The sequence below is a fragment of the Diospyros lotus genome, chromosome 11, assembly GCF_014633365.1.
Source record: "Diospyros lotus cultivar Yz01 chromosome 11, ASM1463336v1, whole genome shotgun sequence".
Classification (NCBI taxonomy): Eukaryota; Viridiplantae; Streptophyta; class Magnoliopsida; order Ericales; family Ebenaceae; genus Diospyros; species Diospyros lotus.
Genome location: NC_068348.1, coordinates 29,729,409 through 29,854,713, shown reverse-complemented (window position 1 = coordinate 29,854,713; position 125,305 = coordinate 29,729,409). Strand labels below are relative to the sequence as shown.

Below are 125,305 nucleotides of genomic sequence, written 5' to 3'. Positions count from 1 at the left end.
CTGAGTAACATTGTTTTATAGAAGTATGATAGGGGATCAATTTCTTTCAATTTGGGCCTATTAACCTTTTTCTTTCTTCACATTAACCCCTTTGTTAGCCCATTTGAGCTGTTCTTAGCATAATTCCTTTCATTACCCTCATCTAAACCGTAACCACTTGAAGTTTGTCCAACCTGGTGTGTTTCTAGGAATCAGTCTATCTCGGTATTTTCATATAAAAAAAAAAGAGAAAAAAAAAAAGAAAAAAAAAAAAGGAAGTTCTCTTAGCTTTTCAGCATGAGTATTTCAAAATAAATGCTGAAGAAAAAAAAATATGTCTAATTTGAGATTAGTGCCAAAAAAAAAAAAAAATCCTGACACACCATTTGCACACTTTACCCTTTTCTTTGACAACCCGTATTAACCTCATAGCCCCATTACAACCTAGTTTGGTCCCTCTTGATGCTATAAATCATGTGATCTCAAGATTCGAGTTCGGAGTAGGGAATTCTGTTTAAATTCAGAAGTTATTTATCTATGGCATTATTCCAGTCATGAAGCTATGTTAATTTCCCTGTTCTTTCATGAAAATACATTCTTTGTATTTGGGATGACACCGAGTTTGAACTTGTTATACATTTACTCTTATAACGGTGCACCCCCTTATGTGTACACCTGAGGAATCGTTTTATTAGAGGGAAAATCCACAGTAAGGTTTAAAGTCAAAACTTCGAGGGAGTAAATCTGTGTATTGATCATTCTGATTGCCATTCCTAAGATTGTATGACCTTTAACCATAAATCTAATTTTGAATGTTCGACTTATTTTGAATGTTCTACTCTACGCATTTTGGTTTCGAATTTGAAATTTTTATATTCATGCAAGTATTGCGATTAGATCATGGCTGGTGTATAATCTAATTGCTAAGGGACTAGCAATATTCAAGTTGGGGGGTGTGATAAGGGTCAATATTTCCTATATCCTAATGAATTATATCCCTATTTTGGTTTTATAATTATGCTTAAAATAAATAATTATTTACATTATATATTATTACAGGATGAAGCAAGAAAGCTGTCTTCTACAATTAATTAGGGGCATAAATCGAAGACGTTGGATTACCCATTATTGTTGCTCAAAATCATGGGCCAACTATGGAGTCTAGAGGATGTTTCATGTGCACTTGGTCCAACAATCAAATAGAATCCAACATAAGACAAGCCCAAGCCCAAGCTCAAGCCCAACACAAAGAAGGCCCAAAGCCCAAAAACATGAAAAGCCCAAGTCCCACAAATATGATGACATCATCGCTTACATCATGGGATATGATGACATCATCGCTTACATCATGGGATAGGATGACATCATCGCTTACATCATGGGATAGGATGACATCATCGCTTACATCATGGGATAAGATGACATCATTGCTTACATCATGGTTAAAATGACATCATTGCTTACATCATCAATTAGATATTTTGTATTATTAAATTATATAATTAAGTGGTTTCCATTATATCTTTTAGCCTATAAATAGAGCACTTAGGTGCACTTGTAAGAGAGGATTATTCTTGAATGAAATTTTAGTTGTTTTAATTGCTCTTGTTCTTTTTTTATTTTCTCTTGCAAATCTTACTTCTTCTTTTTCTTATTTAAATTCTTATGTCATTTATTGTTACTTTATTATCCACCGCCTAAATGGTCGGTTAATTTCTGCCTTTAAATTCTTATGTCATTTATTGTTACTTTATTATCCACCGCCTAAATGGTCGGTTAATTTCTGCCTTTAAATTCTTGCAATTTCAATTATTATCTTTCAATTATATACCGCCTATATGGTCGGTCAAAATAGTCTTTCAATTATTGTCTTTAAATTATATACCGCCTATATGGTCGGTTAAAAAATAGTCTTTTAAATACTGTCTTTTAATTCCCTTCATTTAAATTCCTGCCAATTTATTTTAAAAATAGAAATGAGTAGCTAAATCTAATCTTGGGTTAAGGCGAGGACAGTGTCCAATGTTCTTGAATCTCAAGATAAGCCAAACCTCGATGAATGCAAGATTTATCTGAGTTAAACTCGAGTTGAGTGTATAAATGATTTTGTGAGTTTGGATTGGGTCATCATCCTAACTTAGAACTCTCATGCCATGTATGAAAGTTGCTAGAATTGGAGATGAGATATACCCAAGCTCAGACGATCAAATCATAGTCTCTAGTATAATAAAATTTACAGTGATATCTTAACCCAGAACCATCATATCATGTATGAGGGTTGCTTAGCTAAGAATCATTCGTATCTTGAATTATAACTACGAAACGATCCTCTGTTTATTTCAGATTAATATTGCTGTTTAAATTACTATAAGAGATTTATAAGGCATTGGTTCTGAACTCGCCTCAACCCAAGACCTTTTTAATATTCAAAAAAAAAAAAAACTTTTCACAATCAGGAAAACTTAGCTCTCTTTGGATAAATCAACCCGAATGAACCATTCTTTTGTTAAATAAACCTCCCAGTGAATCGACCCGGACTTGTCCGGAATTTATATTTGTGCTACAACTACACTCACACACTAGTGAGTTTAAACCTCCTCACCATTTCAACACTGAACATCCAAAACTGATTAACGCTATTTAAATTGTAGGGTGAGGAGTGCAGCCACCTATCGGACCCGGCTCGCTAGGCCCTATGGGCTAGGCCCGGCCCTTTTAGTAAAAGGGCTGGTCCGGCCCGTTTAAAAGCCCGTGGGCCGACTCAGGCCAGACCGGGCCGGCCCTTTTGACATCTCTAGATAGGGGTGGAAAATAATTGTAGAATTCGAATTCCATCTAAATTTTAAGAAATTCTATCAAACAACTTTTCAATTCTATGGAATTCAAATTCCATCTTAGTTCAAAAAATGAAGATTTTCCTTGAAATTAAGGAATTGGAATTCCTAGGGGTTGGGTGAGAATTGGAATTCCACTCTCATTTTACACCTCTATCAAACGTACCCTGAGATGGAATTCTAATTTCATAGAATTTAAAAGCTATTTGATAAAATTTCTTAAAATTTAGATAAAATTTAAATTTTATCTTATTTTTTATCCCTATCAAACACACCCCGGGTGAAACCAAGAAAGATAAATCAAGGAGATGTGGAAGCGAATAAGGAGGAAATGCTAACCCTTCGTTCACCCTGGCAAAGAAATTGTCAAATCAGGCAAATGGAGGAGAGATGTGGGACAGAGAGAATGTGCGAGGGCATTTGGGGTATTTTTCCAAAATATGATGGTGATCTAATATTGGCAACAAGCTGTTTTAACCTCTTGAACTCCGGATACAGTAAATGTAATTTTTGAAAATTGGGTGCCTGTTTATTAATTAGGCCTTTATTGTTTGTGGTTGGTGTATTTTACTTCTATTTTATTTTATTTAGATATATTTATTTGTTATTAATAAATAAGATATATATTTTATATAATTATGCAAAAAAATACTCATTCCTTAAATTTTATATATTAATATTTATAATAAAAAATATTGTTATCATCTTATTTTGTTTTATTTAGGGGTAATCATTCAATTTACTGAATCGTTCAAATTGAATAAATCGAACTTGTGTCACAAATCAAATTAACAAAATAGATTCTCAAATCAAACAAACAGAAAAATTCAAAAAATTGAAAAGATTGAAAAATAAAAATAAAAATCAACAAAATTGAAAAAATCAAAATAACAAAATGTAAAAACGATTTTGTTTTTTACATTTCAAACGGTTTAGTTATTTTGATTTTTTTTTTAATTCTGAGACCAAATTGAATCAAAATAATTTAAATTGTCAAATTTAAAAATTAAATCGAATAAACTTATACATTGAACATAATTGCACTGATAATTTTGACTGATTCAATTTAATTATTTTAATTTAATTAAAATTTTACTCGTCCCAACGTATTTAACTTAAACTTTTAGAAATAAAAGGAAATATGTTCTCGAACTTATTAATTATCTCATAAAAAACTTATTTCTTTGTATTTAAAAATCTTTCTATGTTCAAGTACTTAAAAGTAAATGAAAAATAAATTACTAAAAATTGTTACACTTTGAGTTTAATTTTAATTTTAAAATAAAAAAATATTTTTTCTTAATTCTTACACCACATTGGTCTAAGATGCGTACCAAATTAAATCATTATCGTTAATTTCCACTATTATTACAATGTTGTGTTATGCCACGCTAATTGAGCAATGATGTGACAACTACTGGCCACGTCATCATTGTCGTCTATTCTTGTCTCTTTTTCATTCCTAAATCATTACTTATTTATTTCCCTGAGTGAATGAAATTTATTTTTTATTTTTTTGTAGATTTTAATTTTTAACTTTAATTTGTTATGTTTAGAATACAAAAAATTAGTTAAATTCAATTTTAAAAATCCATATATATGTGTTTTTTTCTATTTTTTATAATAATATTTTAATAAAATTATTATATTTGAGCTACTATTTTTAAAATTAATAGTATTTAATTATTAAAAATTTTGAAATCTTTTTTTTTGGTATGTTTCTTAATTTATAATGTTGTGTTAAAAAAGTGAATATAATAAAAAAGCCCAAAAATCTTTTGGAATAAGAGATTTACATAAACAAGTTAATGGTGCATAAAGTCATCGGATGACTAAGAAACTCCAGAAATATCAAATAAGTAACGAAAATCGAATGACGAAGACCAAGAGACATTCGAGTAACCTCACTCGAGAGTTTATCTTAAGGCTTTCGGGCGTCAAGAGACCCTATAGAAATTCATGTGTCACTCGCACTGTTATTTATGAGACTTTCGTCTGTTTCTAATGTCTTACGCTGTAAATCTTAAAGAGAGATTTCATTTATCAATCTCATTTGCCTTATAAATGAGAGACTCCTTGTAACACCCATGATTTTTATAGAAGTGGTTATTTTTGAACAAGATAAGATGAATTAAAGATTTAATAAGGAATAGATAGATCTCGGGCAAAATATAATATGTTTTATGAGGTTTTAGGCAAAAGCGTATTTTCTTAAAAATAATTGAAGGTCATTTTGGAGTTAAGAATGGTGCCCAAAAGTGCAAGGAGCATTATAAGAATCATTGGAAATGGAGGAATGCCTTTTTGAGGGTAAAAAATAGGATTCTCAAAGTTACGAGGGGTAAAGTGTAATTTATGAAAATTATGGGCTGAAACCATAAAAGCCAAAAACTTAGCCATTATGAAGCTAACAAAAAATCAGCAATTGGTCAATCCTAAATGGCCAAGTGTCCCTGGCACAACCTAATTGGCCAAAAATCCCTATAAATAGGCCTAAACCCAACCAAAGCAATTCATAAGGATTTGAGGCAAATTTGGGGTTGTATGAGAGAATTGAGATAGGGGAATGTGTTCTTGAGAAAGAATGGGAGATTCTGCAAGAAAAACGAGGGAAATTGGTGAAGGAACGAAGGAGATACGAACATTGCCGAGAAAACTTCGCATTGCCAGAATCTGGGCCCGAATCATGGTAAAACAGCGAGGTAAGTTCTGTTTAATTTTATAATCCTATAAAGGGAAGAAAGTGGGAGGTGTATGAACAAATAAGGGTCAAATCGAAATTAAAATGAATGAGAAAAACCCAAAAAAACTAAGCTACAGCGTCATCGTCGTCAGAGAATATCCGATGCATGTAATACACACGCCGCATGCTGGCCACGAGTGGGGGCACGTGGGGCCCTTTATGGAGGCGCATGGGGACCTCTTTTAACCTTAAAATTTGCAGAATTACTTCTTAAATTATTCCCTACAGGTTTATATAAAAATATTTAACATTTGGCTCACGAAAATCTGCATTTTATGCATAAAATCTCAACAAACCATCGTGAACAATACTGGATCGGGTAACTGATGTGGGTGACTCTTACTCTTCTGAACTTTTGCATGTTGTACTTTCATTTATTACCATTTGTTCATATATTTTACATACTTGGACGTGCATCACTACATTCATAGTTAGTGACATGAAATATGCTGCATCATATACGTGGTATTGGACCACACCATTCCAAATCAGGAATGGCTATGACTTTATGATAACATGATGGGTAGCATGGGTGATTGCAACACCTTAGAGTTACGACCATTGAGTTAGTTCATGACATATTGCATAGTGCATTTGCACGAACCATAATATTGGATCATTCACTTAAATATTAATATCTAACTTAAGGGTTTTATACCCCTAAAACATTCCATATTTCAGGTACATCAAGTGTATCAGGTACCTCAGACTCAAGCAAAGGCAAAAAAGGAAGTGGCTATTTAATATTACCCTTATTTTATTCTCTTCCCAATAAATCAAGTTATTGTAATTATACCACCTAAGACAGTTTTAATTTATTACAAATTTCTAGTTGGGATGTCTTGAGGCCTTCATTTCTACAATAAAATAATAAAGGTTGAAGTGTGATAATGTTGAGGTTATATCATGTGGCCTGCTCATACTTTTATTCACATCTCCAAAGGGCATTATTGAAAATACAAGTCATTGAAGATTGTTGGTTCATGCTATAACACGATTAATAGTCATATGATTACCCATCTTAAGATGATTTCATTTTGAATAATTAAAGTAAATAATTGAAACCCCAAAAGTAAGGAAAATGACTAAGGTTCTGTGGTATAATAATTTATTGAAGCTTCCAAACATTTTAAATTATTCAATGAGAATGGGACAAAAATCACTAACGAGTTTAATTAACGCCTTTTATATTTAAACTTTGAAATTAATGCGGTAGCATCTATTATGAAATTTACGAGAGGTTACATGTGGTATCATTTACAGGGCGTTACACTCCTCATTTAACAGATGTATGAAGGGTCATTGCGGAAGACTCATTGACGTCCCTAACTAGTTTATTTGTCCACAAGTCTTTCAAAAAGTATACCCGAGACACTATTTTGTTGTAAACAAATTTGTTATTGTATCTTTATAACAATACATAATATATGAGTTAAAAAATACCAAAAAAATTAAAAATTTGTTAAGAACAAAATTTATATTTTGTAACTCTAAATTTTTATTAGATAATAAAACCTTTAATCAAAAACTCGAGCCTTATTCAGTTTTAAACATTTTTTTTTTAATTTTCAACTATAAGTTTATAAATAGAAATGTTATAACATTTTATGTTTCAAAATAACATATCATCTATTTAAAAAAGAATGCTTCGTAATTCATAATATAAAGTTAAAAAATTTAGGTTTTATATGTTTATAAAAAATTAGAGTAAAAAAACAATAATTATTTTCAACAATAGAACATGTTACTCTTTTGGTCTTTCCTAATTAGAGATTGGACCATTTAATAGAGAATTAAAATTTTTGTTTGTAATTAAAGGGCTATGATTTTCAATTTCCTTATAAAAATGGAAAATGTGTTCAAATGTAGAGTAGAAAAACTAGTTTATAATATCAAAAGTTGAAATAAAAGTTTGAAAAGAGAAATATGGATATTTGTCTTAGGATTTTATCAATCCAAAAATATTGCTCGTATTTGTTGTATTTTAACGATTGTATGTACTCGAATTATGTTGAAAAATATGATCGAATCATACGCAGTAGAAACAAAAATTAAAATTTTGAGGTATTATGTTTTTTAAATCTTCTGATTTAAATCGAAGACACAAAAAAAAAAAAAATTACCTCGAAACGAAATTCGATTTCGTAGCTGATAACCCGTCTAATATCTCCCACGCGTGAGATGCCAAGTCGGTCCACCTGAAACCGTCAAGACTCTAAGAGACTTTAGAGAAAAATGGACATGAAAGTTTTCTCTAAAATTTTCGTTTTGATTCAACTAATTGATCTAACTGGATTATAGGTTTAATGGCCTATTTATAGGCATAAACTTTAAAACCCTAAGTACTGTTGGACCGGGTTTTTGGTGCTAGCAAAAAACCTAATCCTATTTGATAATTAAATAAATAATCATATTAATTATTTAATTATCTTTATTTATTTGATAAATAATTACACTTATAATTTAGTAATTCCATAATTACTAAATTTGCCCATTTTTCTTTTAAAACGATTTATATTAGATGAGATTTTCTGGGTTCACAATTAAATTAGTAATGAGGATTAATTAATTATTAATTCTCATAAATCATGAGTGACATCTAACAATATGTCATGATTACCTAATTTAATGTAAAGTGAAAATGTGAACCTTACACTACGGTGCCATGCAATACGGTCATTGATTAATGGTTAATTTTGTAAAAAATTTGTTATAATTATACCCTTCTTTCGATCTTAAATATGGTTTAAATTAGATATTAATATATATTTTATGGTTATATGTAAATTTAAATTGAAAGATGAATGAAATGAAGTTCTAAAGTAAATAATAATAATATATAAAATTATATATAATACATATATATCATTATATGCATGCATGTAATATATATATAATATAATCTAATATATATATGTGCCATGTGTAATACATATATATAATATATAATTTATTAATAACATTAAATTATTTTTATCTTTTTTAGGTATGAAGAATTCAAGCCCATGAAGACTTAAAGTCCATGAAGAATTCAAGTCCATGAAGAAATCAAAGCCATGGAGAAATCAAGTCCATGAAGAAATCAAACCCATGAAAAATTAAAGTCCATGAAGAATTCAAGCCCATGAAGAATTAAGGCCCAATTTGAGCAACCCATGGAAAATATTATTTGGAGAAGGCCCAAGGATTATTTTTAATCCTAATGAAGATTAAAAACCAATTTATAGAAATCTATTTTTATTTTTTATGTGAGAGCTTTATTAGGTGTGTTTTTTAGCTAAAATCCATTTAACTATTAGGTGGATATTATAGCTAAAATCCATTTAACTTTATGAGTGCTTTATTAGGTATGTATTTTAGCTAAAATCTATTTAATATTAGGTGTGTATTATAGCTAAAATCCATTTAACTTTAAGTGTGTGAGTACCCATTAGATATAATTATGTCTAATTGAATAATTGAAATTGTGTGGTTTGTATTGCATCTTGTGGCCTATAAATAGCTCACTTGATTGCATTTGTAAGTGTGATTATTATTCTTGAATAAAAGTTTAGTTGTTTCCTTATAATTCTCTCTTTGAGAATTGTTCTTGTTCTTTCTCATTTTCTTTAGTACTTTCTCTTATAATCTTACTTTTTTTTCTTTCTTCTTTTAAATTCTTATGTCATTTATTATTACTTTATTATTCACCGCCTAAATGGCCGGTTAATTTGTGCCTTTAAATTTCTGTAATTTTAATTCTTGTCATTTAATTATTCACCGCCTAAATGGCCGGTTAGTTTATGCCTTTAAATTTCTGCAATTTTAATTCTTGTCATTTAATTATCCACCGCCTAAATGGCCGATTAGTTTATGCTTTTAAATTTCTTGTCATTTAAATTCTGTTATTTAAATTACGTCATTTAAATTTCTGTCAATTAACTTTCAAATAAAAATGAGTAGTTAAATCTAATCTTGGGTTAAGGCAAGGACAGTGTCCAATGCCAATGATTCCCAAAGAAAGCTGCGCTTTAAATAAGTAACATTAATTTAAATTTCAGTATGAGTGTGTATTAATTATTAAAAAATCACTGGGTTTTGATTGGAGCGTAAGCCTAACTTAGAGCTTTCATGCCATGTATGAGAGTTACTAGAACTGGAAACGCTATCATACCCAAACCCGGATGATTAATTTAGTTGTTTTGTATATTAATTGTAACTGGATTTATGGTAGTTGCTTAAATTAGAATCTCGCATATCATGTATGGGGATTGCTTAACCTAGAACTATCATCATCTCTAATTGCATTTAATAACAAACCCTCATATCTGAAATTAAATTAATGTTGCTAATCTTATATGCTAAAATTTGGGAATCAACGGGTTGGTACTGAAATTGTCTTAACTCAAGCACTATCCAAATTCATATTTTTACGTTTAATGTTTATTTCAATTTTTGCCTTACTTTATTTTCTAGTATCTGTTGTCTAAAAATAAAACCATAAAAAATCTTGTTGTCAATTTGTCCAAATGCGTGTGCGTGTGTGTGACATTCTTTTTCTTTTGCCATAAATAAATCTCTCAGTGGACGACCTGGATTCATCCAGAAAATATAAATTTAAATTTGGACTACAACTGCACTCGTACACTGGCGAGTATAAACCTCTCACTAAAATAAAAAAAATATAAAAGTTTTATTATGATTTATTTTTATTGTGTTTTAATTGCAGGGTGAGAGTGCAGCCAGTCATTTATCATTATATATCCTGACGAGATATAAGATCACGGACAACAGGTCAAATCTTTAGATCTCGTTATATGACCAAATCCAATAATCACACTTGACTAATATGACACAACCTCTACGGAATCCAAATTCCGTCGTCATATTACCTTGACAAATGATTTATCGTCAAGTGACCATTGGATTCATAGGATATCCTTCTCGTATATCTCGAGGAGATAGATTACATGTCTGATGCGCACATACTTTGTGTGTCACTGAACTAGACACATAGATACATACGATTATCCCTGGTTATGACAACCATATAATATCTGTAACGCCCCGTAAATTGTAATTTAATTTAATTATTCATTATCGGGGTAATTTAATTTAAAAGAAATATTAAAATAACTTGTTGTTATTAAATAAAAATAAATTATGTGGTTTTAAGGAAATAAGAAATTATGGTAATTAATTAATTATGTTATAATATTTATGGAATAAGAAAAAAATTTAAATAAATTGAATTGTGAGATTTTTAGAAGTTTCGGGTGTTAGTGTAATTAATTAAGGATGTATGTGTGTAAATAAGGGAAGTTGGAAGGGGTGGCGTGATTTCATAAAATGGACCAAAGGTCCATTTAAATTTAATGCGGTGCGTTATATGTTTGAAGGCAGTGGCTAGAGTGGGCCTGCGGGCGAGGTCGTAGGTTCGATTCACGGCAGGTGAACGCGCGAGGGCCGTATTTTTGGGCAGATTTTTAATCAGCCAAACATCCGAAACGACGTCGTTTCGGTTAAAGGCGGTGGCCTCCAGCGCTGGCCCGCGCGCTACCACGTGGCTGCGCCTTCTCCACCAATTTTACCCCTATTTAAAGCCCAATTCGGGCATTCCTTTTTTGCAATTGATCAGCAAATAAATTACAGAAAAGGGAACAGTGCGCGTGACGTGAATTTGAGAGATCTTGGGGCTTCAATTCAGATTAAATCAAGTTTAATCAAGGATTTAATTTTCTGTAAAGAAGTTAGTAATTAATATTTTGTACGGTCAGAATTTCTTGTAGAGCCCAATTTTATTAATTTTGGCAAATAATTGGGATATTGTAGTTTGTATAATTTTTACTGCGTTGGGTTAAATCAAGCCTAAGGATATATTCGTAAAGGCAAGTTCTTTATACTCTCCTCGTCGATTCTTTCGTTGTCAATTTATTTGACCTCCCTTCGTTTGTTTCGGCTGTTAGTAAATTATGAAATTTTAAACGGTTTGTTTTAAAATTTAATTTATTAAACTGGTCTCGATGATTTATTCGTTGGTTGCCTACGGGGGTTTGTGCCACCCCCAAACCCATGAGAATGATGCTGTACTCACTCAGGGCTAGGTTCTTAGCTGTTCAGGTATTATTATTTGATTTTTGGTTGTTTATAGGCTAGAGCGGTTGTGCAGTGGGGGCAATGATCGGTTGTTCAGTGACGGTGTGACTGTCGTATGGTCTATCTTAGGTTGTCGGATGGTCTCTCCTAGTCACTGACCATTGACTGGTGCCAGACACTGCTGACTAGCTCTGCCGTTATGTGATTATAGCATGCTTGGTTACATTTTATTCTTGTTATATGGTTTGGTGTGCATATGGGTACGGGCTGTATGTTGGGATTATCATGACTTGGTTATGCTTGGTCACGGACATTCTAACTTGGTTATGCTGCATCCAGCACGGGCATATGCATCGCGTGTGATTTACTATATGGGCGGAGCATGGCCTGATGCCTGGATGTATGGGCGCCATGTATCACGTTGATGCTCATTACACCATTGCATTTTATGTGCATTGCATGGTTACTGGTAGTATTTAGTTCTCGGACGGGAGTACCGTTCTGATGGAGCCTATGGCTCGGGTGTCGGGAGTACCGACATGGATACGGGTGACGGGAGTACTGACCCGGGACAGTGCGCACAGGTTTGTGGAGATTTATGTTGCCTTTCAGGGCAGCGACATGTTGGTATGCGACTTGGGTGCCAGGTGTCTTATGTGGGCCCCAATGATCGGTATATGCTTTTATTACACGACACTATTGTATTGTTGAGTCACATGACTTGTGTGTACATATGAGTCTATATTTGGGGTGATTTCCTATTTTATTCATGTTATAGCCTTCCTTTTCATATAAACTTACTGAGTCTTACGACTCACCTTACTTTCTATCATTCCAAGTAAGGGTAAAGCGAAAGCCGAGGGCGATGACCGCGCCACCTAGCAGTCATCTGTGTCGGTAGGGTGTACAGTTAGCTGCCCTCGTCATCTCTGATATTTTGTTAGAACTTCTGTCTTTTATTTTTAACTGTGCCGGGTTGTTCTTTGCATTTCCTATTTATTGGCACAGGGTTTGTATATATCTATATACTCCGTGATCGCTGTTCCAGCGGGGTACTTGTGGGCGTGCATGTTTACTGTTTTTGCTTCCGCTATTGTATTTCTTATGTATGCATGCCAGGGTATTTTTGTTTTATGTCTATTTCTCTTTCCTTATGTAAGCGCTTTCGTTTGCATAAACCGGGTGGTTGGGATATCCAGGCGGGGGTGCTTACAATATTGCTGATATCCTAATCCACCAATACACAAATATCCACATCATCTTGATTTAAGAACTAATGCAAATCCGTAATTAATATTTAATCATTGATCCGTGAGATAAAACCCATATGATTCAATATTAATAGTTCAATTCAGTGAACTCGTTCCTATAACGAGCATCAACTCGTCTTCTTTCTGTATCTCATACAAAGTGGTACGAGATTCACCAATCTTATCTTTCGGTATCTTATACTGAACAAGGAGAAATGCGATGTGTCAGCCTTTGCGAATTACTAATTATCCGAGTTATCACCTCTATGGCCAATAATATATTTATAGTATAACGTATTGTGGATTATCCGTCTCGATTATTCTTAACAATTAAAAATTATATCCACTCCTTATTATATTAAAAGATATTTGTATGTTCAATTCAAACCATATTGCAATTTAAATTAAACATAAAATTTACCATTAAATAAAGTTTAAAGAATTATAAGATCAAACCTTATTGTGTCACTATAACTGATTTTAAGGACTTATATCTAACAAATTAGTCATCAATAGTGTCGACCTACCTCTTATGATATGTGTTTTAAAAATTTTCAGGACAAATACAACACAATTTTTGAAAAAGTTAATGTTTAGGAGTAAGGTGAGACGAGATTTGGATTATTCTAGTTTTTTGTCCAATTCCAATTCAGATTGAAAATTGGTATATAGTAGAATATTGTATAATTGTACAACATTGTATTGTATTGTATTATTATATAATATATGTTATTATATGTATATAACTGATTGGCTTACCTTTTTTTTCATAATTTTTAAGTTATTTAGTTTTTAAATTAAAAGTTGGATAGTGTTTAAATTAATAATGTGTTTGAATGAATGTGCTTTTAACTTATTAATTAATAATTATATGTTTGGTTTGAAATAGTTGATAAATTATCAAAATTTGACAAAAAAATAAAATAGACATAGTGTTAAATGATGTAAAATTTTACCATTAAATATTGATAATTATACATAATTATTAAAAATATATTAATACAATATTATTATTATGCATTATATACATACATATAATATATTGTTACTTTGTTTTATATATATATACATATGCGTAGTAAATATGGGTGATTGGGGTATGGATGGCTAGCGATGAGGGTGAGGACGGCGATGGACAGCTACTAATAGGGCAACAGACGACCGGCAATTGGTGACGGAAAAAGATTTGAAACAGATGGGGACGATGGGGCTAGCGGCCGATGGAGGTAGTGATTGTTGGGGGCGATGCTCGACGAAAAACGGTCAATAGAGGCGACAACAATGGCTGACGATGGTAGCCGAAATAACTAGAAAAACAAAGCAACGGGAGGCAAAAGTTGAAGAAGAAGGGCATGGCTAGAACCTAACAAAAATGACGATGATAAAATGATAATTTAATCAATTAACGCAACTTCTATGTAAGCATCGTATTGCAAAAGCTCATCCTATCAACTTTTTCAAAACAATATGTAATAATGTTTAAGTTATCTAACTTAAACATTGGTGAGGTGCACCCAAACACCTCCATAATTTTTTTTTAATTACTTATAAGTTGTATCCACAACATACACAGCTTATAAACGGTTAAACCGGTAAACGAGTCACCTTCATAAGATTTGATAAAATATGACCAGATGGAACCGATCAGCCTCACCATTCTTAGGTTTGAATATTTTGCTATTTCAATGTTGGTCTAATCTGATTTAGTTGCTGTCCGAACGGATCAAAACATCCATGCCAAATGGACGAGGAAAGATTTACAAGGGGATCTAACTGTAGTTAACCCCAAAACCAAGGACCAAACTGCAAAGCGCCGTAACTCGGCCGCCAAAATACGTGAAAGATCATGGGCTCGGCGACCGGACCGGACCGGTCCAGATTACAGGCTGCACACTTTGGGCATTTTGGCGGTCCTTCTCAGCGATTTGAATGAAACTCACTAGGGTTCCAGGCTCCGAGAACCCAAAAGCTTTTCCATGGCGTCTGGTTCGCCACGCTCGCGAATCGATCAGGTCTTTCTTCAAAGCTCGAACTATTCTCCGCTCTTGAAAGTTTAAACTGTCTTGTTTCATTCTCAATTTTCGAGGACTCTAGTTCGCTGTTTTCTTCTGATTTGTAGTACCGGATGCGAATCCTGTTACATTCTTCACGGTGTTTCTGTTTTTAGCCTGAGAGTTTATCGATTTGTGTTCCGTTTGCAGATTTGTATTAAGAATGATAATAACTTCGTAAGAGAACGGGTTGATCCGTTGGTTGAAATAAGTAGGTGGATCGAGATAATGTTAGCAATTACGTGCTATCTCAATCTAACTTACTATCTGTTTGTTACATACGCAGTTTCTTGCTTGATGGACAGCAATGTGAAAATTACTCCATTGTTCCCTAAACGGAGCGTTGCTCAATTTGTAATTTTTAGTTGACGGTGGTATTTTTTCCTCTGTGCAGTTTTTTGCTTCAAAGAAGAAGAAGAAATCTCTATCACCACGTTTGAAGTTTGCTAGAGCCGAGAAGGATCCAAAAATTGCACTTGATGGGTCTCCTAGCAACAAAGGTTCTCTAGAAAGCTATTTAGTGGCTTCACAAAATGATATTGCTACTGATAAAGATTTGCAAGCAGCTTCTGTTCCTTCAGCTAGGCAAGATCTTGTCAAGAGAAACTTGACATTGGAGATAAATTCATTATTAAAAGATGAGCACCAAAGTTACGCTGGGCACCCTCAAACCTCTGAAGCCTGCGAAGAAGCTCAAAAGCAGCAAACTCTGGTCCTGCCCTATGAGGGTGATGTTTCATTCAGGGGTCAAGCAGACTCTGATTCTGCAAATAATGCTGGAAATTCTGAACTTAAGCAGTTTGCAACTGACTTTTTGTCACTGTACTGTAGGTACTGCATTATTTTCCCATGCATTATGTGATTTTTCAGAACATCTTTATTATTTGGTTACTATGCTAGTTGATACTGAATTTTGTCGTTCCCTACTTTTTTATATATGTAGAATTATTTGTATGTTGCCATTTTCATACTTTTTTCTGCCCACATAACTATGCTATCATTTTTATGCTTGTTTACTAAACTTTTTGTCCACTATAATTTGTAGTGAACTTCCACCGCGTGAAAGTGCGCCGTTGGAGCCAAAGGCATCTGCTCATAAGAGACAAGGGAGCCCATCTGTGGTAACGGTGGAGAATAAATTATCCAAGAAAAGGCATTGCATTACTGATAAGGATTGCTACCATAATGAGAGTGAAACCACTTGCACTGGTGAGAAGCATTTAGAACATGGAGAGTCCAGATATGATTCTGTAGAAGCAGTTATCAACTATTCCAGAGGGGTAACTGTCTGTTTATCTAACCACAATTCCAATTACCAACTCGGGTTTCATCAAACACTGATATCTATTTCTGTCAGATGAATGCAGGTGTGCATCCAATAGAAGTTCAAGCGAGCTTGAGAAAATGCAAAAGAACATCCACAACATCTTTATGCATCTCCGGACATGATACTCCTGCTATGATTGCCAGAGCCCGCGAAACTCCAAAGTCAACTCGTGGAAGCTCTATATTTTCTCCTGGAGATGCATTTTGGAATGAGGCTATTCAGGTTGCAGATGGTTTGTTTGTGACAAATGATGAACTTTTTGTTCAGGTTGCTAGAGAAATTGATGCTAAGGCAAACTGTGCAAGAAATAATTCAAACGATTTGAGAAATGTAGGGCTTGGTCACATGTCAAAGAAAGCCCTGAATGAAGGTGGAAATAGAGTCAGTGGCTTGGAAATGAACACTTCTATTGGGTCATCTCTGAAGAGTGGAAAAGATTTGGACAAAGAAACATCACCATTGCCTGTAAAGCATTTTGACTTTTCCTGCGAGGACAAAAATCTGGATGATGCAACTAGTTATGTAGATACTATGGCAATTCTTATGCATAGAAAAGGTGAACAAACTGGAAGTGCTTCTGTAATTAACAGAAGTGTTCAGCCTGCAAATCAAGCAAACAATTCTCATTTGAACGGGGCAGTGCCCCAGGTACAGGAGGTGACTGGTTGTGATGTGGCCAAAGGGGAAGAGGGTTGTATTCAAGATAATGATTTCACCGGATCTATTACTCCAGATAAGGAAAAAGGAAATTTTGCAGCTAACAGTGAATATGATACTCCGTCAAGTTTTGTACCTTCCAACAATCGTTTAGATCTTAGCCATTGGCTTCCTTTTGAATTATGCAGCATGTACAATAAGAAGGGAATCTCAAAATTGTATCCATGGCAGGTATTATTTCTTGCTCCTAAAATAATTTTCTTTTGTTTTTCTTGGTGAAATTAATGTCTTGAGCTTGACCTCACAATCACATAAGGTTTGATATTAGTTGAACTTCAAAAATTAGTGTCCTAAAATAATCTTTGATCTAATTGTTGGTGTGCTCCTTAATGTCTCAGTGAAAGTCCTTTTACAATTTTTTCCAGGTTGACTGCCTTCAGGTGGATGGTGTGTTACAGAAAAGGAATCTTGTATATTGTGCATCGACTAGGTATTCTTATGCATGGAATTGAAGTTCATATTTTCGTTAGATAGGCCTTTACCATATTGCAGTGGTTCTAAATGTTTGCTATATTTTTTTAAATATGTAATGGCCAACATGTATTTTATAAAAAGGACAACTTATAAAGCTGATATATAAGAATTTACATATGCAAGTGAATATATAAGAAAATTTCTCTCACATTTCAAATTCATTTTTGAGGTTGTACCTTAGTATTTCTTGATGAATTTATGGTGTGAAAAATATGAATTTAGTTTCTTTTTGTAGTTCTTAGTCAATGTTAATAACAAATCAAAACTTCAGGGATATAGCTCAGGGTGCTGAAATTATTAAGGATACTAAACTTGTGTCTGGATCTTGTTCAGTTGTTCTTCACTACCGGATGCAACATGAAGATAGTATATTCTAGATTCCTGATTTCCCAGGCCATTAATTAAAAATGAAATGACTTTAGACATGGTTGTGAAGATCAGTACACCTATATAATGTCTATTGGTTTAAGTCTTGCATCAGAACTTTGCTACATGCTTTGCATCACAAGTTGCTCTTTCAGGTTGTTGCTATCTTGTATCTTGATGTTAATTTCTGCAGAATGATTTTATCCTATTTTGACAAAAACTCAATGTAATGCTGTTGTTCCTCTGAGTTCACGAACAATTTTGGACATTTTAGAAGTAGACGAATCAAGCTTCTAGCCATAGTGATCCAACATAAACCCACTCCAAGTATGGTTCACCACGAGGAATCATGTGAAGAAGTTATCCAATATTCTCTGTCTTCTTCTTGATATTGTTCCTTTTTTTATCCAATATTATCTTGTTCCCCTTTCTGCAATTAGAAAGTAGGACTAGGAGTAGGAGAGATCTATACAGCAGCACAGGCAAAGAGAGTTAAAGGCTTAACACTGAAAATCGATTTGTTTGGACAGATGAGTGCTATACTCCCCCCTGATAGCAGTTTATATTGACTATTTATGCTTATTTTAGCTTTGTGATTTATGTAATTTTACAGATTGCCATTTCTTTCACTGTTCAGTCTTTAAGCAGTTCCAATCTAGACTTAATAGCATATACTCATTCGTATATTTGAAAATTCCACTGGATGTTTGTCCAAGGTTTACTTTTCTTTGGTAATAAGTTAATGTTTGGAGGAGATAAAGGTGTCTACCATCTTTAGAGATTAGCTTGTAGCCTGTGGCTTTTGAAGTTTTTCTAAAGCTTCCTTTCTTTCTCACAGTGCTGGGAAAAGTTTTGTAGCTGAAATATTAATGTTGCGGCGAGTATTAACCGGTGGAAAGATGGCACTTCTTGTACTTCCATATGTATCAATTTGTGCAGAAAAGGTTTGTTCTTTCCTCTGAATTATTTTTTAAATGTATCATTCTTGAATTTCTGTTGGGCTTGGTGCAGGCAGAACATCTGGAGGCACTTTTAGAGCCACTTGGCAAACATGTACGTAGTTATTATGGAACCCAAGGTGGTGGAACTCTTCCAAAAGATACATCTGTTGCAGTCTGCACAATTGAGAAGGCAAACTCTTTAATTAACAGATTGCTAGAAGAAGGTCGTCTCTCAGAAATTGGGATTATTGTGATAGATGAATTGCACATGGTATTTGCCTTTGGTGTGTTGTCTTTTATTTTTTTGGGACCAACTTGCTCCTTTGTAGAAATATTTTAAATGCTTGTACTCTTGGAATAAGATCGGTGGCTCATCATTGGGATTTATTGATAGGTTGGTGATCAGAGTAGGGGTTACCTGTTGGAGCTTCTGTTGACAAAGCTTCGTTATGCAGCTGGCGAAGGCAATGTAGAATCATCTAATGGAGAAAGTTCAGGTACAAGCAGTGGGAAGACTGATCCCACTAATGGCCTTCAAATTGTTGGTATGAGTGCAACCTTGCCAAATGTGGCTTCTGTTGCTGATTGGCTTCAAGTAAGTGTATAGCATCACTTGTCCAAAATAATACACTAAGATGGCTGTTAATTGACTTGCCATAGGATAAGAGTGGCAAACAGTTTTGACTTCTATGTAAAAGGAAGGCCATGTATGTGCTTGCCGGTTTTAAGTGCTGAAATAGCCACCCATTGCTACTAAATGAACCTTGATTCCATGAATTTCTTATTTGTTCAATGATGATTCATGCGAAAGGCTTATCTCCTTCTTATTTGTAATTTATTGCAAATTACATATTAGAATATTTTTGTACCAAGATTATGTACTCAGATACATCAGCATTACAAATATGATTTAGATTTTGTATCCTAGGTTGTGTTTTTGTTTGTTTATTTATTTTTTTGGGGTGGGTTAGCATTGTAAAATGGCATGGTAATACAAGAAAAAAAATTATAGAATGGTGAAACATCAATGCATCTAGAAGAGTTTGGATGTTAAAATTTTAATTCACAACTATAAATTCTTCTACATTTATGGTATTCCTTTTTGTGAGCTGGTTGAATGGTGCAAGTTCAGTTGTTGAATGTGCTGGATCAATTTGGATTGCTGTGAAATAGTTTTCTTTTACTAGTAAGTTGGTATTTATAATTGAGGTTTTCTTCAAGACAATTGCTGAAGGATCTCGTCCTTGTGAACAAAGTGGGGTTTGTTATATAATCAAGAAGTTGATTTTTCTCTTTATCAATCTTAATTTTCTTTCTTCATATAAACTCAAGTTCCACCTTCTGGTAGATAATATGCTGAAGCCTGCATCTGACTCCTTAAAATTAGTGACAAATTTCTAGAGATAGCTTGTTTAACTAATATTAACTTGGGCCTAGTGAATGTGGAAGTCATCAGATGCAACATGAGGTGTTTCCAAATGTATTTTTTTTTCCTTTTTTTGTGTGTGTGGTTTATGCTACACGTTTAATGGCCTTTATTACTCTAATGACTTGATTTATTGCCCTAGAATGAACTAACAGCTAGCTGGGATTTGTTGGGTCATTGTTGATTCATTTTATTGAAATGGTTCATTGTAATTTGTGAACGATGCACACACACCTATCCGTACATTTGGTTTTCTCATTCTCTTTCACTCATTCTTGTGCTAACTGTGATTCTTTGGGTTACAAACATGTTTAGCCATAGAACTCCAAGTTTTTACCAAAACTTTAAGTAGATTAAGGGGGGTATTAAAGTTACTATTTCTTACTGCCTTTCCCTTAACAAAGAAAAATTATGGGGCCTTTTGAAATTAACTCCATGTTTGTCACATATTATTTCAATAAAGTTGATTTACTATACCTTGATTTAACTATGGAAAGCCTATACTTCCAAGTATTTGGTGCTTGAACTTTATGACAATGAAGTCACTGGAGGAGGATTCATTTCAGGTACATAGTCGTAGGATATGACAGATTTGTGCTTGTATATGTGATAAGAAAATATTGTTACATTTCATATTATGAGAATTTTAGCTGCAGTTTGGTCATAATTCGGGGTTTTGATTTCAATGGAATTAAAACTATTTTGTAGTTTCAAGTCCATAGTCGAACATACAAGTCAAAATTCATTGACATTTGGCAAAACCATTAGTATGTCAAAAGATGGAGCTAAAAATATATTTTCTAATGCTTATTAGCTAGCGGAAATGATTTGTGGTTTCCACTCCCTTTTCCTCTTATGTGTCATTGTATCATACTTGCAGTCATTTAGAAACTAATTTGTATAATGCCTAAAACCAAGTTTTATGGTTATTGTGTATATATGCTATGCAACTATAAAACCTGTAACTAGTTAAATGCATCTTTCTGTGTAGGTGTTTGATAGTTTTCTTCATTGATGCTTGCAGGCAGCTTTATACCAGACTGATTTCCGCCCAGTTCCACTAGAGGAATACGTCAAAGTTGGAAACACCATTTATAATAAAACAATGGATATTGTTAGGACCATCTCAAAAACAGCTGATCTTGGTGGTAAAGATCCAGACCATATTGTTGAATTGTGTGATGAGGTTTGTTCTCTCTTTTTTGACTGAATGAAGCTTAGGATAGCACAGAGATTGAAAGTTAAGCAATTATCATGGCTTGAACAATATCAGGTTGTCCAAGAGGGTAATTCGGTGCTGCTGTTTTGCTCAAGTCGAAAAGGATGTGAAACAACTGCTAGGCATGTTGCTAAATTCCTCAGGAACTTTCCTGTCAGTGCCCATAATGATAAAAGTGATTTGATGGATGTCACTTCAGCTATTGATGCTTTGCGAAGATGTCCTGCAGGATTGGATCCCATATTAGAAGAAACTCTTCCTTCTGGAGTTGCCTATCATCATGCTGGTCTGACTGTATGTTTACTTTACCAGCTGTCTTATAATAATGTGATCTCTTTCTGAAATACCATTCAAAATCTCTTGCTTATTTATGTACATAAATATACTCTTGTATTTATCATTTGAGTGCAATTGGATTTTGGTCATGTGATTATGATCTTATTCTGTAGTGACCATTAACTGAATGCCTGGCTGTTTTCTCAATTTATTGTATTATTTTTAATTTAAATTCTATTGTAGGTTGAAGAAAGAGAGATTGTTGAAACCTGCTATCGTAAAGGACTTGTACGTGTGTTAACTGCTACCTCGACCTTGGCTGCTGGGGTTAATCTACCTGCCAGGAGGGTCATTTTTCGACAACCCCGAATTGGTCGTGATTTTATAGATGGGACAAGGTACAGACAGATGGCTGGTCGGGCTGGTCGTACTGGGATAGACACAAAAGGGGAGAGTGTATGTTCAATTATATCCTGTGTGACTGTTACTTTTTTGTGGTTTCATTTTGGTTTTTCTGGTGGATATGTTGATGTGTCTCCTTTCAGTTGGAATGCTGTTAGGTGCTCATATAAGTTGTAATATGGTTGTTATTTAGTAAATCATTGTTATGGCTTTAATTCTAATTACTATAGTTCTTATGATTTGATCTAACCAGGTTCTAATTTGCAAACCAGATGAAGTTAAAAGAATTATGGGCATTCTTAATGACAGCTGTCCACCGTTGTGTTCTTGTCTGTCTGAAGATAAAAATGGGATGACCCATGCGATATTAGAAGTTGTTGCTGGTGGGATTGTTCAAACTGCTAATGACATTCATCGATATGTTAGGTGTACTCTTCTTAATTCTACGAAGCCATTTGAAGATGTAGTGAGATCAGCACAGGATTCTCTGAGGTGGTTATGCCACAGAAAATTTCTTGAATGGAATGAAGACACCAAGTTATATAGCACCACACCTCTTGGGCGGGCATCTTTTGGCAGTTCTCTGAGCCCTGACGAATCACTTGTATATTTTTTTACCTCTATTTTTTTTTGCTTTTTCTCTATAATGTTATGCATTTATTTTTGGGTAAAATATACTAAACACCCCTGAGGTAAGGCCTAATTCAAGGGAGTAGCAAGTACCGATGAATTTTCAGAAATTACAGCTAGTAGCCCTGAGGTTAAGAACTTGGACCAATTTAGCCCCTGCTTTTAATGAACCTCCGTTAAATTTTTAAAAATGCCCAAAATCCCCCCTTTTCTCTCTCTCTCACTCTTTCCCCCTTCTCTCCTTCTCCTGCAAGGGCAGCGGCTCCCCCCCCCCCCCCCCCCCCCCTTCTCCCCTCTTTTCAGTGATGGTTGGGTGGGTTCCAATTACTGGCCACTAGTGTTGGCCAACCATCATCTGCCACTGACAATGTTTTTATTTTTTCTTTTTACTTTTATGTAACGAGAGAGAGAGAGAGAGAGAGGCTAAATTCACGGGACCATCCCTCCATTATTTCAAGAAATTACAATGACCTCCCTTTTTAAAAAAGTTTGATAGGCGGACTAAAGAATGGTTCAGGTTTATTCTCCATTTAATTATATGTATATACTTTTTTGTAGATTGTGCTGGATGATCTTTCAAGAGCTAGAGAAGGATTTGTTCTTGCATCTGATTTGCATTTAGTATACTTAGTAACACCCACCAATGTTGAAGTTGAGCCAGATTGGGAATTATATTATGAAAGATTCATGCAATTGTCTGCTCTTGAGCAGGTAAATTTGCTTCTCCACCATGTCTTATAGTTTACTTAGTTGAGTGGTAGTTCTTGAGTGCTAAATGCTGTGTTTCAGAACAAGTAGGCTTAACCTTAACCTGACCTAGCGGGATTAAGGCTTGTGATTATTGTTGTCACTAAACCCAATTCTGACATTGGAGTGTGTCATATGGTTGAATATGTTGAAAAATGTTAAAGATATGTTTATCCTTGCATAAATATATGTATGTCTGTTTTTCAGTATTGACAGCTGGTTTTTATTTTTGAAGATCATAGGAAGTTGTTTTCTTGTAGTTTACCTTTATCTTTTATTTCCCATTATTCAAATTTTTAGGGTAGTAAACTTTATTAGTGTAATTTTGAGGGGCCCATCTTATTGTGAGGCAAGCCTCCTATTCTAGCTTATTGTTATTCTTTCTCTTTTATCTAATTACTAGCATGCTTATGTAAAATGTTTTATCTTTTTTTAACGTAATGCAGTCAGTTGGCAATCGAGTTGGAGTAGTGGAACCCTTTTTAATGCGTATGGCCCATGCTCCAATGGCCTCTTCAAAAAGATCAAAGAGTAACACGAATGGATGTCAGGGAAGATTTGACTGCAGAGCTGGGATGGTAAAATGTAGTGTGCTTTCAGATGAGCAGATACTTCGTGTGTGTAAGCGATTTTATGTTGCCCTCATCTTGTCAAGACTTGTTCAGGTGAATGTCTTATTCTTTATGCAATGAGTACTGGTCTATGCCTCTCTCTCACTGCACACTCACATATCAAAAGTTCAAAACCCACCCACATCACAAATATAGAGAAAAAAGAGATAATAGTAGAGTTTTGTGATCCAAACATGTGTTATTGAGCGCCTTAACTCTGTAAACACAATTTCTTTTCAAGTACTCATGTTTTCATTTAGTAAGGGACAGTTCCTTTTCATTTTGTCTATCTACCTTCAACCCATCTTTTCACGGAAGGACATACTGCCACCATCTCTTCTGGTCTTCAATTGTTTCTAATGAAGTGACATTCGTTTTATGGGTTTGTTCTTGTCTGTTAAATTGCAATTTGCAACATGGTTCATAGTAGTTTTAACTGCATAGTTCTCATCTTTTTTGCTTTTCATGATATAGTCTTATCATACTTGTATGAAGGAAATACCAGTGGGGGAGGTTTGTGGAGCCTTCAAAGTAGCTCGAGGCATGGTTCAAGCCCTACAAGAAAATGCTGGAAGGTTTGCATCTATGGTCTCTGTGTTCTGTGAGAGGCTTGGTTGGCATGATCTGGAAGGCTTGGTTTCCAAGTTCCAGAATCGTGTGTCATTTGGAGTCCGAGCAGAGATTGTGGAGCTTACCACCATTCCATATGTCAAGGTTGTTGACTCTTAACATCTAGTATTTTCAATCATTTTAAAGTTTCTTATGAGTTAATAGAACAAATGACCTTTATGGCCAAATGGACCTCAATGGATGTTAACAGAAAACTTCATCTGCCAGTCAGTTCAAGTTCAGCAGTTTTCATATTTTAATTAATAGTTTTACTTATAATCTTTATTAGTGTTAACATTATCGTTATTACCATTGCTTTAACTGTTCAGGGTTCCCGAGCTAGAGCATTATATAAGGCTGGCATGCGCACTCCGCAAGCAATTGCTGAAGCCTCGATATCTGAAATTGTGAAGGCTCTTTTTGAATCTTCATCTTGGGTTGCACAAGGTGAAATATTTTCGGTGGTTTTTTATTATTAGTTTTAGCTTTATGAAAATGCAGTAGCGATATGTGTTACCTTCATTCAGGTATGGAACTCTGTTTTGAAACCCCAGAATGTTTCATTACGTCATGCTTCCATTGCATGCTTCTGGGTTTAGTGTCTTCTTATTCTTTTAGTTATTTCCGACTGTTTTTTCCCCCTTATTTCTTCCCCTTTTCTGCATATCATTATATTTTCTTTTGCCACCAAAGCTTTAACAATTTGCCAATTTCATCACTATAGAAAATGCAGCACAACGACGGATACAATTGGGGGTAGCCAAGAAGATAAAAAACGGTGCACGCAAAGTTGTTCTTGATAAAGCTGAAGAGGCAAGGGTTGCTGCAATCTCTGCTTTTAAATCTCTTGGATTTGATGTTCCCCAGTTTTCTCAACCTCTTCTATTAAGGACCACTGGTGATGCCACTCAGAAACAAACATCTACCTCTTCTGGGGAAGAGACCATCAGTAGCTTTATTGGTGGACAACATGCAAAGCGTTTTTCAACTGAGTCAACCAATGAAGAAGGGGAGAATCTTGATAAACTAATATTAGACAATGGGGAAGAGAAGTTAATGAAAAATGCAGATGTTGGCTTAGGGACTTCAGATGATGCTAAAACAACTAAAACCATGTGGACTAACTTTGATGCTGAAGATCCTGCAGGGATGGTTGAAGGCTCTGGTACTCTTACTGATGTCAATGTGGCTATTAAAGATATTGAAAATGGAACAACCTTCTCTGGTGTTCTAAGAATTACTGATAACATTGATAACAAGAACAGAGAAAGTAAATGTCTTAGAAATAAGGAAAATGCTCCTGAGAGAGGTCCTGTAAATGCTGTTAATACTCCTGGAGGATTTGATCATTTCTTGGATCTTTGGGACTCAACTCAAGAGTTCTATTTTGATATCCACTTTAACAAACGATCTGAGGTGAACTCATCTGTCCCTTTTGAAATACATGGCATAGCAATTTGTTGGGGAAGTTCTTCTGTGTACTATGTCAATCTTCCCAAGGATCTGTTTTGGTTTAAAAATGGAAGTAGTAGTCCTCTGTCCATGAGCATTGCTGGTGAGGAGAGTGCTATCTCAGCATCAAAGCATCGGTTTGAATTGGCAAAGCAAAGATGGAGTAGGATTGGTATGATCATGAGGAAAAAAGATGTCAAAAAGTTTACTTGGAACTTAAAAGTTCAGATTCAGGTGTTAAAAGTTCCTGCTGTTTCCATTCAAAGATTGGCTAGTCTAAATCTTGCAGTGAAAAATATGGGTCTTGAACTCTTTGATAGCTCGTACTATGTGTTGTCTCCAGTTTTCGTACAAGATGTAATTGACATGTGTATAGTAGCATGGATTCTTTGGCCTGACGAGGAGAGAAGCTCCAATCCAAATTTGGACAAGGTAAGTTTGAGTGTTGTATTAATTACAAAATGGAACATCTAAATTTTCCTAGCTAGAAATTAGAGAAACAAATTTTCCAAAGCAACACTATCCATTACTGATGTATTATCAAAATATAAAATTGCTTTTAGGTAGGAATTACTTTCACATTTGATTTTAGGTATTTATGTTGTTGTAATATCAACACAGGAAGTTAAGAAAAGATTGCCCAGTGAGGCTGCAGCAGCTGCTAGTCGGAGTGGTCAGTGGAAAAATCAGATTCGAAGAGCTGCACATAATGGTTGCTGCCGTCGAGTTGCACAAACCCGAGCCATATGTTCTGTTCTCTGGAAGTTGCTTATTTCTGAAGATCTAGTTGAAGCACTTACTAACATTGAGATCCCGTTGGTGAGAATCTTGCTACTTCAATGGGTATTTTCTTTACTGTGTACAACTTTGTGTGAGGCTTGCATGTGAAAATTAAGTGAAGAATTGATTGTCAAATTATTATGTGGGTAAAACATAAGATTATGAAGATCTAGTATCGGCATATATCTCAAAGATTAATAATTTTCAGTCAATAATGTAAAACAACTAATATGCAACAAATGCTTCTCTCTCTCTCTCTATATATATATATATATCACTGTTATACTCTTGGTCACTAACTTTTTTATTCAAGAAACCATACCTCTCTTTGTGGCTGCATTTTACATTATTCAGGTCCTGAATTTTAGTGGAATTCAAGATACCTGCCATTAAGTCCTGAGTGTTCCATTCAAACTGTCTTCTTTTCAGCATCTAAATTTTCACTTATGTTGTTCCTTCGAGTGGAGAAGCATGGAGGGGTTTTTGGAGTGGTGGTTTTCTTATTATTATACTTTGTGTTCTTAAATTAGTTTTCTATGATTTTAAGGCTTGGGTTTGTGTTTAAGGTTAATGTCCTAGCAGACATGGAGCTTTGGGGAATAGGTGTCGACATGGAGGGATGCCTTCGGGCACGGCATGTGTTGGGAATAAAACTAAGGTATCTTGAGAAGGAAGCTTACAAATTGGCTGGTACAACTTTTTCATTGTATACAGCAGCAGATATTGCAAATGTGCTTTATGGGCGCTTGAATCTGCCCATACCTGAAGGGTGTAATAAAGCAAAGCAACACCCAAGCACTGACAAGCACTGTTTGGAGTTGTTGAGGTAGTCAAATTGCCAATTGCTTTGTTCTATTATATGTTTCAATGGCTAAATCCTGTTGGTCTTATTTGCTAAGGGGCCTGCCATGTTCAATGAGAAGTTATCACACAAAGTTTGCTGCAAGTTCATGTAAACATGCTCAGAATAAACAATGCAAAATGTGCTTCATGCAAGACTTTCTTCTTTAATGGTCCAATTCTGGTTGAGATCTCAAAAGGATTGTTATACAGGTTATACTATGCCAACAGAGAGTTGGTGGAGACATCTGTTTGCAAGAAATATGTAAACTTCATTATTAGCATCACAGTCATGCCATGTTTGTTAGTCCATTTAGAAACTTGGGTGATAATGAAATCAAACCAAGTGCAGTCGGTAGATAACAGGAAGAAGATCGAAGTGTGTAGGACCCTGTTTTTTGTTAACCTCACTGACGAAGAAAGGAAAATTTTTGTATGCCCTACATGTAATGTCCATGGATGTTGTTAATGGTAGGAGTCTTAAGAATTTATACTTGTGGATACATTATAAAGTGCGACTTATTTTTAGAGTAATCTTTGGTTCAATTATTCAAATAAAACATGGAGTGATTCAAATAAAGTCTGAAGTTATTTTCTTTAAACTTGTAGATCTGTCCTGTCCATACAGGTTTTTGATATGTGCATGATGTGGACAGGGCAACCTTTTGAAGTATCTGTGCTTCTTAGCCTACTTTGAGCATCATGACTAAGACTTGCTTACTTTGCTTGGCGTCAGGCACAGCTAACTTGAGACTGCACTAGTTTTGAATTTTTTTAAAAAACCATAGAGCAATTGATCTAGTGATCTTACTATGATCCTTTTGTTCTGGGGAACTCCCTCCGTACATTTTTATTTATTTGGTCTATTAACTCCAAGGCTCTACCTGCCAAAAGAAAAGTGTCTATTTATTTTTAGGCTTTTGATATGTCAGTTTGCAGTGTAAGCAAATATATACAGGTGCATCTTGATGTGCTAGTGGATTAAGTGCTTATTTTTCCCTTTATATGTGTTCTCATACTGTTTCCTCCTGAGTACATCCACATAGTTGCTGAGCCATGTAACTTGAAATGATTTGGGTTGACTTCAGGCATGAACATCCTATAATTCCCATCATTAAAGAACACCGGACCTTGGCTAAGCTCCTAAACTGTACAATTGGATCAATTTGTTCACTTGCTAGACTTTCAATGGGGGTGAAGTATACTCTGCATGGGCGTTGGCTCCAAACATCCACTGCAACTGGGAGACTTTCAATGGAGGAACCTAATCTTCAGGTTTTCTTTTTTCCATCCATTTTTTTTCCCTTTCCAACATCTTTTTTCTCATCTGCACAAGTTTTTCTTCTCCACAAGTTAAATCTGTATTTGGTGTTATGACTCATTTGCATGCAGTGTGTTGAGCACATGGTTGAGTTCAGAATGTCTAAGGATGGCAAAGATGGAAATGATTCAGATGTTGATCATTACAGAATAAATCCCCGTGAATTTTTTCTCCCTACTCAGGTACTGCTTTTTGGTGAATTTTCCATTCCTTCTCAGTTGTTTTTTCTTGTGACACTTGAAGGTACTCTATATACAAAAAAATAGATATTTCTGCGTCAGGTTAGTTGCCTTATGTTCCTGAAATCTTTTTGCAGGAAAATTGGTTACTATTAGCTGCTGATTATTCTCAGATAGAACTGCGCCTAATGGCTCACTTTTCTCAAGACAATTCATTAATTGAACTCCTACGTGAGCCTCATGGTGATGTCTTTATCATGATAGCTGCAAAATGGACTGGGAAAGAGGAATCTGCCATTACTCCTGAAGAGCGAGATCAAACCAAAAGATTGGTCTATGGCATTCTGTATGGAATGGGTCCTAATACCCTTGCCGAACAACTGAACTGCAGTCTGGATGATGCTGTTGAGAAAATTCAAAGTTTTAAAAGGTCTTTTCCTGGTGTTGCTTCCTGGCTTCAAGAAGTGGTTACATCTTGTCGTCAGAAAGGGTGAGACAACTTGGTTTTCATTTGTTTTTCCTAATTCTTTTGTGTAAATATAACGTTAAAGTGTAACAATATCCTAGTTTAAGCTTACAGAAGCTTGAAAATTATTCTCACAAATATACTGCAAAACTTTACTTTTCAGATGATTTAGCACATGCTTTCATTTTCAATTTGAACATTGAATTTATCAAGCTAAAGGATCCAAAAGCTCTTTTGGTATTGTTTGCTTAATATTATATTTTTTATCTTGAATTTGTTGAGAGGAATGAAAAGGAAAATTAAAAAATGAAAACAAAAATGAAGGATTGAAGCTACATTTATTTGTTTTTTTTTTGGGTCAAATTTGAGAAAGAAAAGATAAATATTTGTTCATAGAAGTTTCATTTGATTTTCTTACAAAAATTAATGCAAATGTCGTTTTCTTTGTCATTTTTGTTTACTTTTATTGGATGTCCTATTTTTTTTGAAGAAAGGTTCTTTGAAAGTACCTTAGATTTTATTAATAATGTGTACAAATTTATGTAAATCCTACTACAATCTAGAAGCGGCACACCATACCCATTCCTGTTCCATCTAGATGATATGACTCCAGTTACACTTTTCTTTCTATTATTTTCTGCCTTATCTGTAAATATTTTGCAAAGGGCTTTCTGGTTTATCTCTTTGTATTTCTCTTATGTTTCATTTAGTTTTATTCTCTTATGGCTTGTCAATAGCATCAATTTCCTCATGATGTTTATCGAAATATATTATATATTTTTATTGTGTTACTGCAGATATGTGGAGACCCTTAAGGGAAGAAAGCGTTTCCTAGCAAAAATAAAATTTGGGAACAGTAAAGAAAAATCTAAAGCTCAGAGACAAGCTGTCAATTCTATTTGTCAGGTAGTGGTTTTCTTAGATTTTGTTTCTCTTTTTTATTTGTTTTTATTAGGGTATGGGCCTGAGTGGTGGCATTGTGTTGTTAAAAGGAAACTGGGAGAAAGTTAAATTATTCTTCTTTGCTTCTTTATAGGGGTCTGCTGCTGACATAATCAAAATTGCGATGATCAACGTACACTCTCTGATTACTGAAAAAGTCGAGAAGTCTCTTCCAAGCACTGAATTTTCAGCTCAATTTCACATGCTTAGAGGTCGCTGCAGAATCCTTTTGCAGGTTATATTGAAGGGCTTTATATTGTTTTTGATTTATTTGTTTTTTGTGAAAGTAGTCTTAAATCTGATCTTTTCCCATTTGCTTGAATTGTATGACAAGTGTAAGACTTTTAGTAGAGCAGCACCAACAAAAGCGATCTTGTCCATTCAGGATGCCTATTTAATATGTCCTGAGTTTGTAAAAAACATGGGTTCGTTTTCTGCACTAATAGCTGTGAATATACACACCATGGTGGGAAGAATAGATGATTTAAGCCTATGTTCTCAACTAAAAGGGCCTCCTAACTTTGAGGATAAAATGAAGTCTTAGAGCTTGTGTGGTGTTAATGTATTTGTTATATTCTTTAAGCAAACAGCTGATTTGGTGTACAAAGCCTTTTTCGCTTTCCTAAATGCCCCTTATATATTATTTTGCTTGAAAGAAACACAAGAACCAGAGGAATTGAACCTCTGCCTTTTAAGTCTCAATAAAATAAGAACAACCTTACCATTCTACCTAGGCTCATATTCAATTAAAATTTGCAACCCCCCCCCACACACACACACACACACACACACCCAAAAAAAAAAAAACACACGCACACGCACATACACAAAATAAAAACAAAAACTAAACTGCAACCACCAAGTTCCACCCCTTGAAGATGAGTCTTCGTTTGAAATCTTCTATTTTTTCACTTGCATGTGCATGGCATGTACCACCCATCCAGTTTGTTTAAATTTCATATGCACAGTTGATTACATGGAATTGGGATGGAATTTATAGTTAGGAAGCCACTTTTCATGGCATAGCAGTTTTTTCCCCCCTATAATAAAGATCCACTGTGTTTTCTTCGCACCAATGTGCTATCCTCAAAAAAGCAGCTACCTCCAATTCTGTGACATTTGAGTATTTCCTGGTAGTAGAGGAAGCATGGTATGCAACAGGATTATATTTCTGATAGGGCGAAGTTTCATAAATTTGAATTTATATCAGTTGGAAGTTTGTAGTACTTTAGGAACTGTTAAGATTCCTCTCATTTGTCCTATTCAATATTTGTCACTCTGAAACTGACTCTAGTTTTTAGATTTAGTTATGACTTTCCTATGTTCTTTAAATTGCCTAACTTTCTGGATTAACTCTGTTGTTGGGGATTTAGTAGGGATGATGGAACTTCAATTAACTTGGTATCACCTTAAGTGAATAAGTTGGCTCATAGAACACATTTAAGAATATTTTCTTAAAAAGGATAAAGTTAACTGAGAGCAAAAAAGGGTGGCCTTAGTGTATGAGGCTTCCAACCGTGCAAAGGCTGGGGGAGGGTTGTTTTTGTTTGCAGCCTTAACTTTTCTTAGCAAAAAGAGGTTGTTTCCACAATTCGAATTTGTGACCTTTGAATCATGAAGGCAAACTTATCATTACTATCAAGGCTTTCCCTCTAACTGAAAACAGAAAATAAATTAAAAGAAAATGAAAGATATGCTTTCATATTGATTAGGTGTTACTATATTTTCATAGTTTGCTAGTTATAAACATAATTACTGGTCTTGAAGTACAAAAGGAAAAAACAGTTCATCCCCTATTGAAGTTGAACTTCCAAAAGGCAAAGTCAGATTGCTCATTGATAATGTGACTTTTAGCATTCTAGAGGAAAAAGTATTGTTGTAAACTTCTAAAAGAGTGGGATTAACCCTATCTCAAAAGAAAAATGTAAGAGCATGTGTTTTTTCTCAAGCTGCTTGTGTGAATCTATCGTAGTTCAAGAATTGAGACTAAGATCTACAGTTGCACTCGATTTCTATGACATGTAAGGTAGCAAGCAGATTACTGGTGGCAGTTGGGCGCATGTCATTCATGTGAGGATGGGCAATACCATAGATGCATATGCTGGAACCAGTAGTCATTTCCCTTTATCACAGAAGCAAATCACCTTCAGCTTCACCTGTGTGTACATGCACCGCTAGCTTACACTCTACCAGGAGTAGCATGAGACAAGGGACCATCTTGAAAGGCCAAATACTCCCTTTGGGGCAGGGATTGACAACTGTGATTAGACTCGCCAAACAGGAAGTCTAAAACTTTTGTTGTATTTCTTAGTCTTCACACCAATCCTTGAGGCCTATCAGTAGCAGTAATGTCTATTGAGCATTTTATTGGAGTTGGAAAGCAGTGCCTAAAGAAAACATTTTTCTTTCTACTTTTACAGCTTTTCTTAGATATCTGCTATGTACTTGTTAATTTGATAAATTTAAAGCAAAAATGTCATGCTTTACTTTTGTCATGCGGGATGAAATCTTGGGACTATCTGGTAAATTACTGGCATTTGCTATCCAGGTCCATGATGAATTAGTACTGGAAGCTGACCCTTCTGTTATAAGGGAAGCTGGATTGTTACTTCAAATGAGCATGGAAAGAGCTGCTGAGCTTCTTGGTATGATCTTTAAATCTACTGAATCTGTATATATATAGACATAGACATAGATATAGATTACTTTCACCCTCATTTCTTGGAGGTTCTAACTTTAACCCCATTGCTTTTTTTACAACTCTTCTAAGGTTGGGGTCAGCTAGTCTTCATTGATTGCTTGTTTGTATTGGGTTCTTTTATGTTTCTGGATCAATATCCTGCTTCCTCATTTGTACTCATTTCCTTTGTGTTTTCTTTTTGTTTCTTGTCAAATGTTTTCTTTTCTGTTCCAGTCCCTTTGCGTGTCAAATTGATGATGGGGAAAACGTGGGGATCTTTGGAGCCCTTCCTCAGTGGCTAACCTGCAGATGAAGTTACTATACTGAATTCTTGGGTTAGGAAGAGGTGCAGTTTCTTTTTGGCTTTGAATAATATTGGTTACCATCGGTGAACAAGGGCATTTCATGCAGATGCATGGGGTTGTATCTTTATTTAAACTGGCATTTTTGATTGGTATCTCTTAGATATACTTCTGATGTCCTCGTCTGGTTACATTTTAATTTTGGCAGTGAACGCAGGCAAATATTCTTGTCAAACTGGAAGTAACTGTGCTGGTGTAAGGTCGTTGGTGAACAACCTTGCTTCTTTAACTGCATTTTGCAACTATCTTGTCTTTCCTGATTTCAATTGCATCATTATAGTTGTGAAATAACTTGTGATTTTTGCTTGCTTGTAGGCATTTGATATCACCAATGGTATGGGCTACAACTACTAATGGTTAGCTTAATCTTTCCTCTTCTGCTTTTGTCATCTTATAAGAAGTTTCTGGGCATTAGTCAAAAGTATCAAAGATGGTCATACTGGGTTTGAAATATTGTTTAAATGTTTTTTTTCTTGTAATGTTGGTAATATCCAAATAAATTCAAAATTTCAAGTGAATTGCAATTTAAATTTGTTTTATATTCTGGAAAAGCAACTTAAATTGAGTGAATGCGTGGTTGTGCAGATGATAGCAGACGTTCATGGGACCGCAGCAATAACAAAATTGATCAAAAATCTTAATTCCACTAGGTTGGGTTGGCTAAATGAATTATAGACCTTCAGAGGTTCATGGGGCCGCAAGAGACAAAATGGGATTGCGGAGTGCTGGATGATTCTTGCTTCAGACTGTTGGAAATGAATGTGTGGCTGATGATTAGTGGCCATTCCCATTGCTAAAAATAGGTTCTCATGTGGTGACAGTACGAAATTGAACGATAAACCATGAAATGGATCAGATCAATTGCTTGACATGATGTCAGGTTCCAATTTTGCTGGTTTGGACAATTAACAGAGCGAAACTTTAGAATGAGAGAGATGTTTCCAACCAGATTTCGGAGGAAAATTATATGGGGATCATCATGTTGGTAATGTCTGTTCTTATTTCTTTTAACTGTTTCATGAACTCAAGCTTTTGAATATTGAGATATTGCTAATGAAAATATTAAATGACTGAAATTGCACCAGTCAGGAGTCGAGGACTGAACAAAGTGGAACTTGCTCAAAGACTTGAAGGTGTCTATCAAATGGATATTTTTATGCACCGTCTAGAGGCATGGATGAGTTGAGTTGCACGTGCGCTGTGAACGTATCCTGTGAGATAGCTTAAATTCAGGTATTTATTTGGAACATAAAATTCCTTTCCTTGTTCCCCTAACATCAAGTTATCATTTTTAATAATTTATTATACTTTCCTGTAAAAAATCAGTACTGCAGATGTGATGGATTTGAAGGTTTTATTGTGGTACTTCCTATATTGGGCTGTTAATATTTTCATAGTTTCTTCAATTACTAGCATTGAACGCTTCTTCATTTCCCTATCAGCTGTATTTTGGAGGTCAAAGGAATATGGATTATTTGCAAGTGCTAGCAGAATGGTCATCCCTAAATATTTTGCTTATTTTCCTCTTAGGTCCCTAACTTAATACCAATCACATTTTTTTCTGCAAAAAAACACTTCATGCAATTGAAGGATGGTTGAAGTTGTGCTAAATATAGGGAAGAAAACATTTATTGCTAGATAACATCAAAGCATCAGCCACCTCCAACTCAAGCCTCATGACTCTTATGTGGTGGCAATCGAAGTACATATGCTTATATAATTACCATACCCGTAGAGTTTCGTATCATACAAACCAAACTACAGAACACAAACTGATGGATCTAATGAGTTGCGGATTCGTTTTTGCAGGAAACCTAGTTTGAAACCCACACGACATGATCCTGGGGAAGGAAATGGCAGATGGGAACTGTTCCTCTCTCAACCTTGAGCACCTGGAAGGCCAGGTGCTTCGGGTTCCATGCCGACGTATCAGTGTGACAAATTGCAGTCGCCTTCACCCTCGTGCCATCAGCACCTGCCATGGAAACCATGAACGCTCTGGTGGTGCTCGTCTTATGGCAGTAGAACACCGAATACGCATAGCTCTGCTTATGGCACACCACGGCTTTGTCGTTTCCCATCTTCTTCACACTCACAATGCTGTACTTCTGCAATGGAGTCTCCTCCTTCTCTACCTCCGTGGAGATTGCTTTGACATTTTTCCCGAGCTTGGAAGTGCTGAAATCAACCATAGACTCCAGAGAAGTTGCGCAGTATTTCTCTTCTCTGATGCCGAGCTCTTCACACTCTGTGATCGTCTTCTTCATCGCCTCGGCCTCAGCTGAGTCGGGTTTCACGGAGAAGTGGTTCAGAATCTCCGGCAACTTGTCGGACGAAAAGGGAATCTTCTCTGCAACCTGGCGAGGTAAGAAGGTAGCTCCGGTGGGGGTACTCTTGACAAAGTGCAAAGCCATCTTTCGTCCCGGTTTCATGTCCTTCTCCAAGAAGAACAGAGCCACAGTGGGGTTGTCATGGAGTTGATCTTGAGTAGCAGCATACTTGTATTTGAAAGGTGTCGGTTCTGGCTTTACGCCAACGTATACCGGCTTTCCCTTGCCTCCGGTACCAACTACAACGCCCCCTTTACCGACGCCGACGTTGGTTGCTTTGCTGGAGCGAAAATCTGGAAGCACATATTTAGCCTATAAATTTACTGTATACTTCTTTTTCACTTCAAAGTTTCAAAATCATGTTTCTTTTCTATAACCGAAAAATAAGAAAAGCACAAAAAATGGGAAACATAGAGGGGAAGAAAAAGGTAACCGTCAGGGTGAAGAAGGTCCTTGACGGCCGTAGGCATGGGTGTGTTTGGCAACATTGATTTCCAGTATCCCTCTGGCGATAGAGCTGCATGGCTTGCCACCGCAGCCAGTTGCATGTTCAAACATTTAAATATATATATATATATATATATTGAGAGAGAGAGAGAGAGAGAGAGAGAGAGAGAGAGAGAGAGAGAGAGAGTTTGCTTTGTTTTGAGGAGAGATTGAAAGTTTTAGTTTTCTACTCACAGAGAGAAATAAAGCGAAGATCGGCAAGGGATGCTATGATATTGGCGGGGGGAGAGAGATGCGTTTCTACGCTATGATATTATCGCATTAGTTGTTTGTATGTGTGATAATGAATAAGAATAAACTTTATTTTTATTGCTAAATTATTATAAAAAAAAATAATTAACCGTCGCATCTAGAATCTGCATGCTGCATAATATAACATAATAAATACTTGTCATATATATATATATATATAGAGAGAGAGAGAGAGAGAGAGAGAGAGAGAGAAGTTTCAAATAGCTTTTTGAGTTTTCGTCCGAACTCGAAACAAACAACCACCGGGAATTTATTAGGGTTTTATAGTGAGATTGTGAGATCTTACTTTTATATTGTTGGGGGTTGAGGGGTTACCTGTCCGCTATGACTTACACCTCCACATATTATATCTATTATATATATATATATGTGATAACATAATATTTTTAAGGTTTAATCAATATATTTTATTTTTTTAATATTTAAAAAGATTAATTAGTTAATTAAATGTTCCAAATCGGAAGTATTTCTCATCAACTAATTAAATTATTTAAATACTATAAATAAGATAGAATAACTATATTTTATTTAAGAAATAAAAACACTTATTATACTTTAACCATTATTATAATATTACTTTATATATGTAGATATATATATGTGTGTATCTCTTTATGTTTGATGCCATTAATGGTTTATATATGACATCTTGAGCTCAATATTGTTTATGAACACTTATCATTTATTGACATTATTGACAATTCGTCGCATATGTACAAGAATTTGGAATATCGTGAAGCCGTGAATTAATTTTATCTTTAAGAAGATTGTATAGTCGTCTAAATCTATCTTAAGGGTCCGGCCTTAAATTTTGATGCACAGAGAACTTGTTCGTATGTTTAGACTGGGTCAAGATAGATCATGAATTTTAAAGAGGGTAAGATAGTCCGAGCCAAAGATTATCAATGATCGAGACTCCTCAAATTTTTCATGTTATAAATATATATATATATATTGTTTATGGGCACTTACATATATTGTTCAATATTTTCTTGAAAGATTGGCATGTTCCAATGTTTTAATATAGCTACCTACCAATATCATTTTTGTGAATATAAACCATTAATCTATCAAACATCACACAATATATAGATATTACACAAATATATTATAAAATAATAATTTTATATTAAATTACTATATCTATACTATTATATAAGTAAATACTCGTTTTTGTGTTACAAAACTATATCAATAAAATAGTTTCTCAAAATACTATGTATATATTTTTTATGAATAAAAATATTTTTTTAAAATACCCTTCACGTATCTTTTTTTTTTGAAAAATAAAAATTAATTATAAATAATTCGATTTAAACTCATAATTTTTAAATAATAATTAATCTACAAAGTACCTTTACTCTAAGTACATAAACTCTGTTGGTGAACCGTAGTATACCATTTGAGAAACTAAAACTTGGATTCTTAACCTGTCCTTGGTCGTCAATCCACAATTTCAGTCTTGGGTCTTCCTTAGTGGCTTGCCGAACTTGTTCTAACAGTTGAGAATGAACCACTAGGCCAGCGACATAAATAGAAGTTTCTTTAGGAACTACGTTTATCGCCAAAAAGCCTTCACCAATTCCCACTCTCGAGTCATTAGACTGGCCATCAAGGCAGGCTCTTTTCTGCTCAATGCATCGGCCACAACGTTTGCCTTCCCGGGATGGTACTGAAGCGAACAATCATAATCCTTCAGAAACTTCATCCACCGCCGCTGCCACATGTTCAGGTCCTTCTGGGAGAATAGATACTTCAAACTTTTATGATCCGTGAAGACCTCAAATTTTTCTCCATACAAATAATGTCGCCAGAGTTTTAAGGCAAACACAACCGCCGTAAGCTCCAGATCATGGGTAGGGTAATGCTGTTCGTGCTTTTTCAACTGTCGAGACCCATAGGCTATCACTCTTCCATTCTGCATAAGAACACACCCCAGTCCAGTCTTTGAGGCGTCAGTATAAACTGTAAATCCTCCTGTATCATTATACATCGCTACAACCGGAGTAGAGGTTAGTCTCTCCTTAAGTTTCTTAAAGCTATGTTCACACATCTCGTTCCATTCAAATTTAATTCCCTTTCGTGTTAATTGAGTCAAAGGTAGAGCAAGGCGAGAAAATCCTTCAACAAATTTTCTATAGTAGCCAGCTAAACCCAAGAAACTTTGTACCTCGTTTACTGTTTTGGGTTGTGACCAGTTTCTTATTGCTTCGACCTTTGAGGGATCTATTGCTATTCATTTTCCAGATATAACATGACCAAGGAAAGCAACTTGATTTAACCAAAACTCACATTTTGAAAACTTAGCATATAACTGGTATTTTCACAATGTTTCCAAGATAATCCACAAATGTTGCTCGTACTTTTCTCTATTAGCAAAATAAATTAGGATGTCATCAATAAACACAATTACAAATTGATCCAAATATGGTTTGAACATCCAGTTTATTAAATCCATAAAGGCAGCAGGTGCATTAGTTAATCCAAAAAGTATCACTAGGCACTCATAGTGTCCATATCGAGATCTAAAGGCAGTCTTTGGAATATCCTCCTTCTTAATCCTTAACTGATAATATCCAGACCTTAAATCAATTTTGAAAAATATTTTAACACCCTGCAACTGATCAAACAATTCATCAATCCTAGGAAGGGGATACTTATTTTTGATAGTCACTTTATTTAGTTGCCTATAATCAATACACATCCTCAGGCTTCCGTTTTTCTTTTAAACAAACAACACAAGTGCTCCCCAGGATGAGTTACTGGGTTGAATAAATCCCTTGTCCAAAAGGTCCTGTAACTGACTTCTGAGCTCTTTTAGTTCTGCTAGGGCCATTCTATACGGGGATATGGATATAGGATTTGTTCCTGGTACAACTTCTATAGAAAATTCAATTTCCCGATGAGGGGGTAACCCAGGTAAGTTTTCGGGAAACACATCAAAAAATTCATTAACTACCGGTGTCTTCTCAAGTTCCACTTTCTTATTTTCTATTTGCACCCCTACCAAGTACCCATAGGCTCCATTCTCAAGCATTTTGATAGCTTTGAGGGTCGTGATCCACTTAATCTTTTTATCACTCTCTTGTCCCCGAAATTTTTCCCAAATTCCTTAGTTATTTTGAAGGTCTACTGTTTTTGTCCGACAATCAATTCGGGCCTTATATTTAGACAGAAAATCCATTCCAAGGATTATATCAAAATCTTGGATTTCTAATGATGTGAGTTCAAGTGCAAATTCACTAATAACCGAGTGCGATTTTGTTCACCCCCTTCAACGGGGGTGAAAGTAACCCCCGTCGGTGGGGTTAAAAAAATAACCCCTTAATTGAAAAAAAAAATGTAAAATTGTTTTCAAAAAAATTAACTATATTTCAAAAAAAAAAAAAATATTTTTAGAACTTAACTGAAAATATGACAGGATCAAAACTAGATGGATTAGAACTTATAAAAAAATGACAGACTTACAAGAATAATTGACAGGGTTAAAACTGAGTCAAAACTGGAAAGTGACTGTTTTCAGCAATTAATTTGTTTGAGTGGTTGAAAATGATTTTTTTAAAAAAAAAAACTAAAAATAATTTTTTTTTTAAAATATGATTATTTTTTTAACCCCTACTGACGGGGGTTACGTTCACCCCCCCGTTAAAGGGGGTGAACAAAATCGCACTCCTAATACCCAACTCAACCCTTCATTCCCGATACCCCGTGCTAGTTTTCATTTGTTTCCCTAAAGGAGTAGCCACAAGCATAGGACACACCAAATCCTCCAATTCCAAATTCAAACTTTGTATCAATGCATGTGAAATGAATGAATGTGTTGATCCAGGATCAATTAACACTCGCACTGGTGTATTGAGAAAGATCAGTGTACCTTGTATGACCGATGGGCTTGCGTTGACATCCTTCCTCGTCAGATGATACACCCGGCCTTGTCGCGGTTCTTGGACTCCTCTGCCTACTCCCGCTTGATCGACTTGCTTCCTTTGTGGATAGTCCTTTGAAAGATGACTGATCTTCTGACAGTTGAAACACTTAGGTCCCTTGGGACAATCCCGGGCCAAGTGGTCACTTCTTCCAAATGAACAGCATCCTTGAGTCCGGCTTTGGCACGCCCTTGCAGGATGGAACTTCTGACACTTGGGACACCTATTCTTAGGCTTAAAGTTTCCTCCTCGGACTCCTAAGTGATGCTTCCTTCCCGCGTTTTTGTCCTCGGGTTCCTGCACTTCTACCTTTAAAGCATTCATTCGCACAAGGTTACTTTCAACCGTTAAAGCTTGCATAACAACCTTTGCAAAACTACAGGCCCTTAAGGAACACAATGCTAGCTGTATCTCAAGTCTTAACCCACCAAGAAATTTATGATATTTTGCCTCTTAATCCAAATTATAAACAGGCATATATTTAATTAACCAAGAAAAGCTATCTTCATACTGGACGACTAACATATCCCTAGTTTGTTTTAAATTCATAAATTCTTGGCTCTTTTCCAACTTTTTGCATAAAGGGAAATACTTAGTGTAACATAATTCCTTAAACTGAGTCCATGTGACAACTGACATACCTTGTCTCGTAGGGCCATGCAAAGTCCTTTGCATCGTTTGCCACCAATGGTCCGCCTCATCTCGGAGCATGAAAGTGGCACAAATTACTTTCTCCCATTCCCCACATCCAATGAAATCAAAAATCTTCTTGAGTTGTTCTATCCAATACTCATTTTTGCTCGGGCCAGCGCTTGCCCTTCCTCAAAAAACAAGGGGACTTAATCATTGGAACCTATCGATGGCATTCGGCACCTGAGGAATACTTTGACCCGGTGGCTGAGTCCCTTACATATATGTGACCATGTGTTCCAGAACTCGCTCCACCCGATCTATATGATCCCTACTTCCCTGACCTCCATCTTGAGAAGAATTTTCTTGAGATAACTCTACTCTCTCTTCCTGGGGACGTCGTGTCTCCTCCTTCTAGTTGCCACCCCTTCGTTTGAGAGTTTGGGATCGTCAAGTGTTCACCATCTGAAACAACCATAAAGTTTATAAGAACAATATTTAAGGATCACATGTCTGAACCCATAAAACAAAGTAACTAGACTTGTTTTACACAAATCATAATTGAAGCTTCTAAAATCCTTAAAAAAAATAACACTACCCCTATGGTTAGATCAACCACTTTTCACAAACTACTTTTCTAATACCCTTAGGTCCTTAGAATACCTGTATCCTTCCGAGAGACTGCGAGGTCCTTCTCAAACTCTATCCTTCTTAACACTCAATTTTTTTTTTCATCTCTAATTTTGTCCAAAATCCCAAAGGGTCTACACAGTACATACTCTGTTTATCATTTCCATCTCCATAGTACTACTACACTTTACATTAGACCATCATATTTTATACCACTACTAACTCATTACATCCTGGTTATACACATATACTACTGCAATTTTGTTACATCCTTGTTAAACATTGCTACTAAAGTCTTACTTATGCCATCCGAGTTTACTATACTATTTGTCATACAATCCAAAATTCCCAAGAGTAAAGGGTAAGTACTACGCCTATCCTACCATCATTAGTATAATACGGCATATCCGATTTACAACCCACAAAATTTCCTAACTCATGGTAGACTACTCCTCCCTTGACTCTGATGCAGTGGGAGGTGTGAGTTCCCTCTCCTTAGGAAAATCTACAAGATCATCCACGTCTACCGGCATGTCTCCAATTCCTTGGTTTTGTTCTGCCTCACGCAAATGGTCCACAAAGGTCTCGATGTCAGGGTAAATAGCTTGCTCCAAAAGTTGATGAGCCAATCCCTGCATTTCTGGGGTTAGTATGGACACTAAGTAACCCAACTAGAGTTCTACTATATACGGGAGTACTGGGCCTGGTGGGACTTGTTGTATGACGGGAACAACCACGTCAAGGAAATTTCCTAAAGCATCAACAGGTTGCATAACACGTCCTTGAAGCACCGCAGTCCACCATCCCGTAATAGCCCTTTGGCGTTGATTTTCTATTTCGTTAGGGTCCATATCCTGTCACACACGAAAACCTCAATGTCAGTTAAATCATATCTTATCCAAAACCATAATAATCCTGCTCTGATACCATTGTAACACCTCATCGACTCAAGTATCACAGGTAGGTGTACACCTAATCGCCCGAGAGGTGTTAGGGAAACCCTAGCAGCGAAAAATATGGATTGAACCTGCCAGAAAGTCTGTAGGGTTTCCATACAAGCATAACATGCATAATCCTTTCATTAGGATAGAGTTTAAGTCTAACATAGGAAAAAGAAGTATAATCTCCGAATAATTACAACACTTATGAATAGGATTACATTAAACAACAGAAAAGTATTAAACGTCCACAGTTTCTTTCCCGTTTGCCTCGCTTGCCTCCTTAACTCCTGACATTCCAAACATACCTGGAACATAGTGATTAGTGGTTAATTTTATAAAAATTTTGTTATAATTATACCATTCTTTTGATCTTAAAAATAGTTTAAATTAGATATTAATATATATTTTATGGTTATATGCAAGTTTAAATTGAAAAATGAATGAAATGAAATTTTAAAGTAAAATTTAATAATAATAATAATAATAATATATAAAATTATATATAATACATATACATCATTATATGCATGCATGTAATATATATATAATATAATCTAATATATATATGTTCCATGTGTAATACATATATATAATATATAATTTATTAATAACATTAAATTATTTTTTTTTTAGGCATGAAGAATTCAAGCCCATGAAGAAATCAAACCCATGAAGAAATCAAGCTGATGAAAATTAAAGTCCATGAAGAATTCAAGCCCATGAAGAATTAAGGCCCAATTTGAGCAACCCATGGAAGATATTATTTGGAGAAAGCCCAAGGATTATTTTTAATCCTAATGAAGATTAAAAAATCAATTTATAGAAATCTATTTTTATTTTTTATGTGAGAGCTTTATTAGGTGTGTTTTTTAGCTAAAATCCATTTAACTATTAGGTGGATATTATAGCTAAAATCTATTTAACTTTATGAGTGCTTTATTAGGTATGTATTTTAGCTAAAATCCATTTAATATTAGGTGTGTATTATAGCTAAAATCCATTTAACTTTAAGTGTGTGAGTGCCCATTAGATATAATTATGTCTAATTGAATAATTGAAATTGTGTGGTTTGTATTGCATCTTGTGGCCTATAAATAGCTCACTTGATTGCATTTGTAAGTGTGATTATTATTCTTTAATAAAAGTTTAGTTGTTTCCTTATAATTCTCTCTTTGAGAATTGTTCTTGTTATTTCTCATTTTCTTTAGTACTTTCTCTTATAATCTTACTTTTTTTTCTTTTTTCTTTTAAATTCTTATGTCATTTATTATTACTTTATTATTCACCGCCTAAATGGCCGGTTAATTTGTGCCTTTAAATTTCTGCAATTTTAATTCTTGTCATTTAATTATTCACCGCCTAAATGGCTGGTTAGTTTATGCCTTTAAATTTCTTGTCATTTAAATTCTGTTATTTAAATTACGTCATTTAAATTTATGTCAATTAACTTTCAAATAAAAATAAGTAGTTAAATCTAATCTTGGGTTAAGGCAAGGACAGTGTCCAACGCCAATGATTCCCAAAGAAAGCTGCGCTTTAAATAAGTAACATTAATTTAAATTTCAGTATGAGTGTGTATTAATTATTAAAAAATCACTAGGTTTGGATTGGGGCGTAAGCCTAACTTAGAGCTTTCATGCCATGTATGAGAGTTACTAGAACTGGAAACGCTATCATACCTAAACCCAGATGATTAATTTAGTTGTTTTGTGTATTAATTGCAATTGGATTTATGGTGGTTGCTTAAATTAGAATCTCGCATATCATGTATGGGGATTGCTTAACCTAGAACTATCATCATCTCTAATTGCATTTAATAACAAACCCTCATATCTGAAATTAAATTAATGTTGCTAATTTTTTATGCTAAAATTTGAGAATCAACGGGTTGGTACTGAAATTGTCTTAACTCAAGCACTATCCAAATTCATATTTTTACGTTTAATGTTTATTTCAATTTCTGCCTTACTTTATTTTCTAGTATCTGTTGTCTAAAAAAAACTCATAAAAAAAACCTTGTTGCCAATTTGTCCAAATGCGTGTGCGTGTGTGTGACATTTTTTTTCTTTTTCCATAAATAAATCTCTCAGTGGACGACCTGGATTCATCCAGAAAATATAAATTTAAATTTGGACTACAACTGCACTCGTACACTGGCGAGTATAAACCTCTCACTAAAATAAAAAAAATATAAAAGTTTTATTATGATTTGTTCTTATTATGTTTTAATTGCAGGGTGAGAGTGCAGTCAAATTTTGGCGCCGTTGCCGGGGAGATTTAGGCAAAAACAAAAAGAAAAAAATAAAAAAATAAAAAAAATAAAAGAATAAGCATCTCTTGATAAAATCGGTAACTCTATTTCTCTTTTACTTTATTTTTGTTTGTGCATTGTATATAAGACTGAGATCAGGTAGAATTTTGAAACAGTATTTTCATATCATTCTGAGTCTTTACCTGCAATTGGATTGTCAACTTTACACTCATGTCTCAAAATTACTACAATCTGTCTGCTCAAGATACTTATCATGATGAAAATTATCATTTTGAATCTGATTTGTCTAGACCTCTTAAGGATTATCTATACCCTCTTAGGCAAACCACTTTTGATTTGCAACCAGACACTACCCATTTGTTACCCACTTACTATGAAATTGAGGTTTGGTGTGCTGTGTGTGAGACTTCAGCTCATTTAATGGATGACTGCCCTATAATACCTGCTTTTAAGGAGGTATTGTATGGTCAATCCAGTTACACACACACACACAACTATGAGGGAGTGTATTACCAGAACCATGAGGAAAACTACCATTCGGACTTTGATACATGTCACCTTAATTCACACTTTCATCCAAATTTCTCACGGGAAAATGATTTTGTAGCCCAACCACATGAGCACTTCCTTTCCCAGCCTCAATCATTTCAAACGAATGAAGGGTCTACATTCGATGCATATCAACCCCCTCATGGGAGTTCATTAGAAGATACTTTCAATCTATTTATGCAAGGCCAAATGGAAATTTTTACACAAATGTCCAAATGTCAAGAACATACCATTAGAGTTACAGAGGACATTAGGAACCAATTGACACAGCTAACACAGACTTTGAGCATGTCAGAGCCTGTCCATCCCAATTCACTCCAAATCCCATTAATAAAACCCATCATCAAAAGTGAAAGTCAGGAGCAGGACATAGGAGTGACTGTCTTAAGGAATGGAGAAATAATTGAGAAACTTGATGCCCCTAGGACAGTACACCCTTTGGTGCAAGAAGAGAGAGTGGTTGATCACAGTGAGGTAGATGTCAATGAAGCCTTGGAGGAAGAAAAAGACCAAAATGATGTAAGAAAAGAAGAAACCTGGGAGGAAGAAGAGGATAAAATTCGAGAGCCAAAATGTGAAAAAATCATAAGTTTATCCACATTTACCCCTCAATTTCTATTTTTTAGGTTAGTCGATATTATTGAGGATCAAATTAAACCAAACACGTGTGAGATGTTTGTGCAAATTAATGTGCCATACGCGGATATAATATAACCAACACCTCCGGACGATATATTTTCAAAATATATATGTGCATTCATGAGAAAAATCAATTTATATAATTTTGAAAATAACTTTAAAAGTGGTGTAGTGAATGGGAGATATTATACGATTAGGTGGGCAATCACTCATTTGATCCTTAATTGGAAGAAAAGAAAAAAAAATTCTAAAAAAATAAATAAATAAAAATATAATAAAATAATTTTATATATACATATAAGTTGTTCCTTTTCTGCATTACTTAACTAGTGTTTCTCTATGTGCAGTCTAAATAAAATTTCTCCATACGAGTTTATGTATTGAAGACCGCCAGGTATGCCTATCTTCTATCCTTTTATTGCCAATTGAGGACAATGCGCAATTTAAGTTGGGGGTAAGGTGTCTACAAAATTTTACCTAAAAAAAAAAAAAAAAAATTAAAACAAAATTAATTAAAAAAAAAAATTGAATTGAGAGAGACAGAATTGACGTTGGTGGTAGCCATCTTTTATTGGGCAGTGCAATCACAATGCCCTATAAAGAAAGAAGACACACTGCCAAATGTTGAAAACAGAGGCGCCGAGTGTTGAAAAAAAAAAGAAAGGCACACTGCCAAATGTTGAAAAATGAGACGCTAAACGACGTCAAGTCTGACGGTGCAATTATGGCATGCCTCGAGTCGAATGTAGAATAGTGATGCCCATTGCTCTATAAGAGACTCCATATCTGTATGAGACAAGTCACCCCTCTTGAGCTCAATCTTCTCTCCTTTGTGTTATTCTCCGATCAGGTACTCTCATCCCTTTTGTAAAGTTTATAGTTCTTTACTTTCTTCTTAGTATAATTTTAAAAAAAAAAAAAAATAAATAAAAAAAATGAATCTTTATCTCCCAAAAATTCACAAGTACTATCCATTTCTCCCGCAGAATGATTTGAAAAAAATTTATGCTGCTAGGTGTGAAAGACTTTGGCTGTTGATGCGTAATAACATCCCTGAAGATATTCGTTGGCTAATCGAAGCAAAAGTTCGATTAGCTGGTGAAACTTCACCTAGTTTTAAGCATTTTCCAGGCTTAGGGAAGAGTAGTTTTGCAAAGAAAAGAAGAGCGAAAAGAGTGAATGGTTGTTACAAATGTGCTCGATGGATCTGTAACACACGATGCAAATCTGTGGGGTTTACGTCCATAAATCGAGAAGATAAAATTAGTTTCATAAAGAATGGACTGAGTAAGGAGTCTTTGGATGATATCCGATTGACTCTTGAGACGCATCCATGTGGAATAGTGCAAAGAGAACTTCTTGCTTTATGGACCCAGTTCAGAAGTGACCACCAACGCTATAGTCTTGGGAATCTGACTAAAAATGACCCTGTTTGCCAATCTATAAGAAAATTGGATGGGAAGCTTATCCCCGCTTCATAGAAAGTGTTTAAGCCGTTTCTGGACGTAAAACCAGAGGAAGATGTGAGCCACAATCACAACTACTTATACATACGCATGATTTTTGTTTGTATTTATTTCTTGTTGAATTGTTGTATAGCTACTTTTGATCGCCAAACTTCTTTTCAGGACATACAAAAGGAACAAACATGGAAGGCCAGTTAGTTCGTCGAATCAATACCATATGTGTACTTTGTGGCTCTCAACTTGGGAGCGATATTTGTTACGCACTTGCAGCGAGCGAACTTGGTAAAAAATTATGAGAGAAAAAAATTAATTTGATATATGGAGGGGGAAGTCGTGGATTGAATGGTTATGTTTCACAAGCTGTATATCTTGGAAATTCATCTGTGGTAGATGTAATGCCAATCCCTTTAGCTGAACCACATATTTCCGGGATTACACGCAGTCAACGTATAGAAACGACTTCTATGTCTGAGCGCATGGCTTGTAAGATTTATCAGTCAGATGCCTTCATTGCTTTACCAGGAGGTTTTGGAACACTTGAAGAAATCTTTTGTATAATCTCCTAGGCCAAGAGTAATCTCCATACCAAACCCATTGGACTTTTAAATGTTAACCATTTTTTCGATGGGTTAGTCTCTTTTCTTGATCAGGCTGTGGACCAACAGTTCATTTCTCGTTCAGCAAGAAAGATTCTCATTTCTGCATCCACCATTGATAAGCTGCTAGAGAAATTACATGCTTATGTTCCACAGTACGATCCTCATGAGCCTCGGATAGACTGGTCTAAGGCAATTAGTAACAAGCGCCAAAGGGGTCCGATTAATTTAGATTTATCACTGTGAGAAATGCTCTTTATTAAGATGGCTGAGTAAGGAGTACTTTTTGTACTCTTGAGACGCATCTAGTTATTGTACACCTTACAGGATTTTTCTTGGTTGTGTTCTTTAAAAAAAAAAAAAAAAAAAACAAAAAAATAAAAATAAAACAAAACTGTGGAATGTTGTTAGCAAAGTCTTTGATAAGGTGGCTGAGTAAGGAGTACTTTTTGTACTCTTGAGACGCATTTTGCTTATCTTGTGACTTGTATGAAATTTTTATTTTGGTGTGAAAATATAAATATATATATATATATGGTGTGCTCATTTGTTGTTTAAGTTTTAGCAGTTCACAGCAAATCTATGGACTTGTAGAGTTACAGGTATTCCTAACAACCCTGATTTATTACTGCAATTCAAGTTGGGGGGTGTAAGGTCTAGTCATGAATCATCTGGTTTATATTTAATTGTGAGTTTGTAATTACTAGTTTGTAATCTTGTGGGAATTGATTATCTTTATCTGCTCTTATTAAAAAAAAAATTATGTTTTAAATAATGCTATTCCTAAAGTTTTGAAGTTATGCACTGATAGCCGGTTAAGTTTGCAATACGAAACATGGATGCATTGATTTCTTATTTGAAAACGTATGTTGATTAGTGGTTAATTTTATAAAAATTTTGTTATAATTATACCCTTCTTTTGATCTTAAAAATAATTTAAATTATATATTAATATATATTTTATGGTTATATGCAAGTTTAAATTGAAAAATGAATGAAATGAAATTTTAAAGTAAAATTTAATAATAATAATAATAATAATAATATATAAAATTATATATAATACATATACATCATTATATGCATTCATGTAATATATATAATATAATATAATATATATATATATGTGCCATGTCTAATACATATATATAATATATAATTTATTAATAATATTAAATTATTTTTATTTTTTTTAGGCATGAAGAATTAAAGCCCATGAAGACTTAAAGTCCATGAAGAATTCAAGTCCATGAAGAAATCAAACCCATGGAGAAATCAAGCCCATGAAGAATTCAAGTCCATGAAGAAATCAAGCACATGAAAAATTAAAGTCCATGAAGAATTCAAGCCCATGAAGAATTAAGGCCCAATTTGAGCAACCCATGGAAGATATTATTTGGAGAAGGCCCAAGGATTATTTTTAATCCTAATAAAGATTAAAAAACCAATTTATAGAAATCTATTTTTATTTTTTATGTGAGAGCTTTATTAGGTATGTTTTTTAGCTAAAATCCATTTAACTATTAGGTGGATATTATAGCTAAAATCCATTTAACTTTATGAGTGCTTTATTAGGTATGTATTTTAGCTAAAATTGATTTAATATTAGGTGTGTATTATAGCTAAAATCCATTTAACTTTAAGTGTGTGAGTGCCCATTAGATATAATTATGTCTAATTGAATAATTGAAATTGTGTGGTTTGTATTGCATCTTGTGGCCTATAAATAGCTCACTTGATTGCATTTGTAAGTGTGATTATTATTCTTGAATCAAAGTTTAGTTATTTCCTTAGAATTCTCTCTTTGAGAATTGCTTTTGTTCTCTCTCATTTTCTTTAGTATTTTCTCTTGTGATCTTACTACCTTCATTTCTTTCTTCTTTTAAATTCTTATGTCATTTATTATTACTTTATTATTCACCGCCTAAATGGACGGTTAGTTTTAGCCTTTAAATTTCTGTAATTTTTATTCTTGTATTTTAATTGTTCACCGCCTAAATGGACGGTTAGTTTCTGCCTTTAAATTCTTGCAATTTTAATTCTTGTATTTTAATTATCTACCGCCTAAATGGCCGGTTAGTTTCTTCTATTTTAATTCCTGTCATTTAAATTCTGTTATTTAAATTATGTCATTTAAATTCCTGTCAATTAATTTAATGGAGATGAGTAGCTAAATCTAATCTTGGGTTAAGGCAAGGACAGTGTCCAACGCCAATGATTCCCAAATAAAGTTACGCTTTAAATGAGTAACATTAGTTTAAACTTCAATATGAGTGTGTTTTGATTATTGAAAAATCACTAGGTTTGGATTGGAGCGTAAGCCTAACTTAGAGCTTTCATGTCATGCATGAGAGTTACTAGAACTGGAAACGCTATCATACCCAAACCCGGATGATTAATTTAGTTGTTTTGTGTATTAATTGTAATTGAATTTATGGTAGTTTCTTAACTTAGAATCCCGCATATCATGTATGGGGATTGCTTAAACTAGAGCTATCATTATCTTTAATTGCATTTAATAACAAACCCTCATATCTGAAATTAAATTAATGTTGCTAATCTTTTATGCTTAAATTTGGGAATCAACGGGTTGGCACTGAAATTGTCTTAACTCAAGTACTATCCAATTTCATATTCTCACGTTCAGTATTTATTTCAACTTCTGTCTTGTTTTATTTTCTAGTATTTGTTATCTAAAAAAAAATCATAAAAAAAATAATGTTATCCATCCTCTAAATGCGTGTGTGTGTGTGTGACATTCTTTTTCTTTTGCCATAAATAAATCTCTCAGTGGACGACCTGGACTTATCCAGAAAGTATAAATTTAAATTTGGACTACAACTGCACTCGTACACTGACGAGTATAAACCTCTCGCCTAAATAAATAAAAAAAAATATATAAAATTTTTATTGTGTTTTGTTTTGTGTTTTAAATGCAGGGTGAGAGTGCAGTCATATGTGCATTAGAATAAGTAATTTGCATTCATCGGGGATTCAAAATTTAAAAATTGGTTATCGGTCATAAAGTCAAAGGTAACAGTAATTAGCTGATTAGTACATTGTATAATCCCTCAACAGAAGTGGAGACTATTACCCAAGTAAGTGTTTGAACCTAATAACCATTAATTCTGAGTGAAATAACACTTACTCTAAATATGCTCTCTTGTTTATCTTATCTTTTCAATGGCTTCAAAATATCAATTCGCTTTGAATGTCTAGTATGATAGCGGATGAATTTGACTGGTTTCAAACTTCGACTTAGATGACTGAGAAGCATGATAGGGGGATCAATTTCTTTCAGTTTGAGCCTATTAAACCTTTTTCTTTCTTTAAATTAACCTTCCTTGCTATCCCATTTGAGCCATTTGTAGTACAATTTCTTTCGTTACTCTCGGTTAACCCATAACCATATGAATTTTATCCAACCTGGTGTGATTTTGGGAATTAATCTGTCTTTCTATTTTCATATTTAAAGAGAAAAATAAAAAAAAAGAAAAAAAAAAGAGAAAAAAATAAGAAGAAAAAGAAAAAAAAAGGGGGGCAAATTCTCTTAGCTATTCAGCATAACTGTTTCAAAATAAATGCTGAAAAAAAAAAAAAAAATCCCGACACACCCTTTGCACACTCTACATTTTCTTTGACAACCCGTATTAACCTTATAGCCCCATTACAACCCAGTCTGGTCCCTGTTGATGCTATAAATCATGTGATCTCAGAATTCGAGTTTGGAGTAGGGAATCATGTTTAAATTCAGAAGTTACTCATCTAGAGCATTATTCCAATCATGAAGCTATGTCAATTTCCTTGTTCTTTCATGAAAATACGTTCCTTGTATTTGGGATGGCACCGAGTTTTGAACTTGTTCTGCATTTACTCTTATAACGGTGCACTCCCTTGTGTGTACACCTGAGGAATCCTTTTTATTGGAGAGAAAATCCATAGTAAGATTTGAAGTCAAAACTTCGAGAGAGTAAGTCTGTGTGTTGGTTATCCTAATTTCCATTCCTGAGATTGTATGACCTTTAACCAAAAATCTGATTTAGAATGCTAAATTACTTATTCGATTTTATGCATTTTGGTTTCGAATTTGAAATTTTTACATTCATACAGTTATTGTGAATAAAGTTTGGCAGGTGTATAATCTGATTGCTAAGGGACTAGCAATGTTTAAGTTGGGGGGTATGATTAGTGGTTAATTTTATAAAAATTTTGTTATAATTATACCCTTCTTTTGATCTTAAAAATAGTTTAAATTAGATATTAATATATATTTTATGGTTATATGCAAGTTTAAATTGAAAAATGAATGAAATGAAATTTTAAAGTAAAATTTAATAATAATAATAATAATAATATATAAAATTATATATAATACATATACATCATTATATGCATGCATGTAATATATATATATATATATAATATAATCTAATATATATATGTGCCATGTGTAATACATATATATAATATATAATTTATTAATAATATTAAATTATTTTTTTTTAGGCATGAAGAATTCAAGCCCATGAAAAATTAAAGTCCATGAAGAATTCAAATCCATGAAGAAATCAAGTCCATGAAGAATTCAAGTCCATGAAGAAATCAAACCCATGAAGAAATCAAGCCCATGAAAAATTAAAGTCCATGAAGAATTCAAGCCCATGAAGAATTAAGGCCCAATTTGAGCAACCCATGGAAGATATTATTTGGAGAAAGCCAAGGATTATTTTTAATCCTAATGAAGATTAAAAAATCAATTTATAGAAATCTATTTTTATTTTTTATGTGAGAGCTTTATTAGGTGTGTTTTTTAGCTAAAATCCATTTAACTATTAGGTGGATATTATAGCTAAAATCCATTTAACTTTATGAGTGCTTTATTAGGTATGTATTTTAGCTAAAATTGATTTAATATTAGGTGTGTATTATAGCTAAAATCCATTTAACTTTAAGTGTGTGAGTGCCCATTAGATATAATTATGTCTAATTGAATAATTGAAATTGTGTGGTTTGTATTGCATCTTGTGGCCTATAAATAACTCACTTGATTGCATTTGTAAGTGTGATTATTATTTTTTAATAAAAGTTTAGTTGTTTCCTTATAATTCTCTCTTTGAGAATTGTTCTTGTTATTTCTCATTTTCTTTAGTACTTTCTCTTATAATCTTACTTTTTTTCTTTCTTCTTTTAAATTCTTATGTCATTTATTATTACTTTATTATTCACCGCCTAAATGGCCGGTTAATTTGTGCTTTTAAATTTCTGCAATTTTAATTCTTGTCATTTAATTATTCACCGCCTAAATGGCCGGTTAGTTTATGCCTTTAAATTTCTTGTCATTTAAATTCTGTTATTTAAATTTATGTCAATTAACTTTCAAATAAAAATGAGTAGTTAAATCTAATCTTGGGTTAAGGCAAGGACAGTGTCCAACGCCAATGATTCCCAAAGAAAGCTGCACTTTAAATAAGTAACATTAATTTAAATTTCAGTATGAGTGTGTATTAATTATTAAAAAATCACTAGGTTTGGATTGGAGCGTAAGCCTAACTTAGAGCTTTCATGCCATGTATGAGAGTTACTAGAACTGGAAACGCTATCATACCTAAACCCAGATGATTAATTTAGTTGTTTTGTGTATTAATTGCAATTGGATTTATGGTGGTTGCTTAAATTAGAATCTCGCATATCATGTATGGGGATTGCTTAACCTAGAACTATCATCATCTCTAATTGCATTTAATAACAAACCCTCATATCTGAAATTAAATTAATGTTGCTAATTTTTTATGCTAAAATTTGGGAATCAACGGGTTGGTACTGAAATTGTCTTAACTCAAGCACTATCCAAATTCATATTTTTACGTTTAATGTTTATTTCAATTTCTGCCTTACTTTATTTTCTAGTATCTGTTGTCTAAAAAAAACTCATAAAAAAAATCTTGTTGCCAATTTGTCCAAATGCGTGTGCGTGTGTGTGACATTTTTTTTCTTTTGCCATAAATAAATCTCTCAGTGGACGACCTGGATTCATCCAGAAAATATAAATTTAAATTTGGACTACAACTGCACTCGTACACTGGCGAGTATAAACCTCTCACTAAAATAAAAAAAATATAAAAGTTTTATTATGATTTGTTCTTATTATGTTTTAATTGCAGGGTGAGAGTGCAGTCACATAGAACGTTCCAAGGGCATCAACCCAAGTTAGATCACATGAATCTAAGTGAGATGGTTTTAAGAAAGAAATATATCATGTATGAAATGCAAGTATGCAAAGTGAAACCCCCTTTGTGGAAGCCATGTCAGGGAGTTGCAATTACCCCAGCACACGCCATGCTCACCTCAAACACGCATATATGACTCTAAGAGCCACTCATGGCAGCCACTAGCTTGCTACAAACAACCACATGCCATAAAGTAATAAAATAAGTAAAGTAACATGCTAAATAAAGAGAGCAAGTGAGTAGGTCCACATTCAACACAAATGATTCAAGAAATGATCAATATGAAACACAAATAATGCAAGAAACCACTCACACTAGCTGTTGGTCTTGACGATTCACCGTTTATAGGGAATTTAGCCCGGTTTAGCTGCAGTTTCATACAGTTTGAGTCACCAATTCAAGATATTTTTACATATAATCATAGAGAATGATTTAAGGAGCAAAACCACAAAATTATAGAGGAAAAGACCCTGCCACGCGCCTTCACGCGCCACCAGAAGGGTGGCCACGCGTAGCTACGGCTGGCGTGTGTGATGCACGCGCCGTCTCCTTCCTTCTTACGGATTTTATCCTAAAAATTAAAACGGCTATATCTCATTCATTTTAACCCTGATTCACCTTTCGTTTGAACCTATGGACTCCTCTTTCAGTGCTCTACGACCCTATAGAAAGAAAATTAGCTTATCTTTTCGATTTCCTTTCTATTTTTGTGGCTTTCCGACCAAGTGTCTCTATCTTCCCTTCTTTGCTTTTTCTTTGATTTCTTGCACTTGTTTTCTTTCTTACACTTTAGCTTCATGTGGCCTCTCCTCCTCCCTTTTATATAGCCTTTCAAATCCCAAATCTTCAATATTTCTCTTAACTCTTAAGTTAACCATTTTTTCTACCCTAGCAATCATTACAAACTTTGAAATTTTCCTCTTTTGATTCTATCTTCCATTGCAAGCCTCCATGCCTTCCAATCCTAAGCCTCCAAATACACCCCCACGTGACCTTTAAGATAAGCTCTATTATCTTCTTCCTTTGCAAGCCAATCCTAGCCAATCCTAGTCTTCCAAGTTATGTTATCTTAGACTTTTAGGGTAAAATCAATCATTACAATCATAAGACTTTAAAACTTTAGGAAAAAATTCTCAAATCCAATCCTATCTCTCCAACTCATGCCTTCTAGGATAAGGAATCATTATTGCATTCATTCCCTTTAGTTGGAAATAAGCTAACCCTTTTACAAGTTGTGATATTTGCACTTAGGTCCGGTTTAATGCCCTAAAATTGTTTCTGTTTATACTTTAGTTCTAAACTTCCATTTGAAACACTTTATTGCAACATCCAAGTTTTACATTAAATTCTGGGGTATTACAAGATGGGGGTGATGGGGTGGGAAAATGACGAACTATGAGGGCAACAGAAGAGACGAGCACGATGAGGTAGAAAGATGGCGGATGATGAGGGTGACAGGCAATGGCCGAAAAAGCTGGAGGGTTGGCAAACGGTGGGGGAGATAACGATGACCGAAAAAGCTAGGGGCAATGGTGAGGGCGACGACGATGGCCGACAAAGCTGGTGGCGACAGTGTGGGGCGGGAGGTAGAGGGTTGAAGAAGAAGGACAATGGCTAGAAATTCTTCAAAAGATTGAGGGTAAAGTAGTCATTTATTTGGTTAACCCAACTTATTTAGTAACAGTTTTTTTCAAAAATCGATGGGTGATAGCTTTTCTAAAAAGTTGGTGTATAAGCGTTTAAGTTATATAACTTAAACACTGTTTGTTAAAGTCAAACACTTATAATAAATAAGTTAGATAGCTTAAAATTACTATACCAACTTATAAGTAATCAAACCGTTTGGCCAAACGAGCCTAAAACTATAATATGAATTAGAGAGTAGAAGCTGGTAACTTATTCCTTATTCCATGTTAAAGCTAGCTTAGTCAAGCTGAATAATTATGAGTCGAAATAAAAAGTCAACCTTAATTATGAATCCTAGTGTCCACTCATAGTACACCAAACGCCAGGATAATTTGGCATTAACAAAGCATGTGTTTAAGCATTAATTATTTCATTATATATCAACTAAGAAAAATCTAAACTATGGAGATCTAACGTAGCCTAACACTACATTTAATTAACTTATAATGTGTTACATAAACAAGGCAAATAATGAGAATAATAATGTAATGAAGCAATTAACATATATAGATTTTGTAGGGAAAGTTTGGCCATTCCTTTAAACCTTTATGAAACCCAGCTTCCAACCCTATTCCTTGGTGGGCTAAGCACTATCTTTATATCTTTCACATGTAATCCAACTTACTAAAGCCTCTATTTTTTAAGTGTTTTCTTAATACCCTGTGGAAGTATCCCCAATCTTTAATTAATTAGGTAATTAAGTATCTTCCACTCATTATATTATTGTTAATTTAGAGTGACAAATCATTTATGTCAAAAGGGTAATAGTTTACTGTCTATTTTTTTAGGAAGTCACATATTTGATTTTGTCGCTAACGACTCATTTTATCAGTTGATGTTTGGACTAGTCAATACTAAAATAGAATTTAAGAGTAAAAGGGTTCAGGTCAGTCTAAGGGTCATTTGGCCCTAGGCAATAATAAGTTTGGGACCTTTTAAAAAATGATAAAAATTATTTAATATTTAAAAAGTATAATTTTTTAAGGCCCCAGCTTTTGGGGGGCCCTAGACATAGGCCTTAGTGGCCTATGTCTTGAGTTGGCCCTGAAAGGCTTTAATACTATCAATAAAACCTAACATAAAATAATGTTGATCGGTTTCTTAAATAATACTTGGAGTAATGGCTCTGGTGAATGTTCAAATTTGTTATTTTTACCCTTTTAGTCACAAAACAAAAAAAAAAAAAAGGTTGTGACCTTTTCCCAAAGCAGTATTGTCAATTGGGCGGTTACTTTGATGCCGACTTTGTCATGCATAGTCGTTTGTGAAAAAATTGAGATTATTGAGTGGCATTGTGGTGTTTAGCTTGGTTACATTAAGGGCAAATAGACTCGTTAGTGCTTTCATAAGTGACCAGAGGCCTATTGAATCTAAGCTCATAGGCAAGGTAATTAAGGAACGAGCCTATCTGATTTGCACACAAAGATGCTTTTTAGTATCCAATTTACCCCTTTTTTTTTAGAAAAAAACAAAAAAGAAACTAAACTGCATCACTAATAATTATGCCAACTACTAAACTTAATCCAATATAATCTTTAGAGAAACTTATGAATTGATGGTTCTTTCTAGTGTTCATTGTCTATTCCTTTGATTTGAGCTGCTTAATAACTAGGGGTTAACATTACAAATGTCAAAACTTATGTAAAATAATGACTTGAGTTATGAGGATACTCATACACTATAAGTGATTATTTTAGTCAGTATCCTAGGGTTAATAGCACAAAACTCCTTGGATGACTAAACCCAACATGATCATTAAAGAAGTTATTTTATCTGAATATTTTCAAATGGTGATGTTGATAAAGATTTTTCTTAACAGTTCTGTATTTTTTTTCTTTTAATATTAGGAGAATTGTACATTTTTATTAGTTGTTTAGATCTTTTAATGTAACCTTTTGTTGTGAAACTGGTGTATATCCTACCTTAAAATTGTAGACCTTTTTTTGGTTGTTTTTAATAAAATTCTTATTTAAAAAAAAAATAATTATGCATTTAATTTGTAAATGTATCCAGCTAACAAATATGCATTTAGTTTGAATCACAATAGAAATTACCCAATTTTCTTATAATGAAAGGTTAGTTGTTAATATTTTCTATGTTTGGTTGTTAATATTTTCATAGTTTCTTCAATTACTAGCATTGAACGCTTCTTCATTTGCCTATGATCAACTGTATTTTGGAGGCCAAAGGAATATGGATTATTATTTGCAAGTGCTAGCAGAATGGTCATCCCTAAATATTTGGCTTATTTTCCTCTTAGGTCCCTAACTTAATACCAATCACATTTTTTCTGCAAAAAACACTTCATGCAATTGAAGGATAGTTGAAGTTGTGCTAAATATAGGGAAGAAAACATTTATTGCTAGATAACATCAAAGCATCAGCCACCTCCAACTCAAGCCTCATGACTCTTATGTGGTGGCAATCGAAGTACATATGCTTATATAATTACCATACCCGTAGAGTTTCGTATCATACAAACCAAACTGCACAACACAAACTGATGGATCTAATGAGTTGCGGATTCGTTTTTGCAGGAAACCTAGTTTGAAACCCACACGACATGATCCTGGGGAAGGAAATGGCAGATGGGAACTGTTCCTCTCTCAACCTCGAGCACTTGGAAGGCCAGGTGCTTCGGGTTCCATGCCGACGTATCAGTGTGACAAATTGCAGTCGCCTTCACCCTCGTGCGATCAGCACCTGCCATGGAAACCATGTACGCTCTGGTGGTGCTCGTCTTATGGCAGTAGAACACCGAATACGCATAGCTCTGCTTATGGCACACCACGGCTTTGTCGCTTCCCATCTTCTTCACACTCACAATGCTGTACTTCTGCAATGGAGTCTCCTCCTTCTCTACCTCCGTGGAGATTGCTTTGACATTTTTCCCGAGCTTGGAAGTGCTGAAATCAACCATAGACTCCAGAGAAGTTGCGCAGTATTTCTCTTCTCCTCTGATGCCGGGCTCTTCACACTCTGTGATCGTCTTCTTCATCGCCTCGGCCTCAGCTGAGTCGGGTTTCACGGAGAAGTGGTTCAGAATCTCCGGCAACTTGTCGGACGAAAAGGGAATCTTCTCTGCAACCTGGCGAGGTAAGAAGGTAGCTCCGGTGGGGGTACTCTTGACAAAGTGCAAAGCCATCTTTCGTCCCGGTTTCATGTCCTTCTCCAAGAAGAACAGAGCCACAGTGGGGTTGTCATGGAGTTGATCTTGAGTAGCAGCATACTTGTATAGGAAAGGTGCCGGTCCTGGCGTTACGCCAACGTATACTGGCTTTCCCTTGCTTCCGGTACCAACTACAACGCCTCCTTTACCGACGCCGACGTTGGTTGCTTTGCTGGAGCGAAAATCTGGAAGCACATATTTAGCCTATAAATTTACTTTTTACTTCTTTTTCACTTCAAATTTTCAAAATCTCGTTTCTTTTCTATAACCGAAAAATAAGAAAAGCACGAAAAATAGGAAAAATAGAGAGGAGGAAACAGGTAACCGTCGGGGTGAAGAAGGTCCTTCACGGCCGTAGGCATGGGTGTGTTTGGCAACACTGATTTCCAGTATCCCTCTGGCGATAGAGCCGCGTGGCTTGCCACCGCAGCCAGCTGCATGTTCAAGCATTTAAATATATATATATATATATATATAAATTGAGAGAGAGAGAGAGTTTGCTTTGTTTTCAGGAGAGATTGAAAGTTTTAGTTTTCTACTCACAGAGAGAAATAGAGCGAAGATCGGCAAGGGATGAAACTCCATTGGAGAAGCAGAACTTGCAACAGTACTACGCTATGATATTGGCGGGGAGAGAGAGAGAGAGAGATGCGTTTCCCAAGTAGTGGAAGGCAGTTATTATGTATAACAATGTTGATACATGGAAGTAGGAGGAGAAGTGGGTTAGTAGCTAAGTGCATTTATAAGCCAATTTTGTGGGAGAATGGAATGCCGCGGCTACTACTACTTCAACACATACATCCCAGCCAGCCGTATTGTCCTGCTGCTTGGTTTCAATATTTATTGCTTTCAACTGCCCCGTCCCATCTAACTTTGAATGCCATATGTCATCACTCCAAGTGGCGCTTCGTGGGTCTATCCATGTTTCCTCCGGCAACTGTAACCTCACATTTTCATGTTACTCATAATAATTTATATTAGGAATAAATTTAAAAAAAATATTATCTGAATTAATTCGCTGTTATGTACATATTCAAGATTTATTTTAATAGGAAACATTTGTTAAAATGAGTCAAAAATAAATTTATATTAAAATAAAATTAAAATATTTTTTAAATTAAGATATGAAATGATCAACATAATATTTAAAAATATTTAAAAATTTTATTAAATTTTATAAAACATATTAGGAGATATATATGTTATTTTTTCTTATTTGTAAGTTTCAATATATGTTTATTTGGAGGGAGAAAGAGATAAACATATCTTAAAAATAAATTTTTTTCAAGAATCGTTAGATAAATTTAACAAATATTTTATATTTTATATTTTTTAGTTTATATTTTAATTAATAAATATTATCATAATACATAATTAACTTACTATACCGTATTAGTGAGAGAGTTTGCAATTAGAAAAGATTGAAATATAATTACGATAATCCGATTAAATGAATTGCCATGTACATACATACATACGTGATCTTGTATCTTGGAAGAAGCCAGCCAAACTTCCCTGTTAGAAATAATAAATTTTTAATATTTAATATCTATTTAAATCAATTATAAATCGTCTAAGTCACATAATTTGTGGCGCATTAATCGTCTAAATTATTATAAAAAAAATAATTAACCGTCGCATCTAGAATCTGCATGCAGCATAATATAACATAATTAATGCTTGTCATAATATATATATATATATAGAGAGAGAGAGAGAGAGAGAGAGAGAGAGAGAGAGAGGGGATTGCATAACGAGGGAAAATGCATGGGCAAACATATATACGTTCCTGAAGGCAATGAGTTTTTGTCCGAACTTGAAACAAACAACCACCGGGAATTTATTAGGGTTTTATAGTGAGATCTTCCTTTTATATTGTTGGGGGTTGAGAGGTCACCTGTCCGCTATGACTTACACCTCCACATATTATATCTATTATATATATATATATGTGATAACATAATATTTTTAAGGTTTAATCAATATATATATATTTAATATTTAAATAGTCTTATTAGTTAATTAAATGTTCAAAATAGGATGTATTTCTCATCAACTAATTAAATTATTTAAATACTATAAATAAGATAGAATAACTATATTTTATTTAAGAAAAAAACACTTATTATACTTTAACTATTATTATAATATTACCTTATATATGTAGATATATATATGTATCTCTTTATGTTTGATGCCATTAATAGTTTATATATGATACCTTAAGCTCAATATTGTTTATGAACACTTACCATCTATTGATAGCGTCGACAATTCATCGCATGTGTTCAAGAATTTGGGATACTATAAAATTGTGAGTTAATTTTATCTTTGTGTGGAATTGTACAATCGTCTAAATCTCTCATAGGGGTTAGGCCTTGAATTTTGATGCACAGAGAATTTTTTAGTATGTTTAGACCGAGTTAAGATAGATCATGAATTTTAAAAAGGATAGTACACTTTGAGCCAAAAATTATTAGTGATCATGGACTCCTTGAATTTCCCATGTTATAAACCATTAATCTATCAAACATCACGCAATAGATATTACACAAATATATTATAAGATACTAATTTTATATTAGATTACCATATCTGTACTATTATATAAGTAAATATTCGTTTTTGTGTTACAAAACTTTATCAATAAAATAGTTTCTCAAAATACTATGTATATATTTTTTTATGAATAAAAATATTTTTTTAAAATACCCTTTACATATCTTTTTTTTTGAAGAATAAAATTAATTATAAATAATACGATTTAAACTCATAATTTTTAAATAATAATTAATCTACGAAACATCACATAATAAATTTTTATTTATTTATTCTTACAAAGTGTATAATACAACCCACCTTTTTCTCTCTCCCTCTCTCTCTATATGTATACAAGGTGGCAAGATTTTATTATTTAATTTCACTTAATAAGCATGGGGTGCCCTTCATGGAGTGTGGTTGTCCATATAGTCGGTTTAACACAAAATATATTCATTATTGAATTAGTAGTTAATTTAGTATTGATGGGTTTTTGGCTTTGTGTTTTGACTTTTTTAAATTTTAAATGTTTACCCGAAAGACTATGTTTTGTTGAGTTTAACAAGAAAAAACTAATATGGTATTATGGGACTAACACTTGGGCAGCGTTAGTTATGGGGTAGAAAAAATAAAATTTAAAAAATATTTAATATAAAAATACTTTTTATTATATTTTTTAAATTTATCGGGTAACCTTTCGAAAAGAAGTCATGTGACTTCTTATTTGAAATTCTTCAAATAAATTTATCTTAAACCTTACAAATAAGAAAAAATGTCCCATATGCCTATCAATGCATTTTAAAAAATTTAATAACTAGTCTGATAAAAATATTGAAATGCTTTTTAACTTTATCATGATTATTCCATATCTTAGCCTTGAAAAATATACCAACCTCATTTTGATGTAACATTATTTTGTTCATTTTAACAAATGATATCTTAAACAACGACAGATGTCATATAAATTCATAATATCATTTAACCTTAACATTTTACCTTGTATATATACATATATATTGATTTACTTACGAAGCGATTCATCGTGTCTAGTGTCATTTATTATATACCATACTTTGCTTCATCTCGATACATCTCTAGTATCAAGATTGATTTGATCGTCGAAAATTATCCCATAAGACACCCTTACAGATCAAATAAGTTTTGAAAAAGCTTGGGATCAAAGATAGCCGATAGACACAATCAACTTTGCATAAACCTAACAATCATCAACTCCAACCATATCACAATAATTTGACATTTGCACACTCAAGTAAGAGATTATCATATCATGTGTCAAGTATTTAGTATATAGTAAGAGATTATCATATAATGTGTTAAGTATTTTGTGTATACTTGTCTTAGGGCATAGGTCGAGTGGTCGGATAAGTAATATATCGGTGTCAATCTGCTTGATTGCAAATTCGATTTTTGCCTTAAGCAAGGGCAAAAGCAATGGCGGAGCCAGAAATTTTAGGCAGGGTGGGCAAAAATTAAACCTAAAACTCTAAACTCTGTTTAAAATTAAATAATATAAAAAATTTAAAAAATATAATATTAAAAATATATATCAATAAATTATACAATCGACGTATTTTCATATTTTAATAACGCCTCATAATAATATCATTATCAATTTTATTAAATATCTATTTTTTAATATACACAACTAAATTATTGTTCAATCATTAATCTCCAATTTGATTGCGTAATTGCGTCTTGATAAGCTTCATGATTATCTTTTAATTATTGATCTCCAATTCAATTACGTAATCGAGTCGTTACAAACTTCATGACATAAAATATATTTTCTGTCATAGTTTCAAATATGTAATTAGCAAATTTATAATAAAAAATAAAAAAATTAATCCCTTTAATTAAAATATAATTAAAGAAACAGTCAAGGATGTTAACATATACAAAAGAAAAATGAGTCAGATTTTTATATATCTTATTTTTAATTTTCGGTCAATATTGAAAAAAACACTGACAGTCGCCACCATGGCTGATGGTTTTCGGTGATCAAAGGCAATCACTCGACACCCTTATTCCTATCAACCAACATACCCAAAAATTATTAAAATCTAACGGCCAAATTTTATAGATCTAAACTTAAGCTTTGGGCGAGTAACAGGGGAGAGGGAGAAAATGGATTTGGGGAGATAAGTTTTGGGCGAGTGGAGCCCTGCAAAAAGAAAAGATGAAAAAAGAAATTTAATAATTTATTTTAAATTATTTCGATAGCTGTAGGTGTAGCCCACGACGTACCTATAGCTTTACTCCTGACGTAATCAAGAGCATAAGCATCGAGGGCCGCGTAAAGACAGTCATCCCAAATATTCAGTGTATAGCTTAATCAATTATTATTATTTTTGTTAGTTTTTAGAAGCATGCATGAAAACTAACAATGAGAATTAAAATTTAGAAATAAATTTGGTAAAATACTTTGTTTAAGTAGTGTTTGTTAACAAAGATACATATAAAAAAAAGTGAGATAAGAAAAATATCTCGGATAAAAGTATTTTCATTGTATTTATTAAATTTATTTAAAAAAAAGTCGTGTGATTTCTTATCTTAACCTTTTTGAGATAAATTTATCTCTCCTTTATTTAGATAAGTTATCTTAAACTTTATAAATAAGTTATTTTGATACAATCTTATGTTATTTATTTTAATAAACGTCTACATTAGAGGTTGAGACATAAAGAAATGAAAATGAATGATATCTAAATGCACAAGTGGCCGAATAAATAATATAGATGTGACACGTATTTTAGTATAATTTGTATTAAAAATATATAATATAATATATTAATAGTGCCACACTAAATGTTATTTTAAGTGTCAAGTAACACTTTTTAATTAATAAAGAGGTTAAATTTTTGCTTATTAATTTATAATTAGGTAACTATTCAAGTCAAAAATCTAGTTCATCCCTATCTCTCGAAAAATTAAAGATTCTGTAATAAATTACTTTTGATATTATTATATCAAACACTTTAAGCCACGCCAATGGAAGCCTAAATCATAATAATCAAAACATAAATAACGGTATTACTTTACAAATAATAAATGTATTTTATTTTTAAATAATATAGATTTATTATTTTTATTTTCAACTACAAATTACTCTCATTAATTGAATAAATATTATAAAATACAATATATTTAACATCAATTTATAAAAATATTTTATAATTAAAAATAAAATATAATAAATATATTTTATCTAAAAATAAAATAATAATTAAAATTACCCCTTAAATAATAATCATCAATCTCAACCATATTTGATATCTTTATTAATTGAAGTCTGGTGGGAAGCCTGGCGGCCAGAATTAATGGCACTTAAAGAATACAGGAACTTGTCAATTTCTTCATATTCCATTATATTTATATAAGTAATTATTATGTTTTAATGTTATTATTATAAAATTATGTTAATAAAGTATTTTTTGAAAATATTTTTTATGTTTTTTAAAATATTTAATTATATTAATAAAATTTGATCTCATGATTTCTAAATGATAATTAATTTTTCAAATAATTTAACCATTATACTAAGAATTATATTATTTAAATTTTATCTTAAAAATTATAAAATAAATTATAACTGTTAAACATGATTCAATAAATTTTTACTTAAATTTTTTTATTTTTTACATGTGTACACATGAATCGCCCCTTTAATATATTAATAAAATTTTTTTTAGGATAACATAAATGGTTCACCGCATGCACCCGAAAATTTGGGATATCCTGAGATCCTGCATTCAAATTTGTCTCTATTTGAAATTGTGTAATCGCCTATATTTATTTATGAAGCTAGATTACCTGATTTTTGATTTACGACGAATATATCTATTTACTTAGAGCTATGGAGTAAAGGGATTGCAGATTTGGGAGATGGGCCAGGAGATAGGTCGAAGCCGAATATATTTATTAGTGTTTAATCACCAACTTTTAAATAATCATTAACATTACCCTTATTATCATTAATTAACACTCATATTGGATTGTTTATAGCATTTTATACCTTATTCAAAGCAAGTTTTTTGTTTATATTCCTAAGTTGAAAATTGTCAATTCCCGTAAAACTACTTAAAGTTTGGATAATTTGGAGGATTAATTCAAGAACTAAGAAATTAAAATTCCAAAAATAAGTATCTTTAATTATAAAATTGAAGTTAAAAAATTATAAAATGACTAAACTGGCCCTAGCTTTTGTTTTTTGTTTTTTAAATATCTCTTTTATCCGTCATGAAAAAGGCCATAAATAATAAAGTTTTTGGAAAACAACTTGAATATTGGCATTTTCTTGAATTTGGAACTTATTTTCTTTTTCTTTTAAAAGGAATCAGTATTTGGAAATTAAAAAAAAAAGGGGACAAGATGGACTGGGCCCATGTTATGGGCTGACTGGCACATATGACAATATGGGCTAATTGGCCCAAATACAATGTTTAAAAATGGCACGAAAGGAAAAGAAATTAAACCCAAAATTGATCAATTTCATATAATTTAATTAATTAAAGTTTCTGAATTACTTTCAAGTTTGTATGTGGGTTTTAAGCTTTTGTTTCAATCTGAATTCCCTTTAATCTAAATAAATGCATGAAATTGAACCAGTATATATATATATATATAGGCTTGCAATTGCATAGTTTGGGCATGTCCAATTAATCTATCTCAAATTAAAACTATAATATGAATTAGAGGGTAGAAGCAGGTAACTTATTCCATGTTAAAGCTAGCTTAGTCAAGCTTAATAATTATGAGTCGAAATTAAAAGCCAACCTTAATCATGAATCCTAGTGTCCACTCATAGTACACCAAACGCGAGGATAATTAGGCATTAACCAAAGCATGTGTTTAAGCATTACTTATTTCATTATATATCAACCAAGAAAAATCAAAACTATGGAGATCTAACGTAGCCTAACACTACATTTAATTAACTTATAATGTGTTACATAAACAAGGCAAATAATGAGAATAATGTAACGAAGCAATTAACATTTATAGATTTTGTGGGTAAAGTTTGGCCATTCCTTTAAAAACCTTTATGAAACCCACCTTCCAACCCTATCCCTTGGTGGGCTAAGCAATATCTTTATCTTATTCACATGTAATGTAACGCCTCGCTTTTTTAGGTGTGTTATAATTTGATATAATTTTGAGATAATAATTTTTTTTTTTCTTTCTAACTAATTCTAAATCATATCATTCCACGAATCCGTCCCAGAATTTTTAATTATTTTTCTTGAAAAAGAATTATTATAAACATCAAATGCGGAAGCAAGAATCGAACTTGATATCTTAACACTAATCGAATTTTATGTCTTACATCATCATTTCTCAACTTAATTTCCCATTACAAGGCTATTCATCAACGACTTAAAACATAACATAAGTTATTGACTAACATTAACCCTAAATAGGGTTTTACATCATTCTTAACCAAATGGTTAAATATCATTGTTCCTCAAAACGTTCAGATTTTAAAATAGCAGAACTTAAATACATGAGCTACATTACATACATTTCATTTATCATTCAATTCATCATGCACCTTGCTAAGTGCCATTTCATGTCTCATTCATTCTCGTATCTGCTACAATTTCCATCTGGAACGTTTGAATATTCCAGGGGCAAAGCCCAAGTTAGATAATGAATCATCTAAGTAAGGGTACCGTAAATATATTTCGTGCATGAATGTAAAATACAAAATGTCATTTCCATATCATTCGGTTTGAGTCGACCGCATCCAACTACTGCTCCCCATTTTTACAACCTCCTTACTAGGCTGAGATGTATGGATGCACCCTTGGTAGAGCAGCGGTGTCAGTTCATAATTTCAAACCCTTATGCGATGAATGATCAATAATATCATCGTGAACATATGCACATTTCATTATCAATACATGTAAATGCAATTTACATGACATATTCACATTAAGACATGACTACATGATAAAACACTACAAGAAAACAGTTGTTTAGAGACAAATTTTGAGATGGATTTTTGGTTTGAGACGGATTTTGGTTCGTCGCAAAAATGCTTCTCACAAAATTTGAGATGGAATTTGAGACTGATTTGAGACGGATTTTGAGACGGATTTTTTCGTCTCAAATTTGAGAAGGATTTTTGAGACTACCATTTCCATCTCAAATTTGAGACAGATTTTTTCTATCTAAAATTTGAGATAGATTTTTTTTTCTCGAAATCCATTTAAAATTTGAGAGGGGTATTGAGACGAATGTTCCATCTCAAATTTGACACGGATTTAGAGATGGATTTTTTTGTCTCAAATTTGAGATGAATTTTTTCGTCTCGAAATCCGTCTCAAATTTGAGAGAGATTTTGAGACAGATTTTCTATCTCAAATTTGAGACAAATTTTTTTGTTTTGAAATCTGTCTCAATTTTGAGAGGGGTTGTGAGATGGATTTTTTTGTCTCAAATTTAAGAGGAATTCTTCCGTCTCTGAATGTATTTGGAATTTAGACAGACGAAAAAATCCCTCTCACATTTGAGATGAATTTTTCCATTCTATCGATTTTTAAGAGGAATTTTGTGATTGATTTTTTCGTCTCTACATCTGGCTCAAATTTAAATATAATTAAAAAATAATAATTTAATTTTCTTTTTAAAAAATTTAAAATTCAACGTGATAAACACATATATGAACTAAAAAAATTCATCCATACCATACAATAAATCCATAGAGTAATACACATTATTCATAAATATTAAAAATACATCATAAAATCTATCATCCATACAATAGTAAAAATACATAATAAATTCTATCATCTATACAAATAACGGATCTTTTTAAGAATCCGAAGGATCTGGGGGCAGTGATGATGAAGACGGAGGCAAGGGAGACAACCTACCTTCAAGGGCTGACAAACGATCATGAAAGGGTTCAATAGCTGTCCTAACAGTTTCTTGAATTTACTCTGCCAATGAGCTCGATGACGGTGGCGGCGGCGGCGGCGGTGGTAGGTAGTAGGAACCAGGGATGACATATGCTTCTGACCCCATCTCATAGACGCGACCCTTTTTCTTTCCACCTGCAACCTCCAACCATATTGATTTCTCATCAATAACTGGCTGCGAAGGCTAGATAGAGTCATTATTTTTTGGTTGGCCAAATGCCGATGCTTGTGATAATGCCTCTTGTTGTCGCGTTTGGAAGTCAACCTGCAAGCATCATAGATATATGAAATATGTTTTATTATCAAAAAGTCAGTTAACCATAATAGAATAATATAAAAAGACACAAATAATATATACTTACATAAGTATCCTCGAACCTCTTATCAACAAATCCCGAACTCTCTCTTTCTATGTGTTGCGAGAAACAACTTAGCCTGTGTGGGTGGGCGACCAAATTGTTTCGACTGCAAAGGAAAAAAAATGTGTTCATGCAAAAAATGTTGTTTCTTAAAAAATAATTAAGTAAAATAAAAATAATAAAAAATATCAAATATTACCAGTTTTTTCTTATGCTCCGACATAGGAATGGAACCACAAGTATGCATACTACCCCCAACATCTGAAGCTCGATTTTTCTTTGCCTTTTCAGACTTGTCTTTGAATTCTGCAGAATTCCAATACTCTTTTAGGGCTTCAAATACAGACGGACACATCCAACCTAGTTTTTAGTCAAATTTTTACGGACACGAAATAATATGTCCATCATATAGTCGGAAGTAGTTTTTTCAAAATTAATCCTGATTTGATGTTCTAATTCACTATCTCATGACCAGGTCTTCTGTAATGTTAAGATAAAATAGAAGTTACAAAAAAAAAAAAAAATTAAAGCAAGAATATGTGCTAAAAAAAATTAATGTTCCAATTCACTTATATAATACACATGTTAAGAAAAATTCTTGAATAGAATATGTTTCTAAGCACTGACACAGTCAGGCATAAAAAAATGGATACAAGAATTAGAAAAAACATAGATATAGATAATAAAAAAATATTCAAATATTGCATACTACCAACAGTATGAAGATATACTATTAAATCTATACTACTAATGACAAAAGTCTTATTTTATTGTGAATATGAATAACTTTTTTACAAGTCATAACCATATCATTCACTTGATTGCAAACCAAATTAAATTTAGACATTAATAAAGCAAACCATCAATCATAGATATACTAAAGCAACATATTACCTTAAATTCACCAAACCACAATTCTCTGACCTCAAGGTTTGTCTTTTTCTAACTTGGGTATGGCCCCTCAAATTTACTTTGAATGATTCGGGAAACATCCCGTTTGCACAAATTGTTATCAAATCTGTTAAAAGACGTGTTTGTGAACTCATGTGCTAAAATAAAAATTTCTTTGTTGAAGTAAAAATTTATTAGTAAAATAAGGAATACTTACGAGGAACCCAATGGACGTATCAGTGACGGTTTTGAGGAGTAGCCGTGGGCGTGGAAGAAGGCCTGTCATAGTTGGGGTGGGGTGTTTATGGGTTAGGGGAATCAAATCTCATCTCTGTCGATGGAGATGAATGTCCCCTTATAAGAAATAAAAAAAAAAGTAATTGTGAAAAGTTCGACATGCAAAGTAATAAATAAGCTAAAGATAGGGTGAAGGATGTACCAATGTGGTCCTCGCCATCACTCTGTCTGAATTGACGACGTCACATAGACTGGCTTCTGTGTGTCATATTCTGTCATACAAGGCAAAAAACAGTTAGTAGGCATGTGATAACAACTTTTAAATACTTTCAAAATAAAATATGATTTATCATGTAGAACAATGGTTTATGTTATATCCATGAACTCGTTTTTAAAATTGTGTTTTTGAATTAACAGATTGAATGTAAGGATAAGATTGCAGTTTTTTACTATCACCTATGTAGCTATTCTGTGTCCTTTGACTACTCATCGTTATACTCCTCTTCCTCTTCGTCTTCATCTTTATTCTCAATTTCGTCTTGATCTTTGACTTTTTCATCGTTTAGCTGTTCATCACTCGCAACAAGGTTCTGATCGAAGGAGTACTCATCCACCTATTCGAATTCACCAACTTCATCTCTAAGGGTGTCGAGTTGTTCATCTCCAACTACAGTCGGCTGCACTGGCATTTCCTCATTTGCCTGATATGCATCCCTTGGTCTCTCGATAGTTGGGGCGTGAACTGTGCTCCTAGCCTTAACTTGAATGACCACCCACCAGTCTACCAAATTTCGTAGTCGGGATGGATACGGAGCATAATAAACCTGATGTGCTTGAGAGGCAAGTACAAAAGGATCATACCAATTGTACCTCCTATTAGATCGAACCTCAGCTATTCCATATTAATGATGTATTCGAGTCCCACATCTAGGGGTAGGGTCAAACCATGTGCAATTAAACAATATCACTTGTTTGGTTGGTAATCCTAGGTATTCCAATTGGATTACCTCTTGCAGTATACCATAATAGTCATCTTCGGGTTATCCGTATACTGACCCTCTAGTGCAAACTCTACTGTTTCTTATTGACTTGCCTTGATTCCATGAATCTATGTGAAACTTGTACCCATTGATAATGTACATAGGCCATGTGCGCACCATTCTCAAGGGCCCCCATGACATGTCACGTATTTGTTCATCATTAATCTCATTAGTTGGATCATGTACCTGTGCATATGAAATACATGGCATAATTCTTATATTTGCAAAGACAATACGTTTAGTAATTTAAGATAGACTATGTATTCCTTGAACCATTTCGGGAAATCAATCTCTATCCTTTTATCTACATCAATTTTAGTCATGTGTGGTGCATCCGCTTTAATAGAATTCACAAATAAACTGCGTTTATAGAGGCCATGTTAATCATACATGCAAATGAGGAACCTAAAGATTGTAATATCAAGGATATAAGTGATTAATTACTTAATGTATGGCTGGACCTCGTCACAATTTAGAAGAACATACAATGTGGCACGATCTATTTCTCGATCATCCAATAATCGATCTTTATAGGCACCTGATGGTCGACCAGAATGATTGAAGATGAAAAAATTTGAATGATCTGGAAACAGGTCAACACCATAATTATTTCGTGGACCTCGTCTGATCCTTGATTGTACATCAGGTCCAAAATAATGCGAACAAAAAGTGAAGGTTTCTTCTGTAATGTATGCCTCGCAAATGGAACCCTCCACACGTGCCTTATTTTTAACTTTACGCTTCAATGTGTGTAAAAACCTATTGGGTAAATAAAAATATATTAACTCAAGTTTATAGGTCACATAAAAAAGATATTGTGTAATGTTGTCATTGTAATTACCTCTCAAATGGAAACATCCAACGATAGTGCACTGGATCGCCAACACGTGCCTCATAAGCTAGATGTATAGGTAAGTGCTCCATTGAGTTAAAGAACCCAGGTGGGAAAATTTGCTCCAGCTTGCAAATGGTTATCTTAATGTTTTCCTCCATTATTTCCAGCTTATCGACCCTAAGACTTGAAGAACACAATTCCCTAAAGAATTGACTCAACTTTGCTAGAGGCTTCCATATAGGGTCTGGGAGTGTTCTTAGTGCAATTGGGATGAGGCGTTCCATGAAAACATGACAATCATGGCTTTTCATGCCATGCAACTTTGCTTCTCGCATGTCTACACAACGAGCCAAATTAGATGCATAACCATCAGGAAGTTTTAATTGAGATACCGATTCGCACTCTACTATCCTTTGTTCCACGTTAAGAGCATATCTGGCCTTTAGCTTTAAGTACTTACCATTACCTTGTGCCACTAACTCAAGTTTCCTACGTCGACAATACTTTTTTATGTCCATCCTAGCTTTAATGTTGTCCTTTGTCTTGCCCTTGACATCCATCACGGTATTAAAAACATTATCAAATACGTTCTTCTCAATATGCATTACATCCAAATTGTGGCGAATGAGATTTGTTTTCCAATATGACAACTCCTAAAAAATGCTTTTCCTTGTCCAATTGTGGTATGTCCCGTAGCCTTTCGTGCGAATTGGACCTATTTCAATTATTTCTGGCAAAGCCCAAATTCGACCCCATATGTCATCACCACTCAAACGTGGTGGAGGCCCACCCTTCTCAACCTTATTCTTAACAAAAGGATATTGGTTCCTTCGAAATGGCTTATTCATTGGCAAAAACATTTGATAACAATCAAAAAATGATGTCTTCCGACCATGTTTAAGCGTGAATGCTTTTGAATTCTCTATGCAATATGGGCATGCTAATTTACCTGCAGTCATCCAACCTGATAACATGTCATAGGCGGGAAAGTCATTAATAGTCCACATCAGTGCAACCCTCATCTGAAAGTTTTGTTTTAGTGAAATATCATATGTTGGCATGCCAATATCCCATAACATTTTTAACTCGTCTATGAGAGGTTGTAGGAACACATCTATTTTGGATTTTGGATTGTGAGGACCAGGGATGATTATTGTAAGAAACAAATACTCTTGTCACATGCACATCCATGGAGGAAGATTATAAGGACTGACAATCACGGGCCAACATGAATAGGTTTTTCCAGATTGACCAAATGGTGTAAAGCCATCAGCACACAACCCAAGCCTGACATTGCGTGGTTCACAAGTATAATCAGGATGCACATTATCGAAGTGTTTCCATGCTTCTCCATCAGATGGGTGGGACAACACACCTGTCTCCCGTGGGTTTTCATAGTGCCATCTCATCTTCTCAGCTGTTGTCTTTGACGCGTAAAGCCTCTAAAACCTGGGTGTTATAGGTAAATATCACATCCGTTTAATTGGAACATCATTTCACCTCCCAAGTCCTACCTTGCGGCTTGTATATCGTGGGGTATGACAAAACTTGCACTCGATTGCATCAGTATCATCCTTGAAATAGAGCATACACATATTAACACAACAATTGATCTTTTGGAACCCCAAGGCCCAACTTAGAAACCATCTTTCTTGTCCTGTAAAAGTCCTTGGGCATCCGGTTGCCTTCGGGCATCAACTCATTTATTAGTTGCACCCAAGCATTATAGCATTGCTCAGGTAAGTTGAAATCAGCCTTAATGCTAAGCATTCTCATCGCTGTAGAAAGTTTGGTGTGAGTAGTGCAACCATCATATATAGGTGTTCATGCATTATTGAACATTTCATAGAAGTCTTGCGCATCTATATTGGGCTCTTCTTCTTCATTCTCCAAAATATGGGCTCTAACAAAAGGACCTGTAGCATCCATTACCATTGCATCATATGCATTTGGATTATCCTCAGAAACCCCTTGTGCTTCATTATATGCACCAGCCTCCATTCGCACCTGGGATTCCATGGGGGGCTCCTCTTCCCCATGTCATGTCCAGTAATAATAATGGGCCATGAATCCCTTTTGATAAAGATGCAATGTCACATCATCCATACTTAAGAATTTTCTACATCAACACTTAACACACGGACACCTTAAGGTCTCATTATCCTGCGTGAACTATGGTCGGGCACATACATAATGTATGAAACTCTCAACTCCACATAAGAACACATTTGTTAGCCCTCGACGATTAGGTGCCACTCTATTATACATCCATGCCTGTTGCTCACGTACATCCATGATCTGCAACAGATTTGCATAAATTTTTAGCCCACATCGAAACTCTCAACCCCTATGGTTAATGTGGCCAATTTATCTTAGAACCCAAAATAATTACTTGTGTTGATTTAGTTATTAGTTCAACCAACATTTCCCTTTCTTACTCTCACGAGCACCCCTATCTATCTCATTAATTAAACACATCTAATTAACTCTCATCTCTTTATCTCATTAATTAAACACATCAAATTAATTAAATATTTAAATCATAAAATTAAATAATAATATATTTATAATACACGTTCTCTATTAATTATTGATTTTTCTCCTTCATTGGCTGTAGTTTTGAGAATTACAACACTTTGGGTTTATAATTCAACTGATAATAGAGTGAAAAAAATGTTAATGAAAACTTAAAATTTGTCTTTTTCAAATATGTAATTTATTTGTTTTAAAATAATAGAGTAAAACATAACATCAAATGATGAAGATTGATCGAATAATTTAATTTATTAAGTTACAAAAATTTAATATCACTAACAGAGAACATGTATTACAAATATATTATTATTTAATTAATTTAACATGTGTTAGTGGATGTTAGTAGATATTCATTCATTATTTAAGAACCAGCAAGTGTGACCACTTAATTATATGAAATTGTAAGGATTAGAATAATTTATAATTTCTTTATTTAAAGTTAAAAATATAAAAAAAATGTGCTGAGGTTATGATCTGCATTATCATGAGGTAGCTATGTGGCTTTGTGTATATATATATATATCTACTATCATCATCATATGTATATGAATGCACTCTTGGATCTAGCCACCCCCATCATAACGCCTATATCATCTACATTAATTAATTATAATCTTCACTCTAATAATAATAATAATCATATATGTAATAATAATTATATACGGGACACAAAAACACATTTCTTTGGAATAAAACAATCATCTTCCCTTGGAGCTGCCTACTACATATACAAATGTAAAATAAACAAATAATAAATAGTTTCATTGTTAAGACATTCATTCATATATACATAATTATATTCTTGTTAAACAAGTAAATAAATCATCAAACACAATATTAAGAGATAAGTATGGGATGAATGAATAAAAATATTTATTAATATTTAAAAAAAACTAAAGAGGATGTGGGTGGAGATGGAAAGTGAAAAACTAAAAATTAGGAGACATGTTTTAACATCTAGCCACGTCTCTTTGTCGTTTGCTATTTCTCTGAGAAAATTCACAAATTTTAACACCTCAAATCAAACAAAACAGCTACACGCATATATAGTGACTAGTAAATGTCGAGAGGAGCTAGGTTTTGGTTGCAAAACTTGAGGTGAATAGGACATAGAAGATGGGACATAGAAAAGTATCTGAAAATCAATCGACAAAGTTGGAGAAAGAGGAACAAAAGCCAATCTGGAGGTAGTGATGAACAACCGAAGGCGAAGGCGGAGACAGTGGGAAGAGTGCATTTACACACACACAGAGGAAAAATTTAATAATAAATATGAAATTTAAGAAGAAAAAATATAGATAATCTATTTTATTTGAATTTTGCATAATATAGATAAATTTAAGAAGAAAAAATGTGAAGGCAAAAAGAATAAGAAAAAAAATAAAATAATGATGAGCAAAGAGAGTAATTATAATTTTGGTCATAATGATGAGCAAAGAGGCGGGGAGATTCCCGTCTCTTTCTTCTTTTTATTTAATAATACTATATTTTATGTTACATAACATATGTTATATTAAATAAAAAATATATAATTTATAAAAATAATATTAATAATTAATTAATTGATAAAAATAATATAATTTAAAATTATGATAGTTGACAAAATAATTTAAATTATGATAATTATTAAATATTTTAAATAATAATATAATTTAAATTATTAAATTTCAAAGTAATATTTATTTAATTATATTAAAATTTTAATTATATTATTATTATTTAATTGATAAAAATACAGTAATTTATGATTATAATAACTAATAAAATAATAATCTAAAATATAATAATAAAATAATAATCTAAAATATAATAATAAAATGATAATTTATCAATTGATATCATTTTATTTTTTTTTTTTATCAATTAACCGCAATCCTCCACAATAAATAAAAAAATAAAAAATTCGTCTCTATACATATATATAATATATAAGTATATATAATAAATAATACATATATAAATAATATAATATAATATATAATTAATAATAACTTTAATTATATAATAATATTAATTATTTTAAATATTTCTTTAATATTTTCTTCTCTTTTTTTTTTTCCTTATTTTTTTCTCCTCCTTCTTTCTTCTTCTTCCTTCTTCCTTCTTCTCTGCGCTTCTCCTGCACGTACGAACATCGCACACCTTCCAGATCCATTGGTTGCTCTCGATCGCCGCGCACCTTTCAGATTTGCACTACCGTTGTTGCTCTACACCTTAGTCCACTATTGCAGCCTCTTAGATTGCCGCTTGCCTTTGCCGACCTTGTGCGCGAACAGCCACCGGCCACCACTACATTCCAGCGTCGCCATCACCTCCGACGGCCGCTGCTGCCTCCAGCGCCTGCTTCACCGTCGGCCACTAGCCATCGTGCGGCTTCTCCGCTCTCCCAATCACCGATCTCCATCTCCGATGGCCCAAACGGCCCTCCGTCGGCCAGGTCTGGCCACCGTTCGGCTTCCTCAGCCGCCACTGCGAGCATCGCCGCCTCTATTGGCCATCAACGTCGCTACCTGCTTCTGCTGAATCTGAAGCCAGATCTAGGCTGATTCGACTCGACCAGGTTCAACCCAACCCGACTCAATTCAGGTTCGACCCATTTAATTAGATCTGACCCATACCTGATTTGTTTAGATTTAGTCAGATCCAGATCTATCATGCCAAGGCACAATATACCAAAACCCCGATCTCAATGCGGTATCTGCGTAGTCTTAACTAGAGGATGCAATCCACAGTACATCTTTGCTCCATACTTCTGTTGTAAGGATGGTATTACTTGCTTTATCGCCATCTGTGATGTTTTTACCATCAGAAATGTTGCCAACCTCCTAGCTTCGCTTTCGGTCAGAGACTGATTTTGGGCTTCTGATACACTCTTCTTTGAAGCTCAAGCCCGGCTTTAGGATCCTGTCCATGGTTGTGTATCCCACATTCTAGCCTTTCAACAGTAGATTAGTGATTTGCACGTTTATCGAGCTTATTTGCAAGATTCACTTTCCGCATATTATTTTTCACATCCCCAACCTATTCCTCAACCTTATCAATACCCAAGCTGGAATTCCGATCTTCCCATCATCCCAGAGGACGTCCCTTATTCTAGTTTCCCCGAGGCTACTCTTCCACCTTACCATGGCGAAGCCAGCAGTAGCCAGATGCCACCCCCATATGACATCGATGAGCTGAGACCTGTTGTGTTTGGCAACCATCGTCGTCCGTGAGCATCGACCACGTTATCGATTTTATGGTTTGCCTTTTTTCCTTTGAGTAATTATATGGCTTGATCTCCTGTAACTATTTTGAACATATGGAATGAATATTATACTTTTGGGTACTTTTAACGTTTCATTCTCTTGTTTTACGCTCGATTGTATATTGATCATCAAATATCTCAACCTCTTGCAGTTGTTTTAATAATTCATCAAATCGAGATAAAAATATCGACTCTTAATTATCACCTGATAACTCACATCCTTAATCAAGTCACACATAGCTAAGCATCTCTTATTTTACTCTCGATTGTATACTAGTCTTTTATATTTTTATCATACCCTCGATCTTATAGTTAATTATTATATAACATTTGTAGTGTTTGTTTATTACCAATTGTGTGGGTAATTGTTTAAAAAATTAAATTAAAATTTGAATAATAAAATAATGGAATAAATTAGAATAAATTAATTGATTAAAAAAATAAAAAAGAGTTAATATATATTTTAAATTTTTTTATACATTTTCTAAAATTTTTCTATGGTTAAATTTATTTTTTTATTTTTAAATAAATAAATTTTACGATGATTAAGAATGTTAATAACTATTACAAATAGTGCGATCATTTTATATATATTTACTAATTATTACAAATAGTTAATTATTAGATATTTAATATATTTTTTAATTTTTAATTTTTTATATATATTAGTTTACAAGTATATATACTTTATTTTATATTTTATGCACATAAAATATATTAATTTATGTGTTTAGAATTTGATTTCTATATCTATAAATAAAAATTTTATATTTTATAAATTAATATTTTAATATTTCATATTTTATAAATTAATTTTACATTTTATAAATTTTAGAGTTCCAATTGAGTATTGCTATTATCTTTATAGATGAGCAACATGAAGTGGAAACCCATTTTCACATTTTTTTAATATTTTATTTTGCCATCCCTTTCTCTCTCTCACTTCTCTCTCACGATTCTCTCTCTCAACTCAATGGAAACCCACTTACACACTTTTTTAATATTTTTAATGTTATAAGAAAAAAAAATGTGAAGACAAATAGAATAAGAAAAATAAAAAATAATGATGACCAAAGAGAATAATGATGATTTTGGTCATAATGATGAGCAAAGAGGTAGGAATCTTCCCGTCTCTTTCTTATTTTTATTTAATAATATTATATTTTATGTTATATATTATATAACATTACATAAATTTTTACATTTTACATTATAAATAATATTTTATGTCATAATTATGTTATAAATAATATTTTACAAAAAATTTTACATTTTATGTTATAAATAATATTATATTTTATGTTATAATTTTTTTACATAACATGTATTATATTTTACAAAAAATATTTTCACAAAAAAGACACTACAAAATTATTTTTCGAAATCGCCACAAAATTCAATAATAAAAAAAATCAAATATTAAATTTAGCTGCGGTTTCGTCGAAACCGTTGCAAAATTTAATAATAAAAAAATCAAAAAATAAATTTAAAAAAAATTTGAAAATTAAATAATTTAATTTAATATTTTTGTAGTGAGATAAGGGAGGCACCCGAATCTATGATTCTAATAAATTTTTTTTTTTTTATTTTCTTCTTTCTTTTCCACATTCCTCTCCTTCTCTCACTCTCAGACTTGGATCTATTGTGTTCGGCAACCATCATCAATGCTGAGTATCGACGAAATCTTAAGTTATTAACGTGAGTGAATTAGATTATTGCTTTGTACATTTTGTAATGAAGTTGTACCCCTTGAATATTCTATAATTATTTTCTTAGATGTTGTGTAACTTTGGATATGCGATTAGAAAAGTTAACATGTAATTCTGACATATGAGCTGCAATCATTGTTTCTTTGTCATTCAAGTTAAACTGAAATAAATATATACTTTTAAAAATTTTGAAATAAATTAATTGATTAAAAAATAAAAAGAAAATTTGTATTTATTTTTAAAAAATTAATAATATTATAATACCCCGAGAATCCATAAAAGTTAGTATATATCGAGGATAGTGTAAGAAAGAAAACAACACTAGCTGAATACCTTTTGGGTTGAATGTAGGTAAGGAACTCCGGGAAAGTTAGCGTAGGACCATCATGGTAAGTTGTTCCGATCTTTCCTATCGCTCGATACGGGATATTACAGATGGTATCAGAGCCGACCCTTGGAGAAGGCGGTCTAATAAAGGTGGGGAGTGGCGTCGGGGCGCAAGGCCTGATCAAGGAGCGGCTCCTGACAGGCTTCTAGGATGGCAACCTCTAAGGGGAGAAGGTCTGAGACTAATTGTAATGTCGCATGACAGAGACGTTATGTGCTTAAGGGGGGGAGATTGTAATGCCTCGAGAGCCCATAGAAGTTAGTATATATCGAGAATAGTGTAATAAATGAAATAACACTAGCTGGATACTTTTTGGGTTGAATGTAGACAAAGAACTCCAGAATTAAGCGTGTTTGAGCTGGGGAACTTCAAGAATGGGTGACCCCTAGGAAGTTCGCGTAGTCCCATCAGGGTAAGTTGTTTCGGTCTTTCCTATCACTCGACACGAGATTTTACAAATATTCTATATTTAATATTTATTTAAAAAATGTATATTTATTAATTAATATTTAATATTTATTAAATTAATTAAAAAGTAACATGTGATGGCCACCTTTTTAGATTTCTAAACTTAATTAATATAATAATAACTTAAAATTTTAATATATAAATTGGTTTAATATAAAAATTTATTTATTTGCTTACCCTAGTTGTACATAGCTTAGTTGGGACCGTAATATTAATGTTATTTTTTTTATTAATTTAAATATTTTAATAAAAATTAAAAATATTATTTTATTATTTTTAAATATTTCCAATCAATATTGACACAAAAAATTTGGCATTAACATTTTATGACAAAATATCTTAATATTAAACAAAAGTCAAATTTTTAAAGTTTTATTCATATTTTATTATTGTAATGGAAAAAATATTACAAAATTTATTAACCTCGATCTTATAGTTAATTATTATATAACATTTGTAGTGGTTGTTTAATACCAATTATGTGGGTAATTGTTTAAAAAATTAAATTAAAATTTAAATAATAAAATAAAAATAATAGAATAAATTAATTGATTAAAAAATAAAAAGAAGAGTTAATATATATATTTTTAATTTTTTAATACATTTTATAAAATTTTGCTATGGCTAAATTTATTTTTTTATTATTAAATGAATAAATTTTTTGATAATTTATAAATTTTTATATATATTAGTTTACATGTATATATACTTTATTTTATATCTTATGCACATAAAATATATTAATTTATATGCTTAGAATTTAATTTCTATATCTATAACTAAAAATTTTATATTTTATAAATTAATATTTTACATTTTATAAATTAATTTTATATTTTATAAATTTGAGAGAAATTTTGAGACAGAAAAATATCCGTCACAAATTGAGATAGATTAATTTCCATCTCCAAAATTCCTCTTAAATTGAGACGGAGTTAGAGATGACAAAAATCCGTTCCTATATCCGTCTCAAATTTAGACAAATTTTGAGATAGAAAAATTTCTTTCTCAAATTAGAGACGAATTTTTTTCGTCTCTAAATCCTTCTCAATTTGAGAGGGATTAGCTTCGGTCTCTAAATCCGTCTTAAATTAGAGAGAGATTATTTTTCGTCTCTAAATCGGTCTCAAATTAGAGACAGATTTTTTTCTTCTCTAAATTCGTCTTAAACAAATTCGTCTCTAATTTGAGACTGAAAAATTCGTCTCAAAAAATTCGTCTCTAAACTGTTGTTTTCTTGTAGTGAAATCATTTACTTAAAATCAAGTTTTTGGGTGGAACCACTTACAAACCAAACATTTTTAATAAAAGTAAATCTAGTTGAAAAGTATCACTTACATTCTCAAGTTTATTGAGCTATCTTGATATTCGCACAAGTCACTTCAATTTAAGCCTCAAAGCATCCTAATCACCATATTTGATTAAATAAGTATTAAAACTTATTTTCTATAATTTTTTGTATTTTTTTTATTTTTCTCTCTATTTTTTCTTATTTTTCCTCGATAAATCCAAATTAAATATTTCTCAAATATTTCACTATGACAATTCATAAAATAATATTCCTGAACTTTTAGAATTTTCTAAAAAATTTTACTCAACTTAACTTAGCATCTCAAGCTTCCTCGGTATACGTGTCATATTCTTGAAACGCATGATCGAACCATTTTCTCACCTAAAATCTTTGAAATATTAATAAATAACCACTTCCTATTTTTTAAGATTTTTTCGAGAATTTTCTTCCACTTCTTTTTCTTTTCTTTTATTTTTTTCTTTTTTTCCTCCCATTCCTCTACTTCTTCTTTCTTCTTCACTGTGCAACTTGCGCTCACCAACCATTCTTGCTACCCAATCTGGCCACCGCCGCTAGCCGCGCTTCTATCGCCATCGTCGGTCGCTACCATCACTCGTGCCACCTCCCTTACTACTCTGCTGCTTGCCGCCTGCTCCGCTTTGTTTAGCCATAGCCACTTGCAAGCTCCCAAGGTTGCTGCCATGGTCTAGGCTATGGCTGCCACTTGATGTGGCAACCCATCCCAATCACCTCCGCCCACGTCAGAAACCTTCTGGGCTCCACTGAGTTGACTCAGCCGTGGCCCACCTCCGCCGAGATTGCTACCGCGGCCATGGCTACCTTCAACCACTCCACCTTCATTGCTAAGCGCTCTCTCTCTCTCTCTCTCTCACTTCATTTCTTGCTGCTTCGCTCAATCTCTCCACTCTTTCTCTATTTATAGGCTCACACCACTGCCTCACGCCTGCGTCGCTCATTCTTCCTTGTGTCTAAAATACTCCACTTGTTGCCATGGATTTGCAAAGGTATGGCCTCCACGCACACGCATACATACATCACATTTAATGCTTCAACCTTCTCAAATCTTTTCTCCTTACCCACTGCAGGTTTCTTCCTCCAATCTTATTGCCAAAAATCTCTCCAATTTGCAGCCAAAATCTTGGCCATTAAAGCTTTACTGAAGTTGGCTATTCACGCACACACGCACACACACATATATCTATCTATCTATATATAACTATATATTACACCATAATATAAAGAAATTTACACATTTAATCTCAAATTTCATATTTATTTCACTTGAGCAATTTCTTAATTACAATTATACTCTCAAATATCGAATTAATTTGCATTACGATACCGAAAATCCACAATTAATAACTTAAGGGTTACTCGATAAGGACGATTTTAACCCTGTGCCTTCACCGGACCTTGTTTCATCTCGAAACCACTGAAGGGTTGCTCATTATGAAAAATCGAAACCCCCTCAAGCTTCCGTTGACTTCCCCAAAATTCTCTATAATAATTCAATTTCGCAGCTCAAATGACAGCTGCATTTTAGCTGTACCGAAAACCATTTCTGATCCGATTTTTTTCGATACCATAAATCATATCTTGAAATATTCGTCAATGCCGTATCATTTTCCTTTGATATCTCGGCTTCAGGGCACTCCCTACAATCGATTCGGTATTTATAATTGTTATCAAATCAATTTTTTGATATTCTAAACTTGCTAAATTACGTTGCAAGCTCACGAAAATATGGGTTCTTACCTGTAATCCAAAATACTAAAACATCTCTTTTTTAAGTGTTTTCTTAGTACCCTGTGGCACTATCCCCAATCTTTAATTAATGGGGGTAATTAAGTGTCTTCCGCTCATTAATTATTGTTAATTTAGAGTGACAAATTTTTTATGTCAAAAGGGTAATAGTTCGCTTTCTATCTATTTAGGAGTTCACATATTTAATTTTGTCACTAAGGACTTCACTTTACCAGTTAATGTTTGGGCTACTCAATACTAAAATAGAATTTAAGAGTAAAAGGGTTCAGGTTAGCCTAAGGGTCACTTGGGCCTTAGGCAGTAATAAGTTTTGGGGCCCTCTAAAAAATAATAAAAATTATTTAATATTTGAAGAGTATAATTTTTGGGGGCCTCAGCTTTTTGGAGGCCCTAGACATAGATTTTAGTGTCTATGTCTTGTGTTGGCCCTGAAAGAGTTTAATACTATTAATAACACCTAACACAAGATAATGTTGATCGGTTCTTTATAAATAACACTTGGAGCGATGGCTCTGGTGAATGTTCAAATTTGTTATTTCTACCCTTTTAGCCAAAAAAAAATCTTTGTGACCTTTTCCCAAAGCAATACTGTCAATTGGGCGGTTACTTTGATGCCTACTTTGTCATGCATAGTCGTTTGTGAAAAAACTGAGATTAATGAGTGGCAGTGTGGTGTTTAATGTAATCATATGGCTTTGTTTGTTTGTCAATTTCTCTCTATTGTGCCATACTTTGGGTACTTTTGAAAAATATCCTTCTTAATCCCTCACCTGCATGTGTTTATTTGAATTTGAAATCACTACCTACTAGAGGGTCTGGCCTGTTAGCTTGGTTACATTAAGGGCAAATAGACTAGTTAGTGCTTTCATAAGTGACTAGAGGCCTATTGAATCTAACCTCATAAGCACAGTAATTAAGGAACTAGTCTAACCTCATTTGCTCACAAAGATACTTTTTAGTATCCGATTTACCCCTATTTTTTTAAAAAAAAAAAACAAAAAAGAAATTAAACTTGCGATCACTAATAATTATGCCATTTACTAAACTTGAATGATCAAATCCAACATAATCTTTAAAGAAGCTTATGAATTGATGGTTCTTTCTGTGTTCATTATCTACTCTTTTAATTTGAGCTGCTTAGTAACTAGGGGTTAATATTGCAAATTTCAATACTTATGTAAAACAATAGCTTGAGTTATGAGTATACTTATGCACCATAAATGATTATATTTTGGTGAGTATCCTAAGGTTAATAGCACAAAACTATTAACTTTGGATGACTAAACCTAACATGATCATTAGAGAAGTTGTTTTATTTGAATATTTTCAAATGGTGATGTTGATGAAGATTTTTTCCAACGATTGTGCATTTTTTTTTCTTTTAATATTAGGAGCATTGTACATTTTTATTAGTTGTTTAGATCTTCTAGTGTGACCTTTTGTTGTGAAACTCGGGGTATATCCTACCTTAAAATTGTGACCTTTTTTTGGGTTGTTTTTAATAAAATTCTTATTTACAAAAAAAAAGTAATTATTATGCATTTAATTTGTAAATGTATCCAGCTAACAAATATGCATTTAGTTTGAATCACAATAGAAATTACCCAATTTTCTTATAATGAAAGGTTAGTTGTTAATATTTTCTATGTTTGGTTGTTAATATTTTCTTAGTTTCTTCAATTACTAGCATTGAACGCTTCTTCATTTGCCTATGATCAACTGTATTTTGGAGGCCAAAGGAATATGGATTATTTGCTAGCAGAATGGTCATCCCTAAATATTTGGCTTATTTTCCTCTTAGGTCCCTAACTTAATACCAATCACATATTTTTCTGCAAAAAACACTTCATGCAATTGAAGGATAGTTGAAGTTGTGCTTAATATAGGGAAGAAAACATTTATTGCTAGATAACATCAAAGCATCAGCAACCTCCAACTCAAGCCTCATGACTCTTATGTGGTGGCAATCGAAGTACATATGCTTATATAATTACCATACCCGTAGAGTTTCGTATCATACAAACCAAACTACAGAACACAAACTGATGGATCTAATGAGTTGCGGGTTCGTTTTTGCAGGAAACCTAGTTTGAAACCCACACGACATGATCCTGGGGAAGGAAATGGCAGATGGGAACTGTTCCTCTCTCAACCTTGAGCACTTGGAAGGCCAGGTGCTTCGGGTTCCATGCCGACGTATCAGTGTGACAAATTGCAGTCGCCTTCAACCTCGTGCGATCAGCACCTGCCATGGAAACCATGTACGCTCTGGTGGTGCTCGTCTTATGGCAGTAGAACACCGAATACGCATAGCTCTGCTTATGGCACACCACGGCTTTGTCGCTTCCCATCTTCTTCACACTCACAATGCTGTACTTCTGCAATGGAGTCTCCTCCTTCTCTACCTCCGTGGAGATTGCTTTGACATTTTTCCCGAGCTTGGAAGTGCTGAAATCAACCATGGACTCCAGAGAAGTTGCGCAGTATTTCTCTTCTCCTCTGATGCCTGGCTCTTCACACTCTGTGATCGTCTTCTTCATCGCCTCGGCCTCAGCTGAGTCGGGTTTCACAGAGAAGTGGTTCAGAATCTCCGGCAACTTGTCGGACGAAAAGGGTATCTTCTCTGCAACCTGGCGAGGTAAGAAGGTAGCTCCGGTGGGGGTACTCTTGACAAAGTGCAAAGCCATCTTTCGTCCCGGTTTCATGTCCTTCTCCAAGAAGAACAAAGCCACAGTGGGGTTGTCATGGAGTTGATCTTGAGTAGCAGCATACTTGTATTCGAAAGGTGCCGGTCCTGGCTTTACGCCAACGTATACCGGCTTTCCCTTGCCTCCGCTACCAACTACAACGCCGACGTTGGTTGCTTTGCTCGAGCGAAAATCTGGAAGAAGATATTTAGCCTATAAATTTACTTTTTACTTCTTTTTCACTTCAAAGTTTCAAAATCATGTTTCTTTTCTATAACCGAAAAAGAAGAAAAGCACAAAAAATAGGAAAAATAAAGGGGAAGAAAAAGGTAACCGTCAGGGTGAAGAAGGTCCTTGACGGCCGTAGGCATGGGTGTGTTTGGCAACACTGATTTCCAGTATCCCTCTGGCGATAGAGCTGCATGGCTTGCCACCGCAGCCAGCTGCATGTTCAAACATTTAAATATATATATATTTATATATTGAGAGAGAGAGAGAGAGAGAGAGAGAGAGAGTTTGCTTTGTTTTCAGGAGAGATTGAAAGTTTTAGTTTTCTACTCACAGAGAGAAATAAAGCGAAGATCGGCAAGGGATGAAACTCCATTGGAGAAGCAGAACTTTCAACAGTACTACGCTATGATATTGGCGGGGAGAGAGAGAGAGATGCGTGTCCCAAGTAGTGGAAGGCAGTTATTATGTATAATAATGTTGATACATGGATGGAAGTAGGAGGAGAAGTGGGTTAGTAGCTACTGCATTTATAGGCCAATTTCGTGGGAGAATGGAATGCTTCTGCTGCTACTACTTCAACACATACATCCCAGCCAGCCGTATTCTCCTGCTGCTTGGTTTCTTAAAAATGTTAAAAAAGGAAAGTCAAGAATCGTCGGATAAATTTAATAAATACTTTATATTTCATATCTTTTAGTCTATATTTTAATTAATAAATATTATCATAATACATAATTAACTTACTATACCGTATTAGTGAGAGAGTTTGCGATTAGAAAAGATTTAAATATAATTACGATAATCCGATTAAATGAATTGCCATGTACATACATACATACGTGATCTTGTATCTTGGAAGAAGCCAGCCAAACTTCCCTGTTAGAAATAATAAATTTTTAATATTTAATATCTATTTAAATCAATTATAAATCGTCCAAGTCACGTAATTTGTTGCGCATTAGTCGTTTCAAAGAACTTTTTGAGTTTTCGTCCGAACTTGAAACAAACAACCACCGGGAATTTATTAGGGTTTTATAGTGAGATCTTCCTTTTATATTGTTGGGGGTTGAGAGGTCACCTGTCCGCTATGACTTACACCTCTACATATTATATATATATATATATATGTGATAAAATAATATTTTTAAGGTTTAATCAATATATTTTATTTTTTAATATTTAAATAGTCTCATTTGTTAATTAAATGTTCAAAATAGGATGTATTTCTAATCAACTAATTAAATTATTTAAATACTATAAATAAGATAGAATAACTATATTTTATTTAAGAAAAAAAAAACACTTATTATACTTTAACCATTATTATTATATTACCTTATATATGTGTGTATATATATATATGCATGTGTATCTGTTTGTGTTTGATGTCATTAATGGTTTATATATGATACCTTGAGCTCAATATTGTTTACAAACACTTACCATCTATTGATAGTGTTGATAATTCGTCGTATATGTTCAAGAATTTGGAATATCTTGAAGTCGTGAGTTGATTTTATCTTTATGAGAATTGTACAGTTGTCTAAATCTATCCTAAGGGTCAGGGCTTGAACTTTGATGCATAGAGAACTTGTTTGTATGTCTAGACCGAGTTAAGATAGATCATAAATTTTAAAGAAGGTAAGACGGTCTGAGCCAAAGATTATTAGTGATCGGGACTCCTCGAATTTCCCATGTTATAAATATAAATATATATATATATATTGTTTATGGGCACTTACATATATTGTTCAATATTTTCTTGAAAGATTGGCATGTTCCAATGTTTTAATATAGCTATCTACCAATATCATTTTTGTGAATATAAACCATTAATCTATCAAACATCACACAATATATAGATATTACACAAATATATTATAAAATAGTAATTTTATATTAAATTACCATATCTATACTATTATATAAGTAAATACTCGTTTTTGTGTTACAAAACTATATCAATAAAATAGTTTCTCAAAATACTATGTATATATTTTTTATGAATAAAAATATTTTTTTAAAATACCCTTTACGTATCTTTTTTTTTAAAAAATAAAAATTAATTATAAATAATATGATTTAAACTCATAGTTTTTAAATAGTAATTAATCTACGAAACATCACATAATAAATTTTTATTTATTTATTCTTACAAAGTTTATAATACAACACACCTTTCTCTCTCTCTCTCTCACTATATATATATATATATGTATACAAGGTGGCTAGATTTTATTATTTAATTTCACTTAATAAGCGTGGGGTGCCCTTCATGGAGTGTGGTTGTCCATATAGTCGGTTTACCAAAATATATTCATCATTGAATTAGAAGTCAATTTAGTATTGATGGGTTTTTGGTTTTGTGTTTTGACTTTTTTTAGTTTTAAATGTTTACTCCAAAGACTATGTTTTGTTAAGTTTGACAAGAAAAAACTAATATGGTATTATCAGACTAACACGTAGCTAGCTTAGTTATTCAAGATATGGGGTAGAAAAAATAAAATATAAAAAAATATTTAATATAAAATATTTTTTATTATATTTATTAAATTTATTTGGTAATTCTTCGAAAAGAAGTCATGTGATTTCTTATCTGAAATTCTTTAAATAAATGTATCTTAAATCTTACATATAAAAAAAAATGACCTATATGTCTATCAATGCATTTTAAAAAATTTAACAATTAGTCTGATAAAAATATTAGAATGCTTTCTAATTATATCATGATTATTCCATATTTTAGTCCTGGAAAATATTCCAACCTCATTTTGATGTAACATTGTTTTGTTTATTTTAACAAATGCTATCTTAAATAGCGATATATGTCATATAAATTCATAATATCATTTAATCTTAACATTTTACTTTGAATATATATATATATATATATTGATTTACCTATGAAGCAATTCATCGTGACTAGTGTCATTTATTATATACCATACTTTACTTCATCTCTAGTATCAAGATTGATCTGATCGTCGAAAGTTATCCCATAAGACACCCTTACAGATCAAATAAGTTTTGAAAAAGCTCGGGATCAAAGATAGCTGATAGACACAATCAATTTTGCATAAACCTAACAATCATCAAGTCCAACCATATCACAATAATTTGACATTTGCACACTCAAGTAAGAGATTATCATATCATGTGTAAGTATTCAGTGTATACTAAGAGATTATCATATAATGTATTAAGTATTTTGTGTATATTTGTCTTGGGGCATAAGTCGAGTGGTCGGATGAATAATATGTCGGTGTCAATCTGCTTGATTGCAAATTCAATTCTCGCCCTACGCAAGAGCCAAATCTGTGGTGGAGCCAAAAATTTTAGGCAGAGTGGGCAAAAATTAAACTCAAAACTCAAAACTTTGTTTAAAATTAAATAATATAAAAAAATATAATATTAAAAAATATATATCAATAAATTATACATTCGACGTATTTTCATATTTTAATAACGTCGCATAATAATATTATTATCAATTTTATTAAATATCTATTTTTCAATATACACAACTAAATTATCGTTCAATCATTAATTTCTAATTTGATTGCGTAATCGAGTCTTGATAAACTTCATAATTATCTTTCAATTATTGATCTTCAATTCAATTATGTAACTGAGTCGTTACAAACTTCATGACAGAAAATATATTTTCTGTCATAGTTTTAATTATGTAATTGACAAATTTATAACAAAAAATAAAAAAAAATAATCTCTTTAATTAAAATATAGTTAAAGAAACGGTCAAGAGAGGTTAACATATACAAAAAAAAAATGAGTCAAATTTTTATATATTTTATTTTTAATTTTCGATCAACACTGAGAATCGCCACCATGGCCGGTGATTTTCGGTGATTAAAGGCAATCACCCGACACCTTTATTCCTACCAACCAACATACCCAAAAACCATTAAAATCTAACGGCCAAATTTCATAGATCTAAACTTAAACTTTGGGCCAAACCCAATGCTTGTAAATGCACTGGCAATTGCCAGCAGCCACCGTAGCCAGTAATTTTCGACAATCAGAGACAATCACCCTACTCCCTTATCCTCATCGACCAATATACCCAAAATCTAGAATTTTTAAAAATTTAGGGCGGACGTTTAGAAAAAAAAAATTAAAATTAAAAAAATATTATATATAATATTTTTTTTTAAAATCAAAGGTGGGCAGTTGCCCACCCTTAACTCTATGTGGCTTCGTTACTGGGCCAAAAACTCAACCTGCGATTAAGGTGTGTAATCGGTTATAACCGAACCAAACTGCCCAAAAATTACAAACCAAACCGAACCGACCAGCATATAATAACCGAACCGACTAACCCCACTAATCGAACTAACCGAAACCTAAATCATAATAATCGAACCGAACCAAAAACCGAACCAACCTAGAATACTAAAGAGACCGAACATCTGTTACCGCCAGCCACCTGGCCGGTCGGTGACTCCAATGATCGGAATTGATTATTGGATTCCCCCAACCATGGTGATTCATATATCAAAAATTGACTTTGATCGAACGATTGATTTTTTGTAGATCTAAAAATTAATTCCATAGTTAACAAACTCAAACAAGTTTCTGGAAAAATAGAAGTTGCCAAAAACTTACCGAAGGGCGAACACAATGGTGGAAATCGGATAAGAGAGAGATGCACTCGTCGTAGGCGTTGAAGTCGGCGTTGTTGTGTGATTATGTAAGAGGTCCAAGTTGGCGTCAGAGGTAGAGAGGAAGCATCACATCGGCGTTGACGACAGCATCGGAGGGGGCGATGGTGCCGCCGTGTAGGAGAGTCGGAGACGATGGGGGCGAGCAAACGGAAGGACAAAGGATCGGTTCGGTCCTTCTGCCTTCTAGGTCTTCTCTTTTCTCTGATCTAGTAATTACGAAGCCTCGAAGAGTAAGAGCCTTCGTCTTCTCCATTGGCGACGGCGACGTCTCCTCTAGCAGCCAGGTCTGGGATGAAAATGATATGAAATGGGGATGGAGAGGGAGAGGGAGAGGAAGAGAGAGAGTGACGAAGAGAAAATGAAATGGAAATGAGACATGGGGTGCTGCGCCCGCGTGGGGGGGGGATTGGTTTATTCCACGGTTCGGTTCGGTTTTGGACTATTTTTATCAAAAAAACCGAATCGAACCGAAGAATCAATTTTTTTAAAATAAATAATGGAAACCAAACCGATTATTATAGCTAACCGAACCGAACCGACCCGTTCGATCGGTTTGGTTCGATTAAATCGGTTTATCCGAGTTTTTGCACACCCCTACCTACGATTTACATCTCCTGACATAATCAAGGGCACGAGCATCGGGGGCCGCACAAGGGCAATCGTCCCAAGTATTCAGTGTATAGCTTAATCAATTATTATTATTTTTGTTTAGGTAGTGTTTGTTAACTAAGATACAGATAAAAAAAAAATGAGATATGAAAAATATCCGGACAAAAACATTTTCATTGTATTTGTTAGATTTATCTAAAACAAAGTCATGCGATTTCTTATCTTAAACTTTTGAGATAAATTTATCTCTCCTTTATTCAGATAAATTATCTTGAACCTTACAAATAAATTATTTTGATGTAATTTTATCTTACTCATTTTAATAAACGCTTATATTAAAAATTGAGACATAAAGGAATGAAAATGAATGATATCTAAATGCATAAGTGGCCAAATAAATAATATAGATCTGACACATATTTTAGTATAATTTGTATTAAAAATGTAATATCCCGAGAATTGAAAAATAAATAAATGATTATTAATTTGGTTGGGAGCAATTAATAATTGTTAAATATTTTTGGGTTTAAGAGAAATATTGATTTGATTTTTATTTGTGGTGATTATTGAATTTGAATATTTGTGGGTTAAAAGGAAATATGAATTTATTTGGGTATTTAGGAATTTAAGAAAAATGTTTATGTATGTTAGTTTGAGGAAAAAACTTTTTATTAGGGAATATTTAGAAAAAGATTAAAATAAAGTAATTTGGGAGAATTTCTGAAATGATTGGGATATAAGTGTAATAAGGGAAATAGGAGTTAGGGGTGTATGTGGAGGTTTCTGGAAGTTGTGGGTTTAAGTGTAAACTTTCGGAAGTGGCTGAAAGTCACTATAAAATTAATTAAGTGTGAACATATTGCTAAAGAAGCAGCCAGCTCAGTGGCCGCGCGGGTGCAGGCGTGAGGCGCGGGATCGAGCCAAGGAGCGGACCCGCGCGGGGGGAAGAAAAATTACGTTCTTTGGGCAGCAGAGGCAGCCCAAAACGACGCCGTTTTGGGGCGCCAGTGCTGGCCACGTGGCGCGCGCTGGCGCGCCCTGCTGCTGCCTCTCTCACGCACTGTTGTGCGCGAATTTTAAGGCCAAATTGCCCCTATTTTTCTGCCGACTTCGACTACCTTTTCATGCTTCAAATTGAAGCAAAAATTTGGATTAAATTGGAGCAGAGCAGAGAGCTCGGGAGAAGAAGAAAATGGCACGTAAAGGCTGAAAATCTTGAAAAAATTCAGAGAAGTTAAGGGTTTAGTCAAATTTAATTGTGGATTAATTACTCGGGTGAGTAAATAATTATGTATTAATAATTTTGTTTGGTTAGAAATTATTTAAAAATTTGATTTTAGTAATTTTGGATGATTTTCGTGTATTAATTTGTTGTGTAAGTATATATATATATATATTCTTATACACTGTGTGCAAGTGGTGAGTTTACTGTGTGTGTATTGTTTTGATTGTGAGAATTGCGTTACAGTGAGGGTGCCAATTGCATATCTAAATATATGTATATATATATGTGTGTGTAAATACAGTATATGGGGCGTGAATGTCCCTGTGTGTGCGTGCAATGAAATTAGGGTGATAGAAAAGAAAAGGATTGCCTGGCCGTGTAAGCATATGGGTGAAGATATTTGTATATGCTATTAAGCATATATATATATATATATATGTTCCTATGTTTATAAGTTAAGCCAGAAGTAGTGGTGCATATTGGTGAGTTCTCAATATTATATATTAATTAATTAATTAATTATATTGAGGGTGTTATTGATGTGACTTAATTTAAATCAAATATAAGACTTGTCGGAATTTTATTTACGGTGTGCTTACATGGGATTTTAGATGGTTAAATTATTTAAATTACACGGTTAGATTTAATTAATGTGTGTCACGAGTTTTATTAATAGTTATTAAACGTTTTACTTCGTAGCGAGAGTGCAAGGAAGAGAAGAAACGGTCATGTAAAGGCAAGTTCCTCACCCTCTCCTCGTGTTCTTCAATTCCCGTGAAAGACCTCTTGATTTCCTGTATTTTATCTTCTCTCTTACTCTAATTCGGCACCTCGCCTTATTTGTTGAGTTATTATTCAGTGTTTTAAGTTAAATTAAATTCGAGACATCTAGAGTTTTATTCATTGAGTGCCTATGGGGGTTTGTACCGCCCCCACTCCTTTTGAGAATGATGCCGGACCCAGCTTGGGAACTAGGTTCCTAGACGTGCAGGTTTATTTATGATTTTATTGGGTTTATTTACAGTTTTTTCTGGATTTATTTATGGTTCGGTTAGAGCTATCGAGCAGTAGGGTAGGGGTCGGTTGTTGGTGACGTTGGGGTAAACTATTGTACGGCTCTGATGTGGACCGTCGGGTGGACACTCCTAGTCACTAGCCGTTGACCGGTGCCGGGCACTGCTGACTAGCTCTGCCAGTATGTGATTTACTCCACGTTTAGATTCATTATATTACTGTTCATGATTTGATATGCACATGGGTACAGGTTACATGTTGGGATATTCATTTATTGAGTATGCTTGGACACAGACATTCTAGCTTGGTCAGGTTGCATTCAGCACGGCATATGCATCGCGTGTGGTTTACTATGTGGGTCGAGCATGGCCTGATGCCTGGATGTATGGGCGCCTTGTATCACGTTGATGCTCACTACGCCATTGCATTTTATGTGTATTGCATGGCTACTGGTAGTATTTAGTTCTCGGACGGGAGTACCGTTCCGAGGGAGCCTATGGCTCGGCTGTCGGGAGTACCGATAGGGATACGGGTGGCGGGAGTACCGACCCGGGATGGCGCACACAGGATGCTGGAGGTATTTGTTACCGACCAGGGCAGCGACAGGTTGGTATGGGACTTGGGTGCCAAGTGTCTTATGTGGGCCTCAAGGACCGGTATGTGCTTTTAATTTGTTATGCTTTTGAGTTGTTGTGTTGTAGCGTCTCATGACTTGTGTGTACCTGGGGGTTTATTCTGGAAGGGTTTATTGGATTTAAACAGCCTTCAGCCTTCTTTTCCTTATGCTTGCTGAGTCTCTCGACTCATCTTGTTATTCATCATTCTAGGTAGTCGCAGCGTGGGCCATGGGCAAGGGAGTCAGCTTCTAACGGCGGAGTTAGTATGGTGTACAGGCAGTCCTGGTCAACTCTGATAGTTCAGTAGGACTTACTCTATTATTTTTACTGTGCCAAGTCGTTTCTTAAGTCTCGTGTACATTGGCACAGGAGTTTGTGTTTATTTATTTATCATGTGACCGCTGTGATAACGGGGCACCCGTAGTGCATGCTTGTGTCTAGCTTTGTTTTCGCTGTTCTTATTTTTGTGTATGCATGCCAGGGTGGTCTTTGTCTCGTGTTTCATTATTTTTCCCCTACTATAAGTGCTCTCGTTCGGATAGTCCGGGCGACTAGGATATCCGGGTGGGGTGCTTACCAAAAAACTATATAAAATATATTAATATAGTAGTGCCACACTAAATGTTATTTTAATTGTCAAGTAACACTTTTTAATTAATAAAGAGGTTAAATTTTTGCTTATTAATTTATAATTAAGTAACTATTCGAGTCAAAAATCTAATTCATCCCTATCTCTCGAAAAATTAAAGATTCTTTAATAAATTACTTTTGATATTATTATATCAAACACTTTGAGCCACGCCAATGGAAGCCTAAATTATCTATATATAAATTATAATAAAACAATCATCAAATCATTTTCTCGCCTATTTTTAGTTTCTATTTAATATTTTATTATGTTTTATTTATGTTTTTTCTTACCTAAAATAGAATTTTTGTAAATCATTAATTAAATCTAGATTTGTGAAAAATATGTAGTTCTTAGGATCTGTAGATAATATTTTTTAGCTAAAAAGTGCTTGGAGAATGTGTAAGTATGGTATATGAAGAGACAAGATATAATCTATATTATTAATTCTTAAATATTAATATAAAATTTTAATTAAAATAAATTACAAAAAAATAAAACTTTTTTAAATCGAGAGAAATTTTGAGATATCAAGTATTACCATCGAATACCGACTGTCAATTAAAATTTTTTTAAAACTAAATTTAATTTTTTATTTTATTTTTCATAATTTATCTCTCATTCTCTCTCAATAAAACCACTATTACTTACTCTAAAACCCTTAATTAGTTTCAAAATCATGCAAAAAAAAGTACAAATCTTATATATGTTTATGTTATTAATTAATTTTAAAAAATAATTTGTTGGTAGGTTATGTTAAATTAGTTATTTAGGCAAAATTTAATTATTTTAAATAAGTCGTTTAAGTTATTTTGACAAAATTAATATTTTGTATAGGCTATTTATATTTATCATATGTTGTCATATTTCTTTTAAAAAATTTATTATGATTTATATTTTAATTATTGACAGTAGAAATATGTGAAGTCATATATGGATAATTAATTTTGAAATTTTGATTATTATCATTTATATAATTAATTGATTATTTAAATTATTTTTATTTTTTATATATAGTTTAATTAATTTAATTTTTTTATAATTTTAAATGTTATCATTTTATATATAACTTAAATATTATAATTTTATTTTCTAACTTTATTTTTTTATTACTTTTTTAAAAATTGACATGTCTTGAATGTGGTAATTGATTGTCAAGAGTAATATGTAAAGTATGTATGGATAATCAATTTCAAAAATTTATTATTGTCATTTATATAATTAATTAATTATTTAAATTATTTTTATTTTATATATAGTTTAATTAATTTAAATTTATTTTTTAAAATTTTAAATGTTATAATTTTATTTTTTTAACTTTATTTTTTTTATTATTTTCTTAAAAATTTGATCATCTTGAATGTGATAATTGATTGGTAGGAGAAATTTGTGAAGTCATGTATGGATAATCAATTTCAAAAATTTGATTATTATAATTTATATAATTAATTATTTATTTAAATTATCTTTATTTTATATATAGTTTAATTAATTTGAATTTATTTTATTATAATTTTAAATGTTATAGTTTAATTAATTTAATTTAATTTTTTAAAATTTTAAATGTTATAATTTTATATATAAGTTAATTGATTATTATCATTTATTTAATTAGTTTAATCGTGCTTTTAATTTTCAATCAATTAATTTTAATCGTATTTCTGGTTTGTTGTGAACAGATTTTGTGTAACAACTTAATTTTTTGAAAATCGTCATAGCATTAAGTTTTTCAGTTAATAGTTATTTTTTAACTTTATTTTTTTTGTTACTTTCAAAAAAATTTGACCTATCTTAAATGTGGTAATTAATTGTGAGGGAGAAGATGTGAAATCACGTATAGATAATCAATTTTGAAAATTTGATTATTATAATTTATATAATTATTTATTTATTTAAATTATTTTTACTTTATATATATCATTTAATTAATTTAAATTTATTTTTTTAGATAAGTCGTTTAAGTTATTTTGACAAAATTAATATTTTGTATAGGCTATTTATATTTATCATATGTTGTCATATTTCTTTTAAAAAATTTATTATGTTTTATATTTTTATTGTCAATAGGAGAAATATATGAAGTCATATATGGATAATTAATTTTAAAATTTTGATTATTATCATTTATATAATTAATTGATTATTTAAATTATCTTTATTGTTTATTTATATAGTTTAATTAATTTAAATTTATTTTTTTATAAGTTTAAATGTTATAATTTTATATATAACTTAAATATTATAATTTTATTTTTTAACTTTTTTTTTTGTTACTTTCTTAAAAATTTGACCTGTCTTGAATGTGATAATTGATTGCCAACATGTATAGATAATCAATATTTAAAGTCATGTCAATGTGAACAGATTTTGTCTAACAACTTAATTTTTTAGAAGTCGTCCTAACATTAAGTTTTTCGATTAATAGTTATTTTTTAACCTTTTTTTTTATTACTTTCTAAAATTTTTGACATATCTTGAATGTGGTAATTAATTGTTAAGAAGAAGATGTGAAATCATGTATAGATAATCAATTTTGAAAATTTGATTATTATAATTTATATAATTAATTGATTATTTAAATTATCTTTATTTATATATATAATTTAATTAATTTAAATTTATTTTTTATAATTTTATATATAATTTAAATATTATAATTTTATTTTTCAACTTTTTTTTTTGTTGATTTTTTAAAATTTGACATGTTTTGAATGTGGTAATTGATTGTTAGGAAGAATGTGTGAAGTCATGTATGGATAATCAATTTTGAAAATTTGATTATTATCATTTATGTAATTAATTATTTATTTAAATTATCTTTATTTTATATATAGTTTAATTAATTTAAATTTATTTTTTTATAATTTTAAATGTTATAATTTTATTTTCTAACATTATTTTTTTAATTATTTTCTTAAAATTTTGATCTATCTTGAATGTGGTAATTGATTGACATGAGAAATATGTGAAGTCATATATGGATAATCAACTTTGAAAATTTGATTATTATCATTTATATAATTAATTGATTATTTAAATTATCTTTATTTTATATATAGTTTAATTAATTTAAATTTATTTTTTATAATTTTAAATGTTATAATTTTATATATAACTTAAATATTATAATTTTATTTGCAAACGTAGTGAAGTTTTTAGTGTGATGAGTTGGTAATTAACCCTAATTTGATCTCTAAGTGCACGTGTATGCTAGAAACAAATCAAGTTAGTATAGTGTTTAAGGTTTGTAATGTGTTAAGAATGACTATGTGCTAAAATATGTTCTAACGTATTATGTCCATATTTCTCAACAACAAGAGTCTGATCTTTATTGAAATATTGAAAATACCAAAATTGAGGAGAAAAATGTGCTTCATCAATTTTCATAATTTAATGTTTATATTTGTAAAATAAGTTTGGGGGTTCCTAATATGTATGATGTAAGTACTAATTAATGACATTATATTCTAGATTTTTTCATCTAATGATGAGGTTATTATGTTGTTGAAGTCGGGTCGTGAGTTATAAATACATTGAAAAACTATGAAAGATGTTTTACCAAAAAGACTCTCTTTGACGATTTGTTGACTAATGCAACTAAAAGGATTCAATCGATGATCAAGAAGGAGAATAACTGAAAAAAGTTTATTTGATTGGTTTCGGATTACAATTTTTTTTTTTTTATTATAACCTATTCCTATAAAACTTTTGAGGTTGTTTTGTTAATTGCTACTGAATTTTATTTATTGACTTTTGTTATAATTTCTTATGCAAGGTAAACTTGATTTGTTGATTTTTTATTTCAAAATATTTTGGTTGTTGCTGGATTTATATTTAGGCAATTTGTTTGATCTACATGTTTTTTGTTTTCTTTTATTATTTAATTTTTTTCTTTTTTTTTACTAATTCACACTTATGTATTTGCTCATTTTTTATATTCTTTCACTTCTATTTATGTGTATAGTTTTTTTCAGTCCACTAATTTATAGTGGGTGTCTAACATTTCTAAGTACATTCTTACCTGCATTTTTTTTTCACTGCACAAATTATTCTTTTCAATGTATTGCTAAAGAATTTATCATAATTTAGCTATAATTTAATAACATGCATAATATTGAAATAATAACGAACGAAAAACATCTTCAATCAAATAATTAATAAAACGGATCGAGAAATCATCATTTATACTGAGTAATCAACTACTTTATTACTGAGAATTCAGAATAAGACATGCCACATTTTTAGTGTTTCATGTATCAAAGTGAAAATATTGTGTTAGAAATGGTAGATGTTAACCCCACTCTAACGAGTCACGAATACTATAGACGTTGGATACAATCTTTTGTTAAATACACACATATGTGTTGTTGTATGTTTGTTCATTTCTCACGATTGTAACATAATTATTTTGTTTATTTTCTATTTTTTTATTATGATTTTTATTTATTATAACTACTGAATTATGTAACTTCTGCTTTAATGATTATATTTTTTTTTGTGATATTCGTGCATCGCACGGGTGATGCACTAGTAATAATCAAAACATAAATAAGGTTATTACTTAACAAATAATAAATGAATTTTATTTTTAAATAATATAGATTTATTATATTTATTTTCAACTACAAATTACTCTCATTAATTGAATAAATATTATAAAATACAATATATTTAACATCAATTTATAAAAATATTTTATAATTAAAAAAAAATATAATAAATATATTTTATCTAAAAATAAAATAATAATTAAAATTACCCCTTAAATAATAATTCATCAATCTCAACCATTTTTTATGGCTTTATTAATTGAAGTCTGGTAGGAAGCCTGGCGGCCAGAATTAATGTTACTTAAAGAATATAGGAACTTGTCAATTTCTTCATTTTCCATTATATATATATATATGTTCATTTTTGACTCAAAAGAGAATGATCGGAGGCAGGACGCGGGCTTCGGTGACAGGTCTATTCAGGGGGTGACTGGTACCTGCAAGTATTCTGACGGTCGAGTAAGTACGAGAGTAAGAAGATGCAATGTATCAATAGGTCAGAGGTCAGAATATATCTTGTCTCCAAAGAGAGCTGGTTGATATAGAAGGAGGAGATGTTTTCCTACATGCATGTATCGTGTGTTTACAGGTAATGGGACTGGCTATCCGACGCTGGTGGAGATTTTCAGATAATAGCATGGTGACGACATGACCCTAATTAATGTGGATGAGATTTGCCATTAATGAGGGCAGGGTCTAAGGTAATCGCGTGGAGACCTAATAGATTTGCAATAATGTCGTGGTAGGTTGGCGCTGGACCAAGGCTGGGTCCAGAAAGAGGAACTAGGATTGAGCCTAAGGAGAAGATCGAGATTGAGCCTGGACGGTCCAATATATATATAAGTAAATATTATATTTTAATGTTATAATAAAATTATGTTAATAAAGTATTTTTTGAAAATAATTTTTTATGTTTTTTTAAATATTTAATTATATTAATAAAATTTGATCTCATGATTTCTAAATAATAATTATTTTTTCAAATAACTTTACCATTATACTAATAATTATATTATTTAAATTTTATCTTAAAAATTATAAAATAAATTATAACTGTTAAACATGATTCAATAAATTTTTATTTAATTTTTTTAATTTTTACACGTGTACACGTGATCGCCCCTTTAATATATTAATATAGAATCTCTTGAGGTAGCATAGATTATTCACCGCATGCACATGGGAACTTGTGAAACTGCGAGGTCATGCATTCAAATCTGTTTTTGTTTGAAATTGTGCAATTGACTATGTCTATCTAAGAGATTAGGTTCTTCTATTTTTGACTCACGATGAATTAATCTGTTCACTTAGAGCTGTGGAACAGACAGACCGAAAATTTGAAATATGGGGATATAGGTCCAACTCAAATATATTTATTAGTATTTAATCATCCTCTTTTAAATAATCATTAACATTAGTCTTATTATCGTTAATACTCAGATATTGGGTTGTTTATAGCATTTTTTACGTTATTCAAAGCAAATTTTTTGTTTATATTCCTAAGTTGAAAATAGTCTATTGCCCGTAAAACTCCTTAAAGTTTGGATAATTTGGAGTATTAATTCAAGAACTAAGAAATTAAAATTCCAAAAATAAGTATCTTTAATTATAAAATTGAAGTTAAAAAAATTATAACATGACTAAACTGGCCCTAGCTTTTGTTTCTTGTTTTTTTTAAATATCTCTTGTATCCAGCATGAAAAAGGCCATAAATAATAAATATTTTGGAAAACAACATGAATATTGGTATTTCTTGAATTTGGAACTTATTTTCTTTTTCTTTTAAGAGGAATTAGTATTTGGAAATTAAAAAAAAAAAAAAGGGACAAGATGGACTGGGCCCATGTTATGGGCTGAATAGCACATATGATATATGGGCTAATTGGCCCAAATACAATGTTTAAAAATGGAAAGTGATCTAAATGATATATAGGCTCTCATGCTTATTTTGAAGGTGATTAAATTTGGAAATTTTATGGAAATAACCCAATAAACAAAAGGGATAGAAGAAGAAAAATAAAACTTTTAAGTCGCCATATATATATATAAATATATATAGGCAAGACTCAAGAGTAGCTTATAAATCGCTAAATCACTAAATTTTGCATTAACTTCACATGATAATTTTAGTTAGTTTCACACTGAACTCTAAACTCAATCTATCATACAATTTTTGGATTTTCACCATATGAAAGATTTGTTCGATTTACCCTCAATTGGCAATAAAGGAAAAGAAATTAAACCCAAAATTGATCAGTTTCATGTAATTTAATTAATTAAAGTTTTTGAATTACTTTCAACTTTGTATGTGGGTTTTAAGCTTTTGGTTCAATCTCAATTCCCTTTAATCTAAATAAATGCATGAAATTGAACCAGTATATATATATATATAGGCTTGCAATTGCATAGTTTAGGCATGTCCAATTAATCTATCTGAAATTAAAACTATAATATGAATTAGAGAGTAGAAGCAGGCAACTTATTCCATGTTAAAGCTAGCTTAGTCAAGCTTAATAATTATGAGTCGAAATTAAAAGCCAACCTTAATTATGAATCCTAGTGTCCACTCATAGTACACCAAACGCCAGGATAATTAGGCATTAACCAAAGCATGTGTTTAAGCATTAATTATTTCATTATATATCAACTAAGAAAAATCTAAACTATGGAGATCTAACGTAGCCTAACACTACATTTAATTTAACTTATAATGTGTTACATAAACAAGGCAAATAATGAGAATAATAATGTAATGAAGCAATTAACATATATAGATTTTGTAGGGAAAGTTTGGCCATTCCTTTAAACCTTTATGAAACCCACCTTCCAACCCTATCCCCTGGTGGGCTAAGCACTATCTTTATCTCCTTCACATGTAATCCAACTTACTAATGCCTCTCTTTTTTTAAGTGTTTTCTTAATACCCTTTGAAAGTATCCCCAATCTTTAATTAATGGGGTAATTAAGTGTCTTCCACTCAAAGTTATTATTAATTTAGAATGATTTTTTTTTTATGTCAAAAAGGTAGTATTTCGGTGTCTATCTATTTAGGAGGTTACATATTTGATTTCGTCGCTAACGACTTCACTTCACTAGTCAATGTTCGAGTTCCTCGATTTTAAAATAGAATTTAAAAATAAAAGAATTTAATATTATCAGTAAAACCTAACATAAGATAATATTGATCGGTTCCTTAAATAACACTTGAAGCGATGGCTTCGGGTGAATGTTCAAATTTGTAGATAAATATTGATCAAACTTTCAAACTTACCCTTTTAGCCTAAAAAAAATAATAATAAATATTTGTGACCTTTTCCCAAAGCAGTACTGTCAATTGGGCGGTTACTTTGATGCCGACTTTGTCATGCATAGTCGTTTGTGAAAAAACTGGGATTATTGAGTGGCATTGTGGTGTTTAGCTTGGTTACATTAAGGGCAAATAGATTGGTTAGTGCTTTCATAAGTGACTAGAGGCCTATTGAATCTAACCTCATAAGCAAGGTAATTAAGGAATTTACCCCTTTTTTTTAGAAAAAAACTAAAAAGAAATTAAACTTGCAATCATTAATAATTATGCTAACTGTTAACCTTGGACGATTTTAAACCTAATTTAATCTTTAGAGAAGCTCATGAATTGATGGTTTTTTCTAATGTTTGTTATCTACTTCGCTGGTTTGAACTAACTGACAGTTATACTCATATAAAATAGTGGCTTGAGCTATGAATATACTCATGTACCATAAGTGATTATTTTGATGAGTATTATGTAGTTGATAGCACAATTGTTAACTTTGGACGACTAAAACCAACATGATCATTAAGGAAATTGTTTTATTTGAATATTTTTAGAAAGTGATGTTGATAAATATTTTTTCTAACAGTTGTGGATTTTTTTTTAATATGAGGAGGATTGTACATTTTTATTAATCATCTAGATCTTCTAATTAGTGTGACCTTTAGTTGTGAAGTTTGGGATATGCCCTGCCTTAAAATTGTAGACTTTTTTTTTTTTTTTTTTTTTTTGGGGGGGGGGGGGTTGTTTTTAAGGAACTAGCCAAATCTCATTTGCACACAAAGATACTTTTTAGTATCCAATTTACCCCTTTTTAAAAAAAATAAAAAAGAAATTAAAACTTGCATTAACTAATAATTATGCTAACCGTTAACTTTGGATAACCAAACCCAACATAATCTTTAGGTAAACTCATAAATTAATGGTTCTTTCTAGTGTTTGTTGTCTACTCCATTGATTTGAGTCGGTTAATAAATGAGAGTTGACGTTACAAATGTCAATATTTATGTAAAATAGTGACTTTAATTATGAGTATGCTCATGTATTATGAATGATTATTTTAGTAAGTATCATAGGATTGATAGCACAATTGTTAATTTTGGACGACTAAAACCAACCTGATTATTCAAGAAGTTATTTTATCTGAATATTTTCATAAGGTGATGTTGATGAATATTTTTTCTAATAATTGTGCATAATTTTTTCTTTTAATATTAGAAGGATTGTACATTTTTATCAATTGTGTAGATTTTTTAGTTAGTGTAACCTTTTGTTGTGAAACTCGGGGTATGCCCTTCCTTAACTATAGGCGGGTTTTTTTTTGGTTGTTTTTAATAAAATTCTTATTTAAAAAAATAATTATGCATTTAATTTGTAAATGTATCCAACTAATTAACAAATATGCATTTAGTTTGAATCACAATAGAAATTACCCAATTTTCTAATAATGGAAGGTTATTGATTGGCTCCATTTGATCACCATTTAATCTAGACGCATTTATAATAAGATTTAAGATGATTTGGTTTATATAAATAATTCCAATTGTACTTTGGGGATTAAGAATTAATCTTTTAGACGATCAGATGGTTACCATAGTTAGAAATATTTTCTAACTTTAAACAAATGTAATGCCGACAAGGGAGATGTATATCTATGTATGTATGTATATGTATATATATATATATATCTTATTATTAGTGTTAATTAATTACTCTCTCCCTCCCCCCCCCCCCCCCAAAAGGGATATTTATATATATTAATTAGCGACAAATGTGCTTTATATCATAGCAAAGCAATGTCCCTACTCACGTCGCATCAAACTTTGAACCAACTGATTAATACATAATGAAACTAACTACATGTTAATAGGGTTTCTGTTCATATATTTGTTTGTAAGACACAGTTGGGGGATATTCAAGCAATGGCGTGTGCGTGAACAGATTTTATTTAACTTTCTTGTCCCACGTACCCATAGGTTCAATTTGGTGAGGCTGACAGCCCCCAGTGATTGAAATCACAAGCTTTGCTGACATCTTTACTGTTGTTGAAGGCTTTATGTCCGAATGCTTTGTTAGATTTCGACCATAATGTTAGTATTCACTTTTCTCTTTAATCTAAAATAGTAATTGAGACTCTTGAATTCACCAACACTATCAATCTTGTTAAACTTCAGCTTAGTGGTGGGTATTCAAAATTTATATAAGAAGAGAAAGGAAAAATAGGTCCCTTGCCGTCGTTCAATTTGCTCCTTGTTGCATTTTAAGAGTTGACTAGTGTAGATTCGAATCTTATCGCTGAAGGCATTTTTCAACTAAATTCTTGAGAAGTCATGCTTGCCATGACTTGTGTGTCGCATGTGATTTGAATGGTACTTTGCCCTTCACATATGATAAGATCTTATCGGACACTATATGTCTTTCGTAATTATGGTGAGATTTCACTATATGAACTCATAAAGATTAGACAAGTTGAAATATTTAAAGTTTGTGCTAAGAAGATAAAAAAGAAAAATAATAAAAAGAGTTGGGGGGGGGGGGGGGGGTGGAGTGGAAGATATAATGCCCAGTCTGATTTTGCATCTTAAATATACATGTAGGTGTATATACGCATACAAATGGTTTAATTTCTGTCCGTTGAGGGAGTGGAAGAAATGATTCTGATGATGACGATGATGCAGTTAGTTAATTACAACACAAAATTAACTCTTAACCAAGACTACTAATTAGTACTAGTAGTTGTGAAAAGCTGCAAGCCCCTCAATCTTTCAGAAGATTGCCTGATGAATTATTAATTAATTACATTATTAACTAATAAAGTGTGTCCTAATCAAGTGAATACATCATTAGTGGACAGTGAATTAAAATTGATGGAATATAAAGTGCAGCAATTGTGTTTTAAAAAAGAGTTCCAAAAAGCTCTCATTTGAACTTATTTTAATAGGAAGCTTGCAATCATGATCAGTCCTACTGTGACAACAAGAATGGACGAAGCTTTCCATGTAGATAAAGCCCACATGAGCCAACTGATTAAAGCCACATTTATTTATAAATTCATATTTAAATATGATATCGATTCTTACTGTTTGTCCAATCTTGTGAACTATATATATATATATATATATATAAGGCTAAAAAATCTTTTGCATGGCCCATGTCCTATAATTGCTATCTTAATGTGAATCCATTATTTGTTATAGTGCATCATGATATATATATATATATAGATTAATTAGCTAGCAAGGAAATTAACTTGTAGTTTCTTAATTATGAAGAAACTAAGTTAATAACTAATTAATTGTTTCTTCATCTTCTTCTTGTACTTAGGTTTGTGGCATGGTGCTTAATCTATCTCAAATGGTTTGATACGTATATTAATAAAAAGGGATGTCTACTTCTCACATTTCACTAAAGCCGAAGCTTTCTTGCTTTTGGTTGTCCTCCCAAGCTTAATTCACCAAACCCTTTTCATGCCCTGATATATATGTATATATATATATATACACATAATTAAAATCATTTTCATAATTAAAATGCAACACTAGAAGAAGAAGAAGAAGAAATAAAACGAACCATTAGTAATTAATTGGATGTATTAGAATCCTAAGCATAATTAAAATCAGGAAGATGACACCTAAGCTCTTTATCAAATAACCATTAGTTTATATGACACAAGTCAACTTAATGATAAACAACACCATGCATGCCTTGGATTGTTTCAATTCTTAATTACTCCAATATCAAATGTTCCTTCTGCATATCCCAGTAAGACAGTACTTTCAGAAAGCAAAGCATTAATCAATTAATTAATTAATTGAAGAAAATATATAGAAGAATTAATGAATAATTAGCAAAAGAACAACCTTTACCTAATTTTATAAGCAGCCCACCTTTTCACATCTGACTTGTATAGCAGCAGCATTGTGCTCTCCTAACTTGTTTAAGCTTCACAGTGAAGTTTGCCTTTAAGTGCTTAATTATAATAATTAGTATTTATATAATCACACCATTTGCTTAAGTGCTTAAGCTTTACTTAAGTTCTTCCAGCGGCTATTGCTTTAATTTCTTCTTAATTTGGTCACGGCCCCACGTAATTTCGTGATGATTAGACAGAGTTTAATATTATATCCCTAGTACAGTTTGGGATATAATTAAAGATTACTTGGTGCTTATTGTATGAAGATTCTATGGTGCTTTCGGCTTAATTATGTCTAATCAAGCAAAGCAGAAAGGCAATCATTAATTAACAACAAATATTAATTAATTAAGCTGCTTTTTATTACCCAGTTAAAGAAACTAATATATATATGCGCACGCGGTCATGATTTTATTTCTAGGTGTAATTAAATATATATTTAATAACTGATCATTTTGCGCACCCTTAGTGGAATTCTTCCATATTCAGACACATGATTAATTTAGCTTAAACTTTTTAATTTCTGTTTTTGTCACTTAAACAAGAACCCTGATAATTAAGAACTTTGGTGGGGCCGGGAGGGATATGAAAGATTTAACTTAATCATCCCGAGAAGATTAATTATATTTATTTAATTTGTTGTTGGAGATTGAGATGACTGATGTTTCTGATGATCGATCCTCTCCTCCTCCTCCTCCTGGTTGAAGATTCTGACTTGTTAAACCATAATTATCGAATCTTAACTTGATAATTAAACATGATCATGAAACTGATATCTTTTGAAGGGCCTACCCTTCACCTCTCAATGTGTAATTATGGAGAGTGCTAATCTTTTGAAGAACCATAATTACTTCGACTTAAACAAACAAAAAGAGGAAATTTCAGTGCATGGAAAAGTTAAATTTAGTGGTGAGGGGCTTGCAGTCGATCGCAGGGAATCAATCATGCAATATGGACGCCTCTGAAGCAAATACCCCATTCTAATTATACATTTAATATATTCATATTTAATGCAAAATGCTCTCTCTCCCTCTCTCTGGTTTACATAAACAAAACAATATTCATCGTTATGGGATACTGCAGAGGTAGATTCCAGTTCCCATTGGAGAGGAACAAGGAACGAGCAAAACTCAGTGAACTATATATATATATATAGTAACAGCTTTTTGACTTCATTGCTTCTTCCCAGAAGTATTCCTCGTTATATGAAAATGTTCAAGAAAGCTACTGGGTTTTTCGAATTCTCCTTAAACAGTTTAGTAGATTTTAACAATAACATTTCATGTTTATTTAAATCAATTAATGTGCCTTATGTTATCCAAATTTAAAACCCCCCATTATTGTAGCAGCTCTTCCTCCGTTTTGTGTTTTTATGTGAAAAAATACCCACATTCTACACCTCTCTCCCTCAATTGGGTTGTTTTGTTTCCCGGGTTAATACTTCGGCACCATAAATTATAATCTTAGAGAAGGTATGTATTTTCGTTGGATGATTTCAAATTGTGACACTGACAGAGATATCTCCTCTAGGTCTTCATAATATTTGTATATTTTGTTTTTTTCTTTTTGTTAGAAAAAGTATATATTCTTTTATTTTATAGTTATTTTAATTCTGTTGATATTTTGTTATGAGGCTCTGAATATATTCTATCTTAAAGGTGAAAATTAATCGATTTGGTTGATTATATGAAATTAAAAAAGAAATACATTTATAAAAATGATTTTTAAGTCATATATAACTTCATGAGTGTTTTTTTTTTAATAAAATGTGCATGTAAATAAATCTACAATAAATAAAAATGATTTTTAAAAACTATGTGGGTCCAGCCCAGTTTGTTCCCTGCATTCTATTTGTGCTTCCCCCCTCCCCCTTCCTTTCAAGTACTATCAGTTTGATTTATCAGATCAGTTCTAATAAATCAATAATTCTAGAAAGTTCATTTTATTTTTTTATGCATATAATTATGACTTGTGTGCTTTCATGTACTATATTTGAAGCTAATTGTACTTCTATGTACCATTGAAATCAAGCCATGTCTTGAGAAAATCAAAATCATTAATAAGGATTTGAATAATATTCTAGTAATAGTACAAAATGTTATAAATATAATAACAAGAATAATGTTATTTGTGACAAAAGGTCAACCGACTTTGTAGATCTAAGTGAAAAATCCTACATTCACCCGTACCCCCGTAAGGGTAAAAATAAAATATCAATTCATATACCAAAAATCAAATCACCAAAAAGATAAAGATGGTGTTTTCTTTGTGTTTTAATTTTTAATTTTAAGTTTTAAATTTATTTTTAATTTTATATTTTGAATGTTTGTTTTGAAATTGTTAAAAACACATTTTTTTTTTTATCATTCTAAAAAATTGTTTATCAAAACAAAAAATTAAAAACGCGTTTACTTTAGAATTTTGAGAGAAAAATTATTTATGATATTTTATTTAATTAATTTGATTATTTAGTAAATTGGAACATATTATTAAATAATATATATATTTTAAAATTCTTGAATCTTATAATATTTTTTTCATTACAAAAATAAAATACAAACAAAAAATAAATTAATTTTGGCAAAAAAATAAAAAATATAAAAATAAAAATTAAAAATAAGTCTAAACCAACCCCAAAAATAGCCTAAACCAACCATAACCGTCACTATCAGCAGTCACTGATAACCATTGCTGGTCGAAGATTCCCACTATTAGTGCTTATCATTAGAAACGCCAAGCCAATGAGGTTAATATACACAAAAATTGACTAGATTTAACGGTTAAATTTTTATAAATCTGATTTTTAATTTTTTGTTAGAATTGAAAAATGCATTGGTAATCACCATTGGCTACCATGGCCAGTGATTTCTTGTGATTAGAGACAACCACCCAATACTCTTATCTCCATCGATCATCATACCTAAAAATTAGTAAGATCCAACGGCCGAATCTCTATAAATTTAAGCTTAAACCTCAACCAAACACAAATCGCGCGTACATATGTATATATCATGAATTTGTGCTAAAAATAATTGCTAACAAGACTAAAAGACTTGTCTTATTGTAAATCGATGGCACTTTCATAGTGAAAATACGGTCGGATCCCAAATAAGATGATTGAATTTTACAAAATCAATGATTTACAAAGGTGTTCTTGAGAGAATGAAAAGTTGCTGCCATGGAGTATGCGAGATTGGGATGCTCGGGTTTGAGAGGTATTTTCCTCATTTTCAAATTTTAGGACTTATTTTGATTGGAAACATTTAAAATAATTTTTTGTTGTTTTGAGTTTTTTTTATAAAATTTTTTATTATTTTTGAAAATATATTTTTGAAAATATGAAAGTAAAGGCATGTTCTCTTTACTGTTTTCAATTTTCTAAAATAGTGAAAACGTATTTATTTTCATATTTTAAAAATAAGAAAAAAATTATAAAAAAAACTCAAAATAATAAAAAATCGTTTTGGTTATTTTTATTACAAATATGTTCAAAATTTCTAAAATACAAAAAATGCTACAAATAAAAAGAACGGATTTTCAGTAATCTTAAAATAGACATTTAAAACATAAAATTTAAAATAAATTTATCAAAACTAAAAATTGAAAGATATAGAGAACAACATCTAATTATTTCAATAATTAACATTTCATCAAATTAACATAACAATCTTGACATTTCGTACGTATAGGCATGAGTCCTTATCATAAAATTCACTCTCTCTATGTAATTATATGTGAAATTTACATTTCGAAATTTATCATTTAATTAGCTCTCTCCCAATATTAATTATGGGCAGCAGTGGTTTAACATGAAGGCCAAATTTGGCTAAATGATTAGGCCATGTTTAGGTGATTGAATTGGACACCTGTGGACGTCCCATTCTTGAGAGGAGGGCTCTCAAATTTCCTGAGCCACTTAAAATATTTACCAAATAAACATGCATACGAGTCCTTGCCTTAAAAAGCAATACTATCTAATCATATATATATATATATATATTAATCATGGCCATGAGAATTGCCTAATTATTGGGTGATCAAAAAGCCACCCATCAATCGTTTGCCCCCAACACCCAACATAAGATCTTCTGTGCTATTATGTCCTTTCCTTCCTGATCACATCATCACAACATCACTACTATATATGTGTTTAAGTTTAATCAAAACATCTTAAGTATGGTAATTAGCTAGGTATGAACAAATTTCACCATAGCTATGGTCACACATTAATTAGTAATTGTATTATGAATGTTGGGAGTTATTTTTTTTCTTATTTAAAAGATCTCGGAATATGATTTATTCGGTGAGATTTTTTATTTGTTGTTTAAGAAGGAAGACTTGTATATGAGGTATTCATGGGGATGTGCTTGTGTATTTAATTTACATGAAAATTTAGTTCGAGTCAACATCTGACTATTCGTTACTTTTAAGTACTCTATATATTAAAACCTCTTTGATGGTATTATAAACTTTTATCCGGTCCAACTCATAAGAATGCAAAGATAATGACTTATATTTAATTAAGTGATCTAAGACCCGAAAGTGCACGCAAATATAGAATTGAACTCATCAAGAAAGACAATGACTTGTGTGGTTGAGCTCAAGGGAAAAATTTCTCAAGATATAATCACAAGAAGGGAATTAATTAACATTATAAATTAAACCATAGACTAAAACCCTTTCTCTTGTCGTGCAAAATTTGTTCTAAAAGCTGTCTTCTTCAATTTTCCACGAGCCCCTCCTTTATGCACCTAATTAATTGTGTCACTATGAATCAATAAATTAAATTAATCAGAAGTTGGTATATATTCTGCATTAACCTTTCAGTGAACAATTAAGTGCATGCACCAGAGTCAGGATCAACTACTAAAAGAGAAATGAAAATAATTTGTTATAGACGTACGTCAGATAGTGTGGCAATAGCAATGTTAGTGTATGTATATATATATATATATACATATTGTTGTAAGTGAAGCTTCAAATACGGTACCATTTCTGGCAAGGGCATGAGGGTTTTTTTGACAACCCCTATGGCTGCCCAAAACGGCAACGTTTTGGGCCTTGGGTGGAGGGACAAAACGGCAACCCCCTTGCTGTTTCACTTGGCGTGCTGAGCCTTGTCTTTTAGCCTGCCTCCTTCCCGATCGTCGATGCTCTGCACTCTCATTTATACGACTCGATCTTCATCGCTTGAATCTCTTTTATATCAGTTACAGTTTCCTCGAGAAGATAGAAGAGATGGCCTTCGATTATTCACTGCAATTAGGGTTTGTTCTGATTCATTCTCTTTTACTCATTCTTTCTGTATAGTCTTTTTTGTTCTGTTCTCTAAGATTGTAAGCCTCTGACCTTATATTGTGGTCATGGGGCTGTGTTGATTTTTCCAGAGAGATTGTTTAGTATACAATGAGATTAATGAGTGTTTTTGGTATGTAATCGGTCGCTGTAAATTTTATCCCTATAGTGCAATGAACTCCCTTTGCAGGAGCTCAACGTGGACGTAACCCTCTTTAACAGGTGAACCATGGTAAATCTCTTGTGTTGATATTGTTTATTTGTTTTTATACTTTGTGTATGATTCTGTCCGTGTATGTTTTTGATCAGTTCTTTATTTGAGTTTAAAGGGGTTGATTGGGGTTGATTAGGGTTGAGCTTTCGCTCTTCCCAACATATATATATATATATATAATTGTTTTTCAATTTCATTAATTAGGTGATGGCTAGCTAGGTCTTCTTCTCCGGGTAAAGTTAATAATTCTCTTAACCATAATCGTTAAGAAACATTAAATATATTTAGTTTTCAGACAATTGATATTTATATTATGCCTTGTTTTTAGGTTTATACACTTTTTTATTAATTAGTTTTGTTATAAAAAAATGCATTTGATTTAGGCAAAGACCAATAAAAAATATTTAAATCTAAGAGAGCGAGGTATCATAAATATGTATTGTTTGAAAAATAAATTTATTTAATATTTTTTAACCATTGTCCTTGAAACATATATAATATATATCAGAACCTTGCCAATTGTGAGGGTATTACAAAACATAATTTATTTGGGTTTTGCTCAATATGGTGTATTTAATGCACTTTATTTTTAGTATTAAAATATTTTATTAATTTATAACAAATGCATCATATTTTAAAATATTTTACCGGATACCTCAACAAGTGTCTGCGTTAGCAAAACCCTTAAGTTTAAGAAAATAATGTGCACCTGTTAGCTTTAAGAATTAGGATTTTCTTAACATTTAATTTGTTTTTATTTAAGAAATTTTGATATAATTCTCTTAATTACGCTATAGCCCATTTAATTTAGAAAATGATTGAGAAAAATGAAAAGGGTGCTTCAATCAAGCATGAAGATGGCTCCCAAAGTCATTGCCACTAAATCAAATTACTAGCTAGGCATTGGTTTATTTTAATTAAGAGCACTATTTTGAATTAAAAAATGGCCTAAATCAGGCGTGTGGCTGCAGGTGTCACTTATAATTCAAGAACTAATAATAATAGATTATTCAAAAGGATCTATTAATTAGGCATGGACCTCCTAGATTTGTAGTCTTTAAGAGGCAATATATATATAATGATCAGGGCATGTTTTCAGGGTCTTTTCTTTGAGGCAAACGAAATCTTTAAACACCATTTAAAGCACTTTCAATTTTCTTATCATCTAATGCATGAACCATAACTAAAAGTATATATATGGGTGAAAACTTCCATCTTTTCCTTTTTAAGTTTTCAAGTTAGAAGACGATGATGGTCTACATTAATTAATTAGCTCATGAACAAAGGACTCTTTCTAGATGTCTCTAACAACACACTTGTTTTGCTTTGTGGAAGATGACATATATGGTGATCACTATATCAAATCTACCCACATGATGACTAAAATTTAGTGTGGGTAGGAATGACGGTGGATATTTTATTCTGTGAGTGTTTGTTAAAATAATTCTCTTTTGATGGAGAGAGTTTATTGGAGAGAATGTTAGTATTAAAAAATATCTATGTAGAGAATATCGTGAAGTATTTAAAATTTCTATCAGGTATAAGGAGTGGAGTGACAAAAATAAAGTCTCTTACCCATACCTTTTCTTGATATAATTATATATATATGTATTATTTTGTCTAATTATGTATTATAATTCACAAATTAAAAAAAAAACACAATCCAACATTTTGTCACAAACTTATAGAGAAGTATCGTGAAGTATTTAAAATATCTGTCAGATACGAGTAGAGTGACAAAAATAGATCTCTTACCTATACCTTTCTTGATATAATTACATATATAAATATATATTATTTTATCAATTATGTATTATAATTCATAAATTAAAAAAAATCCAACATCTTGCCACAAAAGTAAAAATTAAACTAATTATGGCATCGCTTGCCCTTCAGTACTCTTGTCACTAACAAACTAATATGAATTTTTTATTATTGAATCTATTGTAATAATCTAAAATATTATAGTTACTACTTTTTGCGTGCGTCGACGTTAGAGTTCTATATTATAAAATTATTTACACACTAAATATGAATTTATTAGAATAAAATATTATAATTATTAACTTGTTAGTCCGGATAGATTTAGTTTCTCTCTTATTTTTTCGACCTCAAGCCTCCGTATCAATGCTAGCAAAAATAAATAAATAAAAAATTAAAGTACCCTTTAATTATTTTAGTCAATTAGTTCAATTGGACTCAAAAGGAGTTCTAAAATGAAATTGGGCGATTTCATGTATTTATGGAAGCACCATTAAGATGATTTGCAGTGCTCAAAAAGAGTTGGTGACAAAACCTCCTGTTTATCCAAGAAGACAGATAAAAATTAAGCCATAATTAACACTCCTTTTTAAAGTAAAATATTATAGAAGCTACACATACAGTTCGAACAGTAAATATATATATATATAATTCTATCTCAACATATATAGGTATAGTTATGGTCAAGAAGATGCACCTGTAACGCTATTCTCAGTATAAAATTAATTAATATCATGAATCTAAAATTAAATGTACAGTAGTGAGGTGACAACTATATAATGTTGTGCCAAGTTGAGGGTAGCTCCTGGGGAAGTTGTCTTGTCTTTTAAATCAATGATTTGTGCCTTTTCACAATGGACTCCAGGTTACAACAACAACAAGGTTATGCATATAAATATATATATACTCACATTCACATACATATAAGAAAGAAAAACTAAACGATTGTTTGCTAATTAAGTGCTCTAAATCTCATGTGGTCACATCTTGTCTCACCTTAGGCCAATGTTTGTCGTCATTTTCTACAACCTCTCATATGCACAATCATAACCCAAGAATCTATATATTGTTTTGCCCTTTTTCTTTAATTTTATTTCTTGAGAAAAATTAAGAGAGAAGATTTTTCGCACTTGAAAAAAAATTTTGGTAGGCAAAGATGGAAGGAGAAGTCGATTTTACAAAATTTAATAAAATTGATTGACAATGTGTGCAAAGTGAACGAAATGATATGATTTTTTTATATTTTCTAATTATATCTAGATCTCTCATTGTGGGGATTAATTTAGATTCCTTTCCTTGATTTTGAACATTTTTTTATAACAAAAAGAGTGAAAAAGAAGAAAACAATAAACGTTTACCCTACTCTCCGATCCAAAAGTTTTACCTCGTTACTTGGTTTTGCTACCAAACAACTCAAGACAAAGAAATAAAGAAGAAAAATAGTACTTATATAAACAAAAATTATTCAAAAAGATAAAATAATAATATGTTCGCAATTATAAAGAAATTGAATTGATATTTATTGCCTTGGTAGTGGTAAGAGAGTGCCTAAGTGAGGGTGGAATTGGTGGGCATTGTTTAGTCACTAAGAGAACTCAAAATTTGTGAATCATCTAATTAAAACACCTTTACCAATAAACCCTAAAAAATTAAAATGATTAGTGTAAGTAGATCTTTGGAAGATCAAAAGCGTTAGTTGCAAAAATCTTGAAGACCCAAATCATTGATTTGGGGAAAAAGTGGATTATCTCTCCCCCACCCTTCTAACTTTTCAATAACTTTTAAAATTCTAAAAATCCCTTAATCTTGTTTGCACAAGAGTTATTTTCATTTTATTTTATTTATATCATTTATAAATAGTTACTCAATCGAGTCGAGTTGGGTCAATTAGAATAAAATTACCCACGAAAAAAATTATTAACAACTCTCCATTAAACGATAGCTCTAATGCGTAGAAAATTATAAGTTAGAGCAGATATCGTGTCGCTTAGTAGACCCCATTTCTCTAAAAAGATTTTTTTGGAACATGGTAGGTTATTATTATGGTAGGTTATTATTGTAAGTGGTGGACAATTTGGTTACAATTCATACTCCACCCGGCCCAAGCCCCTAGGGTCCAACCCATTGCCAACCATAACTACCACTTTATCCTTAATTACATCTGTCATTCTACCTTAAAAATCACTTCTAATTAAACTTATCCCTAATTAAGATTTAGTCCAAGATTTTTCCAAAGAGTTCGACTCTTTTATCAATTTATTATGTTCTTAGTAACCACCTCCTCTCTAATGCTCTTGGCCTCTTTTATGATTAAGTTTTTTATTTTTTTAATTTTATGCTTGAGAAGAAAGAAAGATGTTGGTTAATGTTAGGTTTAGTAATCTTATAACCTAACTTTTATACAATAAGTTCTTTAATCACTTTTTAATTAAAAAAATATAAAATTATGACTTTTAATGATAGGCGATGAGTTTAGATGACAATTGATAAATTCCTAAAGTCTCGTGTTTTAATTTTGTGGTATCGTTTTCACGATATTTTCTTATTTAATCGTGTCTTGACCATATAAATTACGAATTTAATGGGATAAGGGTCATCTCGAAACTAAACAACAAAACAAGTTTACACAAAATAAATTAAATTGAGGAGAAGGATGCGGATCGTCTTAAGAATCTAATTATATAAATAATAATAAAACTTTTTTTATTTATAAATTAATTAATAAAAAAAATACTTAGATACACTTAGTATATGAGTTAGTCCATACACGAACCGATTAAGATTCGACCACGTCGTTTAATATTTAATTTTCTTATTCGGTTAGATAATTTATTAAATAAAAAATTAAAAAAAAACTTAAATAAGGTGAGTAAACATATCAACCATTAAATATATAAATTCACCATACAGTTGACAAAGATAAGTAATTCCTTAAACTGAGAGGTACTATATATTTTGAACACATGGGCCGCTTTCATTACTTCCATTACTCTCTCTGCCTCCCTCATCTCTCTTCATATATGGAGGAGACCAGGCCATAGCCAATTCAATGCTCTTCCAATGAACAAAAAGAATATATTTATGTGCATATGTATATATTCCCTATTATATATACGTACACATTCTCACACTGACAGATCGCCATCTCTCTCTCTCTCTCTCTATTTGGTGTTTGCTTTGTTGTTGAATGAATGCTGATTAAGTCCCGAAGGCTTCGCTCCTCCCCGCCTCCGGTAATTGCTCCATCCAACGACGAGATTCGAACCCAAAAAACCTCATTCTCCACAAGTGGATAAGACCCTCCTAATCCACTCCTCAATTGTCGGACACTTCAGGTCATCCATATATATATATATATATATACACACACACACATATCGATCACTCTCTTCATCTCGCAAAGATTGAATTCGAGTTCTTTTTCGATTCGCGCACATGAATCAGGAGTTGTTCGGGAGTCACGTATTCTAGTACAGATATAGTCCAAGCACGCTTGAACTTGTGAGAATCGATGACGATGGACTATCAGAGGGAGAGAGAAGGGAAAGCGGCCCATGATCCAAGGCGCGGCCTGACGAGATGCGTGTACGTCCCCGGGCCGGTGATCGTGGGGGCGGGGCCGTCGGGCCTAGCCGCGGCGGCGTGTTTGAAGAAGAAGGGCGTTATGAGCGTCGTCCTAGAGAGATCCAACTGCATAGCTTCGCTGTGGCAGAACAAGACTTACGATCGATTGAGGCTTCACTTGCCGAAGGAATTCTGCGAGCTACCTCTCATGCCTTTCCCGGAGAATTTTCCGACGTACCCCACGAAGCAACAGTTCATCGAATACTTGGAATCGTACGCCAGAAGGTTTGAAATCCTGCCGATGTTCGACCAGACGGTGGAGAGGGCGGAGTTTGATCGGAGCCTGGGTTTTTGGCGCGTGAGGAGTGTGGGGTTGAAGAAGGAGGCGACGGAGTACGTGTGCCGGTGGCTGGTGGTGGCCACCGGCGAGAATGCTGAGAAGGTGGAGCCGGAGATTGAGGGGAAGGCGGAGTTTTGTGGCAAAATAGTGCACACGAGCTCGTATAAAAGTGGGGGGGAATTTGGAGGGAAGAGGGTTTTGGTGGTTGGGTGTGGGAATTCCGGCATGGAGGTGTGTTTGGATCTTTGCAACCATAATGCTATCCCTTACCTTGTTGTCAGAGATTCAGTAAGTTTACAACAATTCTTCTTTCTTTTTTTCTTTTTTCCATAATCGACATCCTCTTGTCCCTTAATTTGTTTGATTCGATGAATTTTAAGTTAATTCTTACCTATCAAACACAATTTTTTTCTTTTACAAAATTTTTGGAACAGTAATTAAGTTCTTTTGTTCTTATTTTCTTTTAGTTATTGGGTTTTCGTGTTTTTAAGATTTAGAATTTGTTGGGTTGCCGTAATTGATCATTAAAAAAAGTTATTTTCTCATTCATTCTTTTTTGGAATTTTTTTTTTTTTAAATATGGGATATGATATTGATTCCAACTCATTATAAATTAAAGCATTTTGGGGGTTAGAAAAGGGAAAATCTTTGTCGATATACTGGGTGTCTTTTTGTCTTTGCAAAGCAATGAATAATAAAAGAAATTGGAAAGAGAGTTTTGGTTTGGGGGTGCAGATTTGACTTACAGCCAGGCCATGGCAGTTTTTGGACAAATTTTTGAAACAGTTGGGCTTTCAAGTTCCAACGGTTTATTCAAAGTTGATCACAATCTACGTAAACCATTTCCCTCACTTTCTAGGGATTCTCAAGCACGCGAGAAAATGGGTCAGAAAATAACGTAGGATCTCATTTCATAATCACCCCTCTGATTGTAATTTTTCCTTTTCTCTCTTCCCCTCATCTCCTCTGTAAAGTTCCATTCATGGCCTGGAACCAACCCTCCCCTCCACAATGGCAACTGTCCAATCTTTTACTCACTCTCTCTCTCTCTCTCTAAATCTTTTTTATTTTTGAAATTCATGATTTCTAATAGAACACGTAATAGCCCACAAAATCATATGCCTAGAATAAACACGTAAAGAAGGACACTTAGCCCTTACCACACTACACTAGACCGAGTGTGGGGGGTTGGAAAACACAGTGACTCTTTTTAAGTGTATGCTTTTTTATGGCAGTGCCCTAACTTTGAGTGACCCATTTTTGTTGTGATGATGAATTAGGTTCACATCCTACCACAAGAGATGCTAGGAAGATCAACTTTCGGGCTGTCCACGTGGTTGCTAAAGTGGCTGCCCATGCGCCTTGTTGATGTCTTTCTCTTGATTGTTTCTCGGCTGATGCTCGGCGACACCTCCAGATTAGGGCTCAATCGCCCTAAGTTGGGACCCCTCCAGCTAAAGACCCTGTCCGGAAAGACACCCGTCTTGGACATTGGCACCCTTGACAAGATCAAAAGTGGAGACATCAAGGTGAATACAATCAATCTATATGCTTTTTTTTTTTTTTTTTTTTTTTGGGGGGGGGGGGGGGGGGGTATGTTTCAAATCACAATCTCACTTTCTTTTTCTTTCTTTTTTTCTAGTTTTAGTTTTAGTTGGACCCAAAGACGATGAGTTTCCATAGTGTAATTTGATTGAACCCATAACATCCATCTTTAATTTCATCCATGATTGAATTGCTGCCGCATTTGATCATCTCCTAATTAATTTGTTCAGGCAATAATCACGATGATGCTTTTACTGCAGCTAGCTTTTAAAAATGCTGACAGCTGCACACTTTTTTGGAAGTTCTCAAGCAATTTTTTTTTTTTCAGATTGGTTTCAAAAATGAAGAATTTTTGGGTTAAATGTGTAGGTACGGCCGGCTATTCGGCGATTAAGCTGTCACACCGTGGAGTTCATCAATGGAAGAAAGGAGAATTTTGATGCAATCATCTTAGCAACTGGTTACAAAAGCAATGTACCCTCCTGGCTAAAGGTGCCCTTTTCCTTTCCTAGTTTCCTTTGCTCTCAAGATTACTATGTTTCGTTCCCAAAAGTTGAAAGCCCTAAAAGGGAGAGATATATATGAGCTTGAATTGTCTCCCTCCAGGACGACGATATGTTCTCACAAGAAGATGGGTTTCCGAGAAGGCCATTTCCAAACGGGTGGAAAGGCGAGTCGGGACTATACGCGGTAGGGTTCACAAAACGCGGCTTGCTTGGCACCTCCATGGATGCCAAGAGACTTGCAGAAGATATCGAGAGGTGCTGGAGAGCCGAGGCCAAGCACCTCACAGCCTTTGCATGCTCGATTTCGCCACAATCATGATGATCCCTCCCCCGACCCTGCTGGGTCGCGTCGACACCCTTTCGTAATTTTGACAGATATAGGTTTACTTTGAAGATTTTACAGGTAAATATGATTGGAGAGAGCTTTGAATGGTTCCATTGGCACAATTTGGGTACCAAGAAGCTGCCCCTCCAATTGAGGAAAAAGAAGAAATTGAGAACCAAAAAGAAGGATGGTGTTTTGGTTTTTCTACCTCCATTTCTTTCTCTTTCTTTCCCCCTTTTTTTTTTTTTTCTTCTCTAAATTTTGTGGGGGACCTCAACTATCCAGTACTAATGATCTGTACATCTTGTACATTGCAATTTTTCTCTAATTATTAGGCATGACTTTAGAGAGAGAGAGAGGAGGGAAATCAAGTTGTGGGGGCATTGGTATTTGGCTGGCAAATTGACATGATTGTGTGATTAACCAACATTTTACAAAGGAGAGGGGTTTGGGGTTGAGTGAGAGTTTGACAATTTGATGTGTTACAGTATTTATTTTGTATGGTTGATGATTCTCCATTTGGGATTCATTAGGTTTGGGGGCTTAATAATTTGTATGGAGAGGAACCTTTACATCATGACTTGATGATCCAATTAAAATTTTGATAGTGAAGCTCTTTTGCCTGCTATTGCTACCAAACTTTTCTATATGATTTTTGAAGCATTAAATTTACAATCCTTTATGATTTCTGAAAGTTTCCTTTGTTGAAATGATATGCATTCCAAGTTGAAGCCTGGACCACCAGCTAGCTTCAACGTGCCCAATTAAATATGCCAAACTCTAGATATGCCTAAACAAATTAATTAAACTGCTGGCTTTTTTTTTTTCTTTTAATTAATTACCCACCTGAAAATTTCACGATTTAATTTGTACAGTTATAAAATTGAGTAAATTTTCTTCTTTTTCAACTATGATGATCTTCGTTGTTTCACCTTATTGTAGAACAACGAGTTACAAATGAATTAAAGCGAAAAAAAAAGAAAGAAAGAAAGAAGATTCCTTCATCTTTGCCTATTGCTTTTGGAATTATGGGCATTGCTTGAGCTTACATGAAGGCCATGCCTGTTTTCCTTCTAGGGCAACATGGAAAGGGAAATATCAACAGATAATTGCATTGAATCTAAACCCAACAATCAACCAGATACCAATATTTTTCCATCCTAAATAAGGAAAAATGGGTCAAATGAAGTCTGAAATTTTCGAAAATAAATGCCTCCTTCTGCACCATAGAAGTTGCCAATTTATGAGTCAAGTGGTCTCAATCTTGGACTGATCAACATTTGCTCTGACTGACGAAGATCATCAATAGATAAGGGGAAATATTAGACTTTGCATCAGATTGGAAAGCAACTACAACAAGTGGAAATCAATTTTTTTTGTGCTTGTTCCACAGAAGAAATCGATATATATATATATATATATCTTGGAGCTAGCTCGTGTGAATCCACCAAATCTAAGAAATTAGCTTTAAAGTACTGTACATTAACTGATAAAATTTGTAGTCCTTTATGACAAGGTCAACACAATAGTTTTTTTTTTTTATCGATGTATTTATATATATAAATTCACTCATGTGGTAATGAAGTATCACTGCACATTCCCTGGAAATACAAAAAATTAAACAGGCTAGGGAATGTGCAGTAGTACTTTTTGGTGAAAAATTCAATCGGATTCTTATTTATCAAAGAAAATTATTTTTTGGAGACACCCTCTTTACAAAAAATTAAAAATTAAAAATGAAGATGATTGTCTATAAATACGACACCCTCCAAAACGGGGATCTTGTAAATTAGGACCCTTTTACTTTATGTACTGAAAGATTTTATGGACTAATAATTCGATGGCAAAATTTTCTATGAAAAAATTCAAATAAAGAAAAAAACTTTATTATTAAGCTAAAATTATAAAAATTTCATTATGATGTATGTCATTTTAATATATAGATTTCTTGTATCTACTGATGCATGATTTTGCATGGAAATTACCATGCCTTGGATTGGGGGATGGCAATAAATGGCAGCCTAGAAGGGTTAGGTTTTATTATTATAGGTGGCAGGGTTCTTTCAGACCATTTGATGAGCAAATCTATATACTATATAGAAACCAAAACTTGGGCAGGAGAACAAAGACACTAGCTAGATTCCCTCACAAATTTAGGTATCTTCCTTCTTATTGTTGAGAAGCTGGTTAAGGAAGAGAAACCAATGAAAAGGTAGGTCACTCTCAAAAAATTCTTTTAATTTTCATAATTTTAAGTATAGTTATTCATTTATTTTTAAATAATTCTAGTTATCGAGTCGTGATATATTTTTTAGGCACACAGTCCCAATAACCTGTAGTGGGAATGTTTATTTATAGATAACAATTCTAATAATGATCTCATTTGAATTTAAAGAGTTATCTAATAAGATACTGAGCCACAAACAAACACACAAAATCTTCTTCAAATGCACATATATCTTAATTCATTGGTGCCAAGAAGCTAGTTAAGGTAATTAAAGAAGTCGGTAAAAGGGTGCAAATAGGGTGCTTCTTTAAAGGGCTCGGCTGCTTTCTTGAGGAAAATAATGGTGCCATTGCAGGCTCTTGGCCCCATCAAAGATCTCCAATGCCCAATTACTTTGTGCCCTCTGGGCCATATTCTTCCATCAAATTGTTCCCCTTCTCTTCTTCTTTTTCCCTTTTTTTTTTTTTTTTTTGGACGGTCACTATCTCTTGATTCATCAAATAAAAACAAAAAAAACTTATGTGTAAACTTATTAGCTAGGGAGAGATTCAAAATCTAATGATAAAAGAAAATAACTATAGCCGCTTAAGTACTCCCGACCTGCTCTACACAATACAGTCAAACCAACCCTTCCCTCAGACGTGTTGCACTTTGGCCTTGGTCATGATCATCGATCCAATTAGAGGGATAATGCTTTGAGGACCCCTTTGATGATCAAAGTGGGATATATAGTGCTTCAATTTCACTGTCAATAACACAAAAAAGAAAAGAATTCTACCGAAATTGCCATTGGCATACATGGTGAAAGGGAAAAGAATTAATGGCAAATTTTAAGATAGATATTGTGAGAATCCGCTACCCATTTTAGGTAATTAAGAATCACTAGCTAATAATATATTAGCTAGCAGTGCATTAATTCTTTTGATGTTTATCATGGTAAATTTGGTTGATTCTGATGATGATGATGATGATGATGATTAGAATGATCTCCAAATTAATGCCTTAATTTGGTTTGAAGGGACAATTAATCTAATTAACCATTTGATGTCATCAAGATCAGTGTCTCAAAGTGGCCATTTTCTCAAAGCACTACCAGCCAAAAACAAGAGGAGTCAACCAGGATTAATTAATTATTAATTTGTGCATTAAGTTTGATTAAAACGTGGTCAACAGCTCCCCCTTGTTATTTTGCATGAAATCATGGCATTTTTTGAAAGTCAATTGAAATGATGTCAGTTTAGAACCCTTTTCTTTTCCTTTTTCCCCTTTTTGCTTGGTAAGAAACAGAGAGCAAAAAAGGTAAAAAGAAAAAAACAGTATGTGTTATGAGAAATTTGACTGTTTAATTAAAAAAAAGGACAGGGTTTTACATTACTATATATATATATATTTGTAAAGTAGAAAACTTGAAAGGTGGCCCCGATTATTGATAGCTTTTAACCTGAATCGTTCCACCTTCTCTAAAATTCACGATCCGCCTTGACCTCGGTCCAAGCATACAAATTAGTTTGATCGTGAGCCAAAGTTTAAAAATTTACCCTTCGAATAAATACAGACAATTGCATAGTCTTGCACAGAGTTAAAATCGAATCCATAACCTCAAGGTATCCCAACCTCTCCAATATGTGCGACAAATCATCTGTGCTATCACGAAGAGTTTTTGCATTACTATATTATTATTCTTCTATTTTTCTTTGATTTTGGATGTTGACCTTAGATTTTATTTTTAAAATTAAATCCGTAGTTTTCATATTAATTAAACCAACAACACAACGACGAAACTATTTTATTATACATGTAATTTAAATTAACGAATTGGAATAATAGAGAAGAATTAAAATTAAAGAGAAAAATCAATGATAATAACACCCTAATGATAGTTTTAAGTGAATCCTCTTTGTGAGTGGGCGCCCCCACCCCTTTGTAACTTGCTCGATTTTCCAATCATACAAAACTTTTTTAATGAATAAATTATTAAGCTATAATTCTATTAAAGAGATTTTTAATTATTAATAAGGCATAGAATTACTCTCTAACAAAAGTAGAAAAAATATATATATATATAGCTGCTATTCTAGTAGCTCATGAATTCATTATTTTCCAACAAATTCAAAGGCACAACAATAATTTTCTAAAGACTTTAATGACAACATCATCATTTATTAGGCTGCGATACAAGATTATATTATAAGCTCATAATATTACTAGAAATTGACTATTTTCAATTCAAAGATTATATTATAAGCTCATAAAATTACTAGAAATTGACTATTTTCAATTCAAAGATTATATTATAA

The 125,305-nt window shown here is 32.8% G+C and overlaps 3 protein-coding genes across 13 annotated transcripts; 2 read left to right on the top strand and 1 right to left on the bottom strand.

The window, feature by feature from the left end:
- The first annotated feature begins 14,770 nt into the window (after positions 1–14,770).
- On the top strand, positions 14,771–34,933 carry LOC127812873 (helicase and polymerase-containing protein TEBICHI). 8 transcript variants are annotated; one of them, XM_052353403.1, is made up of 30 exons: positions 14,771–14,893; positions 15,327–15,763; positions 15,978–16,212; positions 16,290–17,147; positions 17,342–17,406; positions 18,655–18,760; positions 18,828–19,028; positions 19,152–19,352; positions 21,208–21,369; positions 21,457–21,696; positions 21,922–22,134; positions 22,334–22,684; positions 23,269–23,421; positions 23,904–24,122; positions 24,564–24,782; positions 25,007–25,124; positions 25,402–26,561; positions 26,751–26,948; positions 27,476–27,735; positions 28,838–29,024; positions 29,142–29,252; positions 29,387–29,739; positions 30,513–30,621; positions 30,752–30,892; positions 33,206–33,302; positions 33,572–33,683; positions 33,848–33,899; positions 34,015–34,055; positions 34,285–34,684; positions 34,785–34,933. In XM_052353403.1, exons 1-26 carry the CDS (start codon positions 14,858–14,860, stop codon positions 33,637–33,639), a joined length of 6,498 nt encoding a protein of 2,165 aa, XP_052209363.1. In that variant the 5' UTR covers positions 14,771–14,857; the 3' UTR covers positions 33,640–33,683; positions 33,848–33,899; positions 34,015–34,055; positions 34,285–34,684; positions 34,785–34,933. The 8 variants fall into 8 exon arrangements, with proteins under 8 accessions (XP_052209363.1, XP_052209368.1, XP_052209367.1 ...); XM_052353408.1 differs by having other exon boundaries at positions 28,931–29,024; positions 34,285–34,689; positions 34,785–34,927; XM_052353407.1 differs by having other exon boundaries at positions 33,848–33,894; positions 34,015–34,033; positions 34,285–34,689; positions 34,785–34,927.
- A 379-nt stretch (positions 34,934–35,312) lies between these two features.
- On the bottom strand, positions 35,313–87,206 carry LOC127812872 (BURP domain-containing protein 3). 4 transcript variants are annotated; one of them, XM_052353401.1, is made up of 4 exons: positions 87,033–87,206; positions 86,805–86,913; positions 85,946–86,664; positions 35,313–35,591 (listed from the first exon to the last, which is right to left on the bottom strand). In XM_052353401.1, exons 1-4 carry the CDS (start codon positions 87,072–87,074, stop codon positions 35,514–35,516), a joined length of 948 nt encoding a protein of 315 aa, XP_052209361.1. In that variant the 5' UTR covers positions 87,075–87,206; the 3' UTR covers positions 35,313–35,513. The 4 variants fall into 4 exon arrangements, 3 of the variants coding, with proteins under 3 accessions (XP_052209361.1, XP_052209358.1, XP_052209359.1); XM_052353398.1 differs by lacking the exons at positions 85,946–86,664; positions 86,805–86,913; positions 87,033–87,206 and adding exons at positions 58,971–59,704; positions 59,845–59,953; positions 60,063–60,271; XR_008025999.1 differs by lacking the exon at positions 35,313–35,591 and adding an exon at positions 58,692–58,738 and having other exon boundaries at positions 85,714–86,664; positions 87,033–87,205.
- A 30,289-nt stretch (positions 87,207–117,495) lies between these two features.
- LOC127812560 (indole-3-pyruvate monooxygenase YUCCA6) lies at positions 117,496–121,436 on the top strand. The gene is made up of 5 exons (XM_052352982.1): positions 117,496–117,836; positions 117,946–118,693; positions 119,686–119,934; positions 120,320–120,442; positions 120,557–121,436. Exons 2-5 carry the CDS (start codon positions 118,013–118,015, stop codon positions 120,773–120,775), a joined length of 1,272 nt encoding a protein of 423 aa, XP_052208942.1. The 5' UTR covers positions 117,496–117,836; positions 117,946–118,012; the 3' UTR covers positions 120,776–121,436.
- The last annotated feature ends 3,869 nt before the right edge of the window (positions 121,437–125,305 follow it).

Coding starts and splice junctions, on each gene's coding strand:
- LOC127812873 (XM_052353403.1), top strand. CDS start 14,858: ATGGCGTCTGGTTCGCCACGCTCGCGAATCGATCAG. Junction 15,764..15,977: donor TTTTTGTCACTGTACTGTAG/GTACTGCATTAT, acceptor TATAATTTGTAG/TGAACTTCCACCGCGTGAAA. Junction 22,135..22,333: donor TAGACACAAAAGGGGAGAGT/GTATGTTCAATT, acceptor TGATCTAACCAG/GTTCTAATTTGCAAACCAGA.
- LOC127812872 (XM_052353398.1), bottom strand. CDS start 60,104: ATGGAGTTTCATCCCTTGCCGATCTTCGCTCTATTTCTCTCT. Junction 59,954..60,062: donor TCTTCGCTCTATTTCTCTCT/GTGAGTAGAAAA, acceptor TTGAACATGCAG/CTGGCTGCGGTGGCAAGCCA. Junction 35,592..58,970: donor CGAAGCACCTGGCCTTCCAA/GTGCTCGAGGTT, acceptor CTGGCCTTCCAG/GTGCTCAAGGTTGAGAGAGG.
- LOC127812560 (XM_052352982.1), top strand. CDS start 118,013: ATGACGATGGACTATCAGAGGGAGAGAGAAGGGAAAGCGGCCCATGAT. Junction 119,935..120,319: donor TCAAAAGTGGAGACATCAAG/GTGAATACAATC, acceptor TTAAATGTGTAG/GTACGGCCGGCTATTCGGCG. Junction 120,443..120,556: donor ATGTACCCTCCTGGCTAAAG/GTGCCCTTTTCC, acceptor GTCTCCCTCCAG/GACGACGATATGTTCTCACA.